Here is a 140,558-nt window from a genome sequence, read left to right on the forward strand (position 1 = left end):
ATGCAGGTAACCTCTCCAAGACGGGAAAAGGCAAGGAAAGGGACTCTGCCCTAGAGACTCCAGAAGGAATGCATCCCTGACACCTTGATTTCAGGACTTCTGGGCTCCATGACTGTAAGATAATAGACTTGCGTTGTTTTAAGCCATTTGGTGGCAGTCTGTAGCAGCAGCCACAGCACGTGAACATGGGCCACCGGAGGCCTGCCTGCTCTGTCTGGCCTTCTTCCCCTTTCCCTGGTGGCAGCTCCTGGACCTTCCCCTGGGAACCTCCTCTCCATGCTCCCATTCCCTCACCTGTTTGGGTGGAGTTGCCCCCAGCCCCCTTCTGCAGGCCTGGGGTGGAGCAGCTGACCAGAAAACGACAAGGTCAGAACAGTGCATCTCCATGGCTGCGGGGCAGGTGGCCTGGAGTCCACAAGGCTTCATTCTGGGACTTTTGCTGAAACGTGGGGAAGAGAGAATCACTCTTTCCACTGAGGTGGCTGAGGAGGAAGGTGAGCCTGGAGCGGCTGGCGGCCATCTGGCCACTGTGGGTGAGGCCCTGCCTGCAGACAGAGCCCAGGCAGGGAATCAAACCAGAACCCAGAGGGGTCCCGGGTGCCTCCTGCCAACCCGGCCAAGCCCCGAGCTGCCCCATCCTGGACTTTCTGACACAAGAACCACCAGAGCCCCGTTTAGCTTAAACCCAGTTTGGGACTCTGTCATTTGCAACTTAGCATCCTGTGATAACGTCCCCGAATGCGTTCCTACTGAGGGAGTGTTCTCAGGTGGGGGCACAGTGGCCACCTGCCGGCCTCATCTAGACTGTGGCCACCTCAGTTTTATTTGGGACCTTCCATGAAAACCCAAGAGAGCTCCCTGCTTGAATGTCTTCCACCCCCTAATGTATAGTCTGGTGAAAATGGAGAACAGCCCTCCCCAGGCATCCCTCACCTCAGTTCCCCTGAACACCCTCCTGCAAATGGAGACCCTCTTTTATGATGTTTTATTTTGTGATGGTCTGGGACGGGGGCCTGGGGGAGTGGGAGAGAGAGCACGTGGATGCCCCTGTGATAACTGGCAGAGTAAATGTGCACAGATGCCAAAGTTATCATCATCATCGTCAGCACAGAAACTGGGCGCCGGCTGGGGTCCATCAGTGCCTCCAAGGCATTGATTTTACATTCCTGGGGACAGAAGAGCCACAGCTCTCCCTTTGGGATATAACAGCTATTACCTCGTGTCTTCCACTTGCCCCTCCAGATCCTGGCTCCATCTTCTCCTGCCCCCTACCTTGGTGTGGACCACAGGGCACTCCTTTGCCCTCCACCTTCTGGTTGGGGAGCCCCACGGCGGGCTAGAGGGAGGGAGGAGACCAAAGACGGGGTGTTCATTCTCCTGGCTCCCTTCCTTCAAGGCCTTTATTAGTTTCCTGGAGCTGCCCTAACAAAGTACCATAGACTGAGCAGCTTAAAAGAACAGAAATGCATTCTGCCCCAGTTCAGGGGGTCATTCTCCCCCAGTTCAGGGGGTCATTAAGTCTGAACTCAAGGTGTCGGGGCCACGGACTCTCTGAGGCTCTAGGGGAGGTCGACCCTGGCCCGTTCCAGCTTCAGGCGGCTCTAGGTGTTTCTTGGCTGGTGGAAGCATCACTCTGATCTCTGCGTCTGTCTTCGCATGGTCTCCTCTGTATGTCTCTCCGGGTGTCCTGCCTCTTCTTATAAAATCACTGGTTATAGATTAGGACCCACCCGAAATCTAGGATGAATTTTTCTCGAGATCCTTAAGTAATTACATGAGGTCGCATTCTGAGCCTCTAGGTGGACATGAATTTTGGGGGATACTGTTTGACACACTCCAAAGTCCTCCTGGACTGGCTGTGTCCCCTGACCAAAGGTCGCTGCTCCCCTCAAGGTGCCCTGCTCTGCCCGATTATCTTTCATCCTGGGCTTTGGTTATTGCTCCCCACCCTTGTCCTTCCATGCTTTGGGGTGCAAACCCTGGGCTCCCACACTCTCCTTTTCCCTCTGAGGGTCCCCTCCACCTCATTTGTAACGAACCCTCCTTGAATGGTCCTGAAGCTGCCATCTGTGTCCTGTTGGGGTGCAGGTGGATACGGTGGCGGGCACCGAGCCCTTCCTCTACCTCCTTCCATCCGCACAGTTAGTGTCGTTCCCAGTTGAGGGAAGAGACAGGCTCAGTGAGGCTGAGTTTTTGCCCAGACCCCTGCCCCTGACCACATGGCTTCTCTGCCATGGTCAATGCCCTTGGGATCCCTGGAAAAGCCTGTGTGCCTCTGAGAGGAGTTCTTCAGTGTGTGGGGACTTGGGGAGTGTGAGACCTAACCGTGTGGACTGCTCCGGACTCTTGTCACTGTAGGTGACAGAAACCCAGCTCCAACTGGCTTCAGCAAAAGATAGACTTTACCAGCTCATGTGCCTTAGAAGCTCTGGGAGCACCTGGCCGGGCCCCTCTGGATTCAGGTGTGCAGTGGGCCCTGTGTCTTCGCTGTCTCCCTGTCCCCTTTGTGTCCTCTCTGGTCACTTTATGTCCAGCCAGGTAGGAGGCCCATAAAGTCTGGGGCACTGGTCCTATGCTGTTCTCGCCTCCCTCAGCATCTTCAATAAATGCGAGAGACTTGGGAGTGAGGCAGGGAGGGCTCTGTTTTCTCTGGGCTGTGCGTTGAATAAACATGTTTTGTGCCAACTTGGTGCCAGGCGGCCTGGGACACGGAGAGGCAGAGGGGCCAGGCCAGATTGGAATCAGAGCCATCTCTCTCTGGACCCAGGCTCTGCCTTCTCCCAGCTGTGAGTTGCGCTTTGCCTGTCCCTGTCAGTGTCATCTGTAAAACGAAGGTGAACAGCTGACCTCATGGATGTGCTTGAGAGCGAACCTAGGCAGAACCTTCCAGCGCTCCACCCGGGCCTGGTCACTAAGTCATGGGCTTGTAGGTGGTTTAGCGAACAGCCGGAGTGACCTGATTTCGCTGGTCACTTGCCCCAGCTGTGCTTGGTCAGACCTCTCCTTCCAGCCCCTGGACTCACAGGTCTTCAACCACTTTCAGTTTTAAAAAGTGGAGACGTCTCTTCCCCTCTGCTTCTGTTTAGCTCCTCCTGCGAGCTGGCCTTGGGGGTGGGGGGACAAGACAGGAGGTGTGTGGCCCCATCGTCCCTGGTCCTTGCTGTCCTCTCTCGGGAGCCAGTGGATGACTGTGGGGTCTCCTTTCCCTTCTTCCTCTGTCCCTGGCGAGGTGCACCCTTGCCCTGGCCCTCTCCCTGGGTGCAGAATAACAATGACAGCCTGTCGCTGCCTGCGGCTTTTGTTTGTCCCTGGCAGGTCCCATTGCTGCCCCGCCACCTCTCTCTGACTTCCTCCTGCTTATGCCACAGGCATTGAAAAGTTGGAGGTGTGACTCATCCGACAGGGGGACAAGGGGACAGGTGACTTTTTGTCTCTCCCCAGAATTTCCCTGACCCCTTTCTGTGCAGCCAGGAAAGGAAGGTGCCTAGGGGGTGACCTCCTAGTAAGGTGAGGGACACTCGCCCCTGGAGTGTCTCTGTGTCACTGGGATGGGAGTAATTTGGGGCAACAGTAAGCGTCTCACTCACGCTTCCCTTAGATCATCGTCATTGCTACTGAGTGCCTGGGACAAATCCTCTCGTCTGGATGTTGCTGGTGTGCGGGGAGAGGGGAGGGGGAAGGGGAAAACCCCAGAGTGTGCAGCCCCTTGCCCGGTCCTGGTCCAGCCGTCCACAGCCAGGGGGCCGAGCGGGAGAGCCGCTGCCCGGCACAGGCCGCCTGGCGTGGTTTGGGGACTTTCTCACCGGACGTTCCGGCCTCAAGATGCCACAGGTCAGCAGAGACCCCAGAGAAAAGACCAGGCACACCCCTGGGTGAGCAGCTGGAAAGTCTGCCTTGACTTCCTGGGCTGAGCAGGGCTCAGACTGGCCGGCTTTGGGGTCTGTGCTGAGTGGAGGGAGCGCCCTTTCTTCTCACTTTAACCCAAGTGGTTCTGGTCTTGGGCCTGCAGCCTTCCCAGCCCGGGGACCAGTGGGTGGAGCACTGCCTTTGGAGTTCAGAGGTAAAGCCCCCACTGGCTACCTGGGTGTCCACTGCCACAGCAGCCACCACAGGCCTTGTGGAGGGGGAAGTGCCAAGGGGGGGTTCTCTGCTTGGGTCCCAGGGAGCCCCTCCAGGAACACCTGACCTCTTTCCTCCCACAGGCAGTGTGGGCTCATTGGTCCCCCAGATGCAGGGCCAGGGTGTGCAGAGAAGGGGCAGAGGCTGGCAGGGAGATGGGCAGCCCTGTCCCAGCCCGCAGCATGAAGTCTGCTGGCCCCTCCCCAGGCCCCGGCGAGAGACTGCAACACAAAGCTATTTTTATTTATGATAGTGTCAGTGGGCTGGCCTCTGTCTAGACAGCTGGTGTTATCATTCGAGGCCATCCTGGAATGTGCAGCCCCATTTATTGAGAACAGAAGACAGTGTGCAGATTAAACAGCTCATAAAAATAAGCTGGGAACAACACTGGGCCGGGAGACCAAGGTAACCCGGCTAGGTCAGTTGTCTTGGACATGGGGATGTTTTCAGAGAAAACAAGGAGTGATGTGGCCCTGGGGAAGCAGCACGTCCTGCTGCTATTCCTCAGCCAAGATGCACGTCGAGAGCTACAGAGTCTCTGCCTCACGAGTGGGGTGGCAGGAAGGCGACAAAGGAGACACCACCTCCCCTGGGACAGGCCTTGTGGAACAGCTGAGACTCTGCAGAAAGCAGCACAGAGGTTATTGCTGCTCACCCCAGTCACCTGGGCTTCCAGGGAGAGCCAGGCTCTGGGTGATGGACCAAGGAGACGTGTTCCAGGCTCACATTTACTACTCGTCCATCCATCCATCCATCCATCCATCCATCCATCCATCCATCCATCCATTCATTCTTCTGTTCATTTGTTCTTTCCCTCAGTCGATCCACAAATGTATACGGAGCATTTGCAACATCCAGGCAGTGACTCGGGTCTTGTCTTCAAGATACTTTTAGAGGGACGTGGAGGGAGACAGACATGAAAACACAGACTCAGGTCCTGGGGTGACATGCTGGAGACTCACAAATGATCTGATCTTATCACTCTCTTAGTTAAAGGGCAACGGGTGCCTGTGAGGGAGAGGCAGGCACCCAGAGCCAGACTCCCTTGCCACCAGCCTCATTTCTCACCAGTCGGCGCCCCTGGCCTGTCTGAAGCCTCGATTTGCCTAGGAGTGCTGGGGCTCTGTTCCCCTACTTTGCATCCCAGCAGTTTCATTGGGCTGACCCACCAATATCCCAGAGTGCCCGGTGGGGGGCAATCACCATGCACAGAAGAGGTCTGGGGCACCAAACCCCCTTCCCAGGGCACTGCACTGTGCTGAGTGGGCTCCAAACAGCCACTGTGACTGCTCCCCCCCAAAAGAAGACACCAAAGGGTGGGGCTCAAGGAGCCACACAGATAGGCCCAGGCTCTTCTCAGGAGCAAAGACTGCTGCTGGGTTTGAAGACTGGAGCACCCAGGGGAATCCAGAGCCAGGACCTGGACCAGGAGCTGCCCACAGATGAAAGAACTTCTGTATGGAAGCAGAATAAATGGCCCTGACATTCAGAGTTTAAGGCTCCTTCGAGAGGCTGCCTGCAGGAGGCAGAGAGGCTGTGAGCTTTGATGGCATTACTATTATTAGAAGTAGTATTGCTGTATGCACCCACCACTGAACGGCACTCTCACTGTGTGCCAGAGTACCTTACAGAAGGCCACTCAATGAGGTGGGTCTTTAACCGTCCCCCTTTTATAGAGGAACCTACACAAATGGGCTCAGTTCCCTCCCCTTGGAAAACTCCTATTCACCCTTTAAAACCCTGCTAGGGCATCCCTGTCCTGATCACCTGGTAGAGTCCATCACTATCCCCTGCATCACCTGGAATCCCACCTCCCAGGTCTGTTGGTCTGTGCCCACCCCCTGAGCCCTTTGCTCAAAAGCTTGGTTTTCTGAGTCTCAATCCCTGGTGTCCCCATGTGTCTGGCAGAGACAAGGAGTCAAGATGTGTTTGCTAAATGGGACAACGGAGGCTGTGGCACCTCTTCTCCTTACTCCCACAGGGCTTCCTGCAGGAAAAGGTTGCTTGTCTCCCTCAGAGGTGGCCAGGATGACTTCGAGGGCCTGGGTCCTCCAAGGGGAGTCTGGGATGCGCTGCTGCTTCAGCTCATCCTTCCAGGAAGCGAGGGGTGAGGGATACTCAGAGGGGCCCCAACTCCCACGGATGGCACATGGGGAAGCCCCAGGGCCCAGGGGGGGTTGCAGGCCTATCTAAGGTGCTTATCTCCCCGCTTTCCCGTAAAGAGATATAATAATAAACCCTGGGCCTGTGCGGGCTTCGCCCCACACCCAGGCATTGCCCCACACCCAGGCTTCACTGGGTCTTTGCAGCACCAAGCTTGGCCCGAGATGTCTTTACCCCATTTCACAGGAAAGGAAATTGAGGCTCCCAAAGGCAGCACCCTGAATCACAGGATCTGCGGCTGAGTCTGGACCCCAGCACCCCTGCTCCTTGCCTGGGTCCCTGTACTTCTGCTCTGAGCTTCTCCCTGCTGTGGCCGGCCTGGGAACTTCCTAAATTCCGCCACCGTTTCTGGGAAGCCGGGCTCCTGGGAGAAAGTACCCTGCTGAGCTCTTTCTCTATCTGGTTCTCAGGAGGATTCAGAAGTGACGAGGGGGGAGGGCTGGGCGGGGGGTGCAGAGAAGTCGGGTTCCTTGGGGCTGCCAGAAAGGTAGGCTGGGGGGTCTCCCCTTGCAGCCTGGGGAGGCAGCGTCCCCCGCAGCCTCCAGGCCTGCTCCTCCCCGCAGCCCTCTTGAGGCGCCCCATTCGACGGCGAGCCAAGCGCTAGCATGTTAGCAGAGGATGTTTTCCTGCCCAGTGGACAAAACATCGCTGGCGCTCGCAGGAGGGGACTGAACACTGTGTCCACTTGGGCGGCGTTCGGGATTCCTGGATGGATACAAGTGTGCTTTCACATGCAACAAGATGAATTAACAGGCCCCCGCCCGCCCCGCCCCGGCCCCACCCCTTTTCCCTTCTCACCCACTGGCTCCAGAGCAAACATCGGGGAGGCCATTCCAAATGGCCTTGGGAAGTGAACACTTGAGTCATACGCCTCTTGTCACGGGCTTCCTCGGTGGAGGGAGGGGCTGAGAAACACCCCCAAGCCCGAGTCCTGTGAACCCCAACAGTCTGACGTTGGGGATATCTCGGCTGGCTAGTCAGGGTTGGCCCCTGACCTGACATGGTGGCCTCCATCCAAAGGTTGGACCTACTGGTGCCTCCCTGGAAACTCCCCGGTTCACTGGGATTTCCAGAGGTTTGGGAACCTTTCAGAATCCCCTGGATGAAGTGGTCTCGGCCGTGGTCCCCCGTGGCCTTCCACACTGCACTTAAAGAGGCTGGCAAGTAGGGCCTGGACCAGCAGGTGCCTCGTTGCAAAGCCGTCTGTGGGGTTTCAAGGCTTGTGTTAGACCCTGCCTATGCCAGAAGGTCCAGCAGTCGGAACATTCCACAAACTCAGGGTGCTTGCAAGACACCCCGAAGTCAGGAAGGTTACATGCTTCTTCCGAAGCATGGCTCCCAGCCTGGATGGACTCAGGCAGGACTGGCTTGGGCGGTGGGGGAGGGAGCGGCAAGGACGCTGAGCAGAGGCCATGGGCCAGTGCCAGGGCCCTGAACCCGCTGGGGCAAGATGAACTCCAGCGGGAGGCAGGCTGCTAACCAGTAAGCAAGTTGTAAAAACCCAACTCAGACACAACATCTGGCAGCTGCTTCAAATACTTCTCTGTCTGAAGTTGGAGTTGCTCGCGGCCGTCCAGTAAATCAAACCATGTGCAATGTGCAAAGAGGAGCCCTGGGCCGACCTGAGGCACCCTGCTTGGCCCCGTCCCAGCCGCGCCTCCAGTCTCTCTTGCTCTTTAAATAGCCTGGGGTTCACATTCCATTTCCTTGTACGATCAATTCCGAGTGGGCCTGGCTGGGGAAGCTGCAGGGATGCAAACTATCTCCCTCTGTCCCAGAGAAAGATGGAGGGAGATGGGCATGGAGCCCCCACGGGGAACTTGGCACGCCGGGCATCCTGTCCCTGGCTGGCCTCTGTTTCTGATGAACCCCGAGCAATGCCTGCGTCTTCCCAGACCGCGGGACCCACTCACTGTAGCTGGTCAGAGGGACATCAGAGAGAGATGGAGATAGAGAGAGAGATAGAAAGAGAGAGAGACATAGCCCTCTGACAAGTTTCAAGTTCTCTCCACATCCTGGCCTAAGCCTGGCCCTGTGGATTGGGCACAGCCTGGGCACCCACCCCATAGAAGAATGGCCATCGATTCTACAGCAGATCTGCTCTCGCAGGCCTGGCTGTCGGGGCCGGGGCAGTAGGGAGGTGATGATGGGAGGACTTGCCTTTTTGGCAGCAGCCCCAGCAGGCCTGGCACTGGGCTGTTTCCCACCCTCATTGTTTCATAAATCCTCATGATCATCCTAGGAGTGGGTGCTGTGTTTTTTTTGTTTTGTTTTTTAAATATACCTTTATTGACTTCAGAGAGAGGAAAGGAGAGAGAGAGAGAGAGAAACATCAATGATGAGAGAGTCATTGATCGGCTGCCTCCTGCACGCCCCCGACTGGGGATGGAACCCGTAACCCGGGCATGTGCCCTGACCGGGAATCAAACCCCGATCGCCTGGATCCTGGGTCGACGTTGAACCACTGAGCCACGCCCAGCCGCGCGTGGGTGCTGTTTTGACCCTAGTTCTAAAGGTGTATAGAGTGTTGAGTGGTGGTCCTCAGGGAGATACATCTATGTGCTAACCCTGAACCTGTGAACATGACCTTATTTGGAAGAGGGTCTTAGCTGATGCCACCGAGTTAAGGATCTTGAGATGACTTCATCCTGGGTAATCCAAGGGGTCCCTAATCCAGTGACAAATGGTCCTTCTAAGACAGACAGAGAGGCACAGGGGGGAGAAGGCCATGAGGCAGAGGTTGGAGTGATGCGGACACAAGCCGAGGAGCCACCAGAGGCTGGAAGAGGCAGGAAGGGCTCTCCCTCAGAGCCTCCGGAGGGAGCATGGCTCTGTCCGCACCTTGAGTTTGGATTCTGGCCTCCAGGACTGTAAGAATTTAAATGTGTGTTGTATTAAGCCACCCAGTGTGTGATAATTTATTGCGGCAGCCACAGGAAACTAACACAATGTGGAAACTGGGGGTCAGAGACTGGGAAAAGCCACACGGCTCTTCGGTTTCCATCCAGAGGGCAGTAAGGGTAGTAAGGAGGGGGACCTGGCATGAAGCTTTCCAGTATCCTCCTTAAATTCACGTCGTTCATCCCTCTAAGTCTAAGACGAGCACGTGGGTGCCTGGGGAGATGCTGGCACTGCAGCCCCAGCTCTCCGGGCCTTTGCATATGCTCTGAAACCCAGCATGGATAGAGCTGACTGCCATGCCAGTGGTCTCTAATCTTCTCCGGCCACAGCCCCCTGCAGGCCTCTGAAGAACATGGGGACCCGCAGGGGGTCTGCATGGGTACAACTCTGCATATAATTCTGGGGCACCGGGACCCCTGGGGGCAAAGTGTCAGAATCAGCCACGGGTATTTTACAATGCAGATTTTCAGGCCCCACCACTGCATCAAATTTTCTGGGATTTTGTTTTTCCCCCCAGGTCCCTAGTGATTCAGATGCAGGAGGTACTTGTGAAGTTCAAGTTAAAGCCCCCAAACTTGGTCCTGTTACTCATGTGCTTCTCTAAGACACCTTCTTAGGGACAGCTGTAAGGGTCACCCTCAGAAGAGCTAGGGAAGGGACAAGCGTGGCCTTTGAGTTCCTGCCTGTAACATAGACCAGGAAGAGGGTGCAGCTGGGCTGGGTGGGAAGGCAGACCCGGGGCAAGGTCACTGCCACCTTCCATTTAGCTAGTTGCCCTGTCTAGGCATTTTCACCGGGGACACTCCTGTGCCCAGGAAAATCATCAGACAGGCAACGGCAGCAGCTGCTTCTCCGGCCCAGGAAGAAAGGTTTGGAGAAGTGTTAGCTCGCTTTAAAAAAAAAAAAAAAAAAGAAAAGAAAAATAGCAGAAAAGGAAAAAAACCAGAGCCCTGCCGAGGACACAGAGGTCCAAAGCTGGAACAGGATTCTGCTGAGGACACCGGGAGGACGGTCAGGCCAGTGCCGCCCGCCAGCAGCTGAGCCCCGAGAAGCCCCGGGAGGGCCGTGAGCGGCTTCCTCTGGGCTCGCTCGGCCAGGACATCATTTGTTGATTCTAGAGCCCAGGCCCTAGCTCATGATTTCCTCCCCGGTTGCCATGGCCCCGTACAGAAAACACAGCAAACGCCTGGCCCCGGGCAGCTCATTTATTTCAAATATTCCTTGCAGCTGGACTCCAACCATGCTTGGGTGTCTGGACTGGAGCATGAACTAATTGCTCTGTCTTCGGCCCCCTCCCCGGCTCCCCCGCCATACTTTATGGTTCAGTAAAGTCCACATTCCTCATCTCACCAGGAGAGGCGGGAGGAAGGGCGGGAGGGCCTCGCGCAGGAGATGAACGCGGGTGGAGGGAGGAGGGAGGGCTCTTCCCATCGAGGGCCAAGCCCGAGAGGCTGCTACCTGCTCGAGGGCAGGGTATTAATTACATCCACATGGGCCAGTCTGCAGGACGGTTTTATGAAGACCGATCCCTTCAACGCGAAACCCTGCTCCCCCAGAAGCCTCCAGGCCGCACAAAGGCCCTCATTTTCCGTGCTTCCTACACCCTCCCCACCCCCAGCCCCCGCCGCCTGACCCCACTCCTCCCCCGGCTGCCCCCTTCAAAGCGAGCCGTGGAGTCCCAACTGCAACCCAGACATGAACTCCAACCTAAAAATAATTTCAGACCACCCTTTTCCTCCAAACGTGTCTGGGGAAGGCATCTCGGGGTCCCTTTCCCAATACCCTCCTTGATCTTTGGAGACTGTACCCGGGCAGAAAGAACATTTATCAGGAAGTTGGCTTAGGAATGTTTGGTCCATCCAATTCCAGCCCAGGAACTGCCATCTTCCAGAACAGAAAGCACTACCAGAGCTTTTAAAGCATTCGTTTGCACACTTGCTAGGATGCCTGGCCGGTTCTAAAACCTCATTTCACCCTTGCTACCCTCCCAGGAGATGGGCCCACGATGACAGCCATTGGGGAGGCTCATCCAAGATCACACAGCGAGGGAGGGTCAGAGCCAACATCTGAACCCAGGTCTGACTCAGGAGGCCATGTGCTTGTCACTGGGCCAACCCACCAACACACCGAAAGAATTTCCCTTTACCCAGCAACTTTTCGAGAGAAAGAGCTGACACAGTCCCAGTGGTCTTCAGCAAGGTCACTTGGGGAGTTTGAGAAAACAGCAAATTCCTGGGCCTGGGCCTGGCCCGGGCCCCAGAAACGTCGATTCCGTCTGGCTCCGGCAGGGCCCGGAAACATGCATTTTAACCAACACCTCCCAGGTGGTGCTGAGGCAGGTGGGCTGAGGAAAGCTGGCCAGGAGGCTCTCAGAGAAAGGGGCGCAGGACTTTGGCACCAGGGGTCCTGGGCTCTCGGACCAGGACACTCTTCCTAGCACCAGCGGATCCTGACATGCCTTATGAATTAAAAATGCCCACAGGGAGCTGGAGGCCCTCTCGCTAATTCTTTGGAAACTAGTCATGACATGTGATCGTATCTAGTACATTTCTTGACTGTTCTCTTGATCACTCACCAATCCTCTACATAAGCCAGAGTTTCCTGTTTTCTCTGCTGGGGGGTGGGTGTGAGGATCTTGCCATGGCAGCGGGCAAAGGCTCACCAGCATCACTGTGCTTGGCATTGGGGGTAGACTGCCCAAAGCCTAGACTCCAAGGTCACCACCTATGCCAGCTCCTAAAAGCCCACTGTTACCTAAAGCTTTATAACGCGTGGACCAGCCCGAGGTTCTCAGTGACGCATGGGATCCTTTCTATTAGGCCAGCAAGGCCCTTAATCTGGGGTACAGGCTCACAGACTTCTGAAAAGAGGTGGGGATGCTCTAGGATCACCCCTCCAGGACCCTCCTGCTCTTCTGGGGCTCTGGCTGGCATCCCACCGTCTGCCAAAGGGTGTGGGGGAGGGGTAATCACTTCATTATCTGTTGAAAAACAGAGGGGTTGGTCACGCCTCTTTCCCTTCCCCTAAGGCACAAAAAGGGACTCAAAAGTGGCTTTGTATTTTAATAAACTTTCCTTTATTAGGTTACTGACTATTATCAACCATCATAAAATAGAATGGGAGTTTTGGAAACTGTACAGGCCACAGGGCTCTGGGCTGAGGACAGAAGGGTGGGCTTGAGGGCTGGGGAGCTGGGGTGGGAGGTGCAAAGAGATGACCAAGAGCCCCGCACGCGTCCAGCGGCCGCGGGAGGCCCTGGGTCAAGGCGATAAGGCTGGATCTGTGTAAGTGAAACTCTCTCGTGTGCAACATTCATCAGAACAGGACCCACCCTGACACAGGAGTGAGGAAAATCTTCCAAAGTCTTACAGGTAAGGTTCCCCCGCCTGAAAAAAACAACCTCACAATAATAACGGGGTAATTTACATTCCTCACCCAGTCTTGGCACCAATTTTGTGCTTTAAAGAACATACTCCACTGGAAGACTTTTTTTTTTTTTTAAAGGTACCCTACAGCAGCTGTTTAAAACATAATTCTTACGGACAAATATATATGCATATATATTAAACATTTTAAACAAATAAAGTCATCTATTGTACCTGTACAGAAATGAACTGAAGTCAGACTCTACGGGAGTTGACTTCAAGATAAAGAAATGGCAAACGTGGTGGCAGGGGCCGGGGTCTGCTACGTGGGGGGGCTGTGGCAGAGAGGGGACGTCCCTCTCCTGCTGGCGGCCCTGCCCCACCCCACCCCTCTGGCTCTGGGGGTTCGTGATGAACTAGGCACTAAGCAGAGACCTGCGTGGGCTTCCGTGAGGCTCGACTCCGCTCTGGTCTCCCCGATCCCACCCTGCTCTTGGCTTCTTAGGGCACAGAGGCCCACTCAGCCTCCCTTCTTGAGGATGCCAGAGCTTCTGAGGATGCACGTGGGCAATCTGAGCGAGGAAGGCAAAAGCAAAGCCAAACCCACGCCCAAAAGCCCAGGGAAGACTACGGAGATCAGACCACATGCGAAGACGTATGAGCCCAGGTGTAAGTAGCTACGTGGAGACTCGGGAGCTGCCACAGCTGTGGAGCTGGGACCCCTAAGACACTCATCCTGCACGTGAGGCTAATGCTCCCTGAGGGGTCTGCTCGGGAGTTGGAGCAGAGACCCCTGGAAACTGTAGGTCAAGGGACCCAAACAAAGACACCTGTGCCCATGTGGGGACATACCATAGACAGCCCAGCGAGAAGGACAGGTGAGGCACATATGCCGGGAGCGGCAGGTGGAAGAAAAGCAGGAGAACACTCCAGAGGGTTGACCGAAACAAGGTCCCTTTCTAAATGGAATAAATAAATGGCTTTTGTTATTGTTAAAAGAATAAATACAAGGTCCGGGGCACCGGCAGCCGGGACCGATGCTGGGCGCTCCTGTGCCTGTGGGAGGTCCACTTCTGGCTGCTGCCTCCTGTCCCGGCGCGTTTCTGAAGTCCTGAGCTTGGTCCTACGACATGAGCCCTGTCTGAGCACCTCTTAGCACCCCTGGGATCTGCTCTCGGTGCCCGGGCCCCTCTGGCCGGCCGCCACCCCGGACCCCGACAGGTGGAGGCAACCCATGCCACCCCGAGAGCAGGTGGGAGCTCAGTGCCGGCTTCCTAGGAGTCCACCGCGTGTCTTTTTCCAAGAAGAGGCTGCGATGTGGCATGCAGGGACCTTCCGCCAGGGTAGGGGAGGGGGACAGAGGAGCCTGTGTCCCGAGCTGTCCGCGTCTGTCCGTGTCCGTGTCCGTGTCCGGAGGGGCGGCCGGGAGGAAGGGGAGGAGCAGGGCCTTCCTCCCACGGCTTGGACGCCCACCCAGGGCGCAGGGGGCGGTGGCGGCTCGGCGAGTTGGCACCAGGTGGCTGTCGTGCTGGCGGTCCTGGGCGGAGCGTCACTGGTAGAGGAGGTAGGCCTTGAGGGAGGCGGGCAGCGGCAGCCCGTGGATCTCTCCCAGGCGCTCCTTCCCCAGGGCCAGGCGCACGGAGCGGCGGCAGAGATCCATGAGAGGCAGGGGCTCGGCTGGGGAAACCGAGGGGGGGGGAGAGAGAGAGCGGATCAGGTTAGCACGGCTCTTGAGGGGTCTCCCACAAACACTAGCAACAGGAGACAGCATCACTGATATTAGTTTTAATACCCAATGGATAAGTCATTTCCACTTTAAATTAATTATTAATAGCAGCCAGCTCTCCCCGCACCAGACCCCACGCGAGCTTTCAGGAAGGGAATCATCTTGTGTTAACCCAGCTGCTCGCAGGTACTGTTTGCATCTTCATTTCGCAGCTGAGGGCACTCAGGCACAGAGGGGACCTAACGCGCCAGGGCCACAGGCTGGGCACCTGGATCTGAAAGAGGCCTCTAGCTGCAGCCTGCAAGGGGCACCTGCGTCCTTGTGTCCTCAAGGGCCCGGGCCCCGTCTTCCAGCAATTGAGGCTCTGGGCAGCCTGCATCTCGGATAAACTTTCAGCCTCAGAAAGATTCTGAAAGTCATTCCCTCCAAGGCCCGGAGGCCCTGCTCACCCTGCCCCCCAGAGCTGATTTTCCTTCGCCTCTTCCCTAAAGGGAGGTGCAGGTGGGAACACCCAGAGCTGCTTGGGGCCACCCCACAGTGTTCTGGACATAGGAAGAGCTGACATGAACGGATCTGTGGCTTTGCCCATGGTCACCCCTCAACTCTGAGACTCCTTTGTGAGCAAAACAAAAATCAGACCCCCAAGCCCAAGAAAACCCCCAGCATTTCCTTTGACAGCCTATTCCACCAACAAAAAGTGGATTAAAGTCTAATATTCACCACTGTGTGAATATTAAAAGTAACATTAAAAACTCAATTATTTAAGACCTAATCCTAAGGGTGGGGTGTCGGGGGAAATGGGGAGTGGCTGCTAATGGCTATGGGTTTCTTTTGGGGTGACGGACATGTGTTCTAAAACTGATGGTAGCAATGGCTGCACAACTGTGAATATACTAGAGGCCACTGAGTCGTACACTTTAAAAGGGTGAATGTATGGCATGTGAATTACATCTCAACAGACCTGTTATTTAAAAAAAAAGAATAAATCTTAGGATTGATAATGCATTTACTAAATTCCAGGCTTTAAAACAAGACGAACAACTGCTTTTCATCTCCCATGGGTCTTCACAGGAGAAGGAATTAAAGTAGCAAATGCCTTTCAGGGACTGGGCCCCCAGCTTTGAACTGGGGCCCTTCCTGGAAGCAGGATGAATGAAATGACCTGTATCCTTTCAGATCAAGGGTTCCACAGACTCTGGGCAAGGAGGGCCTGTTTCTCCCCCTGCCTGCTCTCAGAGCCTTGGGTCTCCCTCATCAGAAAGCACCCTTGCCTGGAAGACCCCCAGATCACTCCTCTGCCTGGGCCTCAGTTTCCCCATCTGTTAAGTCGGGGAATTGGACCAGATTGGTCCCAAAGTCCCATCCAGCTGAGATCCTGAAGGCCAGAAATAGAGCTCTCAGTCTGGACCTGCTCTTGAGGAGCGGCCCTTCCGCTGAACCGAGTGGGGGAATTTGGAGGTGCTTCCTCTGCTCCACTCAGAGCCTCTCTTCCATCTTCCCCCAGCCCCCAGTGGCAGGCAGAGGGGCTTCCCCTGGTGGCTGAAGGCACTTGAGAAGCATCAAAAGCCATTGAATGTGGCCCGAGAGCCCTGCCGGGCTGTGGAGTGAGGCCTGAGGAGGAGTCCCCCCCATGCTCTCTTGGCTTAATGGGTTTCAGGTCACCTCGCGCACACCCTTATGAAGGGACACTCCTAAACAGCTGAGGCCTGCACCGCCCGGCGTCTAGCTGCCTTATTCCGGGTAGTTATCATCACAGCCCCAGTGGCAGCTGTGGCTTGTGGAGCACCTATTGTGTGCCAGGTGGGGACTGTGGTGGGCTTGAGGAAGTGAGAGTTAGGCCCCCAGGTCTGAGAGCCAAGGGCTAGAAGATGGATATACCCCAGTCCATGAAATTCTAGAGTGCGGCTCTTTCTATGCCAACCTGAAGAGGAAGCTCCCGGCAGTTCTTTGCAGTTTACCCAAAGGGGCAAGGACCCATAGCTACCCCTTCCTCCCCCCTGAAAGCAGCTGTGTGGCATGCGGGGCGCTTCCTCTGGCTGGCCACCTTTGGACCACACTGAATAGCCCAGGTAGGGAGGGCTCGTGCAGCCAGAAGGGACGTGTCCTTCAGACATGCCACATATTCCCCAGTGGGCTACAGGAGTTGCAGCTGATGGCTGCAGTGATGCATTATGAGCTGTAAGTATGACCCATCAGCCAGGCATCCCATGTATGGGTCTATTCTCGGGGGGGCCTCAAGTACACAAAGAGGTCATCCTCCCCAGCCGATGTAGGAGCCAAACGATGATGCACAGGCCATGGTCTAGTTGCTTTTCAAAGGCCAGGCAGACAGAACGCTCCAGCCACAGAAACAGATGTGGGCACCGTGCCACGGAGAATGTCTGTCCCATGAGTTTTGGTTGGTTGCTAACAGGACCCAAGAAGCCCCCCCCCCCAATATTTCTGACTGGGGGCTGTAGGCTCTGTATCCAGCTCCATCCACAAAGCTGGTACCCACTGAAATTCCACAGAAAGTTCCCAAACAGAAGGCAGGGTTTATCCGATGACTCCTGGCCACTCTGCCATCTCCGGGAAGCAGAGGCGGCTCACTCATTTACATAGTTTATATGAATGAGGGGGGGAGGTGACAGGCCGCAGCACATAAATCAGGAAGTGAATCAGGCGCTATTTATGGGAGCAGAAGGTGGAGGAACTGGGGAGTCCATGCACCAGGGTCCGCGTTTCTAAGAGAAACGGTGACCTGGTGGCTATTGGACATGCATGGTACCGGCAACACAGCCCGTGGCTCTCGAAGTCCCCCAGAGCCCGATGCTATGTCTAGGTCACTAAATGAATGAGCTCTGGGTGGGTGGGGTCAAAGACCAATGTCTCATGCCAGGAAGTGCCCTGGATTCAGCGACGTCCCCACCCTCACCTTTTCCACTCCTGTCACTGGCCTGGGCTTACCCCTGCAAGCAGCCAGTGAAAATGCTCAAAATTAATTCTCGGATGTTGTGGTGGGACCGCCATCCCACCACAAAATGCACATGCTATGACCTGTGAGCATTTCCCTTTGCATCAAGCAATTCTTATAAAAAAGCAGCAAAACCAAAAGCTAACCCCTTGTCTTTGCCAACTGGGGAAAGACGCCTGACAACTAACTGGCTGGGGAATGTGGGCACCCTTGGTCCTTTGCCCCTCGACTTGAGAGCCCATTGTCCCCGTATGACCAGATTTTTGGGGAAGGCAGGGCATCTAGAACAAACCCTTCCCCCAACATGGCCTTTTCCCCAGAAAGAAGCCCCTGCAGTAGGGGGTGGTCAGTCTCCCCAGAGAGGCTGGTCCCTAGACCAGACTGGAATGGAGGTGCAGGAAGGGGCCACCATGGGGTGAGGCGCCCCAGAAGGACACCAGGAGGAGGTCACCAAGCTGAAAGGCTGCTGAGGAAACGAGGTGAGCCTTGGCTGAACCCATAATCACAACAAACGGCACCAAACTTATCAGGGGGACGTAACAGGGAGAACTTGAAAATGTCTAACTCAGGGAAAACACTTCCTCAGCAGAGACGCCTGTTCCCAGTGGGGGCAGAGGGGACTCACGGGTCAGGGACTCTCCCTTGGGTGACAGGGGTCTGCTGCTGGCAAATAGGCCTTTTCCTTCTGCATTTCCAGGGAGGGTGGCAGGTAGTCCTGGGGCCCACAGTGGGCCACCTCCCCACAGTGGCCACCCCTACCCCTTCTCCCCAGGAAACAGCAAGATGCACAGCAACCCCTCTGTTTACAGCCTCAGCCCCGGAAGTCTCAAGGCCCAAGGAGGAGTCAGGACAAGTGGCCTGTGGTCAGAGCTGCCTGGATGGTGGGGGAGGTCACACAGGGACACACTGATAACTTGCTGTGTTATCGGACAGGGACTCTATTGGGGAGGCTCCGCCTGCTGTGCAGGGGAAGGTGGGCTTGAACAAAATGCCCACTGCAGGGCCCAGGGAGGGTACACACGCAGGTGACCTGGCTGACCTGCTCTGCAAGCAGCTGCTCCCTGCTGAGGTGAGGCCCTGGCGGCTGGGGTGGGGGGGCAGGGGTGGGGAAGGAGGGCTCAGACAGTTCCCAGGTGTCCCAGGGAGCAGTGATGGGTGAGAACCACCTCCAACGCTTAGAGAGCAAAGCCCAGTCCAGTCCTGACACCAAGAAAACCTGGCCAGAGCTTCCACCTGTCACACCCTTCTCCCTGGGTGGACCCCAGACCCAGTCTGGCTGTGACATTCCTCCTTCCTCAGCTGCCTTGGAAGGTAAAGCAAATCCTTCTGGGCAGAGGACTTAGGCATCCTTTGACCTCATCTGACGAACACCCCACTATCTGAGTGCTGGGCTGTTTCATCTCCCCCCAGGCAGTGGCATGAGGAGGGCAAGGTCCTGTGGGAATGGTCTATATATGCTGTCTCCACATCTGTAGAGGGTGGACTAGTGTCCTCCCCCCACATTCAGGACCATCCCGAACCTCCAAATGTGACCACATTGGAAATAGGATCTTTGCAGGTATAATTAGTTAAGATGAGGTCATACTGGAGTAAGGTGGCCCTGAATCCATTGGCTGGTGTCCTTATTAGAAGAGAAGAGGCACAGAGGAGAAGGCCACGTGACTAAGGAGGCCGAGAATGGGTGATGCATCTACAAGCCAAGGAGTGCTGGCCACCAGCAGAAGCAGGAGGAGGCATGGGATAGAGTCTCCTCGGAGCTCTCAGAAGGAACTGACTGCCCACACCTTGATTTCAGACTTCTGGCCTCCAAAACCGTGAGAGAAAACATTTCTGTTGTTTTAAGCCACCCAGCTGGTGGTCATTTGTTCCAGCTGCCCCAGGAAATAAACACCACCCATCCTGCTCCTCTCTAAACCAGCTGATGTCAGGCTTTTGACCCCACCCCACCCATATGTATCTCATCAAGGTCTCCAGTGATCACCTTGTTGCCAAAGTTGACGGACAGTTCTCAGCTGTCAACATACTTAACCTGGCGTCAGACTGCAAGACCTGAGTGTCTGCCCTGACACCTGTGGGGCCTCACCCAGCATCTGGCCTGTGGTGGGGGTTAGATCTCTGGGTGCCAGGCCCTAAGACAAAGCTTTCTGGCCCACCCCCTTTGCAAGGTGATATTTGCAGACGGTAGAAGGGACCCAGGAAAGAGTGGGGGCCAAGCAGGGGGTGGATAGTTCCAGAGTTCCAGGACCTCCTGTCACCCTGGGCTCCCAGCCAGGCAGCCACGAAGCCCTCCACCTCCCAAACTAGGACAGCACCATCACACGAGAGTTATTTTCACAGTGGTCTGAGAAAGGCTACTCCTTTTCCCAAAGGGACAGGTGGAGACTTCTGCTAACTCAGGCTGTTTCTAACCCATGTTCTCTCCAAAGGCCCTTTGACATCATGACTAAAACAAGGACCTCTCAGGGAACTGTGTCCCAAAGGAGCCTACTCAGAAGCCTCCAGTAGTACCAGGACAGAAAGACCCTACACCTGTCTAATGAACGAGAGAGGCCACTGGCTTACAATTATGTGAAAGGACCTAGTACTGTCAAAGCTGTAAACCTCAGCTCAATAATACGCTGGCTACTGTGCTAGAATTTGGTCAACTGCAGACCAAACCTAAAGGCAGGTCAACCAGAAACAAACTACATCTATCAAAGACCATCCGTCCATATATTTATTCATTTATTCACCATCCATCCATCCATCCACCCACCCATCCATTAATTCATCTGCTCATTCATTCATCCATCCACCCACCCATCCATTAATTCATCTGCTCATTCATTCATCCACCCACTCACCCACCCATCTACTCATCCATCCATCCACCAAACCTTCCACCCATCTACCTACCCAACCACCCGTCCATTCATCCATGAGGTGCTGCCAGGTTATTGGACAGATCCCAGCTAGAATTTTTCATTAAACCAGAGGCCAGCGAGAGTCGCCTCTGAGGACCTGAATATGCTGGGGCGTCTACTCAAAGACATTTTAATTCCAATGACTGCACAAACTTCTGGCCAGGCCCACCCAGGACCCCAGGGACACAGGGAGTCCGGGGACAGTGCCACCTTGGACAGTGTAGAAGACACTTACGGTCGAGTCCATTCAAGTAGCGCATGCGGATCTCACAGTGGCCCCAGACGGCACTCACGACAGGATACAGTTTTTTGCCCTTGAGTCCCCGAAAAGCCACTCCCATGTACTGTCCGTCCACAATGAAGCTCAGGGTCCCGTCGTCCATGTCCAGGGCCACCAGGAAAGAGTCGGGGACAATGAACGTCTCGTCCGGCTCCAGAAAGGCCGGGTATGTTTTGCTGGGCTGGTTTTTGCCGTCGTGGTAGAGCCGGTTGCGTCCCAAGTCCCAGCCCCAGGACTCGTGGTTGTTCCCCACGAGGGTCGTGTACCCGACGGAGTGCAGGGGGGCGTCGGCTGTCGCCACGCCCACCACGGCGTGTGTGCCCCGCTGCCTCATGGCCCACGTGATCTGCCACACGTGCAGCCCCCGCGTGTACCCAACTTTGCCCCTGATGGCGTCTGTGCTCTGGGCCACCGGATGCCGGTGAAAGATGAGCTTGTCGTCTTCTTTCACGAAGACGTTGAGTGAGCGGTCATTGTTGTTCCACGAGTGCAGGAGCTGGACATCGTAGGACACGGGGGGCATGTCCAGCAGCAGGTCCAGCCGGGTGGGCTTGCAGTAGTCCAGGCCCTGGAGCTCCTGCTTCAAGGGCCGGTACGTGGGGTCCCTCATATCCACAGTCTTGATCCCTCCAGTGACCTTCTGACCCATGTTCGCCTCCTGTTTCACCTTGTCACCGACTCCCAAGGCAAACTCATCAATCGCGGGGCCTCCTCTCCTGAAGGCTGCTAGGCACCCTCTGCCAGTTGTGGAACAGTCAGTGCTGCCTAATGGATGGAAAGAAAAATAGGCCAGGTAAGCAGGGGTGTGGGGACAAGGGGAGGGTCAACTAGGAACACAAGGTCCATAGAACAGGCTGACCACAGACATGTCCCAGAAGCCTAGCTTCTGCGCTCCCATCACACCCAATATAGGGCAGGCCGCGCCTTGGCACAGAGGGAAACCCTGCCCTGTCCCCACAGCTATGCTGTCGTAAGGGAGAGAGGCCACCTGCCGCGCAGTAGCATGGAGAGAGCCCAGTTTGGGGGCTGGCATTACACCCCATTGTGTCAGGTGCACCATGTACCTAATTATGATTTCTCAGGGCGGGAGGCCAAGTTGGCACAGATCCTGGAATCAGCCCATGTGGTGGGCATCTTCCCTGGTCCAAGCAAGGGGGAGCTTCCTTCCCATGCCTGCTGCTTCAGGAGAAGGTGGAAGCCCTGAGAGGCAGCAGAAGCTCTTTGAGATGCCACCTTCCAGCTCCTCCTCTCTTTTCCAGCACAGCGGCCTCCGACAGGGCCCCTCCGGCTCATGCCAGGGGAGGGAGCCCTGGGTAGGCAGCAAGCTGAACTCAGGGTCAGCGAGTGCACTCGGCTGGAAGGCCCCAGGGGCTCCTGACTTGGCGGGCGAGGCTGCAGCAACCTCCCCAGCAGGTCCTGCGTCCTGCATCGTGCCTGGACTGGTGTGCCAATGCTGCTCTTCTCAAGGCCCTGAGCCAGCCCCCAGTCAGGTGGGCATGGCGATTCTCACCCCTCACCCCCAGGCAGCTCTGGACCAACACTTGGATGACTCCCGCTTTTTCCTTCCACCAGAAGCCAATGTTGGCTCCTCCGGTTCCAGCAGCCCATCTGGGGAAAAAGTCCAACTCCAGACACCTCATTCCTGCTCTGGCTTCACTGTCTATTGGCTCCTTTAAGGGAGGACTGGGCCATGGGGTAGGAGAGACCTCATTGCCTCTGTGCTGTCCCTTCCCGTCCATCGGGAGGGTTACACCAGGAGGTGGGGGGCTAAAATGCGGGGCTGACAGGACTCTGACCAGTCCTGCCATTCCCGTTCCCAGCGCCCAGCTTGGATGAGGGAAAATAACAGGCCGCTTTGGCTGCCGAGCCTCCCTCCTGGGCCTGCGAGGGGACTCCTGGTGTGGGGGACAGGCTCCCAGGACTGACCAGACCAGGGAGAAGGTAGGCTCCTGGCTCTATAAATGTAACTGCACGTGTATGCGGATGGGCCTGGGACAGAGGCCATGGGTGCCTGGCTGCTGGGAAAAGTGTCACGCGGGTCAGTCGTTCTAAGCAGCACTGAGGTGCCCGAGAGGAAGAGACTATAAAGAGCCTGGGGTGGGGGCTGCAGGGCTCCCCTCTGCAGTTGGCACATTGCTTTTCCACCGTGGAAGCAAGGACAGAGCACCTGCTGGATATGAGGGCAGGGGCCAGCCTCAAGGAGATCTGGGATCTGGGGACCAGTGTCCTCCCTGTGGCGTGCTTGGGACCAGAAGGGGAGGAAGGATGTGCGGAGGGGCTGGCTGTCCCCTCTGGTCTTCCAGCTGGCCCGGAGCTGGCCCTCTCCTGGGAAGAGACCCCTGGGATGATATCTTCAGGACAAGCAGGCCTCCTGGAGGCAGGCTCTGAATGTCGCAATGTGGGAACGCGCCCCCTTATCTCAGCAGGCGGGCTGTGCTTCTCACCCTCCCCTTTCTGATGCGATCAGAGGGCTCCCTGGCTCCCTGAGGCACAGTCATTTCTCTCAAGACAGGCTGGGGGACCCCTTTTGTCAAATGTCTGCAAAGCCAGTACAGAGCTGAGGTGTCCCCCTGTGGCTGGGGGTCCACCCTGGTTCCAGAAAGTTCCTCACATCCTGGATCTCCCAGGACAATCCCAGTTTCAAGCTTTTAGTCCCACTGACCCCTGAGAGCCACCGATACCTCTAGAACTCCCCCTATGGCCCTGCTGGGTGGCACCCCATGACTTCGGGGCCAGCTTGCCAGGCCCTGAGAGGGTGGGAGAGCCTGAGTCTGGGTGTGGGAACGTGGTCCCGGTGACTGCAGAGACTGGCCTGCAGATGCCTCCCAACCTCCACCCCAGCATCCTCCCGAGCTGGGGAAGGCGGGTCCACGGCAGTTCTCGGTCGGAAGCACCCACACCCATCTCTGTCTGGATACCCCCCTCTCGCAGGTGCCCAGTACCGTCTCTGTACAGGACCTGGTAGGGACACAGGTTGGCTCTCTGGGAGGACAAGCAGAAAATGAACTTCCTAGGACAGTTCATTCTACTGTTTCTTGGAACAGAGCAGCCCTTTTCTTGCCTCTGTAGTCACAGCATCCAGACCCATGGGAAGAGGTGGGAAAGGGGCAGGGGCGGAGACGCTGGGTGGGTGGGACCGTGGGAGAGGAAGGTGGTGGGGAGAAATCCTTCCAACGTATTTACAGTGCTGGGAGAGAAATTGGTGGGAATGGAGACGGACCATAACAGGGAGGGTGAGAGGTGGGAAAGGGGAAGAGAGGAGTCGGGTGAGAAAGAGAGAGACGGAGGGAGGAAATGAGGGAGCTCTCAGGCCAGGAAACCTGGGCCTGTTCACACCTTTGACTCCCACCTGAGCTACAGCAGGGATCAGCTCTTTCTGTGAAGTGCTAGATAGTAAATGTTTTGGGCTTTGGGGACCAGCCTCCATGTAACTACTCACTCTGCCTTGCAGCGTGAAGCAGCCACAGGCAGTGCATGAATAAGTGAGCATGGCCGAGCTCTAATAAAACTCTATCTACAAGAACAAGCAGCGTGTGGTCGTCCGACCCCCGAGCACGTTATCTCCACGGCCGAGGCTGCAGCAGGAAAGCATGAGACGGAGGTGAGAGGGGATCCTGTGGCAGCAAGGAGCGGCCAGAAGAGACAGCGTAACCTCGTAGGGGCGGGTCATCTGTCCGTCCAGGTCAGCTCCACACCTCTTCCTGTTCTCAGGTCCCACCTCCTTTGAGGCCAGCTGCCAAGTGAGTCCATTTCACTGCCCTTGTCTAAGCTCCTGCCCTCCTGGGCCCTGTGGAACCATCCGGTAGGGAGGACCCCTTCCCGGCCCTGGACCACATGACCTTGAGCGGAAGGAATCTCTGGGAGAAAGAGGTTGGAGGGTAGATAAAGGTACTCACACAATCAGGGGTTGACTAAAGGGCACCCCAGGGCATAGCCAGGGGATATAGGCCACCCGCTCTGTTGCTTCTGGGCCGCCCTGCCATCTGAGTCACCTCCCAGGTGGTCAATCGCTGTGGCAACCCTAGGGCCACTCTTGACTCACTTGTCACCTGCCAGTCTCCGCCCCGTGTTCAGGCCACGGCTAAAGCCAATGCCTCCTTCTGTGGCCTTCCTGTTGTCCACACCTAGCCACGTCTTTGCAAGGCCACCGAAGCCATCCAGCCACCCGCCTCTTTCCACCTATTTTTAAATGTGACCTGCCCTTCTGCATGTCCCCCAGGAGCTCCACTGGCCCCCTTCTTGGGGACTGCTGCCTGGCAGGATGCTTCCATCCCCCCAGGCTCCTCTCCACTCTGCCTTCCTCCTCCAGCCCTGCTCCTGGGGCTTCCAATCCAGGGGGAAACTCACCCACCAAGACAGTGGCTTGGCCCACTGGCTAGGACTCACCCTTAGCTCTTCCGAGCTCCTGTTTGCTTCTCTGTGAGATGGGTGTCCCACGCTTACCCAAGTGCAAACAGTGTTCCAGAAAGGACCTGGGACAATAGGCAATTTCACTTTTTTTTTTTCTTTCTAAACCCTGTTCCAAACACTGAACAAAGATCACTGTTATCCATCTCCTGGGTCGCTGCACCTGCTCCTGCAGATGGACGCTGTCTTTGGGCCAAGACCCAAGTACTTAAAACGTTGAGCTAGAACAGATCAAGTTTAAGGTCCCTTCTAAGCCAGGGGTTGGCAAACTTGTTCTGAAAGGAGCCAGACAGAGCCGAGTGACAGAGATACTGGTTTGGTCTGTAAAGCTCTTGTGAACACTGACCCAAGATGGGCGTCCCCAGTGGGCACCAAACTTCAGGTAGGAAATGAGAGAAACAGGACAGGCCCCGGCTCTGGACCAGCCTCCTTCCCTGACATTCTGAGAGACAAATGTAGATGCCCAGGCCTTGCAGGGCGCCTCAAGCTGCCACAGGAGTGTCAGGGCCTGGGATGGCTCAGCGAGTCCTTGATGAGTCTCTACCAGGCAGGAGGACCCAGCCCTTGTCCCCACCCAGAAGAAGCAAAGCCACAGAGGGTGTTTCCAAATAATGCCCTGCAGGGCTGGGTCAGGATGGGTGGGGGACAGAGCTGGCCCTGCTGCTGCTACACTACCCACTCATCAGTCACGGGCCATGCACACGAGCACGAGAGCACACACACACACACACACACACACACACGCACACGCACACGCACCCCCTCAGGCACCGGCAGCTGCGGCATCCCGGCTGATCAGCAGGACGTTCCCAGAAAGCACACTGCACATTAGCCACTGTGTCCTCAAGACGCGTCGGCCACTCCTCCTCCCGGCTGTCGCAAGCCAACCCTCAGGGCAAACGTATTCCTGGTTTGTAGCCCTCCTGCCCCACCAACCTGTGCTCGCCCACATAACATACTGTTCCCACTGTCCTCAGTCCCTGGGGCGGCAGGGCAGGTTGTCCAATGTCAGGCCTGGGGAAGGGTACAAGAGACAAGGCCATTCACATGCTCGGAGGGCGGGGGGTTACCCCGTCAACATGCTCAAATGCAGCCAGGAGGAGGAACGAGTGTGTACATATGAGTAAATATGCAACCCCCATGCGTGAGCTTCACATGTTCCAAAGAGCTCTGCCTGCGGGACTGTTCTTCTATGGGTAACACGGAGATGCCTGTTGGGGCGGGAGCTCCTAGCATACTTTTCTATAGGTAAATCAAATTAAAGACCAAAAAGGGTCAAAGGAATAAAAGCAGCCATAAAAGGGCAGGGGGGAAGCGCACAACCATCGGAAAGCGTGTGAGTCAACATACAACTGCGTCTTAGCTGGGGTCTGACTCCTAGACCCTGTGTGTGCGTGGGGAAAGCTACCCGATGTCGCCCGGGAGATGTCACGTGGACAGCTTCCCCCCCCCCCCAGAGGCAGGCACACCGCCCACGCCACCACATCAGCGTAGGCCTCCTCCCTGTCCCCACGCTCATGAGCGGCTGCGGTGGAGACGCGGAGACCGAGTGTGCTCCTGAGGCCTGCCTCGCCCTTCGCACCCCACTTCCCTCGCTGCTCTGGTCACAGCTGGACCAGGGCCCTCCTCCCACTCACCTACCCCCCCCCCCGCCCCATCCCAGCCTGGCAAAGCTGTGGCCCCAGCATGCGAGGAGGACCATCCCCAAGATCAAAGCCAAGCCCATGGCTGTGAGGGTCTTGTCTCATGCACTGGAGGGCTGGGTGGCACTACGGGGGTGGAGAGGACCATACAAGGGACAAGGGACGCGGGAATGACAGCCACGGCATGAGGATAGCCGTGCCGCACACACTGCCCTGTATACTGACTCATCCTTCCCTGAAGAGGGCACAGAGGGCGTGAGTGTGCGCGTGGGCATGTACACACACCCACACACCCACACACCCACCCACGAGAAGCTTGGCGAGCCTTCAAGGTTTCGAATTTCCTTACAATAGACTGAATGACAGCAAAAGCTCTGGAACAGAGGGGATGGGACATCCGCTATCAGTCAGATTCCACTAAGCCCTACGGTCTGACCTGGTTGAACTGCTTTCCCCCTACTGAGAACCCACCCCCCCTACCCCCACCCCACCCCCGCCAACGCCACGCACGCATCACCCACGCTCCGTCAAAAGCCAGTTCATGGGTGACTGTGAAAGGGGGTGCCTCTTGGATCCTCTACCGGGCAAAAGCCTCCCACCCAGGGTCCCTCCATCCACCAGAGCCACCTGTCCATCACGGAATTCCAGGTGGGCCTTGGGGCTGTAAGTGGGTGAGTGCCCCAAAGCACCCCCTCCCACTGCCCACTCAGACAGGGTGGTCTCGGTCTGCGGTCTGGGGACCAACGCTCCCATCACAAAAGCCTGCTTCCAGAGGGCTTGCTGGGCGCCACAGCTCTCCATAGAAGAGAACAGCAGAACCCCACAAGCCGCCTTCCCTCTAGTCCCTCGGGCTCCTCCAGTGGGATCCTCTGAGCCGTCGGTGGAGGGGCAGCCGGGTACGGAACCGGCGGAGGGGCAGAGAAGGAAGCCCAGAAACGGACGCTGATCCCTAGCAGACGGTGAGAAGCCAAGGGCATCCCTGAGCTCACTGTGTGGGGGTCCGAGACCTGGGCCAGGCCTCTAACCATCTAAGGCAGAGATTATCTCTGAAGGGGGAGGGAATGGGCACACCCATAGCCCTCTCTCGTGGGCACGTGGGTGGGGACACCTATTGGATACACCCACTATTTTCATTACGCAAGTCACCGAGGAAGGTGATGCTGGCTGAGTAGTAGTGGTGAGGGAGGGTGAGGGATGTGGGATTCACAGGGTTAAAAGAGGCTGAGGGAAACCAGAGGATGCCACTCAGGTACAGGTGTGGGTGTGTGTCCCAGACACACAGTCAGACCCCCAAATTGGGACATGCTTCCAGCTTGCAGGTGCCATCCAGGTGTAAAACACCCAGCAATCACCTGCCAAGAGCTCTACCGGGGCCTACGGAACCCCACAGTCCGCACAGGGCCACATGGCCACATGGCCACAGATGCGCACGGAGCTCACTTAGCCGTGAACTCGGGCAGCCTTGGCGAGGAGGAGGCAGCCCCTCCGACGTGCTGGCTTCACGTGATGTTGCCACATTTCAAACAGCAAATTGGAGAACATTATGCAGAGCGCGATCCCATTTCCATGTGAACAGAACTTAGGATTCTCTGTGCACCGTCCTCTGTCTGTAGGGACAGGGAGACATCTGGGAGGCTAAACACCAAACCTTATGCCGGTTAGTCCTGGAGGGCAGGGCAGGGTGGGGGTGGGAGGCCGTTCGCTTTCAACACGTTTGAAAGGAAACTTAAAAAAATGCAGATATTACTTGCATTGTAATGAAAATGATTTTTAAGCACACAAAAAATAAAAGGCTGAAAAATATTGATTTAACACACTATATTCACAAGAACAAGCTGCCACCAAAGCGATTCCTGAAGACTCTCTGCATACGTCACGTCTTTTAATCAACAGGATACTTGTTTCATCTACCCACCAAGATACACAGTTGACGAGGGCATTTATAAAGGTCAAAATTCCCAGCTAGAGCTCTGGGACCATCCCAAAGGGGGACATTATTTCTACGGTGATTTCTCCTAAGATGTCCAGTTACACTGTTCCTACATCAAATTTTAATTTGCCCATTAGAAATGGGGAAGCTGTCTGTCTCCGCCGGCCCCAAACAAGAGAGGAACACGTTGGGAGATGTGAAAGCCAGCCGCAGTGGCTGTGCAGCGGGCTCAAGGCCAGGCGAGGCAGGAGGACCTGGGGGCGAGGGCAGTGACAGGAGAGGGGCAAGAACTTCAGCCCTGGGCTCAGACAGGACAGCCGGCTCAGCACCTGCCCGGGACCCCATGCTGTCCCTTCTATTAAAGCCACAACTCCAGAGTTGGCCTTCCAAATAAACGCCTTCAGATCAATTCACTCCGGAGCCCCAGCCCTACGGAATTACCCTTTAGTCCTGCTGTTTAAGAGAAAGTCCATTGAATGAGCAGTACTCTCTGTTGGTATTGGCGACACATCCAAGGTGATGGGTGACAAATGGATGGAACGGGGGTGGGGGGAGGGGACACACAGAGGAGGCAGACACACACTCACCTCCTTTCAGCTCAGTTCCCCCTCAGTGCGTCCGACTGACCCCAGAACAGTAAAACCATTGTTTTGACCCAAGACGGGGAAAGAATGAAATTCAGGATGTGGAACAAGGTGACCTATTTATAAAGCCTCCTTTCACCTGAAGATCAAACACGCTCCCTCCGCCGCCCCGCCTCACACATGGGTGGTTGCAGCCCAGGATTTTGCAAGAGAAGCTGCCCCGAGCGATCTGTGATTACAGCAGAGCACAGCCTCTGCAGCCTGGCTGGGCCGCCGGCTCTGCCTGCCGGTTAGGGTTCGGGGCTCCCGTGAGCCGCAGCCCCGCCAACGCCTCCGCGGGGGCGCGCTCAGGGTTCGCTGCATGCAGGCCTGGCTGGCCAGGGAGGCCCCGTGGTGACAATGCCCCGACCCCTCCTATCCGTCCACTGGGCTGTGTTCTTGCTTAAGCAGGCACACGAAAGTAAGTCTCTGCCCCCAGAACCAACGAAAAGTGTTGGACCCTTCTGGAAAGTTCTGACGAGTGATTTTGGGGAGAAAAGTCCCACACGGTTGGTCCAGAGCTCTAGCCTCTGACCTCAAAAGACCAAAAATGCACCTGCCGTAAACACCTACGGAAGGACCCAGATTACTCATCTGGCACTTTCAGAAAGGGCTTGATCAGTGGAGCCGAGCCCCTGGGAAAGCAGCGCGACACTCATACAGAGACTAAGGATTCAAACAACGAGTCACGGCTGCAGCCCAGCCAGGGTTGTGATGGCAATGGCCTGTGCTTCATTCAGACAAGCAGCCCTGTTCTTGGAGGGACTTCAGTGACACATAACGGCACACACTGACCTTCCAGAAAGTCTACCAAGACAGTGGCAGACACGTCTTCGAGTGGCAGTGGGGATGAAGTCTAGACTTTGGGCCCTGGACATTGCCCAGCCTGGCGTTGGATGTCCATCTATCTCACTGGGCCTGCCTGGTCCACGTAGGAGCTGGGGTGCCCCATAGAAAGGGGGCAGGAGGGCAGGACACAGAGCAGTGCCACTGCCACCTCCACGGGGAGAGCCCACGGGAGCACGAGGGGAAAGGCTTGGGGACAGTGGTCCCTCCTTGCCCCTACTTGGCTGAGGCCAGAAGCCTGCAATCCCCCCAGTAGACTGGGCAGTCGCAGCAAGCTTACTCCAGGTGCTAATACATGACGCTCCCTGCCCCACTCTGTCCCCTTTAACTTGAGAGGACACCTAAAAGGATGGAATTTTGAATGCCAAGTACAGGAGAGCATTCAGCCAGGGAATGCCCAGGCAGGCACAAGTTAAGGCGTCACAGGGTGACCCAAGGAGCCCAGCCCCATCTTTGAGGGGCATCTTGGGAGGGGAGAGACCTGCAGTCATCCTCCCACCAGGAGGGAAAGGGGTGGGGAGGTAGGAAGCGCCCTGTGAGGCCACAGTTCCAGCAAAGCTGCCTACGGAGACACAACTTCAGAGCCCCCAAATTAATAACCCCTTAGGCCCATAGCGGGGGCCGAAGTCCCATAAACTTTCTACAGGGAGAAGAGGCTATGGGGAGGCTCTCCTGTAATTAGGTTCGAAGGAGTGGTTCTCAAAGTGAAGTCCCCAGAGGCCAGCAGATCAGCATCACCTGTTAGAGCTGCAAAGGCTCCGGCCCCACCCTGACCTACTGAATCAGAGACTCTGGGTGGGGCCCAGCAGTCTGCATCCTAATGAGCCCTCCAGGGCACCAGGATGCTGCTGGTTTAAAGGACTCTAGCCAACATTTGGCATCTCAAATCCATATTAAATGAGAACCCTCGGGCTTGGATTGATAACCACAATTTTTAAAACTTCTTGTTCTATCTTGATTTGACATATTTCAAATGTTATATATGCTCATAGGAAAGCTCAATCCAGAAATGTATAAAGTATAAATTAAAGTGTCCCCCCCTTCCACTCTGGTGTGTATACAAATGCAGATATGAAGACAGCCAAGGATCCACCACACAAAATACTCCTCAGTTTGCTTTTCCCAAGTCATAATATATCAGCGCCCAGGTCAAGTTCATGTGTCAGTAGCTGCACAATATTCCATAATCATACTTTCTGTAACTTTCCCTTATAGACAGACATCTAGGTTGTTTGACTGTAACGACGGTCACATGCTCAGAGTGAAGAATTTCTCCGTAATGAGAGAAATTAGAACAGAGTCTTTTCATTTAGTTCATGGCCACCTCTCCTCTCATCACCCTTAAACTCTTGGACCTCAGCACCCCCACCCACTGTCCATTTTTAGTAGAAGGCAATCGGACGCCCAAGTAACCCATCGCCAGGCTTCCTGGTCTTCAAACTGACCGTGGCGGGCGGCCGGCGCTCGGGAACTTCTGCACCGCTAATTGGACTGACGGTTTGTCAACGGGGCCTGAAGTGAACCGCGGCCAATGAACTTGGAAAGGATTCTAAGAGGAACTGGGCAGCGTGTCTCCTAGTGCAACCTAATCACCGCTCCCTGTGGGGTTTCTCGGAACTCAACAGGAAGCCAGAGGAGAGGTAATTCCTGGGCCTCATAGGCTCGTCGGTGCGAAAAGGACTTAAACATGCTTTTCGAGCCACAATGGCCTGCAGGGACTCCCTCTGCTATGCTGCTGGCCTCCCTCCCCTCATCCAGTCAACCTGGAAAGTCCTGAACACCTGGGCGGACAACTTGACCAGGGAGGGCCTCAGTGAGTCCAAAGGCGGCGAGCGGAAGGGTCTGGGTGCCAGGTTCCCATGGCGCCAGCTGCTCACATGGGGGACAAGGCAAGGAGGCAGGAAGCGGTCCCCCAGCTGGCACATCTGTGGAGTACTACACAGCCCTCAAAGGTGCTGGCAGGAAGGACGGCTGGACCAGGGCAAAAGGTTTGCTACGTCAAGTGAAGCGAAGGACACACCTATGTGCCTGAGAGTAAAATCTAGAAAAACTTACACAGGCATATGTGGGAAAAGAGATGAAAAGGAAGCCAGAGAAATGAAAATGTCTGGGTTTAGAGTGGTGAGCTTATGAATTTCCCTTTCTTTCAAATTTCCTTACCATTGTTTTATTATTGCAAAAAACACACAAAACACCACACCCCATAAACGGATGGACTTAAATGCTCATCAGTGGATGAACAGATAAACAAATTGTAGAAAACATACAATGGAGTATGATTCTGCCATAAAAAGGAGTGAAGTACTGATACCTGCTACAACGTAGGTGAACCTCAAAAACTTTATGCTGAGTGAAAAAGGCCAGATGTAAAAGATCACATGTTGTATTATTTACATGAAAGAGCCAGAATAGGTAAATCCATAGAGACAGGAAGCAGATGAGTGGCTGCCAGGAGCCAGGGGCCAGGGGCCAGGGGAGAGGGGAAGGGTGAGTGACAGCTAACGGGGTGAGGGCCTCTTTTGCGGGGGGGGAATGAAAATGTCTGAAACTCGACGGAGGTGCTGGTTGCACCACATCACGAATGTACTACAGGCCACTGAACTGTACTCTCTAAGAAGGTTAATGTTATACAATGTGACTTTCACCTCAAGAAAGAAAAAATCCTAAACAGGTGAAAAACGTCCACCTTTCCCAAATCCACCTGGCAGGGGGTGGGTGCGGGGAGGAGCCGCAGACGAGGTGGCTGAGGCCTGGCGGGCGGAGCCAGGCCTGTTAGCCCGGGTTACACACGGGGACACGGCTAACGACATTCATATGTGGGAGGGAGTCCCGCAGCCCAGCGCTCCGCTCCGGCCCCTCCCTTTCTCGGGAAGGAGAAGCGCAGAGCTGCGGTTTGGCAACGCGGGGCCCTGGGCCGGCACCTGTAGATCGCGTTTCTCGGGAGGAATCCGGGATGCGCGCCCGCATCGCCGCCTGCACCCATGATGTGGTGCAGGAGGGGTGGCCAAGGCGAGGCCGCCGCCTGAGGATGAGGGCATGGAAGAAGCGATGTCACCGCGGCCAGGGGCTCTGGGGACGAGGCGGGGCGGGAGACAGCTAGGATTCCCAGGTCCTGCTTTTCCACAGAGCGAGTCAACCCCCGAGGCCGCCCCAGATTGGCAAAGGCCCTGCTTGGTGCTCTTGGGAAACCATCGCAGCCCTCAGATCCCGCTCGCTCCCTCTGTCTGTGGCCCTGCCGCCTGCCTGTCACCTAGGATGCCACAGCAGGGGGCTCTGGCCAGGATAATGCAGTCTTACTGGACCTGGAGCCACACGGAAACCTGTCTAATGGGTTGAGTTTCTGCGTTCTCACCGAGACTGTCACTCACAGACCTGGAGTGACCCATGCTTCTCACACCAGGTGCCACCAACTCCCATAGACACTTTCTGGCCAGGCTCACTCACGTAAAACATGAAAAGTTGGCTGAAAGGGACCATGCTCAAGGCCTATGTGTATACAGTAGGTACCAAATAAATCTCAGTTGCTTACTCACCCATCCCACAAGCACCTGCTAAACTCCAAAGGGCTACACTGGCTTCCCAAGTCCCTGAGCACCTCAACAAAGTAGATGATCCCAAACTGTGGGCTAGACCTGGCCAGTGTTTAGGAAAGTAGGGCAGTGTCCCGCCTACACTGCCAGAAAGGATCTTCCCCGGGTGGAAGCCGGTAGGACCTGACAAAATCGACAAGGTAGTCACCTGCAGCAGTGATCCAACCTGAGAGGTGGTCTGTAAATGTTCACCTGATTAGCCTTTGGAAAACACCCAAGTTCAAATGAGGCGAGTGAGGGCTGGGATTCATTCCACACATATTTGCTAGGCACCTGTTATATACACACAGGTAGAACTTGTTGCCCTCATGGAGCTTGCAGTCTAGTGGGGGAGACAGATATCAATCATCTGAACAATTAATGCAAGCTTCAAGGGCAGAGGTTTTTATCTGTTGTGTTCACTCTGGTAACCCCAATGCCTAGGACAGTGCCTGGAACATAGTAGGTGCTCAATAAACAAGCACGGAATGGATGAATATCTAATATAGGGTCAGGTGGTACGTGTCAAAGAAAAATGAAGCCTAGTAGTGAAGACAAAGCAAGTGATTGTGGGCGAGTGTGTGTGTGTGTGTGTGTGTGTGTGTGCGCGCGTGCAAGAGAAGGCTTCTCTAATCCAGTGATATACAAACAGAGACGTAGATGAAGGGAGGGAGGAAAGCAAAGGAAGAGCATTCTGGGCAGAGGGAACAGGGCGTGCAAATGCCCTGAGGTGGGAGCACGCTTGGCATGTTGGGAGAACAGAGGCCAAGAGGCTGGAGCAGAGGATGGAGTGGCCGTGGGAGGAGACAGGATGAGAGCATGCAGAGGGCAGGCACACCGGGCCTTGTGGGCCAGGAAGGACTGGATTTTGTCTTTAGTGTGACGAGAAACCAGCAGAGGGCTTTGAGCAGGCAGAGAGAGGACACAGTGTAACTTCTGTTCCAAAAGAATCCCTCTAGGCTGCTGTGTTGAGAAGAGGCATTGGCAGCTAGAGTGGCAACAGGGTGACCAGCTAGGGAGTCAGTGCTGGGAGGCATATCTTGCTTGGGCTTGGGGTGGTGGGAAAGCCAGGGTCCAGAGTGTCACCAAAACTAGCTAAAACCCAGTCGGTGATGTGACACCTGTCTAAGGAAAGGGCTACTTAAGAAAGGTGACAGTGAGTGAGATCACAGACACAGAGCCCAGGAGGATGGTGGCCTAATTTTGGGTCCAAGGACTCCAGTTCTTGTTAGGTCTACTCCTATGGTGACAGTAAAGATATTGGGCCACAAAGCTAGAGGTGCCAGTTCCCTGAGCTCTGGTTCTGCACCTCCTATTTGCTGCTTTCAGAGGCAAACACAAATCCTGAGCACACCTGACTATCCTACTCCTAGTGTGTGTGAACCAATTACCTTCTGTACATCAGGCTCTTGTGAGTTTGGTAGATGTCTCCAAACTATATCAATGTTGGACACACTGGGGGGAAAATCCAGTTCCTGAATCTGCAAAATGTGGGTCAGCTATAATGACCTCAAGGAACCAGCCCACCCCTTGGCATCCTCATCTGAGTGGCCCTACTTCCTCTATCCAAGACTTCTTGGAATTGGAACAGGGTCAACCAAGGGTGACTGGTTTCCTAGGTACTCATGCAGCCTGGAGATGGGCCTCCTGGACTTGAACTTCAGCTCTGCAAGCTGGGAAACCTTGAGCAAGTTCTCTAATCTCTCTGAGCCTCGGGATCCCCACTCACTGAAATGGGGTGATGACTGTTTGACCTCGTTGGTTGGTGTTAAAGGTTAAATGAGGAACCCCTGGAAAGCCTGGCACTTCATAAAGAGCCAATGCTATGATGTATTTGTCATTCAATGGTCTGAGGAAAAGGGGGGTTCCCTGAGAAGGGGTCTCTGTAGCTCCTCGGTGGTGGAGTGCAGTCGTGCGTATCCTGAAACCCATTCCCAGCCCAAACTCGGCGATCGCCACAAAGAACAGGGCTGGCCATGCTGCTCCTTAGCTCACGCTCACAGGTGGTGACAGCGAGGCCTCCTCGGGAAGCCCTCCATAGCAGTGGTTTTGCCTCCCCCATGACGCCCCCCCCCCGTGCCAACTCCAGGAATGGATGGCAGCTGTGGCAGTGGGTCTGTGGGGTCCTAGGTGGGGAGGGGTGGGGCTGCCACCCCTCTGTGTTCTCTGGGGCCAGATGGTCAGGACATACACATCCAGAAAAGTTTCTCAGGAAAGCAACTGTGATCTGGGGTGAGTCTGTCCGTCTTGTCACATCTGAGAACACAAAGGAAGAAAGGGGAAATGGAAAAAAGGGAAATGGGGCCAATATCCACTTAATGGGCTAGCCCAGGAAGGCAGTCAGGGCTGAGGGAGGGAGAAGAAAGAACGAAGGCGTGTGCTTGCCCAGCAAACTTGCCAGGCCAACTTTGGAAACGTAAGCCAGACCAGGATCACCCATTCACGCCACACCAGGTGCCCCAGGTCCTAGGTACACACAGGGGCTACAGATGCACATTTCAGGGGCTTGCCCCCAGACATCAGACAGACAGTGCTACAAAAGCATTTCCTCTGCAAGGTGGGCTGTCCATAAAATAAAACCATGTCACCTTCGCAGGCAAAATAGGGAGCAGAGGCCGTGGCCCACACTCCTCAGTGTGGAAGGCCTGCCTCATCACAGCTGCGGGGCTCAGACCGCAGACCCAGGTGCGGGGACCTCCCAGCCCCCACGTGCTGCTGCGGGCCCCGGGCAGTGGGTTTCCATCGCTGGAGGAAGAGCACAGGTCCTCTCCGCTGAGCACACTGAATACTTCGACGCTGTCCCAAGTTTCCGTTCCCATATCAAAAGCGCCTCTTTTCTGCTGAGGCAGCAAGACCTGCCAACAAAACAAGCCGCTGGGACCCGCTTTTTCGTAACACAACGCCTTCCCTTGAAACGCACTACAATGAATCACTGAGGTTTAATAGTTTCGGCAGCTGGGCTGATGGAAGGAATCCGTGTGAAAGTCGGACAGCGGAGCTCGGGCGGTCCCCACGCGCCGTGTCCCAGCCCCCACCCAGAGATCCCACCTCTCTTGATTGACAGCGCCCCGTCTCCAGGTCCCCAAATGGAAAAGCAGACATGACTGAGATCCTGCACACGGAGCCGTCCACCTCCTTCCTTGAGAAGCAGTCACTTTAGGGGTGAGACGGCCAGTCACCCTGCGTGCCCTGCATCTGGTTCCACCCAGGGCAGCCCCGGACCCAGCTCAGGCATCGCCTGGGAGCTTGTTGGAAATGCAGAGTCTCGGGCCCTCCGCCGCTGACTGCCTCAGAATGGCACTGCAACCAGATACCCAGGTGGCCAGTGTGCCCAGGGGGGTGGGGGCTGTGGGGTGAGTCCTTCCCAATGGGAGGCCTGGAGGGAACACACATCAGAAAGAAAGAAACAGAGGAGTGTCCATCCCTTCCCAGGAAGCAAGTCCTAAAACATAACTGACTCATAATGAACCAAACCGAGAAGCTGACAAGTTTAACACAAGCAATAGGCAGAGGCTGTTGGAGCCTGTCCTTCTGCCGGACCTACGAGAGTGGGGGCGCTGTGATTCCTTGCGTTTCTAGAAGGCCTCAGTTGCTCGAGGTCGGGAGAACCAAGGTCATGGCAAACCCCACGTCTAGGCCCCTCCTCTGCTCACAGCTCAGTAGGGGCTCCCCTCTTACCACCCCCAAGCTCCTTACAAGCCTCCCTCAGCTCTCTCTGCTCCTCCAACATCCCCGATGTGCCACCCAGCCACGCCAGCCTTGTCGTTCCCAGGAGCCTCACACGTCTTCGTGGCCGCACCTGTCATAACACTGGTCCTTCCACTTCAACAACCCCACCCGTCGGCCCCTGTTCATCCCCTCTGGCCACAGCACCTTCCCCGGTCCACGACCTGGGCTGCTTCACAGCACATCTCCTTTCTCCCCTGAATCACTCAGGACCCTGGGTCTTGCCAGAATCTAGAAGGAAGGCCACTCATAGCCCCAGGTTGCATCCTGGCTGAGGTCCACAGCCCTGCCTGAGATCCACCCCCCAGGCCTGCCGGCGAGTGGCCTCACGGGCTCCCAGACACCTACCCGGGGATCCGGAGTTCTGGAATGTTTCGGGCCAGTGCCTGGGGAGAGCGCCAGGAGAGAAACCCTTGGTCCTTGAATGGGGGCAACTGAGAGGAGTGAAAGCAGCACCTGGCACCCCGTCTGCCGGCCGCCGGGCCCTGCTGGGTCCCCCCGACCTCCCTCGCTGGGGCTGGATCAGCCCTGGCCTGAGTGAGCGCCTCCGTCACTAAGGGGAAGCGGCCCTTGGTTACCACCGGCCCGGAGAACACAGAAGGCAAAACAAACCCTGGAGCCGCTCCTGCTCCTCGTGGACTGGCTCGGCGCTGCTGGGCAGGGTGACAAGGTAATCGGCCAGTTCTTAAAGCCCTCCAGCAGGGAGGCAGCGGGCCGATGGGAGGCCACGTGGAACCAGTCCCTTCCTCCCGCCGCTGCACGGCCCCGAGACCCCGGGCCCTCCCTCCACCTCACTCAGGGATGCCCAGAGAAGCCAGGCTGGAGGTCCCAGAGGAGGCCGGGCCCACGCAGAAGCAAGGTGGGACACTGCGCCCCTCTCGGCAGCCACTAAGTTTTCAGAACGACAGGTGGGCCCCTGGCAGGTGCAGAGGCGCTGTCCCCACAGACCCCAGCCCAGCCTGCAGGGCAGATGCAGGAGAGCACTGTTCCTTTAGCTTCCTTTGAAAACCCCATTCTGCCAACAACCAGCTTTCTTGTCCCCAAGCAACTTATCATGAAACGAACAGAAATTCACCAGCAAATGACAAGATGCCCTGTTCACCAGGTTCCAGGTGGAGCCCGCAGGCGATTGCCAAGACAGCACCCAGGCCGCGGCCATCCCCTCGGGGCACAGCCTGGTGCCTGATCCCCACTGCCTCCTGGCAGAGCACACCTAGAACCCCCAAGCAGTCACACACCTCCTCCCTGGGAACAGGGTCTCCCCATGAAGGGGCACCCCACGGCCCGGGCCCTGGCTGGGTCCCAGGTCCCCATAAGCAGAAACCAGAGGGAGGCCTGAGTGGAATGGGGTAGGGCAAGAGCTAAGTGACACCCCCCTCCAGGTCTCCCGCAGGTGGCAGGGGGCACATGCCCCTCTCCCCCTGTGGGTTTACACTTGAGCCCTTTATCGATTCAGCCAGGCTCTCTTCCCTTCTCCCTCACTGGGAAGGGGACAGACTGCTGACCTTGGGTGGGGGAGGTGGCAGCAGGTGCAAACCCCCAACAAACAGCGGGGAGCCACCAGAACACCTGTAGCACCCTCTTGAGTTATCCCACCTCACCCCACAAGGCACACATGTTAGCTCTGCCCAGTCATACCCTAGCTTTGAGGGCCTCCCAGGGGACAGAGAGAGATAGACAAATATGCACACGCACACACACACAGATAAACAGGAAAAAAACAGAGAGACACAGAGACAGAGCAGACACAGAGACGCAGAGAGACAGAGACAGAAAAAGAGAGACAGAGAGTGAAATGGAGACAGAGACAGAGAAAGAGACAGAGATACACAGAGAGAGACACAGAAAGACAGAGACAGGGAGAAAAACAGAGAATGAGGCTGGGAAGGGGGCAGGAGGGTGGAGGCCCCAAAGCCTCAACGAATGTCAGCCGGGGGCCCCAGGTGGCCGGAGTGTCCCCATCAGGAGGGCAAAGCTGAACACGGAGGCAGAAGGGTCAGTGCTCACAGCTGGAGCTGGGCTGCAGGGCAGGAGGTGGGGGCACACCTCTGACTGCCCCTGGCCTCGCCCTGCTCTCCCAACCCCCAGAGGTTTCCCGTCCCCAAACCTGGAGGTCATGAAGTTCAAACAAGTCAACAACCTTACTGACCAGGTAGGCAGATGCCCCAGGGCTGGAGCGGCTGCCTGGTGGGTACAAGGTACCTGCCTGGGCGGGGGGGCACCAGTGGCAGCCACAGCAGCTGTGGCAGCTCCACTGGATGGGGCGGGCACCTGGAGGGGCCTCCTTTTTTAAAAACACAAATCAGTTCCTTTGGAGGCAAAGTCCTGGCTCACTTGAGAATCAGAAGCCAACCTCCCAGTCCCCCTGCTGAGTCCCTGCTTGTCTCAGAGGGACCTGGGACCAACTGCTATCCCCACCCTGTCCCAGACTCAGAGAACTGTTCTTCGGTGGGGGGCAGGCTGAGCCGTGGGAGTTATACCCGGATTTAGTCTCAGACCCTAAGCAAGATGAATACCAACTCTGCAGACATGCTGAGAGAGCCCTGGTGACAGTGAATATATACAAAGAGGCCGACAGGTCCCAGAACACAGTAGGTCCTCAGATAATACTGGATGCTTCCACGGCCCCCACTTTGCCCTTCATAAGTATTAATGCACCAGGTGCTGGCTGTAATTACTGTTACCTAATGCTCAGGGGGTCAAATCTTAACCCCAAAGATCATCTTCCAGCCACTGACCACGGAACCACCGAACCACCACTTTCTTGTAAAGCAGGCAGGTGCCTTTAAAGATCAGCTAATAAAAATGCTCCCTCTGTGAAATGGTACAGCTGCTGTGGAGGGCAATATGGCGAATCCTCAAAAAAGGAAAGACAGAATTACCGTCTGTCCCCACAATCCCACTTCGGGGTACAGACCCAAAAGCATTGGAAGCAGGGTCTTGAACGCCTTCATAGTTGCCGAAAGGTAGAAGCCACCCAAGTGCGTGGACGAGCAGCGTGCAGTGGATCCACACAACAGCACTGTTCAGTCTTAAACTGGAAGGAAATTCTGACACGTGCGGCAACACGGATGAGCCCTGGGGACATTATGTGCCAGTCACCAAACGACAAACACTGCACGAGTCCACTCCTGTGAGGCACCTACAGGAGCCAAAACCGCAGGGACAGGAAGTGGACTGGTGCGGCCAGGAGCCGGGAGGGAGAGGGACAGCTCCGTGGGGACAGAGTTTCAGTTTGAGAAGCTGGAAAAGTTCTGGAGATGGGTGGTGGCGATGGTGGCACAAACGTGGCTGTGCTTCTGCCACTGAACTGTATATTCTTAAAATGGTAAATTTTATGTTATATCTATTTTACCGCAAAGAAAAAGAAAAACCTGAGGCATAGAAAAATGAGGCCGCCGGAGCGCTGCTCGGACAGCGGGCTGGGACCCTCTACGGCTTTCAGCCCAGCAGCGGCCAAGGTCGCCCAGCTCTGAGCGGCTCCCCGGGCCTGCGCGGGGCACACTGTCGCCACGTCCCTGGCTAATGGGCTCTTTAGACCTCTTAGCCAACCTCCCTCCCTTCCATTGGCAATAGCAAAGAGAAGACTTAAATATTCAAAGGCTGCTTCCCCGCCGAGTCTGTGGGTCTACTCACTCGCTACTCTGCATGGCAGGTGCTTCACGAACCTGACAAGGAGGCGGAACCGGCAGGAAACAGAAGCGGACTTGAAAAAGAAGATACATTTACGAAAGGCCAAGCCCCAAATGGCTAAGAAGCTGGGACAGGTCGCTGTCCAGGAAATGAGTCATGTCTCCACTGGTCCCTCGGGGCTGCACCGGGAACAGACACCGAGCAGGGTAGACCAAGGTTCTCGAGGTTCTCAAGCTGAGGGTGCTTCTGGCAGAACCCCCCCCCCCATGGACTGTGAACCTGCCAGGACCCCTGGGGCGGCCAGTGCCTAGCATGGCCCACGAGGGCAGCTCAATCCATGCTGGCTGGTGCAGAGCATTGAAACCAAGGCAGAGTGCCACAGAGCTGGGTACCCTGCGTACCCAACACCCTCTCCTGCAGCCACCCACACTTCCTGTGGCCTCCATCACCCTCCACGCACTCAGGCTGCAAAACCCAGCAAGCTGACTTCATACCCCAACCACTTTAGGGAAAGTACTCCTCCAAGGTCACAAGCTCCCAATCAATAAATTGAACGGCCTAAAAAGCATTTTCTCTGCCTCCCAACCGCGTTTGAAAATCCTGACCACGTCCTTGACCTTGAAACACTGGTTTCTGTGCCGGCGTGCTCCCTGCTCTGCAAGGCTCCCACCCATCTCCTCTGCCAGTTCTTCCTCCTGCCCCTTAAACACAGATCTTTTTGAGGGGCCCTCCCTCCGGGGGCTCCTCTGCTCTCATGGCTCTGGGAAGCATCTCCTCTTGAACTTGGCGCATCCACCCAACAGCATCATTCTTATGGCAACCCTGTCCCCCACTCACATACAGCCAGTCTTCCCCCACAGACTCAAACTCGGTCCCTTCCCAGCTTCTACATCTCTGCAATTTCTGTCCTCCACTCCCGGTCGGTCGCCCAGATTCAAACCCTCATCTCCACGGATTCCTCCTTTCTTGGCTTCCCACATTATCAGCAAATGGTATATATCCTGGCATAATTGCCCCAATCTGTCCCCATTCTCACTAAGTCATCATCGCCTGCGAGGCTAGTGCTGCAGAGTCTCCAAATTGGTCTCCCTGCCCACAACATCTCTCTGACCTCAACCAATCTCCCTAAAACACTCCCATTTAGACACTTTCTTCATTTTGAAAATCTGTCGTTCGAAAATGCACAAAAGAGACTCATATTTTCAACACCTAAAATGAAGGGCTGTCAACAGTTTGTTACATTTGCTACCGGTCCTTCTATTGCGTAACAGTCCAATGGCCAGAGGACTCGAACAGGAAACTCAGGAGAAAAGTCAACAAACGAAAAGGTGCCCAACCTCCCCGGTAAACAGAGAAACAAAAAATTCAGTAATAATAAACTATCACTCACGCCCCACACATTCCTGCATCGCCAATACAGAGATGGCACCTGCTGCTGGCAGGGAGGGGAGGCAGCGTGTGCCCACGTGGCTCCGAATGGCGCAGGGTTTGGGCATCAAACTGGCACCTGACCCACCATTATGCTCCTGGGGCTTGGGCCCACAGGATGAAAGCACCCGTGCTAAGGGTATCTGTGGAGGTGTTGATGACACAGTGGCTGCCATTTTCTGCAGCTCCAAATGAAGTGTGTTGCTATCAAAGGAGGTTGATGAGGTGGACGACTCTCGTACATCTGCACCATGAACCATTACACAAGAAAAAAAACAAGGCAGAACCACGCTGGAGCCTGGGACATTTCCACGTGCATCCAGAGAGGAGAGCAGGGAAGGATATAAAAGGAAAGCCCACTTGAATAAAATAATGGTCCCCAAAGATGCATAAATCTATATGCCTGGGCAGGCAGGAGGTGTGGAACTATTGGGGTGTATTACCCCCTTCAATAAAAGGTTGATGTTTAAAAAAAAAATCTAGAAAATAATAGATGTTGGCAAGGATGTAGAGAAACTGAAATCCTTGTGTACTATTGGCGGGAATGTAAAATGGTGCAGCTGCTGTGGTCCTCAAAAATCTAAAAGTAGAATTATCACGTGATCCAGCAATTCCACTTCTGGGAATATCCCCAAAAGAATTGAAAGCAGGGTCTTGAAGAGATATTTGTTCACAATAGCCAGTGGTAGAAGCAACCCAAGTGTCCATCGATGGATGAATGGATAGACAAAATGCGGTCCATCCATACAATGGAACATTGTTCAGCTTTAAAAAGAAAGGACATTTTGCCCGGCCAGGCGTGGCTCAGCGGTTGAGCGTCGGCCTAGGATCCAGGAGATTGGGGTTCAATTCTCGGTCAGGGCACATGCCGGGGTTGCAGGCTAGGCAGCTGATCAATGACTCTCTATCATTGATGTTTCTCTCTCTCTCTCTCCCTTTCCTTTCCTCTCTTTGAAATCAATAAAGATATATTAAAAAAAAAAAAAAAAAAGAAAGGACATTTTGACACATGCTACAACATGGGTGAACCTTGAGGACATAATGCTAAGTGAAACAAGCCAGTCACAAGAAGACAAATACTGTATGATCCCATTTCTAAGAGATACCAAGAGTAGTCAAATTTATAGAGACAGAAAGTAGAATGGTGGTTACCAAGGGCTGAGTAGCAGGGAGGCCTGGAGTTATGTTTTAATAGGGACAGAGTTTCAGTTTTACAAGGTGAAAAGAGTTAGGGAGACGGCCGGTGGTAATGGTTGCACAACACTGCGACGGTGCTTAACACCACTGAACTGCGCACTTAAAAACGGTTAAGACGGTGCTATGGACTGAATGTTTGTTTTTCCCCCAAAGTCATGTACGTACTGAAATCCTAACCCCCAACGTGCTGGTGTTGGGACCTTTGGGGGGTGATTAGGTCATGAGGGTGGAGCCCTCATGAATGGGATTAGTGCCCTTATAAAAAACACACCAGAGAGGTGACCTCTCTCCCCACCCGTGCTATACAATGAGGTGGCGCTCTGCAGATCAGGGAGGGCCCTCACCAGACGCCAGGTCTGCCAGCACCTTGATCTTGGACTTTCCAGCCTCCAGAACTGTGAGAAATAAATGTCTGCTGCTGAGGCCACCTTGCCTGTGGTGTTCTGTTACGGCAGTTCAAGATGACTAAGACAGATGGTAAATGCTGTTATGTGTATTACCGCAATTCTTAAAAAAAGGAAAGAAAGACATGCTCCGGGTTGACATCAGTTTGGGACAGGAGTGACAGAGACCGAAGGGGAAGAAGGGAGGACGGGTGGTTGGCAAACACGAAACAGTCCCCCAAAAGTGTGCAGGTGAGGCCACGAGTGTGTGCGAACCATCGACATCGCAAGGCTGGGGTCAGCATGCTCAGGTGGTACCTCGGGACGCAGGTGACCTGTCCTTACTGATATTTACAAATCACGCGCCCTTCGATTTCTTCACGGCGAGTGTGTAACATCAGCAGCAACAATAGAGCTATTTTCATGGTGGAAAAAATTACCTACCGAAAAGCACAGAGGCTGAAAGCACAACCCCACACTTTTTCCGCGCAGAGCTGACAACTATTAATATTGCTGATTCAGACCACGCGTGTCCCCCGGGAGCGCCTGTGAGAGAGGCGCCCCCAGCGTGCGTGCGCCTCCTCTAAACGTGGGTGATTTCCGCGTGACGTTCTTGCTCTGACGTCGACGGTGGCTTCCTCCTGCCACAGATGAGTCTGAACTTCTGAGATGGGCACCAAAGGCTGTCCCCTCGGTGACCTCGGCCCGCTTTGTCACAGAGAGGCTCTCTTGGACCCTTTGCTCGCTCTTTCAGCGACTCCTGTCCCCCGATTCAGCTCCCGCGTGTGCCCACGCTGGTTCACCTCACCCCATCCACGCACCTGAGGGCCGTCACCACAGAACCATGCAGGCCCTCTGCACCCGTGAGACCTGCACCACCTTAAACACCTGACTAACTAACTGACTAACTAGCTAATTAACTAACTAAGCAGCCATGAGAGTGTAGTGCCTTTGCTCTCCATGACCTCATGTCAAGACCTCATGTCCAAAACCAACCTCCGCGTCTGCCTCCTGCCCTCAGACCCCCGCAATTTCTAACGGACTGAACTTCGGAGAGGAGGGACACCCCGTGTACCCAGAATGGCGGCATGAGACCCGTGCAGCCCATCGGCTTCCTCTTCTCCTGTGCATACGTGTGGCCACGGCGCCCGGCCACTCTCAGCCAGCTGTCCATCACCCCAGGGAATTTTCCTCCCTGGACTCTGGGACTGAGTCCCAGAAAAGACTCCAAGAGCGTCCAAGTTTTGAGAACAAAATGTCTGTAGAGTGACACTACCCGCAGAATGCTCCCCACATCCCCGCCGCTGCACACATCCACATCCAAGGCCTTGGTGGCCCCAGCCATCCATCCAAGGCATCCCTCCCCCTCTGTCCATGCCCCCCGAAAACTCTCCTAACTCCGTTAGAGCTCAGGGAAATCTTTCTACCATTTATCAGCCTCCAGTAAATGCAGGCCCCGCACTTGGCTGAGGACAGCTCAGTGGTTCTCAGTGGGGTGATTTTACCCCCAGGGGCCATCTGGGCATGGCTGAGACATTTGGGTGGTAATAAAAGAGGGTGGCGGTGCTACTGGCATCTAGTGGGTAGAGGCACAGGATGCCACTAAATATCCTATAGTACAAGGAAAGCCCCACACGAGACATTTATCCTGCCCTGATGTCAACTGTGCCACCACTGAGAAACCCTGACACAGAGTGAGCTTCCAATGGAAGAACATAGTGCATCCCCGGGACAATACCATCTCGATGTGGCCCGAAGCACAGTCCAGGACACCCACATCTGTAACTGCATCAGGACAAGATTGGCAGGGGCGCCTCGACTCCACGGGTGTGCCAAGCCAGGAGGGAAGAATTCAGTGATAATCCCAACACTGTCCCCAGCCTCCTGTGTCTCTCCCAAGCAAGGCATTGAGCCTGTCTGGCATCAGGTTTCCACGTCTATAAAACGAAGGCCTGAGGAAGATTGGCATTTCCCCAAAGTGGTCTGGACAGATTCTTAAGCACCTGAAAGCACTCGAGTTTGGGGCAATATATCCCCTCCTAGAGAGTCATAAAACCCATCAGCATCTTAAAGGCTCTGAGAAGTCCTGCAGGACAGAAGCTTGGCATGTTTTGTTTAACTCTAGTGGTTCCCACACTGGAAGAGAAGGGGACATTCTTCCCACAGCACATTTTTCCGTGACATCCCCAGGGACACCAGATGACAGAGCCTCTGAACCTCTCCCAGTTTTGCTGCTTCTCGACTCTATGCTTTTTTGGTGGGTAATCTTGGCTGGTTCTGAGTCCTGTTGGGCCCGTCTCTGAATGGAGACCAGAGGTTGGCAATTGATGAGCCTTGGGTCAATCTGGCTCACCGCCTGTTTTTGTCAATAAAGTTTTATTGGCACACAGCCCTGCCCTTCTGTTCACATACTGTCTCTGGAATTCTTGCTCACTTGAGATGCCAGCAGTCAAATAGTTGCAACAGAGGTCATATGGCCCGAGAAGCCTAAACATTGAACTCTCTGGCCCTTAGAGTTAGCTGACCTTTGGTCTAAACCTTAGAGAATGTTGTCCACCACTGAAGAAACAAGGGCCCAACCTCTCTCCCAAACTCCTCCCAGAGCCTGTTCCACCAGGCTCAGGCCCACTGGATGACACATTGTGCCCAAAACACAGGGGCGTGCCGGGATCCTGCTGCCTGTCCACCCACGCTCATGCCCCCCTTTTCCCACACCTGCACTCCACCGCCCCCAGACTTCCCTGGACCTCCGTGAAGCCCCCTCCCTTCACAAACCACAGCCTCATTTAAAGCAGCTACCAGCCTTTGTTTTGGTTATGCACCCAGTTAGCAAACTTTAAAACATGTACCCCCAAAAGACCTATATTGGGCAACGGACCGTCCGTCTTAGGAACGTGCATCGGACATGGGCACTGTGGCACTGTGCCAGTCTCTTCCCCGATGACCAGCAGTGGATTTATCAAGGGGCAGAAATCATCCTGATGCCTGCCCTCAGTGCTGCCCCAGAAAAACCTGGGGTGGGGGAGGCTGGGTCCTGGGACCCAGGAGCCACACCCACCTGGCGGCAGGCAGGAAGGGAAGGATTAGGGACCCCCCAGAGAAGGCACCAGCTGCTCCCCGGCAGCAAACATGACTGCCACGCAGGGGATTTCTGTGTTTTGACTCAGAGCAATACGTCTTTCAAATTAAACCAACGCAGACTAAAGTGCAGTAATGAGGAAAGCCCCTTGGAAACAGTCGGCGGGGTGACGGCCTCTGCCAGGAGAGTGGGAGGAAAGATGACTGATGGAGGCTGGCGAGGCGGGTGGGAGAGCCAGGGCACCTCTGCCCAGCGGCTGCCTTCCGGGGGCTCTCAGACCACCCCCAGTTCCCGCGCTGGGCCCTCCGGCCCTCACTCTAGTCCTCCCAGGCGGCTCAGGCACCAGGGAGAACACTGGGCCGCAGGCAGTCAGTGACCCCAGAGGATCAAGGTCCCATCTCACCTTCTTGGTCATTCAGTGGCCTTTAGCCACTATTCAAGGGGTGGTTTGGGGCAATCACTTGGACACCACCCACTGACTGCCTGTGGGCACTTCAGGCGATTCTGAGTGCTTCCATGGGGTGAAGTCTGGTGGCCCGCGTGGCATGGGGTAGAGACAGGCTCAGAAAAGTGACATGGTCTTCATTACCCAAGACATCTCATGAGCACCAAGGCCCAGCAACCAAAGAAGGGAAGAGCAAATTCAGCCCCACGGAGAACATTCCACCTGGCCCGGCCTGCCCAGCCGCACCCCTGGGGAGAGACAGGACACAGCAGGCGCAGGTGACTGACTGACCTCGGGGACTCAGGCTCCTTGTAGCATCTTCTCTGCTCCGGGGACGAGTCAGGGCAGACAAGGGGACCCAAATCCATCTCCCCTCAAGTTTTTATGGAGAAAAAAAAATGCAACTGCGGGGAGCTCTGTGCCAGCCCAGGAAGCAGGGCCACCCAAGCGCAAAAGGCAGCCTCCCCGGGCAACCGGCTGCTTTTAGAAACACACCCTGCTCCGCCGCCACAAACCTTAGCCGGCAGCTAAAGAGGGAAGTGAACGCAGCAGCTCTCCGGGTAAGACAGAGGATGCCGGGGGCAAAGCTAATGATAGGTTGCAGCTCCGCCGCCCAAATTTGTCCAGACGGCCCCATGCGGAGAGGGGCATCACGGAGAGCAGGAGAGCCTGCGCAGGAGGAGGCCGGAGGGAGGGCCCCCGTGCCAGGCTCTGTGCTCAGCGCCCGAGGTCCTGGCTGTCCCCACCCTCCCTGCCAGCCTCCGGCCCCCGAAGCCCTGGCAAATGCTCGCTCTTCTCACGCTGCCTGCTCAAAGCGGCCTGGTGCCCGTTCATGAAACATACAGGTCACCCTGGCAGGCTTACTGGGTGCCTACTGTATGCCAGTGTCACAGGGCCACCTCAGGGACAGTGAGGAAATTCTCGCCTATAAAAACGTTTTGTGACCTGGTTCTGACTACCACTGTGGCCTCATTTCCCACTGCCCTTCCTGCCACCACACACAAAACCAGGGGATGGCAACACAGGGTCCCTAACACGTTGGGGCGGGCATCTGACCCCTCTGCGCAGCACCTGGCTTCCCTTGTTCAGGGGGTGCCCCTCGATTCTGACTCAGAAGACTCCCTCTTCCTACTCCTGGCCCTGGGCTGCGGTCCTACTCTGTCCACGCATTGGGGCAGCAGAGGATGCAGGTCAGTCGGAGCCAATCTTGGGACTTCTGCTTTAATGACCTTCTGAGAAAGAGCCCAAAACAAGGAGAGCAGATGCCTAAATAGAGAGGCAATTGCCAATGCCAGAGTTTCAGCCTCTGGATCCAGCCGTGCCTGAAACCCCTTGACTTTTTAGCTGCTTACAGTTCGGCAAACCAGCCGCTTGTTTAAGGCTGTTGGGATTGGGTTTCCTGTCCCCGTACACCTGGAAAAGTCCTGCCGGACTGGAAGCCGAGCTTTTTAAAGACTTCACTCTTTCACTCATGCTGTGTCCTCCCCTTGGAACTCTCGGCTTTCTTATCAGGCTTTTTCCCATGGAGACTCTGACCCTGGACTCAAGGTCCCTCTGGAGTGCCTTCCTGACCTCTCCCCAGTGTCATTTAGATGCCTCTACTCTGTGTCCCCTCAATACCCGTGAATGCTTTCCATTCATTCACCCGATCCTCACCTATGTGCCGAGCAGCCACGCCCTGCCCCTCGGTCAACTGGGAGAGACGCTGTGACTGCTGATTTTCTTCCCTGTCTCTGCTCCTGGAAGGCAGGGGCCAGGGTGCTCCACCACCAGGCCCAGAGCCTGGCACTCAGAAAGAACCACATAAACAGCTGCTGAAGGAAAAGGGAGCAACCCTGCCTCGTGGTGGCACCCGCCTCCATGGTTGAGGCGTGTGTGAGTGATGGGGTGGAATCTAAGCCCATCCAGGAGCAAACCCTGTTGGTCCTACCTTCAACCTACCCAAGACCCAGCCATGGACTATGGGCAGTTCCTGCTCACCCTCATCACCCTGCTGTCCCTGCCAGGTCCCCAGCATCAGCCTCCTCTGCCCCGACTCCCCAGTGGTTCCACTCAGTGAAAAGCAGGTGTCCCACAGTGGCCTATAGGCCCTTACAGCCCAACCTCTGTACCCCCTTCGCCTCTCTCCTCTCCCATGCTCTGTCCTGCCTCACTGGCCTTCTGGCTGTTTCTGGTACACGCCAAGCTCCTACCCCAGGGCCTTTGCACTTCTTGAGCACTCTGCCCGGTACCAGGTACACTGGGCCTGGGTACTCAGTTGGCCATTCCCTCATTTCCATCAGGCATCTGCTCAAAGGTTGCCTCATCACTGACACCTTTCCCAGCCACCTTACTTTAAATGACAACTGTTCTCTGTCCCCAGCATTCCTGCCCGTGTCCTACTCAGCTCTTCTCCACAGCACTTTCCAATGATGTTTACTTGGCTATTTGCTAAAGACCTGTCCCCTACAAGAACATACATTCCATGAGGGGCCTGAAACAGCTCCTGGAACATAGCAGGTGCCCAATGAATACCTGTTAGAGTGAGTAGCTCCTTTCATCCCATGAAGCCACCTCGCACACTGTCCAGCTCCACAGAAATGCCACCCCCACAGAAGCAGGGCCTTGGGCTTTCCCCCCTACACCACCTTTCTGAAGGGGTGGTAAGGTGACCATCTGTCTGTCCCTGACCTGATCTGGAACTCGTCTGCCCCAGGTCTGCCCCAGGCCTGCCTTTCGGGGTTCCTCATTCCCTGAAAACCCAGTCCTCAAGTGTGGCCAGAGCTCACTCCTGCACACCCCAAGCTGTCCCTAGCGTGTTGGCCTGGCCAGCCAGTATCCAGAGCGCAGGGCACGGCCAACCCCTTCTCCACCTGCACTGGCCACTCTTCTCTGGAAAAACCCGAGTCAGCAGCGGGGGCAGAGGTGGCTCCATCAGCTGCTAGTGCTGAGCCTGTCCCTACCGCCCCACCCACTCGGTTTTCCAAGAAACAATGTCTCTGGTCTGGATCAGACAATGCTGGCCCTGAGGCACACAGAGCAGACTAGTCCCAAATAAGACCGTCTGGCCTGCTGTCAGCTGTCTAAGAGGTCAAGGGTCACAGGAGTTATCATCGCAGTGAGCTGTGGCTCCGGGTGGTCAGGCCCGTTCCCAGGGAGAGTCTGGGTGCCGCCTCCTCCTGCAGGGAGCCACACAAAGTTCCCTTTATGGACACGAGGCAGCCGACACCAGGAGTTTCAGCCTCAGGGAAACCCAGGTTTGGGTTTTCTCCGAGGGCACAACCAGGCCTTTGTCTTGATTCTGCCCCATCCCCACAGGCCGGCCCCCCTGTCGAGTACACAGCGTCTAGGACCGGAGGCCCTGCAGCCAACCCTTCAGAGGCTGGGCACAAAGAGACACCACAGAGGACAGCAAGGGACATGCACCCCCCACTGAACACAAGCCATGTTCTCCATTAAAACCTCACAGAGGACGTACTACGTGCCGAGCAACGGAATCGAAGTGGAACCTGCCACCGAGGCAGGCGATTGATGTGACAACAGCTAATTAGGATACAATTCATTGATGCAACAAATCCTTGTGAGTCCTACTACACTCCTGCCTGTAGGGACAAAAAGAACAAAGTGCTGCCCACCTGGAGCCCATTCCAGCTGCATCAGACGCGTCACCTTGTTGAGAAAAGCGTGAATGTGTGATCACTCACCAGGGATTTGGTCCCCTACTTTGGCACACAAAAAAGATACGGCCTAAAAAAACTAGAGAAAAAGAAATGGGAACAAATGGAGCAACCAGGATACCCCAGGGGGGATCTGGAGCTCAATTCCAGGCAGCCAAGGGAAGATAGTGACAAGCCTGCATGTGACCCCCTCTTTGGGGTCTGTATCCTGGTTCTTCTTCCTGCAGAAAAAGTCCCCCCAATTTCCCACTGACCGCCAGGAGGACGGGACTGAGAGGGAGGGAGGGAAGAGGCCCGCAGTTCCGCGGTTCCACAGTCCCGTGCGGCACGGCCCCTGCCATCTGTGGGCATCTCAGCAGAAGAAACGTTCCTTTGCCCCCTGGAAGCCCAGCTGCAGGATGTCGATGGTATAGACGTGACATTGCCTTGCTGGGAGCCAGGGGGCCTTATGGATCTGCAAGGGCTACTTCCCCAGAGCCTGCCCACCTTGGGCTCTCGGCACCTGCAGACACTGGGGGCGTCAGGAACCACCTCCTTGGAGGAAGGCGGGTCTGGCGCTCGCCCTTCTCTGCTTGTGCATGTGTGGATTCCATGGAGACTGAAGGTGAAGCCCGAATTAAGGCCCCCCTTGTAGACAGGGCTCCCGGCCCGGGGTGGGGGCAACACGGCCCAGCACTGAATCTGTGCACTGGCGACACAGCATGGCCCTTCGGGGTGAGCCTCGGTGCCTGGGCTACAGGGCATCTTCCCAGGTCCACCATGATCTCTACCAACAGGCCCGAGGGACAGCTCCCAGGCCAGCTGGGGGGGAAACGGAAAATCCCAGTGGTTCTGTGGAGGAAACATCCGCCGCTGCGCGCCAGGCCGAGGGGCTGGGGCCGGAGAGGGGCCGAGTCCAGCCGCCAGCCCCCCTCGGCGCTGGCCCAGCAGGCGCTAGTCTGGCCCATGCAGACGGTCAAAGCCGCCAGCCCCGCCGGGGCTCTCCATGGGGCGGAAAGGGTCGGACGCTCAGACAGGGGGTCAGCGGTGTGGGTTTCCCCTTTCCAAGATGGCAGGGGGGGGCTGGCGGGACCGCCGGCAGGCGCTGCCGAGGTGGCCCAGTGGTCGAAGGCCAGAGCAGGGGAGGGGCGGCCACCCTGCTCCCAGACACTTGCTGTCCCTCCACAGCCAGCATCAAAGAGTGACGGCCAGACACTGTCACCACGGGGAAGGTCACATGTGGGTCAGCGCCGGCGGCACGGGAAGGGAGTGACCTCTTTCCGAGGCCCATTCAGGAACCTCCCTGCAAGCCCAGACGTCTGCGGCAGCCAGACAACAAAGGGAAGGGGGGCCGGGGGGCTGAGGTGTCCGGAGCGGCACTCCCCTCCATCACAGGGGCGCACCGTGCACCTCAGCCTCCTGCTGACCATCGGGGTGACCAGAGCAGGGCCGAACAGACTCCCCACCCTCTGCCTTGCACTGGCCCCCTGACCCTCCAGGGGTCCTGTCAACTTCAGCCGGTGGAACCAGAGGTGGCTCTGGCCTCCCTAGACCTCGGCACAGGACCCTGTAAGCACATCTCACCCGCAAGAGCGCCGTTCTCATAGGGCTTTGAGGAACGCTGGTCACACTGGGCCTTACTGAGACACCCCTCCTCAGTCAGCCATCAAATCGGGACTTTCAAATCCTGTCTGCCGACAGGTCAAGTCACGATACAAAGCAGGGGAGGCTAGCAAGTGCGACTTGAACACCCGTGAAAGGGGCCGGCACGGGCTTTGGAGCCCTGGGTTCAAATCCCAGCTCTGACCCTTCCTGGGCTATGACCTGAGATTCTTTTGGGCCTCAGTTCCCCTATCTGCAAAACGAGGACAATGACCATATCTGTGTCACAGGGATGGTTTTAAGATGAGATGATGCTGGTACACACATCCCGGGGTCTGGTACATGCTGAGTGCTCATTAAAAAGAAGCTACACAGATGGGTCCAAAACAGAGCAGAAAGAGCTTGGGCCCCCGGGACTGAGCCCCAGGGATTTGGATCCTTAATAAAGAGCCAATCAAGGCCCTTCCACGATGGGAGCTTGGGGAGAGCAGGTACTGAATCCCTGTCAAGTGCTAGTCCCAGGCCTGTGCCCATTTGTCCAACACACATCGTGGCTGCTCCCCCCAGGGTGAGAGGCTGTGGTGAGTAAATGGACAGCTAGAGCCCCGAAGGGGGCCACATGTGGCAAGCACTCAGTCAGCGGTGCCCATTGGCATTGCTCTCGCTGCTGCTGCACACCCCAGCCCCACTCTGCCCCCAAACTGCCCCCAGGTACTGGCTGAAGCTGAATGGACCTCTTCCATGAACTCGGCGATGCCCAGGGCCAGGCCGAGGCCTCCGTCCTGTCTCTCAGGACTCAACATGAGTCACAACTTGACTTCGAGGCTGTCAGGCTGGTCCTGGAGTTGTAGTGACACAGCACGTTGCAGTGACAACTGGGGCAGCGAATGGAAAAATGATGATCTTTGCTCTCAATGGGTCTTAGGACGGGATGAAACACAGCGTTCACGAGCTGCTGTCTCCCTCCCTCGCTGGTGCACAAGCTTCTCGAAAGGCTCTTATGCCGTTCTGGCTGAATAGTGAGTGCTCACTGAGGGTCTGAGGACATGAAGAGCCGAGCCACCTCTCGCGGACACCAAGGCGGGGAGGAGCAGTCAGGGCAAGTTCAGACAGAGTGGCACAGGGTCTGCCCTCTCCCAAGAACCGGCCCTGGTGCTCGGAGACCACCGGTGCCATCCAGGATATTTGGGATTTCACCCCACACACATGCTTGACCTTCCTAATGAGTTCTGGCTTCACTCTCCACACACCACTAACCCAGAAATGCAACACAAAGGAATCCCAAAGAATTGGCTAAGCCCAAGGAATGTAAATGTTTAAGGCCCCTGCCTGCGAAGCTCTGCAGACTAAACTAAGGTTTAAGAGCTTTTTCAGCTTAGTGAGTGTGTGTGCGCGCACGGGTGGGGTGGGGGACGGATGGGACAGGAGGGGAAGATTCAGAGGGAAACAGGACCATTTCCACTACCTGTAATTACAATACCGCCTTTTTCAGCCACAGTCCCACTGCCTTGGCCTGGACAGTGGGTCAGACACTCAGGAATTCAGAGATAGGATCAGAGTAGAGGCGAAGCAAGGCGCCTATTTTAAAAGAGGGGGGAAGGTCTTCCAATGGGACCTGGGGGAGACCCCTCCCGGTCACATCAACCTTTCCCATAATCCAGTCCCACCTAAACCGGCCTCAGAAATACCAGCGGTGAAAATGAAAAGTCCCCCACAAGGACACAAGAGACACAGAGCCCAACCTTCAGGGCACCATCAAAAGGAAGGTCCTGGGGAGCCTGAGTGGGGCAGCCACCCAGGGGTGCAGTCAGATCCTAAAGCCAGGATAAAGTGATGGCTGAAAAACAACTGGCTGATTCCGTCCCACTGTGTGCTGGACACTGCCCTAGGCTCAGGGGCTGCCAAACTAGGCAGGTAGAGCCCCTGACCCCGTGAAAACAGTCAACAGACAACCACAGAACGTGAGCTGCTTGGATCAAAGATGCTAACTTTTCCATGTCATGAAGAGGATGGCGAATTCATTCATTCATTCATTCATTCATTCATTCATTCAGTCAGTCAGTCAGTCCCCACTGAGCCCCCATGTGTCCCCGACACTAGGCAGGTACCAGGACCCGACAGTGATAACCAAGGTCTCTGCCCTGGAGGGGGTTTCAGTGACTCCCAGCACATCCCCCAGGATGTCCACAGAGCCCCCAGATTCCTTATAAGCCCCCTGCAGGGCACTAAGCATGGGGATCAGCCCCCGCTCCTTATCACCACCTCCCTCGTGACGCGGGGCAAATCCATTTCTCCTGCTCCACTGCCTGAAATACTTGCCAAACAGAGCGGGTGGGTGAATGTTTCCCCTGAGTACCAAGGAATAAACTAGAAACACAGCGAACCCACTATGTATAAAACGCCCCAGCAACAGTGCACCCCAGAACACAACGATGAGGGGGCTCTCCAGGACCTTCCGATCAAATGGGGGCAGGGGCACCCACATCTGCACACCACTGAGGCAGGGCAGGGGGAAGGCAAGGCAAGGGGAGGTTATAGCCATCTGGCTTGGGGAGGGAGGGGCAGGTATGCAGGCGGACAGAGACACACCTGCCACACGGGGGGCAGCCTGCCCAGAGACAATGGACAATTCCCACCGTGGCCTGTCTTATTCTTGCTGCGACCCCCACCCTAGAACAGGGCTGGCACATAGTGGGTGCTCAGGAAATGCTTGCAGAAGGAAGTTCTGCTATGAAAACTTAAGAGGGAGGCAAAGAGAAAACCTAAGTTTGGAGGGGAGGGAGCAGGCAATGACCAGAAACAGTGAGAAAGACACCAACCAACCTGGACATCTGACTCTGGCCCTGTCCTGAGCAGGTAAGTCTGGCCGCCACACCCAAAGTCATGCTATTCAATGGCCTTGAACGTATGAGTCCCCGTCCCTGTTGAGGAGTGTGTCCCGCCTCTGACCCCAGCATCAGGAGGCAGGTGGCTGGCCGGCCTAGGCCAGGCCCAGCCTCCCAGGAGGTTTGGGGCTGGGTGCTCACAGACAGGAAAGGCAGGAAGCAGCTTCCCACCCAAGCACCAGCGGGTGTGGACTTGGGAGCTCACTCAGAGTGGGCGGTCCTGTCTCTAACCACCAGGCTGGACGGTGCTTGGAAGCTCTGCCCTTCAAGAGGTGGTCCTACCAAAGTCACCCCCCACCCAAACCCCAGCAGAGCCCGCACCTCCACTGTCCCCGCCACACCAACCCAATTTCCTCTCTGCCCCTTCCCAGCCCCTGGGGGCCCTCTCCCCACTCCGGGTGCACACCTGGGGCTGCCCCATGGGAAGGCCCCCTCCCCACGCCTCAGCAGCCACACTTCACTGAGCCCCTGGCCGAGGCGTCTTCATTCCTCCTCAGCTCGACTTCAGAGGGAAACAGCAGTGGTCCCGGGTCCCGAGGAGGGGGTGGAGGAGCATGGCCCCGGGGACTGTCCTCATCACTACAGCTGGCCTCTCCTGCCCTACAACATGAGTCTCATGCCCATTGATATAGATGTGGAAACTGAGGCTCAAAAAGGCCAAGTAATCCTCCAGGATCTGGGTAGGAAGCCAGAAGCAAAACTCATGGTTCTCCCAGGATGCTGGAAGCCTGAGTGGAGGTGGGAGTGACCTTGGGGACAAAAAAGAACTTGACAGGAAGGCCTCGTGGGCCACAGGCAGAGGATGCTGCCCTGGTTCCCTGCCTCCTGTTCCCCCCCGCAGCCTGAAGATGCTGCGCCTCAGGCAGGGCCTACACTGCAGGGGAAAAAAGCAAAGAGGCAGAGGCCAGAGGGAATGGACAGCAGAGACAGTGTAGACCGGGGAGGGACCAGAGTGGAGGTGGCAGCCAAGGCATGAGGGTGTCCCCAGCCAAGAGGCAAAGGGTGGGTCTCTGGGTGCCCAGGTCCACCTTCACCCCTCGCCCGCTGTCAGCCCAGCCCCCCGGCCCCTCCCGCATCAGGCCACAGGAAATGCCATCCCTCCCAGGCTGGAGCTTCCCAGAACAAACGCGACGTTTCCCCAACCTGCCGGGAAAGGGACAGTGAGTACAGCTGTTTCCTGTGGTCCCACCTGGCTCGTCAAGGAGCCCAGACTGTCTACCCGCTTCCCCTGGCTCCCAGGGGGGATGCAAGTCATAGCCTTGCACACAGCCCGGGCACTCCAGGGCAGGCCCCGGGCACCGGGAAGTTCCAGAATAGCCTGGCCTTAAAAACCCACTGAGGCAATGATAGGGCCCGGACTCCCCTCAGGTCTTCGCCTGTGTCCTTGTTTCCTGTCTATGTGCCCCACAAGGACACCAGAGCAGGGCAGAGCCTGGCACACAGAGGCTCTTGCAAGCATATGGAACAAATAGAAGGTCAAAGAATGAAAAGTGCCACCCAAGGAGCCTGGGGAACTGCAGGGCTGAAAAAACCCAAGGGTTTCCCTCACCATAAGAAATAAGCTGCACACAACTTTGAAACTCTTTTCCTACCTGGTAACCTGAAAATCTCCATCTCACACACACACACATTCTCTCTCTCTCTCTCTCTCTCTCTCTCTCTCTCTCCTCTCTCTCTCTCTCTCTCTCTCTCTCCTCCCAGATACCTAAACTGAAAATCCTGGAGTCGTATTGATTTTTACGATGATCTTTATTAAGTGCTTACTACGCACCTGGTACCATCAAAGCCTCTGGCGGTTTTGCATACGCACATGTCCTTCCACCAGTGACAGAACTCTTCCCTTCCCTCTCCCCTTCTAGTTCTTACACATCCCAAGGTCCAGCCTCAATATCACTTCTTCCAGGAAGCCTTCCTGGATTCACTTGCTGAGAGTAAACCCTATCCTCATCGAACTTCTCCAGAACTCTAACGGTCTCACTGCTTCTACTACTTTCTGCCTAAAGTGATCTTCTTTGAGAGTTAACTGTATATTTGCCTTCTCTCTTCCAGAAAGCACAGGAAGCAGGCTCTCAAAGGCCAGGATTAAAGATTATAAATTCTAAGGCATGTTCCCTCCGGGCAGGATGAAAAGCAAAAGGAAGGTCTCAGTCCCCCTCAAACCTCAGGCCCCAGTTATAGGAAGGGCCACTCCGGACAGCTCACCCATGTCTACCCCTTCGATTCATGAGGTACTCTTACCCACCCCCATTTCACAGATGGGGAACTGAGGCCCAGGTCACAGAAGTAGGAAGCACCAGAGCAGCACTCCAGCCACCTCCACCCGCCTCCCCAGCCAGGCTCTAACCGCTCCAGCCACCACACCTAGACTAAACACGGTCTCCGGGGTGGCCTTGTCCACAGAAGAAACCCACAAACCAGAGACGTCACACAACAGACTGCCTGCTGTGCTCCAAGGGGTGCACGGGCTCTAAGATACCCACATGCTCTCAGATGTGTAGGTAAAGGGTGACAGCCCAAGCCCCCCAGGTCCCCCCCTGCATCCAGGCGCCTGGCATCGCGGAGGCCCCAGGGCCCTGCCCATTGCCAACACCGAAGTCTGCTCTGCTTGGCCAATAACCACCCAAACCAGCCTAACATGACCCGGCTGAGCCTATGTGGGGAGACACATGTGTACACACACACACACACACACACACACACACACTCAGCCCTCCATTGTCCCCTGGAGGCTGCCTGTCACCCCCGCCCCAGAATCTAACGAGCCTGGGTGGGCCTGGGTGCACCGCCACCTCCAACTCACCTGAAGCAGGCGGCCCGGCCAGCTGGCAAGTGTCTCCTTCCGAGCCCAGGTCCCCTGGGAGGTGAGCGGGCCCAGGGAAGGCGAGGCTGGCTGTCTCATCTGGCACCTTCCTCCTCCCCCCAGCTCCCCCTGCCCTGCCCTGCTGGGCAAGGCTGAGGGGGAAGAGCACAGGGCCACCGTTCCCTCCGCAGGGCCCAGTGGCCGCTGCACCTCCCTGACCTCCTGCACCGGGTCCCCACTTGCAAATGACTAAGCGATTTCCACCTCGGAGCCTGCCTGCCAAGAGGCCCCGCTGGCTGCAGAACCGCACCAGGATGCCCGGAGCCGCACGCACTAAAACCCATAATTGGCGAGTCCTCTTCTTGGGAAAGAAAACCCCCTCCGTGTTTTGTTTTGTTTTGTTTTCCCCTTAAATGAAACAAATCCACCCACGTAGTTACTGGAAACTCGAGCATGTGAAACCGAACCGTTTGCAAAGAGAATTAGTCAGCAACATTGAGAGCGGAGCAGCGGCCCCTCTGTAGGTGGAGCTTCTGTGCTCTCGAGGTTCCCATCCAGGAGGGGAGTGGGGTGGCCCCGACCTCCGCGCCAAACTGCAGGGGATGCCCTGGGCACGGGTCAGAAGGAGAAGGCATCGCCTGTTCTGAGGGCCAGTTCGCTTGCACCAGGTCCAGGGTGGAATATGCATAGTGCTAAGTGCCCTGGTCACAACATGCGACAGTTTAAATGCCCTGGCTCTGGAATCTGGCCCTCGTTGAAATAAATCCACGCCATCCAGCTAGTTGAACCTCTTTGGGTCTCAGTTTCCTCATCTGGAAGATGGGCACACCAGAACCTACCAGGTGCCTTGTCAGGGTCACCAGAGACATATACATGAAGCACTTTGTGGCTGGCACCCAACCGGCGGCCATGGATGCTGACTTCCATAGGGAGCTAAGGCGGGCAGGTGTCACTGTCTTAGGGCTCTGTCCCTCAGAGCTCTGTCTGTCTCCCTTGGTGCAGTGGAATTTGCTGAATGAGTTCCCAGCCCTCATGCTTTCCCCAGGACGCAGCACGGGGAGGTGGGAAGTAGCCCAGGCCAGGCGCCAGCAGATGCAGGCCTAGTCCCAGCGCCCTGAGCTCCAAGCTCTGTGACCCCACTGGGCTCCTTGACCTTGTCTTCCTCATCTGCACACGGAGGGCCCAGACATTTTACTTGCACTCTTTCTTTTAAAACAAACAAACAAAAAAACCCACTAAATTATCTGCCAACATTTTAAAATAATCTGGATTCCTGGCTTCTCTTGGGGGAGGGGGAGAAATGGACACCATTAGTGTACCAGATGCCACTCCTCCAGGTAAGAGAGGCCACCCCTCCCACAGGACACTCGGATTCCACTTTGCCACAGTCCTCCCCCCACCCTACAGCCTCCCACCCACTGCTCATTTGTACTTTCCTCCCGGCCCCTTGGGGCATCTGAGTTTGTGACCCAGTTTAAAACCCTAATTTTATTTAGAAGCATGATATTAGCCACTTTTCACTGGAACTATTCACAGGAAGTGTCCCTTGGGAAGGTAATTAAAGTCTGATGCTTAAGGCTGATTTTTCTTAAGGAGAAACAAGACGATGTATGAAGACCTACACCCCAGTCTGGCTGAGGGAAACCCCGTGATGAAGCAGTTATTTTCTGAAATTCTTTATGTGGTTTACTAGACAAAGCAGAAGCAGGTGTCGGGGGTCCTGCCCTTCATTTCTCTAACTTCCCTCCCCCCCATTTTGCTTATGAACCAAAAAAGGGTCTCCTTCCCTGGATCTCCCCAGAGAGAAACACACGGAAGGCAGGAGTCAGAGTACCCCTTCAGGAGGGTCCGGGACAGCTGCTCACAGAATGGGGAGCCCCAGTTTTCCCAGTTTGGCCAGCTTTTTTGTTTACTGGGGGGCCAGAGGAGGCAGGATTTGGAGAGACATGGCAGCATCTACTCACAGCCCAGCAGAGATATTGTAAATGTCAAGTGGACATTCGAGGGCATTTTCAAGTTGTCTTGGTCACTTCTGACGGGAAAAACACAAGATTCAGAGCCTCCAGCTCTGCCTCGGCAATGACACTTCGTTCATTCAACCTCTACCGAGTGCCTGCTAAGGGCCGGCCACCGAGACACAGAAGGGCACGTCCCCCCACAGCATGCAGGCACACCCGTGTCACAGAGCTTACCTATGCAGCAGCCCAGCGACTGGCCTATCCCCCTACACACCACATCATGAGCCTCGCCATGCTCAGAGACTGCGTGGGCCAGTGACTCAGAGCCTAGCACAGACCGGGTCTGCATCCAGCTTGATTTCTCGGCTGTGTGATCCCAGACCAGTTATTTGACTTTTGTGCTTCAGTTTTCCCATCTGCAAAATGGGCATCATAAACCCTACACAACAGGCTTCTTTGCAGCGATAAATAAGCTAATGCATGGAAATAGTGACCAGCACATAGCAACTGCTCAATAAATCTTAAGTGAACTGGTCTAAATCCAGGAGGAAAAGGCGGGGGACACCATGGCCTTGGAGCCAGCTTGAGACAATCGGCACGCACTGTCACCTGTCACTTAACTTTACACCCTCCACCTGCAATGCCTCCATTCAATAGGTGCTCTCCCAAACTGTCCTGCTTCAATGTGATGACAGGTACAAAATAGTGCAATCCCCACAAAATGCAGCTCGTGAGCTGCTCCCCAAGAAACCTCCATCATTACACCTGCCCGCATGGTTCCCAGCACTTAGGGGACTCGGGAAAGCTGTGCTCCCTGACCCCGGGCCCCGCCTGCACAGCAGGCTTAAGTATTGAGGAGAAATGAATTCTCATGGCGTTGACAGCTGCTCGGCTACACACAGTTACTAAAAATCACCCACATGGGCATTTACAACAGGTGACATGTGAATTACACTGCTAGACATGAATCCTACATCAGCTCCTGCTGTATACACTCCGAGCCTCGAGAGAGCATCCCACTGCTACACCACCCGGAAAGGTCGGGCCCTACCTGCTTGGCCTAATAAAAAATCCGGGGGAAACAGCTACACCAAGACAAACACTGGGTCATGGCGAGGGCTGCTCTGTCTCAGTGCGTCCTGACTCTCCAGCCTCGGGAGAGAAAGCCAGCCCTACGTTTCTCCTTTGTCTAAACACAGCTATTTTATCTGGCTGGGATTGAAACGTGGTTCAGCTGCAGCAGAAAATTCCCCATGGATGCTCCAAACCCACCTTCCCAGGAAGAAAACGCAGATCACACCCCAAACCCCCAAACCTGGTGGGTAAAGCCGCATGGTGCCCGGCACCCAGCAGCTCCGGCGGAACCATCCTGGGTGCTGCCAGTTTACCCCGGTTTTCACCTTTATTCCTGCCAGTTACTGAAGAGTTCTGGGGAGAGGGCAGAGGCAGGAGGGGGCGGGAGGAGACCACCCCCAATCTGCCTCTAGGAAACTGATCCCAAAACTTTTAGCAGTTCAAACGATTTCTCCCCCAAATTGAGCCTTATACAGAACTCTAGCCCCCTCAAAAAAAAAAGATCAAAGTTAGACTGCCCTGGTTCCAATGGCCTGTCTCCCCATCCTGGAGGGACCAGGGATGAGGCATCTTCCCAGGGCCCAGCCAGCCCTGCAAGCTGGCATTCCCAGGAAGCTTGGTGCCCCTGTCAGAGCTGCCCAGGAAACCAGAGCATGGTTTGAAACCCCCGAAGCACAAGAGCCTCAACTGACCCCTTCTGAGACTTTGATGCCATCCTAAGCCCGATCTTTCCAGAAAGGAGCTGTGTCTGTGGACCCTGATGAGACAGGCGAGGAGTGCCACCCATTGCGCGGGGTGCGGCTCACCATACAGGTCTCTGCTCTTGCATGTGCTCAAAATTTTCCATTAAAAAAATACATGTAAACACTACAGCAAAGCAAAACCTCAGTGGTGGTGAGACACCCCCTGGGGTGGGGGAGGAACCCCAGCCATGGTTCAGGACTCAGCTCAGACATGGCCTCCCGGGTCGGTGCTGTCTGGGCGGCTCGGCGCAGGCACCGTGACGGCCCAGACAGAGCGGGCATTCACGGAATATTGGCTGAATGATGAAGGAATTAAAAAAAAAACCTCTACCCTGAGCTGTCTAGACACCCCTGAGTGTGACTCGATAGTGAGGGGGACCGGCTTTCTGGGACCCTGGAGGGCAGGCGGGGTGGGGGGGCGGGGAGGGGAGCTGTTCACACAAAATGGTTCGAAATTGGCCCAATAGGATGCAACTGGAAGGAGGGGGAACCTACCTTTTTGAATATCACACCTTTCCAAAGACAGGAAGTTTTGTGCAAGGGATCCTGACATTTCCATGTAATTTCACATAATTAGAACACATTTCACACCGGGTTGGCCCTCAGGATGATTTTCCAAGCTTCGCACATGCAAGGCGAACTTTCTCATTATAGCTTCTTAAAATCTCCAAACTGAGAAGCATAAACTCTCACGGGTCTCCCCGCCTCCATCTTCAGAGTGATTAAACCATTGAGATTCTGATTCCCAGGTCCTCCTGATCTATCCAGAGGCTCATCCTGCAGAAATCCATGGACGTGCCCTCAAGGACTCGCCTTGCACAAAACTCACCCTATCCTGAATCTTGTGTTTAACCTTGGGGTTGCTTGAGGCTCCCTGGGATCGACCTAAGAGGCAGACCCACCAGCATGGCCCATTTCCTGCGTGGCCTTCCCAAAGTGGGTGCAGGGCCATCACAGACACTCCCCAGCACCCCTGCTCCTGGAAAGAGCCACAGTGTGGCACCACCCCAGCCAGAAACCTCAGCCTCGGTCAGACCTGCAGCCAAATCACCAAGCAGACGGTTACTGATCTGCAGGGAAAGCCCCCAGAGAGTCCAGGCAAAAAGTCTGGAGAGCTGAATTGGGGCTGCTAAGGGAGACAGCCAGAGTGTTTAACGAAGGAGGCACAGGCAGATGGAGACAAAAATTTCTAGTTTATCCATGCCTCTTAGGAGCAACTTTTGGGGTGAATGGGGTAGGAGAGGGAGGCAAGGACACCTTGTGCCGACTGACAACCCCTGGGCCTTGCATTCGAGTCCCTCCTGCCATATGGCAACCTTCCAGTGATCCTTCCTGCCTCTCACCATGAAAACCTCCAGCCTAGAACAAACCCTCCTGAACAGTCGCATGAGGTCCTCTGTGCCCACCCAGCACACCTGGCAGTGAGCTAACGTTGCCTGCACGCCCCTGTCGACTCCACCCGCTCCATCGCCGACTCTCAGGGCGTAGGCTGCTCCACACACCTCCACAGTCAGGCCTGGCAAACAGTAAGTGCCAAATAAACAATGCCACTGCGTCCAATATTTAGAGTAGAAAGAACACAGGCTGTGGGATGGGGCCAACCTCCATCATCCACGCAGCCGTGTCACCTCCAGCTACTTAGGGGCCTCTGAAGCTCCCTTTTCCTCCATAAACGGCGAGGTAATAATACCTGTCTCACAGGGCTGCTGGAAGGATCAGAAATCCAGCCCCAGGGCGAGCCCTGGGCATGGCCCGCGGGAGGCGCTCCACAAACGTTAAGGCTGTTTCTGGCAGAATCGTGCTGAGAGCAGATGCGAGTCAAGAACCAAACGTCAGCCCCAGAGCGGGAGGGAAAAGGCAGGAAAACAATGTCAGGAGCCTCCAATGCCCAAGGGGCCGATGTTCCTCACAGGGTGACAGCTCAGGTGTTCTCCCAGGCCTGGGACAACCCGTCAGTCTCCATTCTACAAGCTGCCCCAACCCGCAGTCACGGTACCACGGCTCTGGGGGCCCCCGGACCAGGACCCACTAGAGTGCCGGTGACCAGCCAAGGGCAGGCAGAGAGCAAATGGCACAACTGCTGGTTCACACTAGTCAGGGCATCACTGCCTCGGAGACCAGCAGGAAGCGCTAGGTCAAACCTCAAATGACTCAGAGACAGTCTACCCGCATCAGGGCCCGACGGGTCTGAGAAAACACTGGGAGGAAAGAAGGGAACGTGATTGGCTGATGCTGACGCTCTGGCCCCAGACAGGCCGAGAGGACTGCAAAGTGTCACCAAAGTGCCACACCATCAGAGAGCAGTCCTGGAAACACCCACCTCCGGTGCCCCCGGGGAGGAGCTCCACACATTACAGACCCCAGCCTCAGAGCTGGTCCATGCAGGACACGTGGCATTCCTGCTAGAGATTGGGGGGTGGGGGGTGCTGCACAAAGGGAGCTTGGGACGAGGTCATGACCTGAATTCAGGTCATGTCACAGGTTTGGGAATTTACCCTAAGAGCAATGGTCACTGCTGATGAGCTTTAAGAAGGGAGTTGACATTGCCAGGTATTCATATATAAAAAATTTTTTTTGATTGATTTTAGAGAGAGGAAGAAGGGGGGGAGAGAGAAAGAGACATCAATTTGCTGTTCCACTTATTTATACATTCACTGGGTGCTTCCTGTAGGTGCCCTGACTGGAGATCGAACCCACAACCTTGGCGTATCAGGACGATGCTCTAGCTAACTGAGCCACCCAGGCAGGGCTTCCAGGTGTTCACTTTTTAAAAGATCACTGGAAAAAGTGAAAAACAATGAGAAAGCTCGCTAACTACAAGAGGACGGGCTGGGTGTCTCGCGGCAGTGAAGACGAGAGGCAGGCGGGTGTCCGCAGTTCTCAGAGACTGTTTGAGACAAGCGGCCTGACCCAAGCTGCTCACACCTTCCAGCGGCCCTCAAGTAAACCAGGGAGAGAAATCCAGCTTCCTTCTGGGGGACACTGCAGCCTGAAGCCAGGCGACAGTCACAGGGGGGCTGATTCCATTCATGGGAAATGTCCAGGGCAGGCAAATCTGCAGACTGAAAGCAGACTGGTGGTTGCAGGGGCTGGGGCAGGAACACGGCGAGTGACTGCTTAATGGGCACAGGGTTTCCTTTCGGGGTGATGAAAATGTTTTGGAACTAGACAGGTGGTGGGACAACACTGTGAATGTCCAGTTGTCCCTCTGTATTTGCAAGGCATTGGTTCCAGGACTGCACCCCCCAATACCAAAATCCACAGATGCTCAACTCCCTAATGTAAAATGACGTAGTATTTGCACCATCAGAGCCCCGTCATCCTCACAAGCACCCCGAGGGCACACTATGAGACCCCTCCCTGGAGCCCTTAGCTCAGGGAGCACAATAAAAAACCAGAGACCAAGCGTCTGCGGGTGGCTAAACCAACAAAGGAAACGCGGCCCATCCATACCATGCAATACAATCCAGTCTTAACAAGGAAGGACATTCTCACACATGCACCTTGAGGACATCATGCCAAGAGAAACCAGCCAGTCACGGCAGAACAGTCCTGCATGACTCTACTTCTCTGAGGGACCTCGTGGAGTCACACTCAGAGACAGGAAGGAGGACGGTGGGTGCCAGGGGCTGGGGGAGGGGAATGGGTGTCGGGGTTCAGTTTTACCAGATGAGAAGAGTTCTGGAGATGGATGGTGGTGATGGTGGCACAGCAGTGTGAATGTGCTTAAGGCCAATGAACTGTACACTTAAAAACGGTTAAAATGGTAAATTTGATGGTATGCGTATGTTGTCATGATTTTAGACAGAGAGGGAAGTATAAAACCCCTAAACCAGAGAGGCTTCCCAGGTGGCTCTTGGGCACCCTGGCGCCCACCTCGGAGACCTCAGCACACACCCCGCTTGTCAGAGATGTCTGTCCCCGGACAGCTGGGCCCTAGCCGGAGAACTAGGCCTAAGGACACTGGTGCACAGGTCTCTAGATGACAGTGCCAGGAATGAGGGTTCCATCCTGGGCACGCCTCGCCTCATGCCAAATGCTCTGCGGCTGATGGCATTCATCCCTCTGAAAGAAGGCTCCTGTCTCCAGCCCGGGCCTCTCTCTTGAGCCCCAGGCCTTGCTGTGGTCGGGACACATCACATAAGCCATTTCCACCTGGACAGGTTCAAGGCACCTCCATACCCCTAGTCCCACCCCCTCTATGGGGTCATCATCCACTGTGACCCCCACACTAGCGGGGAACCTCACGGACATCTGCAATTCTTCACCCCTTTTCACACCCAAATCCAACTAATTACCAAACCTGCCGATTTCACCTTGAAAACGCCACCAGCCTCAGTCCCAACCGGCAGGAAGCAGATGCAATGTAACACAAGGAAGCATTTTTAATAATCAGAGGCCCAAAAGCAGAGCCAGCAGCTGTGTGTGGCCACCAGAGGCCTGACTGGCAAGGGCTGCTCAGAGTTGGCGCGGCCGCCCAGACCCTGTCACCAGGTAGGCCCTAGAATCCTGCTCTGCGGCATTTCCATCTCATATGCCCGTAGTCTCAGCCCAAATCACCCACTGCAGCCCTCATTCTCCCAGGTACCGGCAGGCCGCAGATGCTCCCCCCCACCCCCCCACCCCCATCGCCCAGACGGTGAATTCAAGCCGGTTAAGCTGGAGTTTAGGTCAGTCGGGTCCAGAGCTTGTGACAAACCATTTCCACATCCCCAGGCCTGTGTTGCACAAGCCCGGCTGCCATGGGGGCAAAGCCGGGTTGTGCCTTAGGGTTGGCCTGAGCCTGTGGTCGACCTGGTTTGTCTCATGACCAGCACATTCAATTGTTTGTAATGTGGAGCAATGAGTAGAACTTTTAAAATACTTGTTTCATATTCTCAAAGGCTCTCAGGCAACGGGTGGTGGTGGGGACGACAAGAGAGGTCCCCAGTGAGCGATTTTTCAGCCAGGAAGGTCCCTCAACAGCATGTCAGGAAAGGTAAGCTTATCCTGACTTGCCATCTGTTGGAGTCACAGTCCCCTCTTTGAGACTTGATGCTTCCCCTAAATGCTTCTTGGGAGTAGTGACAGATGACCTGACATCATGTCTGAGATTGGCTTCATAATGACACAGCATGAGTGTGTGCATGTGTGTATGTGTGGACATTGGAAGCTGGTGAGGGAAACTTATATACTCTTCTCTCAACTTGAGTATATGTTTGAAAATTCCCATAATAATAACATTTTTCATTTAAAAAATTACATACTTCTGGAAAAAAAGGTCAGGTCGATAGAAGTGGCATAGTGCGCCAGTTAAGGGCTTGGGCGCCAAACTTGGGGTTAAGGGTTTTGCTCCACCACTCAGTGGTGGTGGCGAGACCGTGGCCGAGTCACGTGGCCCTTCCAGCCTCAGGAGAAGGTGGACAGTGGGGGAAACTGTGGCGCCCAGGGTTCTTAGGAGAAAACAGGGCAAATGTGTCAAGGACTCAGGTCAGAGGCTGGTACTGGCACGCACTATCACACCGTTTCCCACCATCAGCACTATCAGCAGCAGCAAGGCCACATCCATGAAGCACAGTGCCTGGCATCTGGCTACGAGCAGGGCTTTTACTTTTAGGTGGGAGGAATGCTACCAGGTAATGGGACAAGGGTGAGAGCTAGGTTGAAAGTCCAAAAGAAAAGTCCCTGTAAGTCTGGATTTTGTGGGTCAGGCTTGTGGGGAAGGACCCACAAGGCATTATGCACCCCTGGGTAGATGGAGGCACACCCATACCTACCCTGTGCTTTGGTCAGACAAAGATGCTCAATTGTAAACTTTTCAGGGACAAAAAGATAAACTGATTCACGCACACACAACCTATTTCTTGAGAAGAATTGATGTGAAATTCTCAGACTAAACTCATGAACACGGTAGGAATCAGAGGTTTGGCTCAATATGAAAATGTATCAGCAGGCAAGTCTCTGCTCCCCCAGGAGGAGGGGTGGGCACATGGGTCCAGGCAGAGCACAGGGAGCACAGCATCCACTGTCCTCGGTGAGCAGGGGGCAGAGCTGGCCTCCACCAGCTGGACCGCACCCCGCTTCCCTGATCCCCAGGAGAAATTAAACATCTGTGCAGATTCCCCAGGGGGCGTTCGAGTTCTAAGAGGCAGCCCTGGAGAGCCAGCTGAAGGGTGGTTTCAGCCTGGCTGGAGCAGCCCAAGGAATGTAGCCTCACCCAGCTCCAAAGTGACATCACCCATGCCCCTGGCAGGACCTCTCCCTCCTGAGAGCCCTGGAACCCCTAGAACCCACTGACTCTCCCCTGACCCTTGACCTCCCTGAAGCCACGCCTGTCCCTGCTCATGGCTGTCAGAGCCACTGCAGTCAAGGTGCCACTGCTTTTTTGTCTCTGTGCTTCTCTGGGAAAGAAAAGAATGATCTGTAAAGTTATTGCATTAGGCCACTCCACGCACCCATCTGTGCGCACACGCACACGCACGTGCACACACACATCCTCTCTCTCTCCATCTATTGGGTGCAGCACTCCCTGCAGAAGAAAAAGCAGTAAGAGAACAAGAGAAGTGCTGAAAATGATCTAATCCAGCCCATCACTTTACAGCTGGGGAGACATGAGTGCCTGGCCCATGACCTCAGCATGGGGGACAGTAACCAATGGCAACAACTAGGATTCTGAAGACTCGGTCCATAGCCCTGGCTGTGCACTTTGCGTAAGTCAGCCACCCTCTCTGGGCCTCTGCTAGGAAAGATGCCCTGTAAGTAAGATAGGGGTTTCCCAGCTCCTCGAAGCAAGCCTCTGCCCCTAAACTTAATCCCACGCTTCCCACCCCCGGAGTGGGAGAGGGAGGAAGGGACAGGGCAGAGCCGGGAGGGGCAGCCGCCCCCTTCCTTCCTCGCTGTTCTCCTCATACCCCACAACCAGGGGTGAGGTGCGGGCCCCCTTCCCTCTCCTGCCCCAGGAGAGAATTCCTCCAAGGACACCAAACCTTAGTCACTGGGATGGTGCTTTTACCATCAACACCTGTTAAAACTCAACTCATGACCAGTTTCTGATGCTACCGGCTGGAGTGTTTAATTAAATATTACTCACTCAGGAAGCAGCCCCTGCCAACTCACCCCCAAAGCACACAGTTCATTTTCAGAGAAAGAGAGAGGGCGGGAGCGGCCCCGGCGCCCTCCTCAGCTGGTACCAGCAGGGCTCCCCTAGTCCAGAGAATGGGGTCCAGCACGGCCCACGGTCAGGAACCAGAGGTCCCACTGCGAGGTGACCATGGACGGCACACACACACTCACCCCACAGACACACATTCACACAGATGCACTCACACACACATACTCACACGGATGCACTCAGAGACACACACACATAGACACAGTCACAGATGCATTCGAGACACACACACACTCACACACACATACTCACACGGATGCACTCAGAGACACACACACATAGACACAGTCACAGATGCACTCGAGACACACACACACACACTCACACGGATGCACTCACACACATACTCACACGGATGCACTCACACACATACTCACACGGATGCACTCAGAGACACACAATCACCCCACAGAGATACACTCACATGCATGCACTCAGAGACACACGTTCAGAGAGACAGCTACACAGAAACACACTCCTACCTCAGACACACACATATACACCCCCACACACATTTACACCCCTGTTCACACCCACCCACACAGACGAGCTCACACAGACACACTCACACAGACATCACACACTCAGGCACACACCACCCTCACTCACACACGCAACTTGCAGTCTCACAGCAGGCGAAGCAGGGCCATTAACATCGCCGGGAGCCTTTACCCTGAACTTGAACAGGACAATTACCAAGCCCCCCCCACACACTCCGGGGCGAAGGGTGACCCATCCCACGGTTCCACCAGCGGACCCGGGCTGCTCTGGTTTTTCCGTTTTAATCGATTTCCTGACCTAACCCTGGGCTCTCCCTTGGTTGCCAGGAGAAGCCGCGGCGGCTCCGGGGAGGCGGGGAGGGTGGCGCCGCCCGGTGTCGCCCGGCGGGCTCCCCGGGGGAGGCGCTCCCGGCCGGCGGGGGGAACAGCGAGGGGGCCGGTCCCGCCGCGCTGCAGATGCGGGGCCCCGACCGGCGGGAAAAGCGAAACTAACTTTGCGGAGCGAGAGGAGCAGGTCGGCAGCCCCGCGTCGGCCGCGGGAACGGCGCGGGGACGGAGGTGCTGGCGCCCCCGGCACCTCGAAGTCGGCGGGGCCACCGCGCGCCCTGGGCCGCGTCACCTGGTCTGCAGCCGGCGGGGCTCAGCCCGGCCGCCCGGCCGCGGGACCCCGGCCCCGTCTCGCCCCTGCAGGTGGGACCCGTGGCTGCAGCTGCAGCCTCGGCAGCGGCGCTGGGCGGCGCCCGACCCCCTCTCCCGGGACCCCGGGCGACAGACGCTGCCCGCGCCCCCGACGGCCCCCGCGGCGCCCCCCGCGGTCCCCGCGCCCAGCCGCTCGGTCCCCCGGGCGCGCCCCCGCGCCCCCGCGCCCGGCCCCGCACCGCCCGGCCCCGAGCCCGGCCCTGCCTACCGCGCCGGGGAGGCCGCCGCCGCCCGCTCTCGGCGGCCGAGAGGCTCGGGGCGCCCGGGCCGCGCCCGCCGCAGGGAGCGCAGTCGCCTCCTCCCCGCGGCCCCGGCGCCAGCGCCTGGAGCCTGGTTCCTGCTGCGAGCGCGCGGGCTGCCCGAGCGCGACTTCTGTGCACAGAAGAAAAAGCGACCGGAGGCTTTAAAGTGAAAAACGAGAAAGGCGCCGGGGGCGGGGCCGGCCCGGCCTGACCCCGCCCCCGCCCGCCCCGGCCCCGCCCCGGCCCCGGGCTCCGGCGTGCGGGCCGCTGCGCGCAGCTCCGGCGGCGGAGGGGCGCGGGGCGCGGGCGCGGGCGCGGGGCGGTCCCAGCGCGGGTCCGGCAGCGCCCTGCGCGCCCCGCGCCCGCCCGCGCCGGCCCGCGCCCCCTCCTCGCCCCGCCCGGAGGCCCCGGGGCGCGGGGGCAGCGGCGGAGCGGGCGATGGGGCGGCGCCGGAGCGTCGGTCCCCCCCGGAGGCGTCTTTGGGAAACGCCGGGCTGCCTCCGCTGGGCCAGAGGCCGGGGTTGCAACACCCGAAGGACCGCGGCAGTGCCAGGCCCCGGGAGGAGGGGGCTCTTACTAATAATAATTTTTACGGTCTCTAGGGAGTGCGAGGGTTGTTTCAATAACCTCGGAGCAAGGCCTTGCTTGCCTCATCTGAAATTCCCAGCAGTTTAAAGTTCCGTAATTCTGGGGCGCCCGAGAGGAGTTTGTGGGCCTGCGGATACACCAGGAACTCCCCCGCCCTACTGGACGCATTTCCGTTTCTGTACCCTCAAGGGGCAGGGGTCTCAGGACTCTCAGACCCCAGGGTCTCGGCACCTGGGCATCCCAGCACCTGCTGGTTCCAGGCATACCATGCACGATTAGCAATGAATGAATGAATGAATGGATGGATGAATGAATGAATGAGCCAGCGCCTGCCTGGGAGGTCTCCACCTCTGAGGACTTCTCCATATGGTGTCCAGTGGCTCTAGCTCATCAAAGGAATTTTCCTCCCCCTGTCCCCTAAATAGCAGCCACTTGCACCCTAAAACTGGGAAGTTTTTAAAAATTACTGTTTTAAGAACAAAATCTTACATTCCTCCACCCCTCGCTGTGTGTAGTGACCATTGAAGGACAGGGGGGATTTGCATTATTGGAGAAGCTGTTATCAACAATGTGGTTCCTAGTTATTTCATCTTGACCAGAACCTGTTGAACTCACTGTAAAGACCGGGAAGCAGTCCGTGGCCAGAGGCCCTGGCCTAGCAAAGCTTGGAGCCCAAGTAGGCTCCCTTAGCTTCCAAAGTCTGATGCCTTCCCGCCTCATTGTGCTGTAAATCCGTTTTGCTTTGTTTTGAATGTAAAGAGCATTGTGCCTCAACTGGCTGCGATGGGCAGGGCGGGCCTGAGCGGGCATTCTGGCCTCTCAGCTGGCACTCCTGGTTCAAGCGGTCTAGGGATGTTGAACCCAGGCTAGTCAGGTGGGCAGCCACTGTCAGCAACCCAGGGGCACTTGGAATTTAAAAGGGCACACGATTCCCTTTAGCCGCTTTGTAATTCGAGAAGTGTTCTTGCCCCAGGATGTTATGGCACGTAGGAGAACATAGGGATGGCAGAGGTCTTTCCAGATCACTGGTATACCCCCGAGTCTAGCCTTGAAAAAGCACAGCCGCCTCTGCGCTTCATTTGTCTCCCCCAAAGGAGTAACCATGATTGACGTGTTGTTATGCACAGAGTGTGCGGCCCTCTCATCAGGTGCTGTCCTCTCGTGGGGTGGCCTTCTTCTCCTGAGGACACCTTCTAGAACAGACTGAAGCAGATTTTGTGGACATAATTCAAGTGCCAGGGTCTGTTCATTTGGGGCCAGAGACCCCACCTTCGATAGGAACCCTGACAGATGGTTCCCAATTTGAGGTCCTCAGCACTCCCACCCCTCCCTCCTGCACCATTAATCTTGAAACCCCAGCACTGATCCACTCAGGTAATTAGATCCTGCTGACCTAAATTTCCCAGAGGAATCCCTGGGGGCCTTCCTCTCCTCCAGGACACTGGGCAGGTGGGCCGGAGGATGCTGGGGAGCTGGTCATTCAGCAGAGACATGCAGCCGCATGGAGCAGTATTGGGCAATCAAGGAGACCAGATTGTGTCCCTGTATGCTCACCATATCAGTGCTGATACCATTGTTTGTTAAAAGATACATAATCTTGCAATGTAGTGACATCAGCTGATAAACACCAACCAGGAATTTGCAGACTGACTCAAGTCTTCAACTAAGTGTCTGTGTTCCACAAGGGTGAGAAGGAAGGGGGGGAGTGACTCTGGGCCCCTGGTGGTGCCACCCCCACCCCCACCCACATTTCATCACTTGCATCAGTGCAATTTGCTCATGTCTCTAATCTGTCTCAGGAAAATGACGGAGAGAAATTATAAGGTAACAAATGAACATCAGCTGCTTTTTCTGATGATGAAAAGTCTGTCCAGAGATGACCTTTGCACCCTTTGGGACCAAAGATCAGAATCCTGCTGCCTTCAGAAACTTTAGGGACTCCATTTTCTCCAAGTCCTTTTACTGATTGGAGTGAACTGGCAAGGGATTTGGAACTAGAAAAGCCTAACCCAAACCTCAGCTCTGCCATTCAGCAGCTGTGTGACCTTAAGCAAGTTAATTAACCTCTCTGAGACTCACTTTCCTCATCTGTAGAATAGCTCTACATGTTTCCCAAATTTGGGGGGCGAGGGGAAGTCATTCAACAAATATTAATTGAGAACCACATGTGCAGGGGATTGTGTTAGAATGAAATCAGAGGGTTTTGAGGAATTTCAAGATAATAGACACATTTTACATATTATTATTGACAATAATAAAAAGAGGTTTCCTAGAAAAGCATGGGACCCAGCCCAGCCGGGCATAGCTCAGTGGTCAAGCATCGACCTAGGATCCAGGAGATCGCGGTTCGATTCCCGGTCAGGGCACATAGTCAGATTGCGGGCTCAATCCCCAGCAGGGGTCGTGTAGGAGGCAGCCAATCAATGACTCGCTCATCATTGACGTTTTTCTCTTTCTCTCCCCCTCTCCCTTCCTCTCTCTGAAATCAATAAAGATATGTTTAAAAATATATAAGAAAAAGTAAAAAAAAAGAAAGAAAAGCATGGGATCGATAACATAGAAGTGTGGCAAGATCCACCAGGACAGAAAGAACACTGACGAATATTAATAAAAGTTAGGCCCATTCTGCATCTCTAATAAAAGATTTACTTACCTCATGGAGTGAAACTGAAGTAGAGCGAAACTTACCTTACAGAAGTTTGATCTTAGAGCACTCATGTGTTAGTACATTGATCCATTTCATAGGCTCTTTGGCCTTGAATTTCTGTGGGTTTCATGCAGAATCACATATTAGACAGTGACACCTGCTGGCAAAGGGTGATATTGCAGTGTAGCTCTATCAGACCTGTCACTCATCAGAATGAAGCGATGACGCAGTTTCAGTGGTTTTAAATGAGACACTGGGTAATAACCAGTCCTGAGGAAAATTCCTATAACTTTGAGAAAAAATAATAAAGAAGTGACCTTGGACTTGTGATAATAATTTTTGCAAAGCTCTTCAAAAACACGTCCAGCTAAATAAAAGAGAACAGGCTGTGACCTTGATGCCTATCTTAACTCTTCACTGGACATTTTCAACAGTCTTTCAGTGTGTGTTTTCCTGACTGGACGCCTTTAATATTATATTAAATTCCATTAAAATAATACAATAATGTGCCCCTCCAAGTATTTAGTCATTTGGCCCTCCTGTATTTATTTGTTTTTATTAAATACTGAGAGAATAAATTTTGAACAGCATGATTCTTCATGCTAGAGAGCAAGTAGTAAACAAAACAAACCAGGCTCCTGGCCTTTAGGAGAGACAGACAATAAACAGTAACTGAGATCATTTCAGATAGTAAAAAGTGATGATAAAGGATCATTTTATATAGATTGTTTCAGTGGCCTATTTTTCTTTAGACAGAGAGAGACCTGGATGTAGTGGCCTCAGTTCAAACTTTAAGACTCTCTATAAAGATTCTAGAAAGGTCACCTTTCTATCCCAAATGACAGATCAGAGACCTCCAATAGTCAGGGAATCATTTCTCCTTCCTGCCCTGACAGTAGTTTGCTGTTAGGTAGACACCTTGAAAATGAGTCCAGACCACATGTCCAGCCTCTCTGCTCCACCTTCATCTCAAGATGCCTCACTCATTCAATAAGCAGGTAATGGGAGAGAGCCATATGCCCTGCTTGGTGCCTTATTAATATTCCCCCACCAATACTGGTTCATGAATGCTATCAATTTGTCAGCAAACCAATGGTTTGAGGCCTGTACAATGGTAAGAAGTGGTCATCTTAGAATTTATGGTAGGGCGCATTTGTTAGTTGGCCAAACCAGAGTCCCCCCTTCCCTTCTCTCTCTCTCTCTCTCTCTCTGTCTTTTTTAAATTGAACCAACAGTTACTAGACTTCCAATATTGTTTTTCCTTTTCTGAGATCAATTGCTGGGCATTTCCAATCAGTTTTTCTAGGTCGTCATCTTGGGGAGCATTCCTTTGAACCACGACAGATGTCTGGTCCTTGGTTCCTTTATAGGTGGCGTTTTTGGCGGAAATATCAGGGAGTTGGTTTTCTTTAGCCTCTAGGGAGTCGAGTGTGGAGTGCCCAGGGATCTTAATAATAGGTGACTGGCAAGAGGATGGCATCTAATAGGTTTTGGATATCAGAGCCAGTGAAAATCTTTTCCCCTTTAGAAGTAAGGAACCCTTGCTATGTCAATAGCATCCCAAAGTCATGGGCTGCCCCAGGGGCATGCTGGCTTTCTGTATAAATGTTTGCAGTTTCGCCTGTGGCTAGTGTACAAGCCCAGGTAAGAGCAAATAACGCAGCCTGTTGGGCCAAAGAGGCCAGAGGTAAAGGTGCTGCCTTCACGACCTCGAAAGGAGTTACAATAGCACAGAATTGACCACTTCACCATTTAAATAAGAACCATCAGTAAACGACGAAAACTCTGCATTGATTGGAGGAACTTCGTTGGGTCAAGGTTTTTACCTTGAGAAGTGAGAAGGTTATAAGCGACTTGTTCAGGTTGCACCACTAGTAAGTGGTAGAGTCTGCATTTGAACCCAGGGTTTCTGGTTCAAAAGTCAGTCGCTTAACCATTATTCCGTCACTTCTTAGATTTTAGACATTTAGGTAATGTCAAAAATCACAAAAAATTATGGACCAGCAGTATAAGCAGGCTATTGAGAGCAAGGCCGTAAACATCTGATGAAACAGCTATAAAGAATTGAAAGCAGTCACCTCTTGGGGTGCAGGAACTGGGCGTGGGGAGGGCTGGGGCAGGAAGCTGCAGGGGTTTTTGTTTTGCTCTGGTATTTTAAAAACTATTTGCATGCATTATTTGTATTAAAATACAAATAATATCAAGAAAAGGAACTTCAAAAGGGACTCCTAGTCTCCTTCCCGGAGGCAAGCCTCTGGCCAGCTTCCCATGTGTCGCCCAGACCTGCCGGTGCTCTCCAGCTTGGGGGCTGCACACCACCCATGGGCCTCCCTTTGCTTCTCTCAATTTAACGACCTGTCTTGGAGATGGCTCCCGCCAGGGCCTGAGGGTCTGTCTCCGGTGTGCCACTGCATGGTTGTGGCTCAGATGAGCCAGGTCTCCTGCCTGCAGGGGCCCTAGGTGAGCTCTTCCCCCCGTGCCTGACAATCCCCCTGAAGCCAGCCACCAAGACCTGGGAGCAGAGCCGTCAGGCCCAGTTGCCTCTCGTCCCAGGCAGAGCTCAGAGCTCTGGCACCTGACCCAGAGGGACAGGTTCTGCCCCAGCCACCACCCACTGTTGGCACAGGTCCATGGAGGATCTAGGGGAAGGTGAGGTCATAAGCCAGGTGGCTCTGGGCATCAGCACCTCCCTGCCCCCTGCTCATGTTCTGGATCATCTGGTCGCCCTTGTCTTCTGATTTATGTTCCACAGAGATGCCCAGTGCCTCTCTGGATGAATGGTGCTCTGGGATTTGGGTCAGCTAAATGCCAGTCAGCCCCTCCCGGCCTCGCCCGGTAATGCCCCTCAGAGGCAGGCCAGCCCCCTTCCTGTCCTGCAGCCTGCCCTTGCTCCAATCCCTCGGGAGCCATAGCTGCTCAGTGTCACGGAAGCTGAGCCTGGGCGAGGTCCCCAAGGTGCCCACTCTGAACCCAGGAGGAGGACTGGGGTGGAGAGAGTTGAATCTCCTTTCTATTTAAAGAAAAATCCCCAAGTCAATATTTTTTCGGTGCCAGCTAAGAAGTTGCTTCCTCTACACAGGGTCTTCTTGTCTGCTGTGTGGCAGCTGGTGGCTGGAGGCTGGGCTGGTCCAGGACAGATGCTGACATCTGGTTTTAAATCAGGGGGTCTTTTTTCCCCCCACTCAACCAGTGGATTTGCCTGGAGCTCCAGAAGGAACTTTCAGGAAATTGGTGGCAATTTGAACCCGGGCTCCTTCTGGCCTCCGGATTTCATTCCGATCCCAGACCACCCAGGCGGCTGGCACTTACCAAGAGTGGGCTGAGCTCTGTCTGGAAGCCGCATCTGGGAGACACTGCAGCAGATGCCTAAAGCCAGGGCCATCTGTCAACCTGCGTTTCTGTGCCCAGCAGCACCCATTGCAAGGAGGTGCTCCCGGGGATCCTGCAGCTAGCCTGTGTGGGGGTCACCTTCGTCTCCCAGGGCAGCTGGGAAGGACACAGGAATGACAGCAGACAGCAAAGGTCCAGAGAAGCTCTGCCTCCCCTTGGAGCTCTGGACTCCGGGCGAGGCTGGGGAGGTGGGGCGGGCAGATGTGTGGAGACCTGGACATATGGGCAAAGCAAGAGCTGGGGAGAGGGGGCCCACCCAGGGTTGGGCTGCTGGATGGACAGCTCTGTGGGCAAATCTGCCTCCACAGCCCCGGTGCTGACAGTTGAGAGCGCTTGGAGAAGGCCTGAGCCTTCACAGGGCTCCAGGTCACTAAGTAGGAGTAGATCCGCCCGGGCCACGGGCGCCGTGGGAGTCTCATCTTATCCCAGCCCCCAGAACCTGAGCGCCCAGCTCCGGCGCCCTTGGCTCTCGGAGGATGAGCCCAAGGCCCAGAGATGGGATGGGGTGGTCCCATTTCCGCACCAGGGCTTTCCTCTCAGCGGCTCCCAGCTGCAGCACCTTCCTGTGATGCCCCTCAGGGTGCACGGGTGCCCCCACCAGGGGCTTCCACGGCTCCCAGCCAGCCTGCGACCACCTGGGTCCTGTCTCTTTCCCCACCAGACTGGGGAAAGGAGGGGAGCCCCAGGCAGGTCCTCCTCTGTCCTGGGCCCTGTTTATCCCAAACCCAAGCACAGTGCCTGGCACAGAGTAGGTGCTCAGTGAACACTGTGGGGTGATGTGAATCACTTGGCAGCATTTACTGAACACATAATCTGCGGCCCCCGCCAACTTTCCCTGGAGCCCTCCTGTCCCTACCCAAGTTCTCTCAAGACACCGGCCACATCTGGGCGCCGCCTTGTCAGGTGCTCAATTCTCTTGCTAGACTGTGATTTCCTGAGTGCAGGGCTGGGTCTTGGTCACCCTTGTATGAGACAGAGCCCCTGGGATGTGAGAGACCTGCAACTGTCAGATGAAGGGACTTGGTGGGTGTACACGTGTCCCTGCCTTTGCATCGGCCCCTGCCTCCAGCGCCGAGGGAACCACAGTGAGGGCCACGCTGAGTCCCTTCCCAGAAAGCATGTCCAGGTAACAGAGGAAGAAACCGAGCTCAGACGTCAAATCAGACCCATCGCTCCGCAGCTAACCAGCAAGACCAGGATTTGAATCCAGAGCCCAGCTCTTAACTTCCCAGCACACTGTCCTGCAAAGGCCACAAGCAGCAGGAATCCGGAGTCCTTGCTCCCAACATACTACCGAGGGGGCGGAAAATGTGCCCCAGGCGAAGTCGAGCATCACTGGCTGTTTGGACAGGCCTCAGGTCTGAAAGGAAATCGCTCTTGGCAGGAGCCCCTCTGCTAGTGGGAGCGGGCGGTGTGGGCAGAGTTGGAGCTGGGACCTGGCGGAGTGGAGGGAAGGGCCAGCAGGAGGGAACAGGGACCCCCAGGGACAGAGACACACAGGGAGGCTGGGCTGCGTGAGCACCGTGCCCTTCTGGGATGCAGCCAGTCCAGGCGACCCGTCACAGCTGGGGTGACAAATTACCACCTTACTCCCATCCCACTGGTGATCTGATGGGAGCCAGGGGCCAAGGGAGCTGGCAGTGCAGCCATGTAGACCGAGCTCCTGGGGCCCAGATTTTGGGGGGCAGGATGGAGAGGGGAGCAAAGAGATGGGGGATGGACAAACAGAAGACACCCTGCTATGTCACCCTCTCTCCCTGGACCTCTCTGTGGCCAGGGAGGGGGACCTGATGGCACCTGCCCTCTTTATGGAGCCGGGTGGGAACAGTAACCAGAGAGGGAAGAGGGGGTGATGGGAAGGCCAATGCCACAGTCTCTGCACCCCCTGGGCACACTCTAGGCCCAGGGTCAGAGCCTGTGATGGGCCTCTCCTCTCTCCAGGCTTGGACGCCGGTAAATAAGTGTTGAGATGGGCAGATGGGGCTATTGCAGAGCCTGGTGCACAGGGCACACCTGGGCACAAGTGTGTTCAGTTGCCTCCTGGGCAGTGAGCGGGTCCCAGGTCCCACCCTTGGCAGACCACGCTTCCTGCAGATCCGGCCCTGGGAAGAGGCCCGGAGGCCGCTCTGCTGGGCTGGGCACATCCCTGAAAGAAGCTGCTGATTAAATTCTGGGGTATGCAGGGGGCAGGAAGGGGAGGCCTGGAGACTGCTGAGGCGGTGAAGCAAAGGGCTGAAGGACCTGCGACAAAGGAAGCCCTTTTTAGGAAACGCGGAACCTGTCTGTGAGTCCCCGGAGCATTCTCTCTCAGGAAACTCGCCACCAAGGGGCAGGGTAGAGGGCAGGGGCGTGACATGGGCAGACATGGCCTCAGAGGGGAGGCTGCAGCCAGCCCCGGGCCCACAACTGCCTCCGTGTCACCTGAGGTCCAGCCCAGGGGCCTCCTGCCACAGCTGGCCCGTTAGCTTGGAATGTCGCTCAGCACGAGACGCGGGCAACTGCAGCCTCCATGGTCCCTGGTCCTTACGCCGCATTTTAGGATCTCACAGACGCCCTCCACGGCAGCACATTAGGTCATAATATTTGCAAGGAATCAGACCATGGCTAAGAATGCAGAGGCTGTGGTGGCCTCGGAATTTCTGAGGCACTGGGAGTAATTTTAGCAGCTGGCGGTGGGGAGCCAAGGAAAGCACTGTGATCCGGGTTCAGTTTTGAGTGCACGACCGCACGTCCCGGGCACGTCCCCTCCCTCCCGTCTCTTCCTAACGTCGCTCTCAAAGCCTGGTGGGTGTCGGAGCAGACCGCCTGCAAAACTTTGGTTGTAAACACTTTGGGGTTGGGTTTCTTGGGGAGTGACTTGCTTCTGGAATAGCTTGAGAATTAGAAAAACTTCTGGGTGGATGCTCCCTTCTCCAGAACACGGCATAACAACTGCTAAGATTGTTATTTCTATTAGCTAGACTGCCCTGGTTTCTCAGGGCCGGTGCAGTGGACACCCCCTGAAAAGCCTGCCGCTCTGACATGTGTTCAGCTCTTGCTCTGGATCGATGGGGGTCCGGGGCCAGCATCCTCTCCTTCCCCCGACCCCCATCTCCATCCAGTGACTGATTCAGAGACGGGCCCTGCCCCTGCTCCCAGGGGGAAGCTTGCCCGCCAAGGACTCCTTTTATTATTTTCACGACCCTCCCCTCCTGCCTTTCTATCTGTCCTTGCTTTTCAAAAACTTGGGTCAATCAGGAAAATGGTCCAAATTAAGCAATCAGAAGGCAGCAGGAGCTGTGGGGCACTGGGCTAACTACCCGTGTCGCTGCTCTGGGCTAATGAAATCCTGGCCCAGGAGCGATCTGCCCTCCTGATTAGTTCCAGTCACCTCTCAGGTCCCTGCAGGGCTTCTTCTTGGCTTCCTGAGATACTGAACCAAGCTCCTCGCTCCAACACCTACTGAGTTTCCTATCACAAGGTACGGCCCAGTTTTAACTAGTTTCGGTGCCTATAAATGAACAGTTGGCAAGACTCTGGGCCTGGGGACGGCTCCAGCACCAGCCGTCCTTGGGCTCTGCTCTCTGCACGTCACCTCATTTTTAGGCTCCCTGTGGCACCCAGATGGCTGCCAGCGGCTCTAGGGTGACACACCCTCATGTTGGCACTCAGAAATGGAGCCGCCTCAGCCCATGTTCTTAGATTCACTGATGTGACCAACATGGGCCATAGGCCCCTCTGAACCATTCCTGCAGCTGCGGGCACTGGATGTCCTGACCAGCCAGCCCTCTCCCCCCAAAAAACAAGTACAAGGAGGCTCCCCAAAGGGGGAACAAGTACCAGTGACCATCAGTGCAGCCTCACAGTCTCAAGTCTTGGGAGGCAGTGAGCCTCCCTGGCTCCATTTCCACGAGAACAGCATCGCCAACGGCCATGGAGACACTGATCTGTCCCCAGCCCAGGGCTCTCTCCCTTGGGAAGTGCTTCCCTATGTGCTCCTGGGGTGGAGGCACAATCAGGGGCAGGACTGCAGGCTCTGGTCCCCAACCCTCATCACTGCCCTGGGATCTCCCTCCTCCCCTGTGGGCTCTGAGTGCGAGTCTGTCACCTGTGCCTCTGGCTCCCTGGGGAGCCCACCCCTCTGGATGCGCACGGTGCCCTGGCTCTTGGACTCCCAGTGGTTCTGCAGTTTCATTTGACTGTCCACAACCCTTACGTTCCTGGGAACGTGACTCAGGTTGGAGGGGAGCGTGAGGCAGAGGTCATGACAAGACCACCTGTGGCACCTGGCCCTGCTGCTTGGAGATGCTCCCTCCCAGTGTCTCCCTCAGGAGCCACAGTTCACTCCCTCGGCGGATGTCCTTCCCCATCCTGTGGGCTGCCAGGAAGACTTGGGGGATCCATGAGATCAGGTCATCTCTGCCACTGCTATCTCCCAGGAGTCCCAGGGAACCTCGGCCATGGGGTGAATGCAGCTGCTTGGCTCAGATGTGCCCCTATCTGCAGTGGGTCCAAATCTAGAACAAGGCCCTCCCTCCAGACCTTCCCTCCAGTGACAAGGCTCACGGCCCACCACACTCCAGCTCCCACAGAAAGAAGGAAAGCATGAATTTTGGCAAAACAAATTTTATTGTTTAAAAAATGTTACATTTGACATAGAAAAGGTCATTTAAAAAACTCTGATTGTCCCTGAGGCATCTGTAATTGTCCAGTATTCCCATAAAAACCAGGGGCAATCTCTCTCTGCAAAAGGGCATGGCACGGTCTTGCTGCCTGGCAGAGGGGGTGTTCGTGCCCACGGCCCGGGCAGACTCCCCAGCTCCCTTCTCCTCGCCCCGTCAGCAGCTCAGTGCTACCCCTCCTCCCCCACCCAGGTGTCTTGCTGGCACTGCCCCTAAGCACCGCGCCAACTTGGCATTCCCAGGTGGAAACAAGGCACAGGTGGGCGGTAGCGGCCCTTGGACCCAGGGAAGGCCCTGCTGGTATCTTCTCTCACCCTGTTCTTCCAAATGTAGAGCCAGGAGGCTGGAGGAAGTACCCTCCTCCTGGAAAAGTCACCTGAAAAAGGCCAGTAGCACCTCAAGCACCACCTGCACAGCTGCAGCAAGGTCTCTGGTGCCCAGCAGAGTAGCTGTAGGTGAGGCGTGTGTATGTGGGGGGGGGGGAACCACAGCCCATTCTTCACCCCAGCAAGTGGACGGCCAGGGGACCAGTCCTCATGGACCACGTGGCCTGGTGACGTTGGGAGGCAGCGGCCCTCTCCAAGCCCTTGTCCCCTCTGGAGTTCATCTTTTGCAGGACAGGTGGGTGCTGATCACATTGGACTTCCACCTCAGCAGGAAAGGTTTGACAGGAGCTTCTCTCTTCCCTTCTGTCACACTGTCCCCAGGGGAAAGGACATGCAAGGCAAAGCGGGACGGAGCTCCCAGACCGGGAGACCAGCCCGTGCACTCTGGAGGGCCCCCCCCCCCTTCTGAACTATTAGCCACTGGCAGAGCCGTGACTCTGCTGCTGAGCCAGGGGCTGAGAGTGGGAACAAAGCGTCGTCTGCAGAGAAACGGGAGGATTGTTTGTTGTAACTTGTGGTTAGCAGGAAACTTTGCTCCCAGATCAAAATCACATTCTAGCTTACGACAACCTGGAAAGTCCCTTCCTTCTTCCCGACAACACATGGCAGTAATGCTCGCTCCAGAGATGCCAATTTGACCAGGCCTCCCCAAGGGGGGGCCCTTCTGCCCTGTACAGGACCCTGGGGAACGGCCACTGCACCCAGCACCCCAGGGCTCCCTGGGAGGAAGGTGGCACCGCAGGGTGGCTGGGAGGGGTCGTCTAGGACCCCCAAGACCTGGCTAGAGCAACTGGCCTGCTGTCATTAGACCTCAGGTTCAGTTTCAAAATCATCCAGTAAATGAGGCTCCTTCCACCTACCTCACAGGGTGTTGAAAGGATCAGACGAGACCATGCTGTGCAAAACGCTCAGTATCCAGCCTGGGACTTCACCCCTACGTCATAGCTGCCCCCGGCTTCTGATCAGAGCTTCTTCATGGCCCGCTGCTCAAGCTCCGACGGAGGCCGAGCATCCGTCACCAGTGATCCCTTTACCGGGGCCGCAGCACCGGCTCTGGGCCGCGGCAGCCTCGCTGCGCCAGGTGAGCCCGAGGCCTGAGGCTGCGGGACTGCAAAGGTGGGGTTCCAGTCCCAGCCGGGCCTGCAGCGTCCCCGTGGGGCCAGGCACGCGTGCTCCCTCCCAAGCCTGGGTCCGCGGCTGTGGCGCCGGGTAAAGCTGGATGCCGGCAGCATTTTCCAAAGTACATGTCAGCTCAAGTTAGCAGATTACAAGCAGCATTTTCTTAATGAGAAATGGAAAACAGAGGGCGCCCCGTGGTCTCAGGGCAGGGATTCCTTCAGGACACTGCTCAAGGTGGATTTCTACAGGACTCGTATGTAAAGGGCTTTTTGCTGTGGATCATGGCTTGAAACGTTTGGAAACCAGCCTAGGTGGCCTGGTTCTGGGACTCTCCTGCCTGGCACAGAAGAAAGGGGGAAGGAGGGAAGGGGGGAGGGGGGAAGGGGGGAGGGGGGAAGGGGGGAGGGGGGAAAGGAGGGGGGAAGGGGGTGGTGAGAGCGAATGCTGACAGTGTCTCCCAGGGGACTGTTAAGACAGCATTTGATTCTGGAAAGGAAATCTTTGGCATTTTCTGCCCCATCCCTACCCCCATGGGCACATCCCCCATAGATAAAGGGTGCATCTGGGGGCAAGGCAATCCTCTAAGGACGGTACGTCCTAGGCTCAGGCTGCAGTGACTCACTATTATTCAGAAATGGTGACAGCTCACCCTTTATCCTGGACTCAGACTTGGGCATGTGGAGGTCCCTTTCTCTCTGGTGTCGCAAGCAAAGAGGAAGCAATTCCCAAAGAACAGCTGGGGGAGTGCTCGGGGCCAAGGGCCGAGGGAGGCACAATACAGAAATGCAAATACAATACGGGGAATTCCTCCCAAGTCAGACCGCGAAAAATAAAAAAATTTAAAAATTTTAAAAAAACACACACCCCACAACACAGCAGGGATGGTGCAAGAGCGCCCCCGCGTGGCCAGAGGTGGCACCCAGCCTGCAACCACCTGTGCCCAGCATCCCTAGGGCAGAGGGTTAAAAGGCTGACCCCGGGAAGGGAGGAGACCTTCCCACCTCGGTACCGCGATTCTGTTCCGCCAAGGTCGGCTCTCCCGGTATGAAGAGCTGTGCTGTCTGCACTGCATCACTGGACGCCAGGGGAAGCCGAATTTTAACAAAAGTGCCCCTGGCTCAGGCACCAGCCTAACAGGCACCCATCTCAAATGAAAGCAATAATTGTGCCCTGACAATTTTGATATTTTTTAAAAGCAATTAATTCAGAGATATCCCCCCCCCCGCCCCAGGGTGGTTTCAGGAAACAGGAACTGCTGGTCCACCTTCTCGAGAGCAGAGCACCCAGCCTGTTCTTAAGGAGCAGCCGCTGACTTGTTCCCCGAGTCTCCCGCAGAGTGTTAGTGGTGACGTGAGAGGTGGCAGGAGGGACCAGCAGACAGGAAGTCAGCAGGCTGGGTGCCGCCGAGAGATGATAGTGTGGGAAGGATGGGCTGCACCCGCTGCTGCTGTGAGCTGCAGCCGCCCCCCCAAAAGGCCTGGCTCCTGTCTGGTCAGATCAGAGCATCTGGATGGCCCATCACTGGACATCACCTCTCCCCCCCACAAATGAGTTGTCACCATCAAAGAAAGATCTGACTGGATCTTCCCTGGTAAAACAAGAGAGGACACTGAGAGCGGAAACACCTACCGGGAGGTCCCGAGATATCAAGGACCCTCTTAAAGGAGGGACCCCTGGAATGGCCTGGTCATCTATGTCCAGCATGTGTCACGAAGGCACGCAGGTGGGGACGGGGTCCTGCCTGAGGACCTGGGGCACCAGCGCCTCCCCCATGCGGAGAAGTTCATCTACTGAGGAAGGGCTCCGAACAACAGCCAAGGTTTTGGGCACCGTAACATCCTAGTATTTGTGGCTGTGTTACTGTCACCATCCTTCCTCTGGCTGTAAGTGGAGAGCCTGGGGGACAGCGAAGATACAGAGGAGGGATGGAAAGACCTCCCCGTCGGGAGCGAAGGGGAGGGAGCTGACACACTGAGCCGGTGGAGGCAGCCATGCAGGGCCCAGGACAGGCTGGATGTCAGAGGCCCGGGAGGCGGGGAAGCGGGAAGCGGGGCTGCACCAGCCCGAGCACTCGGACAGTCCCCAGCACCCCGCTCGGCACTAGCCCTGCAGCCGCTCCATGCGCCCTTCTCTCTGCCCTCCTCGCTCTTCTCCACGGGAGCCAGTTCAAGGGTCTCCCCCTCCAGGACCCCACCCCCACTCCCAGCCCACGGCCTGCCTTCTTCTGGAGCTGGGAGCCCCCACGCCGGCCTATTTTGTGCTGGTTGATGTTAACGTGTAACCGCTGAGGGTCTCTCCTTTAGGTGGATGTTTCTCTCCTAACTTGGACTTGAAACTTTTCATGAGCCCCCCCTTTTTGTTTCTGGGTCTGCCCACCACAAACAGGGACTGTCAAAGGGATTGGGGTGGGGCCTCTCTCAGGGCCTGGCCCTGAGGCATCAGATTCCAGAGGTCCAGGACGTGAGGGCAGGTGGCAGGACTCAGAGGGGAGGGGGAAGGACAGGTGAGAGACAGCCTGGGAGCGAGTGGAGGGCGAAGGCACCGTCATCCCAGAAACGCCTCGTAGTCCATGTACCACACCAGCTGGCCAGAATCGGGCAGGACGCCCGAGATGGGCCACTTCTTGGGCTGGTGGCCGACACGGCTCACCAGCATGGTGATCTCACGCTTCAACTTGCCCATGACCAGGACCGCCACCTTCCTGGCGCGGTTGATGAGGGGAAGGCTGAGGCTCATGCGGTGGTGCGGGCTGGAGGGGCTCTCGGTAAGCACTACCAGCTCCTCGCCATCCAGGCCGGTGGGCGACTGTGGGAAGAGGGAGGCCGTGTGCCCGTCGGTGCCCATGCCCAGAAGCACTAGGTCAAAGCTGCTGTTGGTGACCAGGGCTGAGATCTCCTCAGTGTAGGCCTGGGCGCCCTGGTCCTCCTGGGCGCAGAGCCGCTGGTGCAGGTGCACGGGCATGGGGTGGATGTTGTAGTAGGGGACCCTGACGTGCTGCAGCAGGTGAGTCTGCAGGCCCTGGAAGTTGGACTCAGGGTCCCAGAGCGGGACGCAGCGCTCGTCCACCTGCCACAGGTGCGTGTGGGCCCAGGGGAAGCCGTAGTGCCCTGTGGCCAGCTGCTGGAACAGGGCTACGGGGCTGGAGCCGCCGGACAGCGCCAGGTGGAACCGGCCGAAGCGCCGCACGGCCTTCACAGCTGCGGCCTCGATGTCGTTGGCCAGCTTCACGATCAGCTCCTCGGGCCAGGCAGCGACCAGGGGGCTGTCTCGGTACTTGGCCCCGAGAACCTGGAAGTCACTGGGCATCGGAGCAGAACCCGGCCCCGGCACCAGCTGCTCCGCCTGCTGCACGGAAAAGGCCAACCGGCCGCCGCTGAACTCGAAGTCCAGCAGGTGCCCGTTCTCGGCCCCCCCTGGGTAGAGGCGCGGGGCCTCGCGGGCCAGGCTGTCCAGCAGCGGGGTCCAGAAGACCCAGGAGGCCAGCAAGCTCTCGGTGGTGATGAAGGAGTCCTTGCGGCCGTGGAAGATGCGTGAGATGAGGGTGGCGTAGGCGTCCTGCTCCCGCACGGGGCTGTAGGCGTAGTAATCGGACAGAGGGCGGCCGAAAAGGCGCAGCCCGGGGGGGCCCTCCAGCTCCCTCCAGCCGCCGGGCAGCGCGGGCCGGAACAGGTTCCTGCTCACCAGCACCGCGGGGCTGCCCAGCTCGCCGTGCCCCACGTGGAAGACGACCTGCCGCGGCAGGCATGGGCTCTGCGCCCCGACGCGGCGCTTCTCGCTCTGGGCACAGCACGCCTGGTTCTTGAACAGGACCCGTACGTAGCTCACTCTCTCGTCCAAGGCTTTGCCCGACATCAGGATGAAAGGAACGCCCTCCCAGCGAAGGTTGTCCACGTGAATGAGGGCGCCTGAGGCGAGGGGACAGCGGAGGTGACGCTCCGGCACAGGGAGGCAGGGGCTTCCTGGCCCACTCGCTTCCCCTTCCTCCCTTCCTCCCAGCCAGCCCTTCCCTCCCCGAGCCCCTCCTCTGGGCACCCACGGCGCTGAGCACCCCCGGCCTTGCTAGGTCACCCCCTCCCCACCTTTCACCCCTCTCATCATCCCCCTGGTAGGGCTCCCAAAGCAGCCTCGGGAGCAGCGCAGTCCCCCCCCAAGGGAGGAGAACTGGGCTGAGAGTCTGACCAGAGCCTCTAAGAAAAGTTTCAAGGTGGGGGATCCGGTTGGGGGGTGGGGTTCAGCATTCAGACTGGGGGTGGGTGCTAAGGGCCAGATGCTGAGCATACTCCTGACCTGAGTTCCAAACCCACTTCCCCGTGTACTATCTGCCTGACCTCAAGCACGTTTTCACCGCCACCGAGCCTCACATTTCCTCCCCTTTAAATGGGGATGCTAACCATACCTGCCTGCTGGGTGTGCACCTGTGAGGACTGAGATGATGTATATAAAGTGCCCGGCACAGAGAAGGTGCCTGTCCACAGTTGCTGCTCTTGTTGTGAGGTTATTATCTGCAGTGTGAGGGAGCCACCCTCGCCCAGAAAGCTCTGAACCTGGGGAGCTGCACAGAGGATGGATCTGGGGGCACCTGCCTGACAGCGTGGTCCTTGCCCGCTGGAGGTGCCTCGGGCTATGGCCAGACAGATTTGCAGCCTCATTGGGGGGCTGGATGGAAGCACCACGAGGGTGGGAGCGAGGTCTGAGCCCAGCCCTGAAGGATCTGTGCACAGACACTGGACTGAGACTGTCATGGGGTGTCCTTGGCCCAGAGGGAGCCAGCAGGCGCCCTGCTGCTTTAAGCTGATGGAAGGCCAGAGAGGCAGGGAAATGTCTCGCTGGCCACTGAGCACCCCTGTAAAAATCCCACTTGGAGACCCTTCTAGCCCAAACCAAAGGGCGTCCGGACTTGGAAAGCTGCCTCCGGCTGCGGGGCAGCCCCCACTCATGCCCAGCCCCAGGGCCCACCTGCGAAGGTCGGCGTCAGGCTGTGGTAGCCGTCGGGCCTGCGCAGCTCCCTGCGCACCTGCTCGCTGTAGGCCTGGTACTGGCCCACGACGGCACTGCCCTTCCTGAGGCCCCACAGCGCCTGGAAGACCCGCAGCTTGTGCCGCAGCACGGCCTCCGAGCTGCTGACGTTGGGGGGCAGCTCCATGGCCACCAAGGTGAGGATCTCCGTCAGGTGGTTCTGCAGGACATCTCGAATGACGCCGTATTCCTCGTAGAAGCTGGTGCGCCCTGCGCGGGGGAGGAGAGGGAGGGGAGGCCGTGAAGAGTGGGCATCACGGGCCAGTAGAAGCGGGAGGGGGTGGGGCAGCGCTTATGTCCCTCGGGACAGTTAAAGGCCTCAGCTGCCATCAGGCGGTGCCTCACAGGAGTGTGGGCCCAGGGTGACCCAACCTTCTAATTTTTTGGAGAACATAAAAAGATTAAATGTAATCTCATGTGCACAAATAATTCAGATCTTTTAAAATGCTGTGTGTCTCAAAGATGTGTATGTTGGGCTGACTCTGCCCCTGGGTCACATCCCAGTTGAGGTGAACAGCACGAGCCAGCGGGCAGAGGTCCCAGCTCGCAGTTCAGATGGCAATGCCTGGCCCGGCAGTTTGTGGCTGTGAATAGCAGAAATCGAGGACAGGTGGAAAGGGCCTTGGGAACTAGGCTGAGGAGTCTCAGGAGCTATTGAAAGTCCTTGACCTCAACCAGTTAAAGAGCTACCATATGATCCAGCAATTCCACTGCCACGTGTACCCAAGAGAAATGGAAGTGTATGTCCACACAAAAACTTGTACACGAATGTCCACAGCCAACATTACTCATCAGAGCCCCCAAAACAGTGACATCCTAAATGCCCTCAACTGATGAATGTATAAGTAACATGTGGTCTATCCACGGAATGGAATATTAGTCAGCAATGAAATGAAGTTCTGACAAATGCTACATGGGTGAACCTCGAAAACATCATGCTGAGTGAAATAAGCCAGACACAAAAGGCCACAAATCGTAAGATCCCATTGATATGAAATGTCCAGAACAGGCAAATCCATAGAGACAGAAAGCAGATGAGTGGTTGCCAGGGGCTGGGGAGAATGGGGAAATTAGAGGCTGGCAGCCAAGGGGCACAGGGCTCCTTTGGGGGCGATGAAAATGTTCTAAAATGGATTGTGGTAATGGCTGCACAACTCTGTGGATATACTAAACCTGCTGAACTGTATACTTTGGGTAAATTGTGTGATATATAAATTATGTCTCAATAGAACTGGTTTTTTTGAAGTGTCAGAGGAGGGCAGTTGGAGACACGAAAGAAGCACTGTGGGAAGATCAAGCCAGCCAGGACCTGCAAGGTGACCTGGCAGAGAGGGGCTGGTGGTAATGACGTCAAGCAGGGCCGGTCACACGGAGCAACAGTGAAATGCAGACGGTATTCAGTGGCTGAGTGGAAACTGGGTGGAGACGGGCGGAGGCCGCCCAGAGCCGTGGCCTGGAGTGGGTCCAGCCCGGCCGCCTGCTCTGCCGTGTCTTAGCCCTGTGCCCCCGGGCGAGTGGCTCTGTCTCACATCTAAGAGAGGAACTGTGACGGTGCCTCCCTGTAGGGCTGCCGTGAGGTTACTGAGTCAACACGTGCTCGGGGCTGAGAACAGCGCCTGGCACGCAGGAAGCGCTGACGAACACTGGCTGGTATTTTTATCGTTACCGGGGCGGCGAAGAGAGGGGCCCCCAGCCAGGCAGTTCAGAGAGCAGTCACCACTTGGAAATAAAGAAGTTAGAAAAAGTAGTTGTATTTCATGAGAAAAATGCAATGATGGGTTTCGTCCTAACTCTGCTGGGCCTGAAGGGGTGATGCGGCCTCCACTGAAAATATCTCAAGGCAGCTGGAGGTCTAAGGTGGGACTTGGGAGAGACAATGAACCCTGGAGAGATACTGGATTTCGTCTCATCAAAAATGCCATCGATGGTGAAAGGATTATTATTTTATAACCATTAAGGAAGAATTGGGCTGCCAATTCAATATGTCACCTCATCAATGGGAAACCCAACTTCAGAGATGCTCAAATATGGAAAAAAAAAAAAAGTGCTTTAGAATCAGTGACTCACAGGAGACTTAAGAGTGTAAAGCGAACAAAGCTTTGAGAACAGAGGAGTTTTTGATGGAGAGAACACAGCAGAGTCCTTAGAAGCCCTGTTATCTGCTTACTATTCATTAGTTTAGCAAATCCCTAAGTGGCTCTTTTCCTATTTTTAATACTCTCCCAGTCCGTGGGGAGAAAGCATTTCATAGGCTTACTGCCCGCTGTGTAAAAGAGAGCAGCCTTTATTCCCAATTTCAAGCTTCAGGGGGTGCGCCGAGTTTAGCACAGCCCACAGATTTGTGGACTTTGATCCCTTCCTGGCCCGCTCTGCCTTCTCAGAGCTCAAGTGCAGGGACGAAAGCCTCAGGCCTGTGCCTCTCAGGGGAGGCCCCGCAGCTAAGTGCCGGCACAAGACAGGGAGGGGAGAGGCCTCGTGAAGATGCCCAACAAGCTGTTTTTTTCTAGATATCACCAGTTGCTGTGGGCTGATTTTTCCGCCCCCCCTGAAAATGATCTCTGTGAACCCCTACCATCCTTTCCTAGGTTGAAAGGTGAGAGTTAAAGTCCATCGATGTGAACAAGGCTGGAACAGGGCACAGTCGGGATGGGCCACTGGAAGAGGCCCCCATGCACGTGGCTTCCATCCCGCCTGAGTCCAGAGCTCACCCAAGCTCACAAGCAGGGGAGACCTACTGCTCTGCACCCCACGTGCGCTGTCCCTCGAAACCTCACACAGTAGCACCCCACAGAGGGCAAGAGAGGTCTGATGAGATGTAATAACAGCTATAAAGTAGACTTCACCCTTTGGCCTATTAATTCCATTTCAGAAATATACTCAAAGGAAAAAAAAAACAACCAATGCTCATAAATGTTCCAGAATTAGATAGTGGTTGCACAACTTCATGAATACATTAAAAACCACCGAATTGTACACTTTAAAAGCGTAAACTTTATGGCATGTGAATTGTATCTTAACTTTTTGAAAGCTCACAAAGGACTATTTAAAATAGCAAAAAACTGGAAACCAAAATGCCTACTAATAGAACAATTCATACTCTGTGGTATAAATAGAATTGAACAGAAAGATAAGCACTACTAAAAGGTATATGTTATGCAGATTGTCAATACATGAAAATTTAAATACATATATAAGTGGAAGAGAGAGAAAATGTTCAATGAAGATAGGACATAAACACATACAACAGCCCTGGCCGGTGTGGGGCAGTGGGTCGGGCATCGTCCCGCGCACCGAAAGGTCGCCGGGTGAATTCCTGTCCTGACATGCCCAGGCTGCAGGCTTGATCCCTGGTGGGGGTGCATACGGGAGGCAGCCAATTGATGTTTCGCTCTCACATAGAAGTTTCTCTCTCTCTCAATCTCCGGTCCTCTAAAAATCAATTAAAAAAAAAAAATCTTCTTTTAAAAGCATATAACAGACCAGTTATGGGGTAAAGACCCAGCACAGGTCACCTATAAGTCACGTGGAGCCCAGCGGCTGAGGCCATGCCCACTTCCTGTCCTTGCCTAAGCGACGGGAGAAAAGCTCTTCCATTTGTAAAGTACTCCCGTGTACATCACCGGATTTAACCCTCAAGACACTCCCAGACAGAGGCGCTGGGTCACCGTCACAACACAACAGAGACTGTGCTGAAGACCACAGCCCTTCAGAACTGGGACCTCAAACCTCGTCCCCACTGCCTCCACGTTATGAGGGATGCCAATTTTCCCAGTTAAAAAGAGGGCTTTAAAAACACACACAAAACCGAAAAGCCAGCTGAGATCCCTACCAATACCTTCTGGGATCACTAAAAATAAAAAGGGGGCTGGGCCAAGGAGCCTGGCGGCTGCCCCAGCTCACCTTGCGGGGCCCTGCAGCCAGGAAGGGAGCCGCCCGCTGAGCGAGCTCCGGGCCCCGGCTGGCGCCAGGTGGGAAGGCGGCACAGCCGGTGCCCCTGGGAGGGTCCTGGCGGCCTGTCCCTCAGTGAGAGGCACTGAGCGGTCACTCAGCCCTCGGAATGGACACTCACCACGCTCCTTCCCCAGTGTCAGAACAGGGACCCTCCCAAGCCCAACCTCAGTCCATTAGGGACCCGGGCCCTCCTTTCAGCAGAGCCTTTCCCAGTGGCCATGGCGGGGCCAGCAGGGGTCATCTCCACACAGAAGCAAAGTGGCCCACCAGGGTCATTCCTTATGTGGCCCACAGTGCTGTTTCAGGGGTTCTGTGACTCTCAGGGGCTCACTGGATGGGGACTCCCCAGGAGGGCTCCCAGGTGAGCCGGCGGGAGCTGGGTACTGGGGGGTGCTTCTGCCTGTCTCCCTCCCTCCCTGCTGTCTAAGCAGCAGCCTTGCCGCTGCAGCAAACTCCTCTGGGCCAGAGGCTGTGGCAGAAACGGAGAAAAAAGGCCCACTCACACAGCCGTGGAGGGAGGGAGCTGGGGAAGCCGCCTCCACCCATTTGGATGTGAGTGGGGGTGGGGACATCCAAACGACCTTGCAGCTCACAGCTCCCTCTCCCAGGGCCTGCAGCAGCTCAGACCAGAAAAGCCCTGTTTCCCAGCCTGGCTTGCAGCCCCCTCCCCTTCTAGCACTCAGGGTGGTGGTCTAGGCTGCCACCAGGGACCAGATCAGTGCCTCCCTGCACAGGACTCAGCGAGGGGCTGCACAGCTGCAGGAGGAGGGAGAAAAGGCCAGGGGCCGGCTGCTGGGGTGGGGGGGATGGCTGGAGGGAGAAGGCCCCACACTTTGCCCTCTGGCTTACCGGTCAGAATGCTGGGCTCAGAACCTGCCCGCAGGCCTCACTCGGTCCCACTGCAGCAGGCACTGTGACCTCCAGCAGGAGGGCAGTCTTTCCTCCTGCCTGCTTCCTACCCCCAACCCAGGGAAAAAGGAAAGCTGAGTCCTGATGTGCTGGGCACAGGGCTTCCTGGGCCATGGCTGGGGGCGCTGCAGGGTCCGAGCTCCAAAGCAGGACCCAGAGGGGAAAGCAAGGATAAGTGCTCGGGGGACCAGAACTGCACCAGGACACTTCTGGGATATGAAGAATGCTTGTCCTTCTGGGTCCCAGTGGGGGTGGGGAACGGGACAGAGAGAGAACTCACTGTGTTGCTGAAGGACAGGTGTCCAAGGCCCCACTGAGCACAGGAGCAGGAAGTCATTCCTGTTACACACTGTTTACACTGTTCTGGGCCTGAAGAGGCAACTGGCAGGTAAACAGGCCGGCCAGGGAGACCCAACCCCCAGGACGGCTGCAGTCCTCCTGGCCCCCTCTGACAGGACAGTGGGCTGAACCAGCACCCTCTGACTGCATCCTTACTGGCTGCAAGTCCCTCGGGGCTAGTGGGCCCTCTCTGCGGGCCCTGCTCTGGGTGCCCTTGCACTGGGTTGAAGGCACAGAGCCCAGCTGAGTAGAGCAGCCTTGTGCTATGGGCTTGGCAGCACTGCCCCTCAGAACCCACACCCGGCAGGCAGCTGGGCTGTGCTTAGACCCACACAGCAGCCTTAACCTCCCTCCTGTACAACCAGACCTGCTCAGGCCCCTGCCTGTCTTTCTGTTTTCCTTTCTCCCAAATCCAAAAGTACCTTTGCTGCACTTTTGCTTAGCCCCTAGCTCCACAGGGATCCTGCAAAGAAACCCACAAACGAGATAGGATCCAAGAAGAAATAAGCGGTAATGGTGCCCACTGGGACCTCCAGATATCACGGCTCTTCCCTAACCAAGTGTGGGCACAGGAAGGAGCTGCAGAAATGGGGGTGGAGGGCACCCTGGTGTCCTACCCCTGCTGGTAACCAGGCCACATCCAGGCAGAGCCAGGTGCTGGCTCCCACAGCAGGTGTGGCAGGGGCTCCCTCCCATCCCACCCACGCTCTCAGCCTCAGCGCAGGGTTTGAAGCTCATCTCTGCAGATAAAGCAAGGGCGAGGCCCAGCATTCACTCAGCAGGGCCCAGACACACACAGGCACAAGGAGGAACCCCACGGCCTGAGCCCTTGCTGAGGACCGCAGGGAAAGTCTGGAAGGGCTGGGGGATCCCGAGACCCCCGAAGGCTCACTGCAGCGGGGACCTCTCTTCTGATATGGGTTCCAGACTGGAGAAACCCAGCTCCTCTCAAGGAGCAGTGCCCTTCAGGCCTGGCTCCCCAGGGCCTGCCTGACCGCCCAGCCCACCAAGCCTCCCTCTCCTGCCCCACAGCGCTGCCTGCCTGCATGGTTCATTTTGGAATTCATCCTGATATATTCTCTCCTGAATCTGTGCTGTGTCAGGGGACACAGGCTGGGTCTCACTGTTCTCTGTATCACCACAGAGCTTCTAGCTCTAAATACACATCCAAGGAAGAAGTGAAAGCTGGAGAGAGTAACCCAGAGAAAGAAAAAGAGAAGGCAGAGAGAAAGAGGCAGACCTCCTGGTCCCAGCGCCACCCCCTCCCCAGGCCCGAGGGGTCTGGGATCCCGCCCTGCCCAGGCACGCGGTGCCCGCTGCAGAAGCGGTCTCAGCAGGAGCTGGAAGTCGGGTGCAGAGCCTGGGGCTGGAGCCAGCCTGCCTGCCCGGGGCGCGGCCCCACCGCTTCCAGCCGAGGGACCTAGGGCACATCACCAGCCCTCACCTGCCAGCGCAGGCTAATCGTACCCACCTCATTCGGCTAATGGGGGGATTAGGGCACAAAAAGAATTCACTTTTATTATTTGGGGCAAGAACCAATGCTTTGAACATAGACAGTCCATGCTCAAAAAATCTGATGAAATCCCAGAATGCCAGAGCTCAAGGGGGCCTCGGCTGTTGTCATCTACACAACCTGCTCATCTCACAGATGAGGGAGTGACGTGCTGAGGTCACCCAGGTGAAGGCAGAGACACTCAGGCCTTCTGACTCCCAGCTCAACACTGCTCCTTCGCCGGGTATTTATCCAGCACCTCCGAGGTGTGTGCCAGGCGCCAGAGCAGGGACGGCCTGGACCTTGGGATCCGCAGGGATGGGCAGACTGGACAGGAATAAGACCAGGAAAAAACTTGGGGGCAGGGGCAGCCTGGCCAGGTGGCTCAGGTGGTTGGAGCATTGTCCCGTACACCAAAAAGGTGACGGTTCGATTCCCGGTCAGGGCACCTAAGTTGCGGGTTCCATCCCTGGCACATGAGGGAGGCAACTGATGGATGTTTCTCTCACATCAATGTTTCTCTCTCTCTCCCTCTCTCTCTCCCCCTTCCCCTGGGAGGCACTTGCAGCTCTAAGTGTCACAGGAGTGTCTCCTGTCAAGATACTAAGCAGAGGCTCCCCAAGAAAGTGACAACTGAGCTCAGGACTAAGAACAGGAGGGACCAGAAGGTGAGGAGATGACGAGGGGAAGCCTTCCAGAGGCTGCCACTTGGGCAAATGTGAAAGTCTGAGGAAGCCTCACGCAGCCTGATGGTCGGCCGCACCCCCAGAGAACTCAGGTTAACTTCTGGCGTTTACTGCACCAGAGCCAAGTTTACTTAGCGAGACCCCACGCTCCCTAAGGGCAGCAACGACCATTTGGTCCACACACAAGCAACAAAGTCCCTCTGACAAGTCCTGGCGGAGGCACAGGGCTGGCCCAGCACCTCAGCAGACACAGGGCAGGAGGAAGGCAAGGGGGCGAGAGAGGGACCATCACCCACCTCCTGCATCCACCGTTTCCTTCATGACGACCTCCACCCGCTCCACGTGGTGCCGGTTCCAGAGGCCATCCAAGGCCTTGCGGTTCTGGTCTCGGAAAGGCAGGATCTGAGCCACGGCCTGGCGGGGAAGGAGACTGGTTGTGCTGCAGGTTCTTCCAGGACGAAGGAGGAATCCTGACTCCAAGGAAGGGCACATACCTAAGTTGCGGGTTCCACCCCTGGCGCATGAGGGAGGCAACTGATCGATGTTCCTCTCACATCAATGTTTCCCTCTCTTCCAGGCTCTGAAAAGACGCTCAGAGCGATGGCCCCTGCACTTCAGGGCTACCTCGTCCAGGAAGGACTCCAAAACTTTTAAGTGACCTCCACAGGGTTATCAGCTTTTTATTTTGCCAAGATACTTAAGATTATCTATGCTTTGTGACACCAACTTTTAATAACAGAAAGGTACTATAACTCCAAAAATGGAGTAAGAAAAACTTCAAATTGACATTCAGTATTTTTATTTTTATTTTTCATTTTCCCATAAACAAGGGAAAATCTCACCAGCACGGACACTGGTCTAAGGACCACTCTTTGGGAGCACTGCATCTCCCAGCAGGGCTGGATGGGGAGCCACACCGCGGGCCTGGGCTCGCCTGCCTGGTTCGCACCAGGGAACGCAGGTGTGCTCTCTGCTGGCGTTTCTGGGGAGAGATGTCCTATCGGGGCTCCGAGGGCACGTTCAGAGTGAACTGGCCACCTGAAGTGCGTCCCCCAGCTCAGCCCCACACTCTGCCACAGGGCCTGACCGAGAAGCACAGACCCTGGGTCCCTACTCCGCTTTAAGATCTTGTTACCAGCCTCCTGGCTCAAAACAGAACTCAGGAAGAAAACGATGCTGAAAAACAGGCAGATGGGTGTGGAATGAGGTGGTTAATTCCAGGTCCAGACCGCAGTGTCTTGGGGCTACCTCCCGAGGGGATGCAGGGAATAGCTGAGAGATCAGTGCCCGACCACTGCTGGGAAACAGGACAGGACACACCAAAGAACAAGCGCTGGACACGTGGACTAGGGCCGCACAGACCTGCTCACCGTGGCTTGTCCTTTGCCCTCTCACCTCCTGCCCACCTTCAAAACGACCACGGAGCTCAGGTTTCACGTGCCTTCAGGCCTAATTCCACAACCAGTGGTGTGGCCCTGTCCACGGGGTCGACCTGCGCCCAGCTCGCTCCAACTCCGGCAGGCGCCACGCCGAAGCTCACCTGCTTGCCCAGGTAATGGTCCACCCGGTACATCTCCTCCTCTTGGAAAAAGCTCCCAAGTTCGGTGGCCAGCTGCTGGGCTGAGAGGTGGTCGTGGCCAAAGGGTTTCTCAAGGACGACCCGCAGCCAGGCACCTGGGCCTGGACGGCAGCTGCTGTTGATGCTCCGGGCGATGCCTGCATAGGCGAAGGGTGGCACCGAGAAGTAGAAAATCCGGCCTGCCTCCCGGAGGCCCTTGCGCTGGACCAGGGCCTCGATGTCCTTGCTCAGGCCCACGTAGTCCTCCGTTGAATTCAGCTGGCGGTACTGGCTCAGCTGCTGGAACTGGTCTTTGAGTTCAGCACAGCGACTGGGTGCCACATCCTTGGGGCAGGAGAGGGACTCCAGGACCTTGGCCAGGACCTCCTGGCCCTTCTTGGTGGCCGTCAGAGCAGTCCCATGGAAGCTAAAGCTGTGGCCCTTCCCCGCCTCATCCAGGTACAACTGGAACAGTCCCTGCCATAAGTATTTTTTGGCCAGGTCCCCAGTTGCTCCCAGCAGCACTATGGAGACATGTCCCTGGAGCTCCTGGGCCTGCAGGCAGCCCAGGAGGGCCACGCACATTGCCACAGTGAGCATCTTCCAAGAGCCGGGGTGCCTGGGAAAGACACACAAGGAACAAGGAAGGCTCAGACATGGCTCAGGTGGCATGATGTGGGGTAAACACGTTTGTTTCTAGGCTATCAAACATTTCCTGCCTGGCAAGAAACAGCGTTTCTCAGGAAAACGCTATAGGCCCACAGCTTCCCCCTCCCTCCGCAGCAGCTTGCTTCTGAGCCAGAAAGCCGGTGGGTAGGGAGCCTGCTCTTTAAACAGGGAAGGTGGCAGGCCACTGCTAGAAGTGGGGCATTTTGCTACAGGAGCATGGGAAAATGGCACAGCCAGGAGGGAGGTCAACAGGGCTGCCAAGGGATCGGAGCTACCCACCTTATGACCAAGGCCGGTCTGTGCCCTGAGCACAGGCTGCCTGGACCATCAGGGCAGCTCAGGAACCGTGGCTGGAACTGTGGGAAGCTATGATCACCTTCTCTCACATCTCTCTTTGCGTCTCCCATGTCCACTGGGCTCTAAGCACAAAACAATCACTGCTAATTGCTACAGCACAGTGATTAAAAACAATGACTCTGGAACCAAGGGACTGAGTTTGAATCCCAACTTTGAATCCCATCTCGGTGCCGCCCTTTGCCTATGATATAACCTCTCTGTACCTCAGTTTCCTCACTTGAAATGGGAGTAACAGAGGTAGGTACCTACATCACGGGGTTGTTATAAGATTATGAGTTGATGTTTATTATATGCTTGGGGCAGTGCCTACCACCTACTGAGTACTATATAAGCGGTAGGTAGCTATTATTGTGGGATATGTATTAACAAGAGCAACAAACACTGAACTTGGCGCATGTATGCACTGGATGTCACGGAACGCAGACAAGAACCCCAAGCAGACCCAGCGGAGTGGGTACCACCTGGTCACCCTTCCGCAGGTGGAGCAGCTGAGGCTCAGGCAGGCGGAGGTCCCCGCGCGAGAAGGCGGGGAAGCAGACAGGCACCGGCCTCCCGGGCCCCTGAGCTGGCTGCATGGCAATTGCACGCCGCGGCCTCCCGACGTGGCCCAACACCTTGGCTGCTTTTCAGCCTGATCTGGAGCAGCTGACAGGTGCGAAAGGCGAGAGGCCTCGGACCTGCCACAGATGCACCAGAGGATGCCTTTCTCTGGCCTTCTGTTCGGACCGCGGTTGTAAGGCTCAACATGCTCGATTTCACTCCACGCTCCCCCATTCTCCAGTTTCCCTCCAGGGACCGGGCTCTGAGGAGGGGGTAGGGGAAGCGAGGACCGGAAACACCACAGGCAGCAACTGGGTCTCGGGGACAGGGGGGGGAACGGGCCCAGCCTGGGCGAGCTAACGAAGGAAGGAAGGAAGATTACTGATTAGCACCTATTTTATGGCAGCCTTTCTACCAGATAAAGGTAATAAAATCTCAACCGTGAGGCTGTAATCTGGTACAAGAGAGCGAAACTAAAGCACAGAGAAATCGCAGGAGCTGGCAGAGGCCTGCAGCCCGGCCGGCTGACCTTCCTGCAGGCCTGCATGGCCCCTGGATCCAGGCCCCAGCTCGGCCTCCTGACTCCGGCATCAGACTCCCTCCACTTCTCCCTCTGACTCATTCTTGTCTCTCTCCAGACCCATCCCGGAGACGGCGCCAGGCGGCAGCCAAACTAAGAAGATCCAACCACAGTGCTTGTACCAGACTCTGCAGGACACCAGACACTGATGGCACTGGAGCTTTAACTGGAAGATCAAGGGACCCCTTGGGTGGCCTCCAAGCCTCCCTCCTCCACTCCTCCTTTACCTGCACTCACCCCCGAATCCAGACGGGCCACAGGACCCTTCTACTTTCTTCTGCTTTCCAATTCCTGTCCCTGGCCCTTCAAGCATTTCCTTCTTAAGTGGCAACCAGCCGTGTCTGGAGGGAAGGAAAAGCTGCAAGGTCAGTGCAGGAGACAGGCAGCGAGAAATGTGAAGCCCAGAGAACAGCCTGGAGAAGGAGCCGCCAGCTGGCAGGCTGCGTTTCAGAGCTCCTGATCGGAGCGGCAGCCAGGGTTCTGGATGTGCCCGGCACAAGCAGAGGAAGGAGCACAAGACCTCAGGGTGCCCGGACGGGCAGGTGAGGGAGCCCCATCCAGGAAGACTGCAGAAAGCTGCAATGCTGGCCTGCTGGCCTGCACCAACTCCCAGCCCTGTGGAATCCTGTTCTGACTCAGAGTTCTTGCTGAGTCTCCCCTGACCGGTCCTGTTCCAGGCTCCCAATTCTCAGGTTAGTCGTGTCCCCCCCCTCCCCCCGTTATCTCTTGCACATGTTCCCAGAACTCCTTTAAACAAATACAAATTAGAGATATCAGCTATTGCAACAAGGTTGCTTACTCTGTGCTGCTCAACACTAGGGAACTGTTTCCTGAGCCAGTGAAGGGGTGTGTGTGCATGTTTGGTTGGTTGATTACCTTTTTTTTTTTTTAACCTTAACAGTGTTTCTCAAACTTTAGTATGCATCTGAATCTCTTGAGGATCGTTTTAAAATGCAGATTCTGACGCAGAGGGTCCAGGGAAGGGCCTGGGATGCTGACAGCTGGTCCAAAGAGCGCACTTTGAATAGCGAGACTCTGAAATACTGAGCTCTGAGTCTCAAGCAACAGCTTTCATCACAGGGGGCAGGAGAATCAAAATACATACACCTGCCTCCTGCTCCCTGCACCAGGGCCGTGGGCCTTCAATTCAGTGCCCACGGCAGGTCCAGACATGGGTCTTCCCATGGTTAGATTTGCCCACCCCCTTGCAAAAACTGGTTGCTAACTACAGAGAACCTAATAATAATACCTAACGTCTACCAAGCAGGCAGTGTGTGCAGAGGGTTTAAATGCACTGTCTCAATCTTTCCTCAAAACCGCCTGGTAGCCCTGGCCTGTGTGGCTCAGTGGTTGAGCATCGCCCCCACACACCCAGAGGTGGCCAGTTCCATTCCCAGTCAGGGCAAATGCCCAGGTTTCGGCCTTGATCCCCGGTAGGGGGTGTGCAGGAGGCAGCCAATGATGTTTCTCTCTCTCATCCATGTTTCTTTCTCTCTCCCTCCCTCTCGCCACTCCCCCCCCAAAAGAAATTAATTAAAAAAAAACAACTCCTGGTGAAGGAGGCTCTGCGATGAGGCTCGTTTTACAGATAAGGAAACTGTGGGTGAAGTCAGCTATAGAGCCCCACAGCCTGAGCCCCAGTCCCTGTGTAAATGGAGCATGGCATCGGGATCAGAGGACCTGGGCTCAAAGCCACCCTAGCTGCACCACCTCATTAAGTCCCCTAGTCAGTTTGGGTCCACGTCTCCTCATCGAAAAACAGGGACCCCAGGTGGTTCCAGCAGGTCCCCCGGGGTCGAAGCCCCTCTCCTACTGCGAGGCTCTACTCCCGGAGGCTTTGCTGAAGCATCTCCTCCTGCCTCCTCGCCTGCCGAGAGCAATGGGCTGTGAAAGAAATCTTCTAAAATTATATACCTGAAGTTCCCCAAAAAGCATGGAGGTGGCATTCTGATCGCTGACCCTGCTATGACTCTCTTCTATTTTTTTAAAATATGTTTTTACTGATTTTTAGAGAGAGAGAGAGGAAGGGAGAGGCAGATAGATACAAACATCGATGAGAGAGAAATATCATCGATTGGCCGCCTCCTGCACGCCCCCTACTGGGGACGGAGCCCATAACCTGGGCATGTGCCCTGACCGGGAAGCAAACCAGTGACCTCCTGGTTCATGGGTCGGCCCTCCACCACTGAGCCACACAGGCCAGGCTATTTTTAATTAATAAACAAGAAAATCCTTAGTGAAAAGTTCGAGAAGCTATAGACAGAGAATTAGACTGTGAGTTGGAATATGGGGTGATTCTGCCCAGGTCCTGCTGCTAAACGACCACACCACCTTGAATGAGCGTTTTTCCCTGGCGGGTCCTCAGCTTCTTCACCCATGAAATGAAGAGACTGAGCTACAGGATCTACCACACTTCCTGCCCCCAAGTCCTATGCTTTCCAAGGAAAGGAGACACCTATCTATTACCTGAGAGACACCCACCACCTTTCTGGAAGGGTGGTTCGGTGCTCACAGCCCGAGGCCAATGCAGCGGGCCGGAGACGTAGGACTAAAATATGAAGGAATGAGTGTCATTCAGAAGTTAAGACAAAACTCTCTGAAGCTGTAAGTCGAGTGTGCAGAAGATGCCATTTCATTTACAACAATTATTATTCAAGACACTTGCCAGACACACACTACAGTGCAAAGTGAGGAGCCACAGGCCTCCTCAGGGAAGGGGCAGCAGACGGGCTTCTGATGGGTTCATCTCTGCCGCAGGCCTGGCCGGCTGGGCACATGTCCACAGTCCAGGCACCCTCACTGCCCCCAACTCCAGGCTGAGGGGTTCCTACAGGCATCCTGGGGACTCACCTTTTACCGCTCAGCTCTGCTCACATCCGCTCACTGGCCGCCAGAGGGTCTGGGTCAGAATCAGGGTGCCAGTCTTTGTTTCTGCCCGAGCAAAAGAGACGGCTATGGGGGCACCTGCCCAGCAGTGCCTGCCCAGCCTGGCACAGCCCCGGCGCGTGCTGTGCCCCGCCGGTTTCTGGCGAACCCCAGGAGGAAGCAGCGCTGGTCCTCTATTCCCAGCAGCCCAGGGGCGGGACAGGAGCTGGGAGGTGAAGGTCAGAGGCTGCCCCGCCCCCTCTCCCAACGCGGCACCCACGCCGGTGACGGCTACTTTCTGTTTGTCAGGCGGGAAGGAAGGACCTTCCAAAACTGTCAACGCAAGTGTTTTTCCTGCACTCTTCCCTACGGGTGGGCCGGGTGGTGCCACACACCCCTGCACATGTTAAGTCAAACCCTCATCAGTGACCTGCCCAAGGCTAGATGGGGGACAAGGCTGAGAGATCGGCCCTGGGGCGCTTTTTCCTAATCTCAGAGAGTCCGTATTCCCAACACCTCTTTAGATACCAATCTTAGGTGCCAGTGACCCAAATGGTGTGCTGGAGCCACACTGTACCGGAACACAACATTCAACTGATACATTTTCAAGAATTTTTCCAGCCAGTTGTGAAACACAGACATGATTAACAACCTAGTTATGCAAATTTATAACTCAGCCAATTATATTAAAAACACATCATAAAAAACGCAAAACCCATGCCTTCCTAATGATTTTGCTACATTTTGCTAGTTACCTATGCTCTTGACATTATTTACATCTATTGTATCTGTGAGGCAAAGATATTTTGTAATGTGTGCTTGAAACTGGCCAGGAGGAGTGTTTACACAGCAGATATTGGCAGTCACTACAAACCAGGCTCCCCCACGCACCCCCACCCCCTGCAGAGCTGGTTGTTACACATTCACCAGAAGGCTTGGCCTGTGCTGCCAAGTCTGTGTTTCCAGTCTGGACTTTTTCCACACTCAGACAAACTGCTACTCTGACACCATTAGCTGGTTGTCTATAAGACTTTCCACATTTCAAATCAAACTGACTTTTGTCCCATCCTACTCCAAGTGCAGATTTCCCCATTCTCAGTAAAAGGCAACTCTATCCTTCCCCGTGGTCAGGACAGAAACCTAGGGGTCATCAACCTGTCAGCAAACCCTACAATATCATCCAAATGCACGTAGAAAACACCCATTTCTCTCCACCTTCCACTACTCTACTCTGGTCCTAGCCACCACCGTCACCTCTGTCTGGGTTACTGCAGAAACCACCTAACTGGCCGCCTGTTTCTTTCCCTGAACACGGTAGTCAGCGTGATCTTTTCACGTGGGTCAGGTAGTGTCATTCTCCTGGTCAGTGGCCTGCAGGGTCTATACCTTCTGGCCTTCCGCCAGTTCCCTCTTTGATCACTCCTGCTTCTCTGCCCCTCTCGGGGCTCCGGCCGCCCATTCTCCTGCCTCAGGGCCTTTGTCCTTGCTGTTCTCTCTGCCTGACCTACTTCTCCCCGCAGATGTCCACATGGTTCACCCCCTCGCTAACGTCAATTCTTAGCTGAAATGTCACCTTCTCTGTGAGGCTTTCTCGGCCAACCGCGTAAAACCGTAAACCTCCCGCCCCCGCGTCACCCCCAGCTTTATGTCCCTCCATCGCATATACCACTTTCGAGCACACTGTGTGCGCTAAATATGCTTGCTGTGCTTGTCTGTCACCCTTCCCCTCAAGAAGGTACATGCCAACGAGGACAGAGGTTTTCGTGTCTGTTCGCTGCACGTCTCCACCATCCGAAACGGGGCCTGGCACACAGAGGGCGCACTAGAAATATCTGCTGAATGAACAAATAAATCCCGCTGGCACGAGACCACTGCCACCTGTGTCTGAGCTCTCCGCATGTGAGCGATGGCCCACAGGAACAAATCTCTAGTGGTGCCTTCGAGCGCTGTGACACAGCACACATAAGAGAGATCTTTACAGAGTATTTAATCATAGGTCAACCGCTAGGCTAAGAGCGGGCCATGCATTACGCCACAACCTATGAGGTAGGTACTCTTACTGTCTCCATTTTTCTTTTCTTAAATATACCTCTCCTGTTGAAAGTACTACAGCTGTCCCTTTCAGGAGGAAACTAAGGTGCCGAGAGGTGAAACACCTTGCTGAAGGTCGGGTAGCTTAGAGGCGACAGGATCTAAACACAGGCAGACTGTCTCCAGCGCTTACCTCTCCCCACCTGCAAAAATGCAGGCCTTCAACCCCAAACGGCAACATGTACAAACACTGCACCAGTGTGGACACCGAGCTCCTTAACAGACGGGACACCAGCGGTCTAAACGGAGAGGCTATTTCCCTCGCCTGCGCCACCCAGGCTGGGAGGCAGCTCTGCACCCGGAGGTCACACTGCCCCAGCACTAACGGCTGCGAACGGCCTGGGTCCACTTTGCCTACCGGTGACTCACTCTCCTCCTTCCTTCTGACGTCATGAAAACTGTGCTTACACCTGAGTTGCTCGGTTAAAACCTGTAGGGTCCTTCCAGTTTCTGGAGAACCGGTTCCACGTGAGAACTCTGGGTTCAAATCCTTGCTCGGCCGCACAGTAGCCGTGTGACCCGACACAAGTCGTTTAACCTTTCTGTACCTCAACCGCAGACGGGAAAATGAGTGGATAGGAGCAAAAGGAGACGATCCATATAAAGAACTTGGCGCGAAGCTCGGCATACAGTAAGCTCCATGAAACGTTACCTCCAGTCACTATGACACCAACAGCGTCTGAGTGAAGGGACTCTCTTGGAACAGCTGCCAGACCAATTAACCACCTCTCAACAGAAAAAACGCCGGGGACCACCTAGCTCGACAGCTACCACACTGATGAAAAATCAAAGGATTACGATGCTGAGATGGTTTAAAAGTCCCCACCCAGCCCTTGAGGGGTTTATAATCGGGCCCAAAGAACCCAGGAGGGTAAACCTCTAACTCTGGAGCCCTAGGCTTTCGCTTCACCGCTGAGGGCCTTCTCTCCAGCTGTAAAATGGGCATCATCACCTCATGTTAACCCCCTGGCCAAAAATAAACCCAGATCCCGGCTGTGAAAATACCCTGGGAGGCAATGGTGGTAAGAACTCTCCCAAACAAAAAGCCACCTGGCTCCCAACTCTGGGCGGCCAAAAGCAAAACCAGACTTCCTGCTCTGACCCTGGGCGAGGGCCTGACACTCCAGGTGAGGTCTGCCAACCAGCGACGACATCTGTCTTGTTCAAATTCCATCAATAAAATGAGAAGTGGCCAGGCCGCCGGTGACCCAAGTGCCTCTTTGGTTCCTTTCCTTGCCCACAGACTTAACTGTTTCTCTTTTAAATGGCCTAAAGCCACCTGACTGTAAGAGTAACTTAGTAGCCCTTCTAAGTAGTTCAGTTGGTTAGAGCGTCCTCCTGATATACAGCGGTTGTGGGTTTGATCCCAAGTCAGGGCACATACAAGAATCAACCAATGAATGATAAATAAGTGGAACAGCAAATCGCTGTCTCTCTCAAATCAATAAATGAAAAAAGAGTAACTTAGTAAACTCCACTTTGGATACAATGACTTGAATGTTTGCCTAGAGTGGTTATGTGGGGAGCAGTCACGTACCTCAAAGAAACAGTTACACAGAAAGCTGTAAGAAAAATGAGTTCTGTTCATGCCAAACACGGGGCATTTTTATCTCGGGTGCTCCTAAAACTTACAGGATTCGCCTCTAAGCTCAAAAATTCTATCAGCCATCCATCACTGAACAAAAGAACGCAGAACATAAATTCAAATACGCTTACTCTACACCAGTTTTCTCTCATCTGCTACCTTTCATGAGCCAAGGGCCTGGCAGGGGGGAAATGAGGGGAGGGGGTGGGGGTGGGGCAAGGAATTCAGGCTTTTGAATTTTCTAGAAATTCTCATTTCCGGCCAAACTTTCAAAACGGAGTGAGCTGTTTTTCAGAGCTCTGGGCAGGTTTACTTCCGGAAAACTATTCACCGGATCGGCGTGTTGCAAATGCCGATTGCAACCTGAGGGTTAATGCCAAAGAGTAAGCAGATCCCAGAGTTCCTACTCTCACGGAACTGAATTCCAGGAGGCCTGGGAAGGGACCCGTTGCTCCCTCTGGACTAGCCTCGCAGGGGCCTGGCTGCGCTGCTGCAGAACCATCACCAAACAGAACCTGCGCCCAGGCCTCTGCGCTGAAAGACGTGCACCATTAATTTATTTCGCGGAAAGAGGGTGGGAGAGGAATTCCCGCAAGCTCCGGCCCCGCCTGCTCCCAGCGGCTGCGGGGGGCGCGCGGCGCCGAAGGGGACTCTTCCCAACGAGACGCCCGAGGATTTCCCAGGCGCACGTGGCCCGCGGCCCGACCCCCGACCTCAGGGTGGGCCCCGCGCGCGCCCGCGGGCGTTAGGAGCGCGGGTGGCCCGGGAGCCGGGGGAAAGCGGGGGAGGCAGCTTACTTCGTCTCGGCCGTCAGAGCCCGCGCTGCTCCGGGACACGTCGCCGCGGGCGGCGCTCAGGCCGGGCCCCGCTGACCCGACAGGTGTGCGCCACGGGCCCGCGCCGGCTGCGCGCTCGGGTTTCGCCCGCGGAGCCGGGGCGGCGAGCGGGGTGAGCGCGAGGCCACCTTCCGCCCGGCCGCCCTTCCCTGCCCGCGAGCGCGGGGCCGCGGCCGGGACCCAGGCGGCTGGGCGCGCGGGGGGCTCCGGGGCGGGGCGCGCGGGGGGCTCCGGGGCGGGGCGCGCGGGGGACCGAGCAGGAGCGCGCGGCGGGCAGGCGCAGGCGCAGGCGAGGCCCCGCCCCGCGGCCCGGGGTCACGCGGCGGGAAGGAAGCGGGGCTCGGGGTGGGTTTCCTGCCTCGCGGGGACCCGCTAGCCCTGGGAGCGGAATGAGCGGGCGAGTGTCTGCCCCCTGTCGCCCCCGCTGCCTCCTCTCCCGCCCTGGGGGCCGCCTCCTGAGACGCGCGGTGGCCGAGGGAAGCTGGGGGGGCCGGGGGGGTCCCGAAGGAAGCCTGGGAGCCTGGTTGCTGGCTCCTCCCCAGAACCTGACCCGCGCTGTGGGAGCAGGTGACCGGGCCTCCCGGGCCTCGTCTCCGTCTGTGCGCGGCCTGAACGGGCGCTTGGTTCACCCCACTTTCCACGCCCGAGGTGCTCCAGCAGCCAGCTTTAACTCTCTGCTTATACTAGCGCGTGACCTTGAAGACAGTGACCCGAGGCTCGGTTTCTGCATCTGTACCGTGGGGGCAAGGAGAGCGCACCTGGCCTGTGGAAAGTGCTGTAAATGGCAGCCTGCGCCTGTGTGGCTTTGTTAGCAAGACAGGCAATGGAAAGGAGGGCCTCTCCGTAGGGTGACGGTGAGGTGCCCCTCTCAGCACCCAGGGAATGGTATGCTGGCCCTCCACCCCAGCCTCACCAATATCGCGCAGTGCCCGACCCTCGGCCTGCAGCAGCCCTGTGCCCACTTCTCTGTGGCGCTGTGAGTGTGCCCAGGGGGCCCGGCCACTACGGAGGCAGCTGCTCCTTTCTGCTGCTGGGCAGATCCCAAGTGACCTTGGGTTAATCAAGGCAGGGACGCTCGGACACTGGCCAGCCAGGCCACCCAGGACCACCTCTTGGACATAGATCCCCCATTCCTACCCTGTCCCTCGTCCACACCTGCCTTCCTCCCACCCCAGAGACAGGAGAATGCGTGGCCACCTCCGCTGAAGAATGCGGGACCCCCAAGAGAAGGCCTTCGGAACGGGTGGTGAAACCGGTAGCAGCTTCTTATTTCTTGAAGGTTCCAGTAGAGGTAGAGGGTCGGGAACGAGCAGAGGGAACTTGGCAGTGGCCAGCAGGCCTGAGTAGGGGCAACAGGCGTGATTACCACACAGGATTGTTGGGCAAGAGGGTTCCAGGAAGGCTGGGCCATCTGGGGGCCTGCAGGAGCTCGGGAAGGATTTCGACACCCTGGGTAGGACTTGTGCAGAGGGTCGAGGAGCCAGGTACCCACTGGCTGCCTACACAGCTGGAAGTGGGCAGGAGGGTCTGGGCAGGGACCAGCCAAACCGGACTGGGTGATGCCAGGACTCCTGGTAAGAGCCCTTCCCGTGCTCTGTAACCCTAGGCGCACCGTGCACCCACACAGCTATGTAAACCCCGGGCCAAGGGAGGCACAGGTGGGAGAAGGCAGGTGCCTGGAGACAGATGAGCGGAGGGGACCTTCCCCAGATCCTTATGCAGCCGTCACAAGGGTGACCTTGAGGTACCTTGAAGGCAGCCTTAAAAATATCCCAAAGCCAGTCCTTTGAACCAGCTTATTAAGAAAACGTGTGTGTTCACTTACACGTTGGTGGGGTGGAGTCTGAGGAGTGATGGGAATGAGCCTCGGGTGTCACAACTGTTTCCTCGACAGCGTTTCCGCTCCCACACATCACTGAGGTGTTTCTGTTTCCCTGCCCTCCTCCCTCACCTTTACTTCTCAGCTCAGTCTCCTCTCAACTCGGCACCGTCTCGTCTGATCTGGATCATGGCTCTGCTCTCTTTCCATCGCGCAGACAACTTGGTCTCACCCAGGTGTGAGCGTGTTGCCCCCCGAACCAAAAATCGAAAACCTCACTCCCTTGGGTCATTGGCTTCAGCGCAGTTGCCCGCCTGAAGCTTTTCTCATTTCTGCACCGACAGCTTCAGGCCACACCACCAGGGACCAGGGGTGCCCAGAACTCTCCGAAGGCAGCCAGAGGCAGGCGCGATGCCCCGCACGGGCCCTGTCACCTGAGCCGTGCCAGTCCAGGAGCGCCCGGAGCTCTCTCTGCGAGCAGATTTTGTTTGTCTTCCTAAGTTGCGGGGTAGGCAGAAGTCAGGGTAACGGGCTGCCTCACAGACGTGGAAAGTGAGACCCAGGGTGACGAATGACTCACAGGAGATGTCTGTGGAGTTTCTATTTTCAGGCAGTGCTCCCTAAGTCAGTTCCACTTGTTCAGTCTTTGCTTTTCGCGGGGGGTGGGGAGGGGGAGAACAGGTGCCGTGGGTTTTCCTTCCCACAAGTGGATCTTTCCCTCCCCAAGCTCAGCACTCTTTTATTTTTTTAAGATTGGCTTCGTAAAGTCTACGTGAAGTAGCTGTGTGTTGGTGTTCTGTTGCTGCTATAACAATCTGCCACCGTTTGGCGGCTTAAACAACACAAACATATTATTTTACAGCCCTGTGGGTCAGAAGTCCCACGTGGGTCTCCATGGGCCGCGTTCCTTCCTAGGGAAGCCCTTCTCTTGCTCAGTTGGGTGTTGGCAGGATTTAGCTACTTGTGGTTTGGGACTGAGATCTAGTCCCTGTCTCCTTGCTGGCTGTCAGCAGAGGGCCCTTCCCAGATTCCAGGGCCACTGCATTGCCTGGCTTGTGTCCCCCAACCTCCATCGTCAAAGCCAGCAACAGAAGGCCACGTGCTTTGAATCTCTCCTTTCTTTTCAGGTTCATCTCTCAGCCCCAGCCGGGGAAGGGCCTCTGCTTTTAAGGACGCTGGTGATTAGCGGGGCACATGGCATAATCCAGGATAATCCCCCCCATGTCAGATCCATACCTTTAGTCACACCTGCAAAGTCCCGTTTGCCAGGTAAGGTGACATACAGTTTCCAGACATTAAAGCCTGGACATCTTTAGAGATTCACTATTCTACCCACCACGGGTTATAAGTCTGCAGATTCTCAAGCCCTCTGGATTGTCCAGGACCTTTATCACATGGTTTTTTACTAGCAGCTTTACTGAGATAGGATTCACATACGATGCCACTCACCCTTTTAAAGCGTACAAGTCATTGGTTTCCAGCATCGTCACAGAGCTGTGCAGCCATCACCACAGTCAGTGTGGTACATTTTTTATCACCCCAGCGATGAACCCTGTCCGCATGAGCAGTCACTCCCCATTTCCCCCAAAGCCACGGATCTGCTCTCTGGATTTGCCTCTTCTGGAATTTTCAGATAAATGGAATCATACAATGTGGCCTTTTGTCTCCATATATGTTACATAGACACGTATGTATGTGTTTATCTACACAACATCTTCAAGGGTCATCCCAGGTTGTCCCGTGTGCCAGTGCTTCATTCCTTTTTACTGCTAAATAATCATTTGATTGTATGGATAGACCACATTTTATTTATGCATCGGTTAGTTTGTGGACATTTCCACTTTTTAGCTGTCGGGAATAACGCTGCTATGAACGTGTGTACGTGTTCTCGTGTGGGATATGTTTTCATTCTTAGGAGTGGAACTGCTGGGTCATACGGTTACTTTATGTTTAATTTTTTGAGAAACTGCCAGAGTGCTTTTCACAGCCACCGTGCTGTTCTGCGTTCCCACAACAACCTGACAAGGCGCTGCTTCCCCACATCCTCGCCAACACTTGCTGTTCTCCGACTCCTTTATTCTAGCCGCCCTCCTGGGCGTGAGGCGGGGCCTGACTGCGGTTTGGATTTGCATTTTCCTGATGCCTGGTGATGTTGAGCGTCTTTTCATGTGCTTGTTGGCCATCTGTATATCTTCTTTGGAGAAATCGAGTCAGATTCTTTGCCTGTTAGGGAGTTGTTAGAATTCCTTCTATATTCTAGATGCAGGCCCCTTCCCAGGTGTGTGATTTTCACCCGCTCTGTGGGTTGTCTTTCCACTGTCTTGATGGCGTCCTTTGAGGCATAAGTTTTTAATAAGTGCTTTCGGTTTCATATCTAAGAAGGCTTTGCCGAATCCAGTGTCATGAAAGTTTATGCTTGCATTCTCTCTTCTGAGAGGTCAACAGTTTTAGCTCTTACACTTAGATGTTTAATCCATTTTTAGTTAGTTTTTGTACGTGAAGGGAGAGGTAGTGGTGTCAAGTTCATTCTCCTGCATATGGACGCCCAGTTGTCCCAGGGTGCTTAGTTGAACTGTCACATAACAAGCCGCAAAAGCATCTGCGTGGATAGCTGCACAACGCTGACCTGACCTTGGGTAGCTACGCAACGTTGACGTGACCACAGTCCCTACCCGGTCCTGTGAGACAGGCCCTGGCTGACCAACGTTCGGCAAATAATAGACCCTCAAAAAGTGTTTGTCAAAAGAATGCAATACAGGGTGGGGAGCCAGAGCCACCAGGTTCGGGTGCTGGGGTCCCCTTTGCTCTGCATGGGGCTGTGACTCTGGGAACGTTTTCTCCAAGCGGCCACTTGGCCACAGTCTGAAGAGGTGCCTCGGTGCCCTTGGGGAAAAGAGGAAGACTAGCAGTGCTACTACTGCCTGAGCCAGCTCTCAGGGGGAAATCCCAAATTTTGTTTTGAGGCTGCCTAGGGGGAGGGGAGCAAGGAGAGAGAAGACTGGGGAGCAGCTGGCCCGGATGTGAACCAGGACAGGGACCTTGACTAATGAAGCAAGAGGCACCTGTGTTCAAGGTCAACATTTCTTGCTTTTAGCTTTAAGAGGCAAAAGCAGGGGAAAGCTCCTGGCTGGCAGATGAAGTGAAAAGATAAAAGTGCTGGCAGCCACCCCAGACATCTCTGCACCAGTAGAGCTGCATTGCATCCTGCGGGCCAAGCGGAGGTGCGGCCTGGGGGCAGCCCAGCCTGTGGAGCAGGCGACCGATGAGCCTGGGGTCTGGGGAAGGACAGGGCACCCTTGCAGGGGAAATGTGATGGTCAGCAGGACCTCGCGAGACAGAGTTGGCTTTCCGTTGGCTCGCCCAGGAAGCAGCCCGGACACTGCAGTAGCCTGGTCCCGGGCCAGGAGTTTGGGAGCCTCTGGTGAGCCAGCCACTCCCAAGTGGCTACAGGGCCACAGCAGGGACAACTCTGCACTCATCAGCTCCTTCCATTCCTCCCCTCTCCAATCCTGAAAATACAGGTAAGGTCCCCCGCATTCATTCGTCCGGTACTACCTGCCAGGCTGCATGGACTTGGGGGACACAGCTGTGAACAAGGCCCCTGTTCTCGAGGGGCTTATATTCGACTCCAAGTGGGGGTGGGGGTGGGGTGGGGAGATGAACAATAAACGAGTAAAGGACACGACAGAGTGACAAGTGCAATAAAGAATGAAACAAGAAAATGGACAAGATGTCTGGCTGCCTAGTTAAGGAAGTCCTCTCCAAGAGGTGACATTTGACTGAGACTAGAGCGGGGAGGCCATTCCTGCAAAGCTGGGGGAAGAGTGTTCCGGGCAGAGAGAATGGCACATGCAAAGGCCCTGGGGCAGGAAATAGCTTGGTGTCTCCAAAGAATCGAAAGGAAGCCAGCGTGGTCTGGAATATGAGCAAGAGGTAGGAGCTGGGCACATAGGCCCCGGAGGCCATGCAAGGAATCTGGGTTTTCTTCTAATGCGTAGTGGAAGCTCGGGGGGTATTAAATAATCAGTTCCCATTTTGGAAAAGTCCCCAGGCTCCTGGGCTGTGGGCCTCAAGGAGAAGCACACTGAGTGGGTGGGTGTATCGGAGGGTTCGGAGAGGCAAGGGACACAACTCCGGGATGTCGGGAAATGTGCTGTTATTCAGGTATGGCAAGGCCAACAGATCAGGAGGTTGACTGCCATTGGAAAGATGGTTCGTTACAGTCCCCAAGGGGAGGGGGCAGGCTATGCCACCCCCTCGGCCACATGGGGAGGCACCAGGGGTTGGTCAGAGGCAGAGGGAACCGGGGACCCGTGGGCACAACCCTTTATTGTGGTTTCCTTGGGAAGACAGGGTGGGCAGACAGGGTGATTGGCCAGTTTGGATAGTTTCAGTGGTTCTGGGGCATAGGGGCTGCCCCTGGTTGCTTGGTACCTGCCCTGGGTGATTGGACAGGGGGGTAGTGGCCCTGAGGGTGAGCGCCCTGCTCCGTAGAGGAGGTTGGAGCTCTGGATGGGTTGGTTTGTATGTGAAATGCGCCCTCCACGGTGAATCGTTTACTCTCTCTAGGAATTGGCTGCCCCTGAGGGGGCACGTCCTTCAGCGTCAGCCAGGCCCCAGTGTCAAAGCCTCAGAAACACATGGTTAATACACAGGAGGCGCCAGAATCCTGCGGAGAGGGGCCCAGGAAGGAAGCCGACCGGGTTTGCCGATGGGTTAGATGTAGGTGACCAGGGAGAAGAAGGAATCGAGGACGCTGCCTGGGCTTCTGGCTTAAGCAAGTGGGGCCCCTCACTCTTGAAGCACTTTGGGGGTCAGGGAACATCGCTACCCCCAGGGAGCTGAGACTCGTGGGCGAGCCCAGCGTCAAGCAGGGAAAGCTGGCAAAGCCAGTCAGCCAGGCTCCCTGAAGTAGGAGCGTACCTTGCCTTAAAGAACAGAGATGTGGCTAAAAAGCAGAGCACGGTGCGAACGTTTGCACCAACCCTTTAGGAATCCTGTGTCCCACGTGCACTGGCGTCCATTTCAGCGGCCTTGGTTTCTGATGAGCTTTCCCTTGTGCAAGGCTCGGGGCCCTCCTGTGAGGACGGAGGTATCAATTGCTGGCGAGAAGTTGGAGCGTGTGGTTTGGGGCGGGGGTGACGGGCTTGTGTGCTGGCCCCCGGCCCGCCTCCCTCGACGGCGGGTCTCTCTGGTCACATCGACTGGAGTTCACGTTCGAAAGGATCGTAGGGCCCCCGCAAGCGTTCATTGCCATTGTTTTTCAGCCTCTGATTTATGGGTCTTGTCAACTAGACTCGAGACTCTTCAGAAGTGAGCTCCCTGGTGGTTACCGTATCTCATGAACGTGAGCCCCTGCCCAGCACCCAGCGCGAGGTTCTCCCTAATCCACGCTTGTGGGTTAAATGGGTGAACCTGTTAATATAGCGAAGCCGGCAGCTGGCAGATCTTTGTCGGGCCAGCTGTTTTCTTTTCACGTGTGCAAAAAGTCATACTCGGTTGTGCATCGAAGGACACTATCGAGAGAGTGGAAGACAACCCCCAGAATAGGAGAAACTATTTGAAAATCATGTCTGATAGGGATTAATATCTAAAACATCCTACGACTGATATCTAATATCCTGCGACTCAACAAGAAAACAAAACAACCCCATTTAAAATGGACAAAGGAGCCCGGCCGGGCGTGGCTCAGCGACGGAGCATCGACCTAGGATCCAGGAGATGGAGGTTCGATTCCCGGTCGGGGCACATGCCCGGGTTGCGGGCTCGATCCCCAGTCGGGGGCACGCAGGAGGCAGCCGATCAATGACTCTCATCATTGATGTTTCTCTCTCTCTCTCTCCCTCTCCCTTCCTCTCTCTGAAATCAATAAAGACATATAAAAAATAAATAAATAAATAAATTTTAAAAAAACGGGCAAAGGACTTGAAAAGACATTTTTTCCCAAAGAAGACACCCTGTGACCAATAAGCACACGGAGAGATGCTCAGCATCATCAGTCACCGGGGAAACGCAAATCAAAGCCAGGGCGAGACAGCCCTCACCCCGAGGTTGGCTGGAACCCGACGAAGGGAAACCGGCAGAGGCGTTGGGGGGATGCGGGGCAGTCGGGTCCCTCCTGCAGCGCGCCGCTTGTGGGGCTTCCTGCGGGGGGGTTAACAGGATCCCCGTGTGACCCAGCGATTCGCTCTAGGTTTACGCACCGAGAGCTGAAAGCTGGCGCCTGAATAACGTGTGAGTTCACGGCATTAATCACGGTTGTCGAAAGATGGGAACAACCCAACAACCCGTGTATCTTGTCAAGAGATAAATAAACAGCGTGTGGCTATCCGCACAATGCGGTGTTATTCCGCCACCAAAAGGAGGGGGGTTCGGAGCCGTGCCACACAGGGATGAACGGTGAAAACGCTGTGCTGAGTGAGGGGATCCGCGCATAGGACAAGTGTCGTGTGCTTCCGTTTTCACGTGGTGCCTAAGCTAGGCGCCTCGGAGAGCTGGGGAGCAGAAGGGGGGGCTGGGGGCTGGGGGAGGGAATGGGGGGTTGTATTATTTGGGTACAGAGCTCCTGTTTGGAAAGATGAACAGAGTTCTAGAGATGAATGTTGGCGACGGCTACTCAGCATTGCGAATACTTGATGCCATCGAATCGAACACTTAAAAAAGGGAAGATTTGAAATGGTAAATTTTATGGGTACTTCATCACAGTTTTTAAAAAATCACTGTAAAGAAAAAAGTCACCCTGGGGCAGCATCTCTTGAACAAGGAGCTGAGAGCATCCGGCTTGTGCTGTGTCATTGAACCCAGGATGCCACCTGTCTCCCCGTGCCCTGGGGTTAGGACAAGCCAGTCCCGCTTTTACGTTTGTATGGGGAGGGCGAGACACACGGAGGTTCACCCGCAAGGCTGACACCTGTCAGAGCTGGGACTGCAGCCAATGTCCGCACAGCAAAACCCCCCAAGGACCCAGCCCTTGTCTCCACTCCTCCTGTGTCCCTCCCGACGCCACAGCTGTCCAGCTGCAATGTGATTGTGAAGGGTAACTGTGCGTTGGCTTAAATCGGTCACTCTGCCTTGAGTGCGGGTCCAGTTTGGGAGAATGTTGAGTTCGCGTGGGTCCCTGTTTCAAAGTAAATGACGGATGAAATTCAAACGCACCCCAAGGTCCCCGAAACATTTCATTCCCGGAACCCTCGCAACTGGGTAATGCGACAGTGACGGTTCCCTAGGGCTTCTAGAATTGAGCGCCACAGGGATGGGTCCCCAAATGCGTTCCAGGTAATGTGAGAGCAGTGAGGCTCCCAGGTACCTGAAGAAATAGGAATTGCAAATACAACGCTAAGGAGTGGGCCCTGAGAACCGGCTGCACAGAAACAGGTATTTGGAGGGGAGGCGGGGAGTGTAAACGGAGCCCTAATGAGTGCGTGTGCCAATCCAGCTTCCTGCGGTCGGGAGATTAACCCTGACGTGTTTTTAAAGCTTGTGTGTGGCTGGTGGGACTCAGTGGCTACAAAGGAAAAGCTCGTTTTCCTCCCACTGCTGGTGCAAACCTGTTAGAGTGCCCTCCCTCCACCCTTGGGTGAAATCTCACCTCCCTGGCCTCTCTCTCCAGCCCGGACCATAAAGCCTAGTCCCATATAATAGTCAAAACCCTGGTTACAGCTTCTCCCTGCCCCCAGCTCCAGGTGGGGAGGGGCTGAGATCCCGGTGCATTTCTCCCTTGCTAATGCTGTCTCTGGATTGCAGAGGCAGGAAGGAGACAAAGGGAGGGGACAGGTGAGGCCTACCTGGACTGGGCCGTCCTGGGCTGGCCTCGCTGCTCCCCGGGTTCGCAGGGAGTAGCTCACCCCTGCTGTTCTTTTGATTCCGGTGAAAACAATTTCTCTGGCTGGTCTTTTGTTACTTTTAATTCCACCCTCAGCCCTGGAGATGAGACTCTTCCTCCAGGTCTCCTTTCCCCTGCAGGTGGCCCTTTGGGAAAATCTAAGACTCTCCCAAGCCCACCCGTGGTCCCCAGAAGCCCCCACCTTGGCTGTCGGGGGAAAGAGTCTCGCCGTCAGGGGCTGCTTTAGCCAGGTGCCCCTCCCTACCTTTAGATTTCTCTCGTGGGAGTTGCACCCCAGGCCATGGTGTCCCTGCCCTGAGGGACCCAGGGCCTGACCTCTGGATCCTCCCCATAAAGATCCTCTCGGTCAGCGGGAGGCGAGCGGAAGCAACTCCCCCTGCTCCATGTGGGGGCTCTACTGCAAGACACTGACCCGGGAAACTTTCTTCAATCGCAAATGTGCTGCCTCTTTTTTCTTCCTCAAAGTAGTTACTGAGTTAACGATGCAGCACAGTCACTGGCCCCTTCCCGTGCATGTTTGTCCAGTCGTCCCCACCTCACCCTGGAACTGGGAACGGTGGCCTCTGAAGCCTGGGCCTGTGACCCACATGGAGCCCGAGTCCCAGTTCACATCCCGTTTAGTGACAAAAGGATTGAGTGCAAAGCAAGGCTTGCTTCCTTTCATCGGTTAAGAGCTGTACTTAATGCTAAATCGAAAAGGTGAAATATTCCTAGCAGAACTCAGAGACCCATGTGAATCACTGAGTGACTTCAGGAGGCTCAGAGAAGTGCCCCAAACACGAGTCACTGGTAAGAGCGCTGACAGCCAGTGAAGGTCTTTACGACGCACATGGAGTGAGCGCCAGGGACCTGGAATTCTGTGCTGGATGCGTTTTGTCAGGAATATGAAAGATTTCCCCAGCGCCCTCCTTCCTAGGCACTGCCAGCTCCTTCCTTGCCTCACCTAATTCGGAGGGAACCCAGGCACCTGCTCAGGCCATTTCACCTCCGTGAGCATGCACCCCATTGGCGGGACCCCTCACCCATCATGGTGCCCCCTGGTCGGTCCCACACCGTTGCTTGGCACACAGTAGGATCTAGACAAAGCCAGAATTGAATTACAATTTCTGCGGAGAGCCACAGAGACCAGGAATTTATTCTTCAAGGAGTTTACTCTTCTCCTTAAAAACATTCTTTTTAATTAGATCTTGGTATAAAAAAATCAATACGTCGCTTTATTTTATTACTCTTTTATTATATTAAATTGTGCCCTTGGTGGCTTAGAACCGTAACAAGTGAAGTCTCTAAAACAAAAGAGCAGGCATATTAAAATTGCCTATATTTTTAAGAAGTGGGGCCCTTAACACCCTCCTGTAGAAAAGGCCGGGTGTCCTAATATGCAAGCGAAAGAAGACATAATATTCTGTTGAGTCTACCTGCTTACCCAATATCCATTCTCCTCTTCTGGTAACGGACCCTTGATTTTATTCAATGTGGCAACGTACAGTTCTAACACTACATTTCTGAGCTTCTCTTGCAGCTAAATATGGCCACATGACTAGGTTCTGGTCAGTGAGATGAAAGGAAAAGTTGTCAGATAAAATTTTTGAAAGGGGGGGGGTAGACATATTCTTTCCCTGTCTGCTCCTTGCTTCTTGCCTGGAATGCTGATGTGACAGCTGGGGCTCCAGCAACTCTCTTGGCTCATGAGGTTACTATGAGACTGGAAGTCATATGCTAAGAATGACAGAAGAGAAAGGTAGAAGGAGCCCCAGTTCCTGGTGATACTGTGGCACCATCATGACACCCCAGGACTTTTAACCTCTGGAATTTTCTTTTTTTACGTGAAAGAGAAATAAACTTGTTTTTTGTTTAAGTCTCTTTATAGCTTATGTCATTTATCCAGTTCTTACCTGTTACATCTGTTATAAAGGATCACTTAAGCACCAGTTTTTTTTCCCATTTTAGAAGGAAATCTCTGGAATGCATTGCACACTCTCTTGCCTTTTTAAACCAAGTATGTAATGAACATCGAGTTGCCAGATAAAATATAAGACACCCCGTAAATTTGAATTTCAGATAAGCAACAAATTTTTAGTAAAAGCATGTACAAAATATTGCTTGGGACACACTGATGTTAAAAAATAATTTGTTGTTTATCTGAAATTCAAATTTAACTGGGACTCCTGTGTTTTTATTTACTAACTCTGCCGGCCCTAGCCAAACACTCTTTCCCTGCTGTTAGCTGTAATGAGGTGCACAGTGGGGCTGTGGGGCCTGTTGGGGTGGGGAAGGCTCTCAGCCCTTATATGAACTGGATTCGGACTGCCATGCTTTTCTCACCCTGCAACTCAGAATGTTTCTGTCTCTACTTTGGTTGTCAGTCTAGCAATTGCCCTGTCTGTTGCTCTGTACGCATGCTGGTCTGTCTGTCCTGGCCTGGCAGCCCTGTTGGTGATGTGCCCTCAGAATCTGTGGGCAAGCACCGTGTCAGAGCTGTGCCCGGGAGCTGAAAGTCTGGATTCCACTCCAGGTCCCCCCACTTTCACCTCTATGACCTTGGGCAACTCCTTGGACCTGTCTGAGCTTGGATCCCGCCTATAATAATATGGGGGCAGTTGGAGCTGTCCCCTGGGTGATATGAGCTGGAGTGTGGGAAGCGCCAGGGCAATGCCTGGCCCTCACTAGGCACTCAGCCCACAGGGCAGTTGCCGTGCGGAGGGCTCAGCAATTGGATCAGCAAAGTGGAGAAACAAGGACCTAAGGAGGAAGCTTCCATGAGTAAAACAGGAGCGACATGGGCGCTGAGGTCCCTGGGAGGAGGGGCTGAAGTCAGAGAAGAGTGAGAGCTCAGCCGATGGTGGGTGGGGAGGTTTTGGTGTCCCCCAAATTCATACGCTGAAGCCCCAACCCCAGCGCCTCAGCATGTGAGCGTATTTGGAGGTAGGGCCCTTTGAAGATGTGACTGAGTTGAAATGAGGTCATCAGGGTGGGCCCCGATCCAATGATGACTGGTGTCCTTAGAAGAAGAGGAGACAGGACACACAGAGACCATGTGAGGACACTGCGAGAAGACACGACCGGAGAGGCCTCAGGAGAAACCAGCCCGGCTGACACCCGGCCTCAGGCTCCCAGCGTCCAGCACCGAGAAAGCAAACTTCTGTCGCTCGCGCCAGCCCGTCCGCGGTGCTCGGTCACGGCCGCCGGAGCAGATGAATGCAGGTGTCAGAGCAGGAGGCTGCGGGAGGCGGCGGGAGGCGGTCGCTCGCCCCTTCACCGCAGACGCGAGGTGCTCTTCCGGCACAGGGAGCCGGGTGATGGACGCCGTCCTCCCGAGGAGACAGAAGCTACGTGACCGGATGGGTGAAGCAGGGGACGGAGGCAGTGCAGAGGCCGGGCTCCGGGACTGATGGGGACAGGGGAGGGGCAAGGGGACAGGGAGCTGTCAAGAGGCTGCCAGAGGAGGGACCAGGCTGACACCTGCAGGTGAGCAGGCAGCTGGGGGAACCTCCAGGGGGAGGGAACTGAGGGGGGCATTTCAGAGACCCCCAGGAGGCCAGAGAACTGAGGGGCTGAGCAGGGAGAGGATAGGGTGGCCAGGGGAGGCTTGGGGGATGGACGGCGAGGGCAGGACCCCGCAGCCTTCGCATGTCATTCCCAGCCGAGGGCCAGCTCCGAGGGTGCACAGCTGCAGAAGGACAATCTGCTCGGCCACCCTTCCTCCCGGCCCGTGCGTCCAGGCCTGGCCGGCGTGGCTTCCACGACCGTGGTCGGCGGGGCTGCAGTGTGGGCTTGTGGGAAGCCAGTTGTCACTTACGGGGGAAATGAGAAGTCCCTAAGAGCAGAGGTTCACCTGGAATGGAGCGAGGATTTCATCGGGCCCAGGTGGGAAAGAAAGGGAATGTGTTCATTCATTGATGCATTCTTTTACAAACACCCCTGGAGCCCTACTGTGTGCTGAGCACTGCTCTGGAGCTGGGGACACAGCAGTGAACGAAAGGGCCAACTTCTCTGCTTTGGGGAAGTTGCGCTTCACTGCAGGGAGCCAAATAATGACAAATCAACAAAGAATTGTATGCTTTCAGGGGCTGACATACCTGCTCAGGGGCTGACATACCTGCTCAGGTGCTGGGCAGGTGCTCACACGCCTGGGCAGGTGCTCACACGCCTGGGCAGGTGCTCACATGCCTGTGCAGAAGAGAAATACAGTGGGTAAGGGGTAGAGTGAGGAGGTGGTGCTCATGTGCTGTTTTGAAGAAGGGAAGGACTCTGATGAGGCGACCTTTGGGCACAGACTAGGAGAGGTGGGTTCCATAGCCACTGCGGTCACTGGAAATAGTTTTCACCTGGCAGCCAGGGCCTGAAGCTGCCTCCGTCACCCCTTGGCAGGCAATGTCTTCATTCTTTTGTAAACACAGGCACCCTTGAGTCTCAACTTAAGCCCGAGAACCTCCAGCATCTTACAGAGACACATTAACAATCGAGGGCGGGCAAGCCCACCTTGAGTCCAGTGTGGACAGGACTTGGATCGCTCCACTGTTCTGCGTGTAGTAGGTGCTCGCGAAACACTTTTTAAATGAGCAAGGGAGGAAGCCCGCAGAGCGCCCATGTAAGCTGGCAGAGCTGATGATTGAGCGTTTATGGCTCTGTTTAAATACACCCAGAGGCAGACGGGAGGGTAGGAGAGCGCCATCCCGCAGCCGACGGTGAAACAGCAGGAGAAGCAGCAGTGCGGCTGTTTCGGGTGGCAGGGTCCTTACTAATTATAAAGCGCATTTGGCTTTGTCATCCCTGTGCCCTCGCATGGCATTGCTCAGAGCAGGATGCGCTGGGCACGGAGCAGTCATCAACACAAACCACGTAGGAGATTTAAGACAGGAAGAGCCTTTCTCTTCTGGTGGAGACGAAATCCAGCCTCTTGGACCCCTCCCCGGCGGTGGCGGTTTTGCCCACACGAAGGTCATCACAGAAGGCTCGGCTCCTCCTGAAAGAGGAGCTGCTGTGACGCACTCCATGTCCTCCAGTCGCAGCCCAGAGCTTCTGCCACCTAAAAGTCAGGGGACTTTTTATGATCGAAGAGGCAGGAGATCTCCCAAGTCAGACGGCCACCTAGAGCTTCTCTGAGGTCTAACCTAGTCTCCTACAGCTGCTGTAAACATAGAAGAGACGGTGCGGTTATTACACATTGACCGCACACAAGGCCGCCGATGGAAAAAGCCCTCGGCCCGCGTGTGCAGCCTGCTCGCCGCCCTCGCGGGGGACCCGAAAGGGAGCCAGGCCGCACGCGTTGCTTTTCAAGGTCTACGTCAGCAGCGCCTCTCGCAGGCCAAAGCTACGAGGAATCGGGGCTGAAAAGAAATCTCACACGTGTTAGAACTTGCTCTCGAAGAAAGGGAATCACCAGGTTTGCTGAATCTGCGCGGGAAGAGGGGGTAAGACTCAAGGACCCATGACGTGGGCAGTTCCCAAAAGACCACGGTGGTTCCTAGGTTTCTCCATTCTCACCGATTTCAACATGAATGCCTGTTTCATGCTAAGTATTGACCCAGCAGGTGTCTTGTGAATCACTGGTGACAAAGGTAGACGTGCAGTGACATCTCCCCTCCATGCTTTGGATGACCTTGTGCGCTTATCTGCGCAACCAGCTTTACTGAGTCCCTCCCGTGTGCTTAAAGGGCGACACTTGAAGTTAGATCAACAGAGCACACCCGGGAAGTGCCCAATAAATATCTGTAAAAGAAACACACAGAGATGTGGGCTGGAGAGCAAACCAATGGTGTCACGTTGAGAGAGGGATCCCCGCCCCGGCTCAATGAAGCAGTAGGGTTGAGAGCACAAATTGCCGAGCCAGAGGCTTAGATCCAGCCACTTAGTAGCCGTGCCACCTAAACCCCTGTGCGCCTTAGTTTCCTTGGCCATAAAACAGCGGTGATAACGCAGTCCCCGCCTCAGAGATGGTTGTAAGAATTCAATAAGCCAACACAACTAAAGCACTTTGGAAAATGCTGAGCGTGTTTTTTTTTTAATCCTTACCTGAGGATATGTTTATTGATTTTTTTATAGAGAGACAAAGGGAGAAAGAGAGAGAGAAACATCAATGTGAGATAGAAACATTGATCAACTGCCTCTTGTACACGCCCCGACTGGGGATCGAACCTGTGACCTCTCGCTCGACGGGATGACACTCCAACCAACTGAGCCGCTCCGGCCAGGGCAAGTGTCTGTTGTTTTAAGCCACCAAGTTTGTGGCAATTTGTTACAGCAGCCACAGGAAACTAATGCAGATGAACAACCTGAGTCTCCAAACTGGAGGGGACTGAAGAGCCTGCTTTGGCTCCCGAGCCCGTGTGTGGTCTTGCCTTTGCCAGCAAGAAAACTATTTGGTATTTTTCCTGCTTTCAAAGAGTTGAAATTCCTTGGTCTAAGTCTGCGTATCGTCTATGGAGGGGATACTGAGCCTCAGAGCAGAGAGGTCATCCTCAAGGTCACTCGAGAAAGCCGCAGAGGCAGACGGCTCATCTCACGGGGGGGTGATGACAGGTACAGAGAGATCACAGGATGAAGAATCTAAGGACCTAAATTCTAATCTAAGTTGTGCATCTTACTGGCCAGGTGGCCTTGGGTGAGGCCCTGCCATTCCTTGGGCCTTGGTTTTTCTGTCTGCGAAATGGAGGAATCGGGCTGCGTGCTCTCTGAGGTCCCTTTCGCTGTGACACTCCACGGGTCCATGGCCACCGCCTGCCACCATGAGGAGGGTGCTACAGCCTCCTGAGGTTGGTCCTGGGCTCCATCCGCCAGCAGAGCCGGTGCTGCACAGCCTTACCTGGCTGCCAAAGCCCAAGAGGGAGGAAGGTGGGCGAGGCGGCTGGCACGCTGCGGTGGCCACAGTGGCCTGGCCGTGGTGCACTGCAGCAGCGAGGCCGTGTCAGTCCCTCCTAGTCCTGTTTAGAAACAAGTCACATATCAGGTCTTACTTCCGTAATGAAATGTACATGCAATTGATGCAGTTGGTCCTTCTGGACAATTTCTTTAGGAGCCTCAGCTGTCTCCCCCTACACCCCACTTTCTCCGAGTTTATATTAAATTCTGAATCTGGGGATTCCTTCCCTTCCCCTCACCCCCTTCTGCCTCCTGGTTTCTCTCTTCCGCATCGTGTCTCGTGCATTATATTAGGACGCACTATCTTAACCACGTCTGCATTTAAAGTGCTTCTCTCCCCTGGAATTTTCCTGGTGAAATCCCAGCCTAAAATGATACTAACTCGCACAGGGGCGGGCGCGAAAACTTTAAGAATCACGGACACGTCAGGACAAAATTTACACTTCGTGGCCATCTTGTACGTTTCTCGTGCATGCAGATTTTTTAATTTTTTTTTTCAGTGGCCTATTCCTGAAGGAAAGCAAAAAGGCAGATTTCCCGAACTGTCGAAAATCTGCCAGCAGGCAGAGAGGAATTTTCCTCTTCTCTTCGCCCTGGGTCTACCTCTTGTCATTTTTTTTAGTAAAGTGATGGTCAGACCGTCCTCACGCGTTGCCTCTGTTCCTTCCTGGGCGTCAGGCTGCAATTCTCAAACTTCTGAACAAGTCCCACCTGCTCCGAAATGTGGTCTCGGCAAGGAAGGAATTAAGAATTCTGCAGTCTCCGTCTGTCTCTCTCTCTCTCTCTTTTTTTTTTTTTTGCCAGAAAAGCATCTTAGGTGAACCAATGTGGGAGGTGGAGCATAGCCTTGGACCTGGTTGTGAGGAAGTGTGGGGAGGGAGGAGGCTCTTTGGAGATGTGTCTCAGTAGGAGCGGGCATCTTGCAGTGTCAGGGGTTTAAATGAAACCGGGGGAGGGGGAGAGACCATCCCCACCGACTGCAGCCTTGACTCCGGCATCATTTCGGGTGCAGGGACCCAGCTGACACTTCTGATTTCGGGTGCTGCCTCCCCACCAGCAGTCTGCAACTTGCCGGCATCCGGGCAGGATGGCAACCAGGCAGCCGCGGAGCAGAGGAGAGAGGTAACTTTCAGGGAGGGGTGTGCGGGTTCCTGAGGCTGGCTCCGCTCATTTCCCCCCGCTCCTTAGGTAGGCAGAAGGGTGCCTTCTCCTTGGGGTTTTCAACAGCTTTCTCCACTAAGACGCGGTAGCCCTCTCCCTGCACTTTGCAGAAACTCTGGGCTCCATGAACTTCCTCGGGGTCCTTCCCCGCCTGGCTTTGCAGCCGCGCGGTGCGGGGAGAGCTGAGTCAGTTCACCGGAGTCGATTTCTCTAAATTAAATTTTAAAACGCCGCTCGCATTGTTATTTTCCAAATGGGGTTCTTTCTCGTTTCGGTTTGCACCTTGCGTTTGAATTAAGCTACGAAGAACCTAAGTTTTGTGGCAGAAATCTTGAGTGCGGGGTGGTCAGGGTTGAAAAAAATAATAATTCTCCATTGCAGCCGTGCTGCGGTCCCGGCAACCCGGTTAACTGCAGAGGCGGCCACGGTGCAGGCGGCCTCTCCTCTGCACCCTTGCTGGAGTCCGGGCCTCTCATCCCACCCACCTGGCTTCTCCGAGCTCCCCGTCCTCCATCTCCTCGCCCACCCTCCCTCTGCTGAGGACCCCGGTAAGTGAGCGGGTGCCCGTGACACTCGGGGTTTGAAGGAGAATTTGGACACTGCAGCTTTAAGAATGCCGTATTGCGAAATCTTTCTCCTTCAAGTGACTGCAGAACCGCAGCAGCAGCAGCAGCAGCAGCAGGAGGGGGGGAGGGGAGGGGGAGGGGGAAGAGGGGGAGGGGGAGGGGGGAAGAGGGGGAGGGGGGATACCCGGTCTGGTCAGCCTGTTGGATACCTGGGACTGGGGATCACTCACCCCCGCCCCCTGCAAAATCCAAAGCACAATCAGGACCTTACTTCGGGTTGGTTTCCCTCCCACGGGCTTGGGGCGGGGGGGGGGGGGCCCCACAGACTCACCGATGAGTTTAAGCTGAGTCCGTGCCTCGGCGCCGGTGCATGTGTTCCGTCCGGTTGACCGGTTCTCTAAGCCGTGTGGAGACAGGCTGCAGAATTCGGTCCGATGTCTGCTGTGATCTTTGCAGCCTGGCTTGAACCCTAGGGACACAGACGCAGCCTTGGGCGCCTTATTAATTGGGGGTGGAGCTTTCATTCTTTTGGGTTTACTGAGCTTTGGAGGGAAACTCGAAACAATGATTTGCGCCCGCAGGGGCGCAGGCTGCAGCACTGAAGAAGGGGTGGACTCCCTTCCGTGTCGGGGCTGAGTGATGCTGCACGGGGGGCCGGGCAGTTGTGGGGGGCCCCGCGAGGGGCTCACTAAGTGGGGATCGCGCAGAAGCCAGCAGAAAGCGCTCCTTGGGCAGGGGGTCTTTCTGGGGACATGCACAGCCCTAGGTGCCTAAGCCATGGCCTTCATGGTCTCTGGAGCCAGACTCTTCCCCACCCAGCCAAAGGACAGCCCCAAAGCCAACTGCTGCCTCGGTAGGTGCTGGCTGGAGGAACTCCCAGGCTGGCACTGCTCGCGGGCCATTCCCAGACATACAGTTCTCGGATCAGGGTCTGCATTGGGGGGAATGTCATGCAGGGCTAAAGGTGGCATCTGCCCAGGTGGTCCCAGGAACTGCAAGGGCCGAGCTCCTCAAAATTCCTCCTACAGCACAAAGATGTCTTTTTTTTTTTTTTTTTTTTTTTTACCAAAAACAAAAACGAAAACAACAACTTTGGGTCTCACAATAAATCAGTTCTACCTCTCAGGTGCAGCAAACCTCTGATATCAATTAGCCAGGCAAGCCTCTGAAACAGCACCTGGCCTGAGGCTGGCCGTGGGCCACGACCTCCGAGGGTGCCTGCCTTGTGCTGTAGACAGGAGCCGGACTGGACGGCTCATCTTTGGAAAACCCCACCTGTGCTCCACGGGGGCTGCTGGAGTTGAAGCTGCTCTGGGCATGAGAGGCACTCCCGTCAAATGCTCTGTAGGCATCTGGGGAAAGTGGGCTCCTGGACAAATACGTCTCAGGGTCTTTGACTGCACAGTTGACTAGACTGGAAAGTGCTCTGCGGCGAAAGCAACCCTCTTCCCCCAAATCAGGAGTGTCTTTCTACTTCTCTACTTTCAGAGCCCCCTTTCTGTCCCTCGCTGCCCTTGGTCTGGCTCTGCCCATTTATATGCATCCTCTTGTATGTATATTTAAAGCCATCTCTGGCCTCTGCTAACCATCTGTGGTGCATGTTTGCAGAGCCCCGTGAGTGACATGCAGTCACTTTACGTTTCTGGACTAACACCCTTAAACTTGAAAGATTTCGAGCCCTGTGAGTCGTTGGGGTCCCACATGCTAGGGTCTTTAGAAGTCAGCATCCTGTGGGGCTGGAGATGGAGCCTCATTTGTGCTTCAGGCAGAACTTGCCTGTGCGCCACCCCTCCACCCCCCAGCCCCCGCCAGGAAGCCACTAGGATTTGCTGTTTGGCCAAATGATGAGTTTTTCCTCATTAATGGGATGGCAGTATGGTTGCCTCACCACCCTGGGGAGTGAGAGTAGGGAACTGCCCAGCCTGGATGACACAGGAGCATCCTTTATACCTGGAATTAATTCCTTTATACCTGGAATCAGCCGAAAGGTGGGCCTCTGGTCAATGAGTGCAAAGCAACGGAGCTGTTGGCCCCCAGCATCCCGCCCATGTCCACTAGTCTCTGGTCCCCTGTGGGGAGGTCATGAGACAGAAGCTTTACAAATGTGCTCTGATGGGGAGCAGGTGACCCCAAGCCCAGTGCTGTCCTCACTGGGGCTTGTGACATAAACTGTACACACCGCCAATCCATACTGAAAGTGGGACTTCCACCAGCTTCTCGCTGCGAGGGGCCTCAGGCGGCAGCCCTGGGCCAAAGTGACCACATCAAGGCCGTCAGGGATGAAGTAGCCAAGGTGACACCAGATCCTCAGGGGTGGTCAGGTAGGGGCCCCTGCAGGCCCCTGGATGCCCTCATCTCTGGGGCAGAACAGGGAAGCCAGCAGCTGAGAGCTGGGGAGGCCAGAGCTGGCTGGGGCCAGTGAAGGGCCAGCATTTCCCAGGGTTTATCAGGCAAAAAATCCAGCGCAACTGGTGACAATCACCACATGCCTCCAGTCCCCTCATGTCAGGCCCACTAGCTGTGGGGCCCACAGGGTACCAGGAGGATGGGAGTGAGGAAAAGATTGTCCCCTGCCTGGCCCACAGGTCAGATCCCCATGGCCTGTGCCTGACCCCACAGTAACATCCAGAGGATGACAGGGGTCTGGGCTGGTCTGTAGAAGGAATTCCCTATCTGTCCATCCCCCAGAGTACTCAGAGCGGGGTGCATTATCGCCTAGGAATGTTGAGGGGGGAATGGGGCTGGAGCTAGTCCCTGAGTTAGCTGGGGGGTGCCTGGAGGAGCATGTTGGACAGGGGGGTGTATGTCTTGGTCCGAGGCTTGGGGTGCTTGGCGATGCACCAGTGCTGACTCAGGGCTTCTCCGGCTCTCTCCTCTCCCACCCCACCAACTGCCCCAGCCTTGGCCAGCGAGCCCTGGCTGCCGGTTCCCCAGGTCTCCTTGCGCAGGGGCAGAGGGAACCCAAGCTGCTGCAGGCCCTCCCCCACCCCGGCGCCCGGGGCCAAGTCAGCAGTGCTGGCTGCGGGGCTGCAGCAGCGGGCGGTGCAGAGGCCCTGCACCACTGCTCCGGGCTGGCGCCTCTGCCGCTCTCCCGACGGCCACCTCCTGGCGGCTGCGCACAGCCAGCCTGAGACAGGACCTGGTCCTGATTGGTGCAGTGAGTGAGCCTCTGGTTTTATTTATACAACCTTTCTTCAGGACTCTACTCCATCGGAGTTGAGGACTGGGACCAGAGGCAGCCTTGCCCGTGGGCAGGATGGTGAGCGGGGCTCTCGTACCAACCCGCTTGGTGCACCTACCGAGCGCGGGGCGAGATGTTTGGCCGCCTCCCTGGAGGAGTGGGATGTGCTGCACCCTGGGCGGCCGAGGCGCTGAGACGAGCCGGGGAGCTGTGCCTCGGGTCTGGCTTCGGCTCTCCTGTGGACTGTGGACGCCAGTTTGGAAAGCGAAGCTGCCTTCCCTGTTGGCGGGTAAGGAAGGGACTCCCAGCATCCTCTTGGTGAGGGCAAAGGGACCCTCTCAGACCCCAGGATTTCTGGGACAGCCTGGAGATGGATTAAGGCACAAAGGGGGCACGCGGAAGGTTTCTCCCCTGTGTAACGGAGTTGGCTGCAGAAGGTTAAAGTTGGACATGGAGGGAAACCAGCTTCCCCTGCAGAGAGAAGCTGAGCCAGCAAGTGTGGGTGGGGTCCTGGAGCTGCGGACCCTCCCGGATGATGTGAGGGCCTTAGGTGACAAGAGCCAGGGGCCTGGGGACAGAGAGGGCAGTCCCAGGGCGTCCAGACAGCACCGACTGCCCAGAATAGCAGCCTTTGGTGCAGGCTCTCATTTATGCCAGCGTCATGAAAATGCTGCCCGGCTTGTCCCCAGGGGCCCGTTCCTGGCAAAAGCCTTGTCTCCTGGCAAGATGGGAAGTGATGTCACGCTGTGCACATGAGCCTGCTCTTCTGGGGCTGTGCACGGTTGTGAGACAGTTCAGAGCCTGAGGCCTCCCCCTGTCCTGGACCCCGGACTTCTGCAGGAAGAGCCTGGGCACTGGGGGCCGCTTCTCCCCAGCACTCATATGAGCGTCTCCACCTTGGAGGCTGCCCTTGGAGCCTGCATTGCACTGGGAGGGAGAACCGGAGATGGGGCAGAGATGGCAGGGCTCGTGGGGACTGCGGACCCTGCTCTGAGCTGATGTCATCAGCTCTTTGGGGCCTGCCCAGGACTGTGGCTGCCCCCGCACTGACACCAGGAGCCCTCTTGCTAAGCCTGGGACAGTCACAGCACTGCAGCTGCCAGACTTCCTGCCAAGGACACGGGGACAGGCGGCTCTCCAGTGGACTGCCTGCACCCTCCAGGCAGAGCCAATTGGCCAGCTCTGGAAGACAAAGGCCTAAGGAAAAGGGGGGGAGGTAGGAGAACACGCGGTGGGCCTGGTTTTCAGCTGGAAATGGGACACTGATGGTGCCCACCCTGGGAAGGGAGCAGCACCCAGAATCCCGAAGACGGGGACTACCAGGGATGCAGGTGGGGGACAGTGGGAAAAGGTCCCAAGGGCTGCTGGGATCCTAGGGCGCCGGGGCCAGATCCTGCCCATGGCTGCCCCCCACTGACTGGTTTGCTTTTCACACAACGCAGCAGAGTCGGCAGTTTCTCAGCTGCTCTCATTCTCTGCAGGTCTGATCAGGGAGCGGGACCTGACTTTCCTCTTCTGTGCGTGAACTTGAGCCTCGCGAATGGAAGATGCTTAGGGATCACCTGGCGTAAGCCCCAAGCTCAGAGATGACAGCGAGGCCCAGAGACGAACCAAGTTGGCCAAGGACGCGGGAGCTCAGGGCAGACCCAGGAGTCCCTGGGATGTGTTCCGACCTGGCACGTGTGACAAAGATGAAGTCATCGGCGCCGGGCCCATCGGGCATCCTGACTCAGGCGAAACAGAACAAGGTAAGGAAATTGGGGACTGGGAGGTGACACAGGCCCGGGGTCTGCAGAACCATAGGAAAACTTACTAGACGTCAGGCTGTGCTGCTCCGGGACCTGGGAGCCGCCTCTGAATAGGTCTGCAGCACCTCTGGTTTCCAACTCTCGCTGGGCAAAGGGCCAGGGGGAGAAAACACGGGGCTTTTTCACTCCTGGGGAACTGGGGCCACTGAGTCTGGGGGCTCCCCGTCGGGTCACTAGTGTTGTAATTCAGGTTTCCTCCAGCAGAGGGCTCCCAAGGCCGCGGGAAGGAAATCCAGCCCATTCTGGCAGGGCGGGTTTTCGGCATGGGGTGTTTTAGTTTTATATGACCCCATGTGTTCTGGAAGAAGAGTTTTCCAAGATTTTGTTCTAATAAAAATCAGAAAGTTTACTTAGAAATTTCCCTGCCGTTCAGGATCTGTGTCATCTCCTAAGTCACCCACATTTCGTTGGGGCTCCTTCCAGAGCCCCTGTGGAACAGGCCTCGGAGGCTCCTGCCACGGCATCCACCGTGGTTCTCATTTCTTGGGGGAGGCTGGGTTCGTTGTTCATGCGGCTGTTATCTGAGGACGTTTAATAGTATTCCCGGGGAGGCCTGACCATCTTTGACCGGGCTGGCACAGGACAGATGGGACAGCCCCCCAGCCACGCTGAACTGAGCACTCTGGCCCATTTGCCAGTGGGTTTTATGTGGGGCCTTGTGCCCGCCCCGGGCTTGGGAAACGTCACAGAGCAACAGTAGCAAATGCAGCTGTGAGTCCACGTGGACCAGCCCCGGGTGTTGGTCCCATTCTTTCCCCACCAGCCTCTCCCTTGACGATCCGGCTTTCTGTCCTTGTTTGGGGGTTTCTACTCGGTGTCTCAGCCCACTTCTGCGCCCAGTGAGTTCCCTCCTTCCTGCCCAAGGCTTTCGCTTGTCTCACGCTGTTTGGTGTTCTGAGCAGGACCAATCTGAATGCCCTTGAAACGAACATGCTGTGTCCTCACGACCTTCAGCTACTTGGAGGTGAAGTACTGCGATTAGCTAGAAGCCAGCCCAGTTTCCCGTATCATGAGATTGCCTTTCTTCTATCGGGTAAAATATGGTTTCCAGGTGGCGTTACCCATCCCCAGGTGGTAACTTCCCAGTTCCCCAGCTTAGGGCTGTGTTGTACGTGCTCATGTGGATGGGACGGCCTGGGAGCCTGGGAGCTGCCAGGCCCCTTGGTCACAATATAGTGGACTTGACAGAGGTGGAGAAAGTTAGCCCAGAAACTTGACTAGGGCTGTCTCAAATGGGACCAGTAGGCTATACATTGTTTTTTTAGTCTGGTGATGGAAAATCATTACATTGCCCCAAGAATTCTTGGTAATTTGTTTCTACTCAAGAAGCACTAACCGAGTATCCACTGTCATGAGCATCGGGCTGTGAGTAGGTACAAACAGTCTAAGATACGGTCCCTGCCTTTATAACTCAACAGCGTTTCGCTGTATCACAATAGGGTGGCAGGGCGCCCGGGGATAGGGGTCACTCCTCAGTGACGGTGTTGACAGTTCCAGTTCTGCCTTCTCCTGCTTCTCCCTTGAACCAAGTCCTGGTCAAGAGTGGATACGTGGACATTTGCTAGATCACCTGAATTTAGAAGCGTGGCCTGTGGAGCCGTCCAGGCCCAGGCTTCGGGTTCCTGCTGCAGTGCCCGGAGCGAGGCCCTTCACTGGCTTTCCTGGGGTATCTCGCTTCGGGGTTGATCTGCTGGGGGTAAGCTGTTCGGCTTGAGCTTCATGTTCGAAAGGGCCTTCGGGTTTTGTACGTCTTTTCTGGTCAACAGCCCAGTTCTTTTTATTTGGGCTGTGTGTGTGTGTTCTGTTTTTTTTCTAACCCAGTTTTGACATTTTTCATTGTGTAAACTCCCAGGTCCCCTAAGATGCAGCAGTGGCCTGGGTGTCTCATGTCCTCAGAAAAGCCTTGTCACACACAAGGCATTTGCCCCTTGTGGTCTGAAGGTCCCCTTGCTCTACAGCCCAAATGTTGTCAATAGTCTGTTCAAGGTCTCAGACATACGAGGCTTCCTTCTCTGTCATAAATGTGTGTTTTTTTTCTCTCACAAAAATGGACCAGGCATAGATGGTTTCGTAGAAAAGGTACCAATCTGGGTTTTCTTCTAAACAGGAGGCATTAGATCAAATTGTGAAAGGGGCCAAGCTTGTCTTCAATGCTCCCCCATTGTGTTCACCTCACTGACCTCCCAGGACACCCCAGGCTCAAAGGGACCCCAGGCCACCTCTGCGTAACGCTTCTGCTCAGCCTGGCGGCCCGAGCACCATGTCTGTGTTGTGTCTGACCTGTCTCTCTCTCCTACCTTCAAAGCTGATAAATTCTGTCTGGGATACCAGTGCCCTCTGGAAGGCACCCACTCTCCCAGGCACTTCCTGGGGACCGAAGTGCCTTAACTCAAAGGCGAGGTTCCTCCTGGCAAAATCACCCTTGGGAGAGAAGGCTACTGAGGGACACCTGGGCAGATGCCCCGAGCTGCTTTGCTTCTTTGTTGCTCTAGGTCTCCACGGGCCCAAAGTGACTGCTCTCCGAGGCACTGCGCCCCGGCACCTGGGAGGGACACGGCCCCCGCCAAGACGTCCTGGATGCGGGCAGTGCATGGTCTTCTGAGGGCTGCGCTAAGCGTGCTTCCCATTTACAGAAAGACCTGGGTGACGCCGTGCCGAGGCCAACGACAACTTTCGAAAGGGGCTGTGACTGCAAGCGTGAACTTGGTAGCATCTGCCCAAAAGGTAACGCACAAGCGTGGGTGTGGCTGGGTAGAGAGCAAGGGTCCCACTAGGACAAGGACCCGCATCATTAGTGAGAGCCACCCCGTGGTCCTCGGGCTGAGACGGTTGATGTAGCTGGGACCTGGGTGCCTTTCCTTCTGGCTTCCTCTGCTGACCTCGCCTGCCCTTTAGAGAGACTTAGCGTAGGTGGGCGCCCGTTCCACCAAGTCCTATGTCTCTTTAGCATCTGCTCTGTTCCAGGAGGGCCCCACCTGCCCTTGGCATCTCTACCATACCCCCCACGTGGCCCACGGGCTCACAGCCCGGGAGCGGAATTATCTCAGCCCACCCTTCAGTGGATGACTCTCTTCTCTAGAACAATCCACGTTTCCTACTGGCATGGGGTTGCTTTTTTTTTTTTTTTTTAACTTTCTGATGAATCAAAAGAATGATGCAGTTATCGGAAGTGATGTGCTTAGGTCAGTATTTCCTGAATTAGGAGAGAATTGTCATTTCCTACCCCAGGGCCCTTTGGCTGTCGGAATGCGCGTGGTAACCGAGGGCCTAAGGACCTCCTCGGTACTGTCCCCTCCGATGTCTCCCTGGGGCCCAGGACGGAAAAGGGCTTCATGGTTACAGCCTCGGCGGTGGTGACGAAGGGTGGTGACTGCTGGCCCCTGTGCCCTAGCCTGGTTCCCGGGGAGTGGGAGAGAGCTCCTGGGCGTGTTCCCAGGGCAGCAAGGGGGCCGGCGCGGCTGGAACAGGGCACGCAAGAGAGCGCAGCGTGAAACGGGGCCGAGCGCCAGGCGGCGGCTGGTTCGTTTGCGCTTTCTAGGCGACAGAGGGCCTGTGGCTTTGGCTTTGACTCTGAGGGGCGTGAGGAGCCACTGGCGGGGTTCGAGCAGAGGAGGGATGTGGTCAGACTTCGTTCTAAATAGATCGCTCCTGGGTGCTGTGTTGAGGACGGACTTTGGGGAGCAAGGGCCAAGTGAGACCCGTCAGGAGGCCGCGGCGATGACCCGGGTGAGAGTGGCAGTGGCTTGGGCCAGAGTGAGTGGGAACAGTTAACATGATGAGAGAGCGGAGGAGACCGGACTCGGGCTGTATTTTGAAGGTGCAGCCGGCAGGCTGTGCTGAGGTCAAGGATGGCCGCAAGGATTTTTGCCAGCCCGCTGCAAGGATGGGGTCACCGTGGGTGGGGATGGGGGAGCCTTCAGGGGGGCCCTCTGGGGAGTCGGGGAGACCCCCGATGTGTTTGTTGAAAAATTCAATGTGTGGGTCCGCAAGACTTATCTTTCAGAGAGCTCTGACACTGAGCGTTGGGGTGGCCCTGTCGGAGAGGAGGGCCTCCTCTCCATCCCCACCCCCAGCTGCACCTGGGGGAGCCAGTGGGCTGTGGCCTGACCGTCCCAGGCCTCCTCTGAAGGGACAGTGAGGCGGCAGCCAGGACTGGAGCCTTGGGGTGAGCTGCTGCTCCCCGGGATCTTGGAGGGGCGGCATCCTTGTCCTCCGCAGTCCTCAGGCTGGGCGTGGGGCTCTTCCAGCTGGGGAGCCGAAGGTACCGGTTCTGTGTGTTTACAAAAGCCGCAGGCAGCAAACAGACCCCGGGCAAGTCCCACCTCTGACCTCGAGGCTGGGGAGCTTTCACTTATTCCAATACAAATCGAGGGGTTTCCCCCCCGGCCAGCACCTGTGTCAAACAGTGGCCCTGTGTGCTGAGGCCGACTGCCCTGCCTTTAGGACGCAGCACAGGTCCAAATCCCGGCTCTGCTGCTTACAAGCCGCCTGACCTTAGACAAAGACACGGGACTGCAGCCTGAGACTCAGTTTATCACCTGCTAAATGGGCATGATACTAGGGATTTCATAGAGCTGCTGGCAGATCAAATGAGACCAAGACTGCAAAACACATAACAGTGCATAACACGTAAAATAAGGACTTGATAAATGGTAGCTAAATGGATGGAAGGATGTATATTAAATATCAAGCGATCAATCAATTGATCCTCAGACAGATCCCTTAAGAATAAGACAACCTCTCTCTGCCCTCAGTGAGGAGAAAGGTTGATTGGCTGCATAAGCCAGAGCCACGTTAGGAAAATGAACAGAACCCTGAGCTGTGTTTAGCTGACGTGCCAGTCAGCACAGGGATGCGCACACGCTGCGAAGTAATTCTCCCCTTCGCACAGCATTTTGACTTCTTAGATTTATTTGTTATTTTTAATCCGGGGGTGATTTCTCCACCAACCCAGCAAGTCCTTTTCTGAAAAAGAAAGTCTCTGGGCTTTCTTTCTCAGAGATGGGGCCCTGAAAACTGTGCTTGCTCACACAAGGGCTTGGTAATTGCTAGGTGGGCTCCCTGGAGCACCCCCACATGCTACACACACGCTGGCCAGCCCACTGTCACCCCACCTTCACCCCCAAGCAATTCTCTGATGTCAGGGCTACAATGAAGAAAGCCCCCCCACCCCCCATCCTGGCCGGTGTGGCTCAGTTGATTGAGTGCCATCTCTCCACCAAAGGGTCACTAGTTTGATTCCTGGTCCGGGTACATGCCCAGGTTGTGGGTTTAGTCCCTAGTTGGGGTGTGTGTGGGAGGCAACCAGTCAATGTTTCTCTCTCACATCAATGTTTCTCTCCCCCTCTTTAAAACCAATAAAAAATACATTTAAAAAATAAAAAGAAAGCCCTTCCCCAAAAGACCCCTTTCTTCCGCAGGTTCCAGTCCAGGGCCCTGTGTCCCTGTAGTTACGTATTCAGGGGTGTAAGGAACAGGCTGCCTTGGCCTCTTAGCCACTTGTGGCTGCCCCTGTGGCTGCCACAGCCGGGCCCCTTCAGGAAAAGGCCGCAGCCAGAGGATGCCTGGCCCTCCCGTTAACCTACAACTGGACCAGATCCTCTAAGCCGGGGCAGTTAGCATTTGTCAGGAGAGCCTGGGCCTTCTGATGACCTGCTGGGTTCAGGCCATGTACTTCTAGCCAGTAAGGAAGAATGGTGGCTCCATTTTTTTTCCTGCTGAAATATAGCTTATATACCATAAATTTCACCATTCTAAAGTGTACAACTTAGTGGGTTTTAGTATATTTCCAAAATTGTCCAACTATAACCATGTTCTAATTCCAGGACCTTGTCTTTCTTTAATTCACATTCTTGGGCAAGACTGACCCAGAGGCTGACTGGGGAGCAGGAGCCCTTGGGCCTCTGTGGTTTAATTTAAGACCTGAAGGCCTCTGGGATCGCACTGTTTCGAAGTTGTGTGTGGGGATGTGACCAGGGCGCACCGGGGGCCTAAATGAAGCTTGCCGATGCTACCTCCGCAGCTCCCTTTCTCTGTAGCCCCCCTCTGCTTGAAAGTTAGGGGTGTGTGCATGTCTGGGTGCTGGATGTGTTCTAGAGGAAATGCAGATGGGCTTGGTGTCCTCGCACCTGGCGGGGCTGGAGAGAGATTCCAGTAGATAAAGAGGCCTGAAAGTCGTCACACAAAAATGCTTGAAGAAAAAAAAAAAGAGGCTTGGATATGTTTTGGCCTCTCTGGATAGAAAAGTAGACAAGAACCTGGTTACTTCAGTTCTCTAGTTGCCAGAGACTGGTGCCTCCGAAGCGCATTCATCCGTTACCTGCCCAGGTCAAGGCATTTTGGCGGCTCGGAATGGAAAGCAGGGATGGGCAGGGCTCTCCGACAGGAGCCCTCCCGGGAGTCCGCCTGTGCACATGGGGCAGAGAGTGAACTGATGCTTCCGTGGGCCTGGCACTCCAGAGCTTCCTTAGACGAGCTGCCGAATGCACGACAGTCCCTGCGGTGTGCAGACACTCTATCCAGTGCAGTCCTTACAGTTACCCCGAGGGCTAGGATTTCATTCATTCATTCATTCATTCATTCCACAATATTTATTGAATTCAAACCATGAGCCTGCGCTGTCTAAGCACACGGCTTGGAGAGGCTAAGCAATTTGCTAAATTGAGGCAGGATGGTAGGTGCTTAAAGAGTGAAGCTTGGGGTCTGAGAGGCATGGATTTGGGTCCTGGTTCAACCCCACTCTCCTCCTTCTGGTGGTGACCAAGTTTTCCCTCTCTGGTCCTCGTTTCCTCACCTGTAAATGGGGCAGTGCTAGCACCTGTCTCTTAGAATCGCTTTGAGGGTTGGATGAGATTACCTGGGGGAGGGCTTAGGAAGATGCAGGGCACTCTGAGCACTTCATGCAAGTTCGCTGTTACCATCACTGCCCGAGGTCACACGGCGAGTCAGGATGAGAGCCCCCTACCCTTCCATCGCCATGTCCCCCTCCAGAGCCATCGGAGTCTGTGAGGATCTGCAGAGGCCTTCTCCATCCCACCTGCCCCACTGAATGGTCCCGTCCCTGCGCTGCTGCTGTGGGGAAAGTTAGGCCAACCTGCAGCCACCCACCTGCACCTGGGTCTTCTCACCTGCTGGCCGGCTCTCTCCTCTCTGTTCTAGAATCCCTGGAAAAGTGTGGGAAACACGGGCTCTGCGCAGACTCATCCCTGTGAGCCTCCAGGTCTCCATCCCTCAAACAGGGCCGCTCACACTGGTGTCTACTTGCTCCCTCCAGGGTGCCCAAATGTGATCACATACCCAGCCAGAGCCACTTCCCTGTTGTTCCCCCCCCACCACCATTTGCTCCCAGGGCAAGAGGGACGAGTCTCCCACTCTCCACTCAGGGAGCTGTTGCTTCATGAGGCCAAGCAGACCTTCCCCTGCAGTTTCGCCCCTGTGGGGACAGTGCCTACCAGGTCCCTGGGGGCATCTCCCGGAGTCTGCCATTGTGCCACAGTGTGAATCTGCCAGGAGGGTTTGCCTCTGATGAAGTGATTTCTGTCCTGCAACACCCCCAGGGCAGAGGGAGGCCCCCCGGGGTGGGGGGGCTCCCTGTCTCTTCATCTTGGGCGCAGTGGGGCAACTTGTCCCCCGCAGGCCCTGAGGTTCTGCCCATCCGACTGGGTGGGATCAACGATCGCTGGGAATGGGGTGGTGTGGTTGGGGAACCCTTTCCCCACAGGGAAGGGGGTCTTCAGGGCCGCCCCTGCACTCACTTCCCCACCAACTCCTAGGGGCTCGCCGGGTAGCATGGAAACGGAGAGCATTAGGAGGCGCGCACCTCGGGGGCTGTCCGGCGCCTTCCCCGGCTCTGTGCTCAGACCCCCTCAGTGTCTGCCTCTGGGGGGGAACGTTTATAGCCAGCGCCTCAATGATGCCCCGGTCGGCCGCCTGCGCCCCGCGACTCGCCAAGCCCGGTCAACCCGGTGGCCCGCAGCGCCCGGCGGAACTTGGGGACCTGGTGAGCGGGGCGGGGGGCGCCCGTTCCTAGCTCCAGGAGTCCTTTCCCGGCTCCAGGAGTCCTTTCCCGGCTCCAGGAGTCCTTTCCCGGCTCCAGGAGTCCTTTCCCGGCTCCAGGAGTCCTTTCCCGGCTCCAGGAGTCCGGGGCTGCGCGCGACCTTCCAGCTCTCGGGGCCCGCAATGTCGTGGAGACCACAGGTCCCGACCCTGGACGCCTCCCTCGTCTAAGCCCGGGACACGGATTTCTTCTTGCCTCTTCTAGGGGGGAGGCCCGCGCGCTGCCGAGGTTCCTCTTGCTTTCTTGCAGGTCCCCCTCGGCCAGCCCGGCTTCGGTCCCGCCTAGGAGGGCGAGGAGCCCCGGAAGGGTCTCGATGGCCGTGGAGCCTGGGACGTAGGCTCCGGGCGGCGCGCCCCAGGAGGACTCCGCGGTCGGCGGAGGCGAGGGGCCCCGCGCAAAGTCCGCGCTCTCGCCAGGGAGGTGCAGCCCCGGAGACCAGGGCAGCGGAGGGGCAGCAGTGGGGCAGCAGGGGGGCAGCCGGGGGGGGGGGGGGCAGCAGAGGGGCCCCGCCCTACGGCCGAGCGCGCGCCTTCCCCCTCCGGCGAGCCTCGGGCTGCGCGCACAGCCCATCCCCCGACGTGCCCCCTAATCCCGCTCAGGCTGGCGCTGCCCGCACCCACCCCTCGTTTCCCGACCAGGTCCCTTTTCCTTTTCAGGCGGAGGCCATGCCCGCGCCCCGTGCGCCTGGGGAGCGCCCACTGCCGGGATCTGGGGCGGTGGAGACGCGTCTCCCGCCCCGGGTGGCGCACGCAGGAGGGAGGACCCAGAAGCGGACTCCGCCTGGGCTTGCCTGGGCTTGTTCAGCGCCGGGCTGCTTCCCTCCGTGACCGCGCAGAGCCGGGGGCATTTCGAGATTTTGCGGGAGCCTTGCCGCCCAGCTCGGGGAGGAGGGGGCCGGAGCCCGCGCGTCCCGCTCGCCGCGCCCAGGGGTGAGCGCAGGTAATCGCTCGCGTTTCTCAGTCTGCGAGAAAGTTCGTAAAAAAAGGAGGCGGAACGAAACCTAGGACTTTCATTATAGTAATAATGGAAACCCTGTTGAGTTGAGCGGCCTCCGAGTCATAAAAGAGAAGAATTTCCAAGAAGCAACCAAATGCTCTTTGATTTGTGTCTGGAGAGAAGGGGTCCTTCTCTGGGTGTTGCACGGCTGGATATTTCTTTCTTGCTCAGGCTCCGTCGTGGGTGCAGGAGGACTCGCTGGTCTAGGAGTGGGGATGGGGGCTCTGGTTTTACTGCCGCTGTCACCCACGTGAGACCGGGGCAAATACCTCGACCCCCAGAGGTGGGGGTGGGGGTGGGGGTGGGGAGATTTGAGCTTGGCTGGCTCCCCAACCAGTGAAAAGTGCTGAGGCCACTAAAATAGTGCTAGAAGAAGAGGTCAAGTCCCCCAACTTGTGTTTTAAAGAGAGGTACAGGAGAGGGGTTTCAGTCTCCCTGTCCCCAAGGTGAACATGAGCGCTGCCGCCCCGCGCGCCCCACGCCCCACCCCCACTCCCGGGCAGGAGCCCTGCGGGGGCCTGGAGCTGGGGCGAGGGCGCTTCTCCTGGCGCAGGCTCCTGGCTGAGATCAGCAGCAGTGTGGCCCAGGCCCCCTGCCCCAGGTTAGGTGGATGTGGCCAGGAAGCAGGGATGGGGCACACGCTCCGGGCGCCTTCACTGTTTCTGTGCCTGGTGGGGCGCAGGGAGCAAGGGGGACAGTAAGCTGTGCAGAAAGCTGGGGTCCTGATGCATCCAGGCTGGTCTCCTACAGCAAGGATTGGCTGGGCTTCCTGGAATATTGCCTGCGGGACTCCTTAGCAGATGCAGTCATGTCAGGAGCCCACTGGAAGTGACATGGGGCTGGTTCTGCTTCTGCCTTCAGGTCTGAGAGCTCTGAGACAAAGGGCTGTGCCTCTGAGCCTGAGTGTCCCGCAAGAGCCACGGTTCTGTGCAGCAGTGGCCAAGATCAGTGGGCTGAGCAGGCAGGGAGGCTCCTTGACGGTCTGTCCATGGGCGGAGGGCTGAAGAGGTGGGGCATTGGCTGGGACCCTGGGGCCCATTGGCATCTGCTGCCCATGTGGGTTAGTGGCCTGTCTCCTGAGCTCCCCAAACCTGAGGACTGGCGGGGACTGGCCTGCTCTGCCCTGCTAATCAGCTTTCTCTCCAGCTTCAAGGATCCGTGGACTGCATGTTTACTTCCCACCCCATGTCCTTGGCACACATCATAAATCAATAATGCTAACCCTAGACCAGCCCCCAGGTCCTTCTCATCGCAGCAGCCAGGCCGCACTTCCCGTGGCTTGCTGAACCTGGTGGCAGTCCCAGCCCTGAACCTGCCCTTGTAACTGGCCTCCGGGCTAGGAGGTGTAGGAAGATGAAACGGTAAAAAAGATGCCCCCCAGTTACAGGCTACTCAACC

General features: G+C 55.8%; 2 protein-coding genes across 7 annotated transcripts; both read right to left on the minus strand.

The window, feature by feature from the left end:
• Positions 1–12,233: 12,233 nt before the first annotated feature.
• Positions 12,234–70,737, minus strand: SPSB1 (splA/ryanodine receptor domain and SOCS box containing 1). Of its 2 annotated transcripts, none has more exons than XM_081143719.1 (3): positions 37,503–37,703; positions 20,366–21,175; positions 12,234–14,225 (listed from the first exon to the last, which is right to left on the minus strand). In XM_081143719.1, the coding sequence occupies exons 2-3, from the start codon at positions 21,057–21,059 to the stop codon at positions 14,098–14,100; spliced, it is 822 nt and encodes a 273-aa protein (XP_080999845.1). In that variant the 5' UTR covers positions 21,060–21,175; positions 37,503–37,703; the 3' UTR covers positions 12,234–14,097. The 2 variants fall into 2 exon arrangements, with proteins under 2 accessions (XP_080999845.1, XP_080999844.1); XM_081143718.1 differs by lacking the exon at positions 37,503–37,703 and adding an exon at positions 70,574–70,737 and having other exon boundaries at positions 12,246–14,225.
• A 13,848-nt stretch (positions 70,738–84,585) lies between these two features.
• On the minus strand, positions 84,586–107,043 carry H6PD (hexose-6-phosphate dehydrogenase/glucose 1-dehydrogenase). Of its 5 annotated transcripts, XM_081144734.1 has the most exons (6): positions 102,346–102,394; positions 98,298–98,437; positions 97,332–97,968; positions 96,088–96,205; positions 88,355–88,624; positions 84,586–87,303 (listed from the first exon to the last, which is right to left on the minus strand). In XM_081144734.1, the coding sequence occupies exons 2-6, from the start codon at positions 98,423–98,425 to the stop codon at positions 85,943–85,945; spliced, it is 2,514 nt and encodes an 837-aa protein (XP_081000860.1). In that variant the 5' UTR covers positions 98,426–98,437; positions 102,346–102,394; the 3' UTR covers positions 84,586–85,942. The 5 variants fall into 5 exon arrangements, with proteins under 5 accessions (XP_081000860.1, XP_081000862.1, XP_081000863.1 ...); XM_081144736.1 differs by lacking the exons at positions 98,298–98,437; positions 102,346–102,394 and adding an exon at positions 106,834–107,043; XM_081144737.1 differs by lacking the exons at positions 98,298–98,437; positions 102,346–102,394 and adding an exon at positions 104,585–104,754.
• Between the last annotated feature and the right edge of the window lie 33,515 nt (positions 107,044–140,558).

This window comes from Miniopterus schreibersii, assembly GCF_964146895.1.
Source record: "Miniopterus schreibersii genome assembly, chromosome: 8".
In the NCBI taxonomy this organism is placed as follows: Eukaryota; Metazoa; Chordata; class Mammalia; order Chiroptera; family Miniopteridae; genus Miniopterus; species Miniopterus schreibersii.

Excerpts from the sequence above, each read along its gene's own strand:
- SPSB1 (XM_081143719.1), bottom strand. The coding sequence starts at position 21,059 with ATGGGTCAGAAGGTCACTGGAGGGATCAAGACTGTGGATATGAGGGAC. Across the intron at positions 14,226-20,365 it reads CTACTTGAATGGACTCGACC|CCGAGCCCCTGCCTCTCATG; the intron begins GTAAGTGTCTTC and ends CGGTTTCCCCAG.
- H6PD (XM_081144734.1), bottom strand. The coding sequence starts at position 98,425 with ATGGGAGACGCAAAGAGAGATGTGAGAGAAGGTGATCATAGCTTCCCA. Across the intron at positions 96,206-97,331 it reads ACCATTACCTGGGCAAGCAG|GCCGTGGCTCAGATCCTGCC; the intron begins GTGAGCTTCGGC and ends CTTCCCCGCCAG. Across the intron at positions 87,304-88,354 it reads CCTGACGCCGACCTTCGCAG|GCGCCCTCATTCACGTGGAC; the intron begins GTGGGCCCTGGG and ends CCCTCGCCTCAG.